This window comes from Durio zibethinus, chromosome 25 (genome assembly GCF_047325235.1).
Source record: "Durio zibethinus cultivar Kanyao isolate XHJ-2024 chromosome 25, ASM4732523v1, whole genome shotgun sequence".
NCBI classification, from domain to species: Eukaryota; Viridiplantae; Streptophyta; class Magnoliopsida; order Malvales; family Malvaceae; genus Durio; species Durio zibethinus.
Window position 1 is genome coordinate 1258197 of NC_143186.1, and position 121468 is coordinate 1379664.

Sequence of the window (121468 nt, forward strand, 5' to 3'; positions counted from 1 at the left end):
TATCCATCTAGGAAATGCAATTCAAAAAGTATCCAACCCATCAAAGCCATCGCTATTTAAATTCCTTCTGCAGTTCAAGTAAGAATTTGGATTTTTTTTATTAATATTAATTATTTTTCATGTTAGAAAAGGGTAAAAATGAGAAAAAGCCTTAATTGATTCTCTTCAAATTAGTTCAAAAGTTGTATCTATTGATTGTTTTTTTTTGGGTTGTTTCTCATTTATTTAGAGTTACATAGCAGTGAGAAGACAAAAATTGGAATTAATGGTGTGTTTTTCTTATTTTGATTAAAGTTATTATTTTCTTTATTTGATAGTTGTATGTATCTTCACCATGTTGTTTCTTTAAATCTCCATAGAAAATGATTTCACTTCTGTTAGTGTGTGTAGTTGAGTTGTTTTCAGTATACTTGCAAATTATCTAAAAAATAGCTGCCTAGGCTTAGCTCATATGGTAAGTGTGGAAGGTGGTTTGGGTAGATATCTAAGGCTTGAGGTTCCCACCCATTCTTGGGAAATAAAATTGTGAATAACTGTTATTCATATATACCATTACAATATATATGGTTGAAAAGTTTCACAAGCTATATATGCACAAATTGGAACCTAGATTATTGATACTAATGCTATTGTTCTGACACATTATAATATCGTTAAGATGTAGTTAGCTTTTGACCTTTAGTTCAGTTGCTGTTCGTCATATGCTTAGGTACTGTATTTTGAGGTAGATAAAGCTAAAAACATTTTGAGTGGGCCTGTAAGTCTGTGGATTAATGGTGGGATAGCTTAAAATTCTATTAAAGTAAAAGTTCTTTATTTTTGTTTTTACTTTGATAAAATAAATAAATTAATCAATAATAAATTAATCATTTAAAAAAATAATTACAATAATTGAATAAAACTAATTATAACATTTACTTTTAAATATTTTATTATAAATTTTGTATTGAAATCATTACTTTTTAAAATAAAAAACTATTAAATTAAAATAGTTTTATATATTTATATTAAATTAAAATAAATATAAAAACTATTAAACATATTAAACGTCTCAAATGTGACCAATATGTTTCATATGTTTTTATTTATGTACTTGTATGACACATTTAATTAAACATATTTTCTCTGTCTTATATGCGTCAAAATTTATGTCGATGTGATTAAACACGAAACATATTTTTTAAAAGCCTATATGATTTTTCTCATACCGTTTTGATATATGTCAGCATATATGTTTAATATTGTCAAACACAATAACATCATATTTTTTTTCATCCCTATAAAATAAATTAATTTTAATTTAAAACAAACATATTATAGTATTTCTATTTATTCTTAAAATATTATTTTTTACATTTTATCTTTTAATAAAAGTTGACTTGAACTCAGTCAAATAATTTTTTTACATTTAATCTGATTTGATTCTTCTCTCGAATAATTTTATTTGATAAATTTTAAATAATGTTAAAATTTTTTACGTTTGATTATGTCGAGAAAAATATAAAATTTTTAAATTCAATTAAAGAAATATAAGATTATTTAATGATGTTTTATTATATTGTATTTAATTATATTATTAGTATATGTAATGTGAATAATATGTGATAGATGATTATATTTAAATTATTTTTTATTTATTTAATTTATTAAATTATTTATTTATTTAACATGTAAATTATTTAGTTATTTAGGATTATCTAAATAGATGATTGATCTTAATAAAGTAGATTGTTTATTTAGTATTCACTTAAGATCAAAGAGTAGTGGTACAAGATTATTTTTTTCTTTTAACATATGAGACATGAAAATGAAAGTTAGATTAAAAATCTTAAATATAAAATTTCTTAAAAAGAGAAACAATGGTATGAGCTTTTCATATGTTTTATAGTTTCAATCTAAAGTATTTACTTAACTTTTATCTCATTTTTACCATTTGAGTTGAGTTAAGAAATTGAACTCCCAAATTGATTTTTTTAAGTTCGAATCTATACTTAGTTTTTTTTATCTTCATAATTTTTTAAATTGAAAAAGCTATCACTTATATAAGCTTCTTCAAACTCATAATATTAAATACCAGCTCTAATAATATAGTAAATGATTCAAAAATCGATAAGCTTTCAAATTGATTTTTTTAATTAAAAAAATTATTATGACCAGATATAGTAGTAATAGGCAAAGGAAGTGTTTGTGACTATTGTGATTTTATTACGTTATTTTTATTTATTTAATTTAATTTGTTGGTAAACACTTGACTATTAGTGAACTACCGAATGGGAAACACAAATTAAGAGTGTTCATTCAATCTGTTCGATTAATTTTGAGCCGAATTATCTAAAACCAAATTAACTAAATTATATTATTTTATTTTCATTAACTGAATCGAATTTACGAATTTTAAAAATTAACCAACCAAATTTAATTTGATCAGTTTGGTTAATTTTTTGGGTTAACCGAATAATAAATATATTTAAGTTAAATTACATTTTAAACTCTTAAATAAAATTAAATAAAATTATCCAATGAAATATTCAAATATCAAAGTATTATGTTAAAAACTCTAACAAGTTATGAAATTAAATGATTTATTTCATGTATTTTTCATTTTATAATTGGATTATGTTATATTTTGGTTAAAATTTTGATTTATTCAGTTAATTTCATCTTCGAACCGAATTAACTGACACTAATATTTTTTTAAAATTATTTTCATTAATCGATTGAAATTAATTTAATAACTGATCGATTAATCGAATTAAATCGATTCCATCGATTAATTCGATTAAAACTGAATTATGCACACCTCTACTTCAAACAAGCTAAACGATGATGGAAGAGGTAAGAAATGAGAGAAGGGAAAACCAACCCATTGACTGTCCACTGGAAGGAAAGAGACGACATTTAGAACCAAGGCAACCTAAAATGCCAAAAAGCCTTGAATTGGGCCACATCACTCAAATGTGGCCTTCGATGACTCTGCTGGCTAAGTTTTTAGTTTTTCCATTTGCTACGTGACAAAATCACTTACATGATTCACACAGTTTGTCTTCTTCAATACTTTTTGTTTTCTTGGGAAAATCGTACAATGGCACTTTCATGCAAAGGCCATGAACTCTTTTTAATTTTTTTTTTATTTTTGCTAAAAGAATCTTAAAACCATTCATTTACTAAGTATAAAATAAAATAATCTCAAAGAATATTTTATGATTTATAGAATAAAACTATACCAATACTACTTTAAAAGCAATTAAAATTACATATCAACTATGTGATCATATTATTGTTTGACAAATTTAAAAAAAAATTGATAAATATTTAATTTTTTTGACAAAAAAAATGAATGAGGGCATATTTATATTTTTTTTCCATTTTGATTTATTGAAATTACATTCAATTATAGATTGTAATCAAAAGTAAAATTAAAATTTAATTATTTTATGCAATTATTTTTAAAAATTATATTTAATAAATTTAAATTTATAATTTATAATTATTTTTATACTATATATCGTAATTAAAAGTTCTGCTTGTGATATTCTTGCAAATTACTAGTGGTAAATAAAAATTTTTATTAGAACTTGTATGTTGTTTGGCATTGCAATTGTAAGTTTACGAATTAGGTATAAACATTGAAACGATTTTACATAAGACCAAGAATGATGTATAAGATTTCACCAACACCACCCGTGGCAAATATTGAAGAAAAAAACCAACAATGGTTACCATAAGCACGCATACACAAGAAAACATAGCTCACAGTTTTTAATCATTTTAAAAAGAGTCAAATCCGAGAAAGATTAGAGAAAGAATTGGTATTCCACCGTTCTTAACAAACTCCGCTATGCATTTTAAAATCTTTCAGACAATTGTTTTTTATTAAAAAAAAATGCACTTTCTCTATCTTGTTTCATTTGTTTTTAAAAAGCATAAACATTTTCAATTTCGCATTTTCTTATTATTTCTCATCCACCCTCGTGCTTGCTTTCAAAAGCCAAAAGCTCTCTTCTTCGAGTTTCTCTAAGGTTTTTATTTGTGTCTTATTCTATAGTTTCAGAAGTCAAAACCTCTCTCCCTAACTTCCGATCGCCTCAAGGTCCTCCACTTTTCCTTGATCAACACTACAAAGCTTTTATAATGAGTGACATAATTTTTTCTTATACTTTTTTAAAAACTTTTATTTAAAGGAAAAAATAGGGAGGGCTTAGCTAAACTTAAGCTGAATGAGTGAAATTTGTGTAACTTCAAGTCATTTTTTTCTGGTTAAACCAAACAGAATCTTAAGAATTACAATACCTTTTAACGCATGTTTTGTTTAGTTTAAGTGTGTAGATATTGATTTTCGACTTTGTTACAATTTGTTTCTTTGGTTGGTAAAAAAAATTTACTTGTTAAGTCATTTTCGTTATTTTAATGAATATATGAAATTCAATAAACTCATGTAGAATAAGCTATTATTGTTTTTAATTCAATTAAGTTTTAATGTTATAGTTTTTCGCAGTTTCTTAAGTTATTTATGTCTATTTATGTCCATTTTAATGCTATACTTTTATTGGGTTCAATTGCTGTTCATCATATGCTTAGGTACTGTATTTTGAGGTAGATGGAGCTAAAAACATTTTGGGTGGGCCTGTAAAGTAAGTGGACTAATGGTGGGATAGCTTAGAATTGTTTTGAAGTGTTTGTTCTACGTCCTTTTGTCCAAAACCAAGTAGATTTACCTTAATGCAAAAATCCTAGTTGCTCTACTTGGCATGATGTGCCTTGTAACAACTCATTTTTGACAATGAACATTAGTAGGTTTTGGTCGGATTGGAAGGTTGGTTTTAGGAATAGCAACCTCAAGGGATGATATAGATGGGGTAGCAGTCAATGATCGTTTTATTGATGCTAAGTACATGGTAAGTATGTCCAGTTGCAATTTTAGCCTTGTAGTAATATTAAATTTGAATATATTTTGTTTCAATTTATGTAAGATATCTCTCTTCTCTGAATCTGTATTTGTCCTGTTCTACCCGACAATTCAAAAACCATGCAGTATTTTTCATTTATAAAGTATTACTGCTATTAAGTAAGCATATTGTTTCTCTCTATTACCTTTGAGAAGTTTTACCCACTAGAAAAAAATGCCTTGATAGATTTTATAGCATTATTTAGCAGTTGTGGCATCCCTGTACCAAAGTCTTTTAGATTATTATTGTCCCTGTTTTCTCTTTGTCGGATTTTTTCCAAAAAAGGCAAATATTCCATAATCTTTTTATCTAGCTTGAGATGGGCCTAGATTTTCGATTAGTGAGAAGGCTAGCTATTTGTGATATTCTATTTTACCCCTTTCATTAAAGGCTAGTTTCTATTTTGTTATTTTTACTGAAATCGTTAGGTCAGAATATAATCAATAAAAGTAAAATTGTCATGAATTTTAAATTAAGCTTAATATAAACTTGATTTACATTTAGCAACAAGGCTATCTATATTCTTAGATTTTTTTTTTTTTTTTTTGAAACTGTTCGGTTTTTCTGAGCAATATATTTTAAATTTAATTGATAGCTTGACCATTGATGTGGTTCATCATGTATCAATAGCTTGTTCTGTGCACATTCTGAAGCCTTGCATAATGATTGAAATTTTAAGGAGTCTGTTGGTTCTTCTGATATCGAAAAGTTTCCATTCCTGTTCTCCAAGATACACAACAAAGCTAGTTTATGTGTTCTAGGAATCCTTCAATTATAGATACTTATTGTGATGTAGGACAAATAACTCAAATAGTCAAAATTCAGAAAATTCTAAACAAATCAATAATCAAAGTTTAGCTCCAAACATAATAAAACCTAAACATGAGCTTCATAGCCTGGGTTTAAGCCCATGGGAAAATGAAGCCCACCTACCAAAAAAATAAACCAAACAAACCAGTCCACTAACAAATTAAATCCTACTTCTTAGATTTACTTCTAGAATGAATGTTCTTCCAAAGCTTGGGAGATTGTTCTCCATCATTCTCCACCGGTTGAAAAGAACTCAACTCTGGAGAGTTAGTGTGCAAAGACCACTCAAAAAGCTAGGATCTAATCTCCAGAGCTCATCAGTAGTAATCCAAGAAGTGTCAGATAATTGATACTCTTTCCACTGAACCAAATATCGTTGTATTCCCTTAATGGTAGAAAATACAGTCTCCTCATCTAAAATAGCCTCAATCTCCTCCTCGTGAGGTGGAAACATTGGTGCCTTTGGAATATAGAAGGTCCTGCAATATTACTAGAAGGCAAAATATGAGGATCAAAAGTACTTTTTATAAGGTAATGAATCTTCCACATTGAAAACAGGACTAATGTTTAAATGAGTAGGTAAATCAAGTAAATAAGCATTAGATCCAAGTTTTCGAAGAAGAGCAAAAGGGCCCATAGCACGAGCATTAATTTCTTAAAAGCATTTTTGGGTAAATGTTTAGCACCAAGACGAACCATTACATAATCACCAACATTGAAATCCTTAGCTTTACAATGCACATGAGCAGCTAATTTATAATCCATATTGCTCATTGCAATTTTTCATCTGACTTCAGCATTTACATCATCAATAGCTTGTTCAGCAAAAGTTTTAGCAGAGTCAGATGTACGAAAAGCAGGGTTAGGGGACCAAGATCAATAGGTGCAAGTTTGATACCATAAACACATTCAAATGGACTCTTTCCAGTGGACCTATGAACAAAATTATTATAGGCAAACTCAACAGTAGGTAAAACCAAATCCCAATTATCTTGCTTTTTTCCCATAGTACATCTCAGCAAATTTTCCAAACATTGATTAACCACCTCAGTCTAACCATTAGTTTGGGGATAAAAGCCAAAAGAAAAACAAGAAGTTAGTCCTACATAACTTCCAAAGAATCTTCCAAAAATAATTGACAAATTTCACATCTTTATCAAATAATATGGAGTTAGGTAATAACTGACAAATTTCACATCTTTATCAGATAATATGCAGTTAGGTAAACCATGTAATTTTGCTACTTTAAAAATTAGTTTGGGTACATGAGATGTATCACTAGTTTTACTACATGGAACAAAATGAGGCATCTTAGAAATTTATCAACCACAACAAATATGAAATTATGACCTCTAGCAGTTTTAGGCAGTCCTAGAACAAAATCCATGCTTAAATCTTTCAAAGGTTCATGAGGTAAAGGAAGAGGGAAATATAAACCAGTGTTGTCTCTTAGCTTTACAAAGCTGTAAAGTATGACAGCCAGACAGAATCTTACCCACATCCTTTTTCAAAGAAGGCCAATAAATCAATCAACCACTAAAGCATCATTCTTGTCTCTACCCAAATGACCAGCCAACCCACCAGCATGCATCTCCCAAATTAAAATCTCTTTAAACGAAAAATATGGGATACATGATCTAGAAGCTCAAAAATGATAACCATCTTGGATAACAAAATCTTCATAATCCTAATGATTACCGCCACTAACCTCCATATAAATAGTCCCAAAATCCAGACAAGTAGCATAATAATCTTTTACCCATGCAAAACCCACAACTCCAATACTCAATGATTGGAGCACTCCCACAATCCCACTAAGTCCATCATCAACTTTATTCTCCACACCAGATTGATGCTTAAGAACAAAAGTGTATTAATTTACAAACTCTAGCCATCTAGCATATTTTGGACTTGGTTGCTCTTTCGATTAGAGAAACCTCAACTAAATGCTCCAAATATAACATAAATTCAGAAGGTAAAAATTATAATCTTCAATAATGAAGAGATTGAACAATAGCATAAAGTTCCTTTCAATACGTTGAGTATTTTTGCCTAAGTTCTGTCAATTTCTCACTAAAGAATGTGATAAGATGACCTTCTTGACTTAATTCACCGCGATGCTTATCCCAGAAGCATCACATGCTACTTTAAAGACTATCTAGAAAAGTTTGTGTGAGAAAACACTTATTTACAGCTGGTTATAATCTTGTAATCTATATATTTATATTTGTATCTCTAGAATTAAGTATTTGTATCCCTAAAAGTAAGTACAGAAAATTAGGATAAACAATTCCTCAATTATCAGACCAGTTTTAAGAAAATTTAGTTTCCTATTTTATCCACTAGTTAGTTGTAGATAAGCCTAAGGTGCTTATATAATTCTTTATGAGCAGTTTTTCAATATACATTCAGTTTTACTCTTAGTTTTACTAGTTTTATTTCTTAGTTTTTCCAGATGGTATTAGAACTTTAGCATCTTTTTGGAAAGAAAAATTTTTCAGCTTTTATTGCTAAATTCTATTTCAGGCCTTCATAGCCAAATCTTGTTAAATCTTTCAGTCTTATTTTTTTCTTCTTTGGCCTTCATTACCTAGAATCATCTCTGGTTAAACCGTTACTATCAAGACTCGTTTCAATCTTGCGAAAGATAACTATGCCAGAGATAGCAAAATCTGCCACTACTACCTGATTTGAGGAAGTGACAACTGGTAAAACCACCGGAGTATTACAAAAGTCTCGGGAACAAAGAAAGTTGAACAGAAAAGAGACTGAGTAACTAAGAAGCCTATTGAAAACTCTTGAAAAGCCTACTAGGGTATGTTCTTTGGGTAAGGTCTCTAGTTTAGGTAAAGCTTTTGGTTCCCATGGATTAAATGTCTCAGTTAAGAGTATTACGAGTTCTTGGATCATTGACTCAGGAGTCACAGATCATATGACACATTCTTCACAGAAGTTTAGTACATATACCCTGTGTCCCAATAATAACAAATTTGTTGTTGCTAATGGTTCACTTACTATAGTGGTAGCATTAGGAGATGCTCAAATTAATCCATTATTTATTCTTAAAAATGTTTTTCATGTGCCTGGATTGTTTACTAATTTGATATCTATATAAAAACTTACCAGAGACATGAACTGCAAAATGACTTTTTATCCCTTCTATTGTGAATTTCAGGACTAGAGTTAGGAGAAGATAATTGGAATTGCTAAGGATAATGATGAATTATACTATCTTAAGACATCAAACAACACAAGTAATATCAAGAATAGTTTACCTTTGTCATTTCTTAATGAAAAATCTCCCAATAAAGACAAAATCTGGCTTTATCATTTTTGTCTTGGACATCCTTTTTTTGAAACTTTGAAATACATGTTTCCTTCTTTGTTCAAAGGATTAAATGTCAAAAATTTTCATTGTAATGTTAGTGAACTTGCAAAGCATAGATGTGTGTCTTTTCCAGTTAGCAATAAAAGAAGTTCTACTTGATTCATAGTGACATATGAGGTCCCTTTACAATTTCTAATATTTCTGGTGCAAAGTGATTTGTAATTTTCATAGATGATTGTACTAGGGTCTCTTTGATATTTTTACTTAAATCCAAATCAAAGGGGAATAGTGTGTTTTTAAGCTTCCAAAACATGATCTAAAATCAATTTGAAGAGAAAATAAAGAGATTTAGGTCTGATAATGCAAGAGACTAGTTCAACTAGAGTTTATCTACCTATTTCCAAAATGAAAGGATTATTCATGGGTCATCTTGTGTTAATACTCAATAGTAGAATGGAGTAGCAGAGAAGAAAAACAACTATTTACTAGCCACAACCTGAGCTTTATTTTTTCAAGCAAATGTACCCAAATCTTATTGGGTGAAACTATTTTCACTGCCACACACATTATAAATAGGTTACCTTCAAAGGTTTTGGGATTTAAAACTCCTATGGAACTACTCTCACAATTCTATGCAAACTTTAACGCCACAAACAACCTCACACCTAGGATATTTGGTTGTACATCATTTGTTCATGTTTATAGTCATAATAAGGGAGAGTTAGATCCTAGAGCAATTAAGTGCATTTTTGTGGGGTATTCATCAATTCAAAAAGGGTATAAATGCTATCATCCTCCAACCAAAAAATCCTATGTATCTATAGATGTTACTTTTGAAGAAAGTAAACCATTTTTTGCTCAACCTTATCTTCAAGGGAGATTTCATTCATGGAAGATAAGGATAAAGACTTCTTTTGCTTTGACTTGTCCTCTTCTTCAACATTTTCACTCATTAATTTTTTTAGTCTAAACTAGTTTCTCTTGAGTCCAAGTCAAACACTGAATTTGAGTCTAAACCCATTCCAAACGCAGAAGGTGTGACAAAGGATAATATTATTCTTGATTCTATAAAGGAATTATAGGTGTACTTAAGAAGAAAAGTTCCAAATCTTGAACCAGATTAAGTCCAAGAACCTGATCTAACTCTGAAAATGAAGTAATTTCAGTCGTTTGACTTTGTTTCTCAAAATGAGCATGAATCTCCTAAAACTATAAATAGTGATTATGATCTGCCTATTGCCATTAGAAAAGGACCCAAAGAATGTACTACGCATCCACTATAACCAATTTCTAATTGTCATTTGAAAAATTCTCACCATCCCACAAAAATTTTCTTGTGAGCCTAATTACTATTTCCACTCTAACTACATTATCCGAGGCATTATCCAGTGAGAAATGGAGGCAAGCCATGAAAATAGAAATTGAGGCTTTAGAGAAAAATAAAACATGGGAACTGGTAAAGTTGCTTAAAGAAAAAAATCTAGTTTGGTGTCAATGGGTTTTCACTGTAAAAAACAAGGTGGATGGTACTGTTTAAAGGTACAAAGCTAGGTTGGTGGCTAAGGCTACACTCAAACTTATGGAGTGGATTATCAGAAAACTTTTACTCCAATTGCCAAGAATACAATTACGATTTTGTTATCATTGGCTGCAAATTACAATTGGCAGCTTCAATAATTTGATGTAAAAAATGCTTTTCCATATGGTGATTTGGAAAAGGAAATATATATGAAGATTCTATCGGGATTTGGAGGTCATCTAGAAGCAAACAAAGTATGCAAGCTAAAAAGTGCTTTATATGGCCTTAAACAGTCTCCTAAGGCTTGGTTGGGAGATTTCCCAAAGTGATGCTAGTAATGGAATATAAGCAGAGTCAAGAAAATGACACATTATTTATCAAGCACTTTGATTCAAGGAGAGTCACAGTTCTATTAATGTATGTTGATGATATAATTGTAACCGGAGATGATGAAAAAGAAAAAGAATCTCTAACACAGTGTTTGGCTAGAGAATTTGAGATAAAAGAGCTAGGGAGATTAAAATACTTCCTAGGAACTGAAGTAGCTTACTCATGGCGAGATATTTTCATCTCACAACAGAAATATGTGATGGATCTTTTGAAGAAACTGGAACGCTCGCATATAAACCTGCAAATACCCCTATAGATCCTAATCATAAATTTGGAAAAGCTAATGAAGATGCTACCGTAGATAGAGAGATGCACCAAAGATTAATTGGAAGACTCATTTATCTCCCACATACTAGACCTGATATAACATATGCTGTAAGTGTGATAAGTCAATTTATGCATGGTCCTAAAGAAGTTCACTTACAGCCTGTCTACTGTGTATTGCACTATTTGAAGGTCAATCCTAGGAGAGGTATCTTATTGAAAAGAAATTCGGGACCGATTTTAGAGGCAAATATAGATGCGGATTATGTAGGTTAAGTAACTGATAGAACATTCACCTCATGCTACAGCACTTTCCTAGGTGGTAATCTTGTGACTTGGACAAGTAAAAAACAGAATGTAGTGGTAATATCAAGTGTTGAAGCTGAGTTCATAGCAATGGCTCAAGGAATTTGTGAACTACTATGGTTAAAGATTATCTTAAAAGACTTGAAGATCAAGTGAGATGGACCAATGAGACTTTATTGTGATAACAAGTCTGCAATAAGCATTGCACACAATCCTGTGCAACATGATAGAGCAAAACACATTGAAGTAGACTGACATTTCATAAAGGAAAAACTAGATAATGGGTTGATCTGTATACCATATGTATCAACCAAAGGTCAACTTGCAAAAATGTTATCTAAAGGTCTCAGCAGTGCACCATTTCAAGAAATTATTTCCAAACTAGGAATGGAGAACACCTATTCACCAGCTTGAAAGAGGTGTGGGAAAACACTTACTTACAGCTGGTTGCAATCTTGTAATCTGTATATTTATATTTGTATTTCTAGAATTAAGTAACACTTATTTACAACTGGTTATAATCTTGTAATCTATATATTTATATTTGTATCTCTAGAATTAAGTATTTGTATCCCTAAAATTAAGGACAAAAAATTAGGATAGACAATCCCTCAATTATACGATCAGTTTTAAGAAGATTTAGTTTTTTAATTTACCCCCTAGTTAGTTGTATATAAATCTAAAGTGCTTGTATAATTCTTTATAAGCAATTTTTCAATATACATTCAGTTTTACTCTTAGTATTCCATACAATTTTATTTTTTAGTATTTCCACAGTTTGGATGTGATAATATGGGAAATTTAGTCAGTTTCTTCTTAATATCTCAGAAAGCTCAAGAGTTCATCGACACTCACCTTTTCTTACGACACTATGTAATGGGAGCCATTGTGCTGCTAAAATTCCTCATCAACCGCCTATAGAAAGTAGCTAGACTGCGAAAACTACTAGCCTAAAAAACAAAAGTAGGTTAGGCTACTTCCTTCGATTTTAACTTTGTTAGGATCAACTGCTATATGTTGTGCAAAAACTACAAACCTAAGAATAGCACACTAGTATGCAAAAACTAAATTTCTAAGTTTAGCATATAGCTTAGCATCCCTAAGAATGGAAAAAAACTAGCGAAGATATAATCTAACTAAACCATCAAGAAATTACCTATAAATGGCTATAAAACATGAGTTATTACCCTTATAAAAGTGCTCGGAGCATTAGAAATACCAAAAGGCATTACTAACCACTAATATAAACCATCATGTGTCTTAAAGGTTATTTTTTACTCATCGCTTAGCCTAATACGATTTTGATGATACCTACTAAGCAAATCTAGCATGTCCTCAAGCTCAAGTATGGGAAGCTATACTTGATGGTGATCTTGTTGATGGCTTTGGTATCTATGCACCTCCTTTAGGAACAATCCTTTTAGGTGTCTAACATGAAGGAACAACATAGGGACTAAAGCTATGCATAACAAACCACTTAGTCAAAAGTTCACCTAATTGCCTATTAAACTCCTTTTTCCTTAGGGTTCAACCTATAACTGGTCAAGTTGGGTAATTAGGACCTTATAACTAAGTCCATGGCATGTTGGATATATCTCATAAGAGTCCACTAACTAGGAAGCTCCTCGGGTATAACATTTACGGATTCACCCAACAATCTACTTACTTAAGGAGACTAAGTATTCTGAGCAGTAATAGACTTAATCTTTGGCGAAAAGGGCAAACAAACACTTAATTTCCAAGGTTTCCTAAAAATCTCTACATCTTAATATGGAGTGTTTTGTCACTCATGGCGTTGGAAGTCAACTGGATCTTAGGACAAGACTTACCAGGAGATGATTTGGTAGGATTAAAAAGGATCCAATGATCATTATGCTTAAATCTATGGGTGTTATCTCAATCATGACTAACAATATCAAGATCAAACTACCAAGGACTAAATAAAATGTGAGCAACATCCATGTAGTACATCAAAATAGATTTCATCCATGTAATCTCAAAGTGGCACTACACATCTTTTATTAACAAGTAAAGTCATCTCGTTAACCCAAGCTACCCTAAAAGGAGATAGATGTGGTTCCACCTTAAAGTTGAATTTACCTAAAGCACCCTTGGACACCGCATTCATGGTACTAGACCCATCAATCAGCATCCTACAAATTTTATAATTGCACTTAATGTTTGTTTGGAAGATACCAGTCTTCTTCCACTCATTATCATCTCTAGTTGTATACAAAGTACACTTCACAACACTAAAATGGTGGGAGTCAACTTTTGGGTCATCATTGACCGCACTATTTCCCATCATCATGGTCATGTGAGGATTATCGCAACCCTCATCTCGGTCATCCTCATCCCCCTAAAGGTACTTCAAAGGATATACCAATTGAACAATCAGCTTTGGAGTGCATTCAAACTTAAAATCCAATGCTAATGTTCTTTGCAAACATCTAGAAGTGACGTGACCCTAATCATTATAGCGATTACACCTAAAAGAGGATTCACTAGTTCCACTGGCACTACTAGTTATATTAGAAGCACTAGAACCATTAGTAACTTGTGACTGACCATCCCCAATAGTGCCCTTACTTGAAATAGCTTGGGAAGTAGATTTTAAAGTAAAAGTAACCTTCAATGGGTTAGCACTGGTAAATTGGAAAGATGGTTTTCGTTGGAATGGAGCCTTGTCGCATCATTCCATTACCAAAGCACTTGAAATGCCTTAACAAAAGAGCTAGGCCTTGAAAACTCTACTTCCATCTAAACTTCATCCTTAAGTTCACAAACAAACCTCCTAATGGTACGAAAAGTTTCTTAATTCAAGTGTACTCTAAGCATAAGTTCATCAAACATTTCCATATAGTTAGACATAGTGTGGTTTGTTTAAGGTCCAAGAGTCGATCATACAATTGATCCCTATAATGGGGAGGCAAGTATTTCTCTTTCAGCTTCTTTCTCATCACAACCTTTTGGTGAATAGGTGGTTCAATGTGAATTGGGAGAAAGACGAGAAAACTCTTCTTTAGTCTTACTAGCACCCGGTATAATTTACTATTGGGATATATTAAATGAAGCTGTAGTTCTAAAGTTGTTTAGGAAAAAGAGAAGGCGAGGGTGCTTGCAGATTGGCAAGTATCTGAGTGTATCACGTGATCCAAATCATTTAAGTGTCCCTGTATTGGCTTTGATTTTGGCAAAAGCAAGATGGCACTTAATTGCGTAGATAGACAAAAGAGACTATCTTACTCCAATGCTTGGAAAAGGGATGTCATTACCTTGATTGCACGCGGTTTAGGCTTTCCTTGCCTTAATGGCAGCAGTAAGAGCACATTCCTTCTCCGATTCTTTATTATGGATTCATGTGTCAAAGAACTCCTTCTCGGCATCTTCACTAGTTGCCTTTACTTCTCAAATTCCTTACATATTTTTACTAAAAACAGGTTATTCTTGAACAATCACTTTCGGATTCGATGCTCTCCTTGGCCTTGCCTTTTCTCATGTATTCTATTCGTCTATTCTCAATGCGTCGATGTGGCCTCTACCCAATTTAAAAATTCATTAGGGTCCAATTTGCTATCAAAACGTTTTGGGTCAACCTTAAGTAACTTTTCATTATCAACGTAATCATTGTTTTGCCTATTATTTCTACCTAATTTCCTACCTTCTCAAGGTAGTCCTCTTGCTGTCTAAGTTTATAACCTTCTTGATTTTGAGGAAATTCCTATTAGGTCTATCATAATGCCTACCTTGGCTTTAATAAGAATCTTAGCGTCGAGGAAAAATCCTATTACCTTTATCTTGATGTCTAGTTTGTTCAAAGTTATGCCTAATGTCCTCAACTTGCTCATAAGAACCACCATCCCTAAAATATTCTACCTCATATTTGGCTTCATCGGCTCGCAATTTTAAATGTTCCTCATGTTCCCTGGGTTGGGTACATTGGACAAGTGGCTTAAAAGTACCAAGGGTATTAAAATTGTCAATATTGACTATAAAATTGTTAGAAGCAAACACATTCTCAGACAATTGTATAGGTTCCACCACATCACCTTTCTTATGTATGCCCCGATCTTTAAGAATTTGGTCAAATTTAGCTTCAGCTTTGGCATTTAGTCAATTTTGGAATGCAACTTAGATATTTCAGTAGCTATGCTATTTTGAAAATAGTTTATCCTAGTGGTTAAGGCATTAATCTTGTCATAGGTAGAGGAATTATCAGAGTCGTGGGAAAAGGAAGTGTCACGATTAAAAGTTAAAGGAATCTCTAGAATAAAACTATTTTATTCTTTTATATTTTTTCTTATTACAATACTAGAATTGCGTGAAAATATATAAGCTAAAGATTGAATATTCTCAGCCTTAAAACCCAAGATTTTCATGCATTAAAACAATTAATCAAATGAGTAATTTACTCTCTACACATAACAACAAAATATCTAATGGATTTGGTATAATTACCCAAATCACTCATCATTCTAAAAATAAGAGATTTAACTAAAATAGATAGTCAATCAATCAAGTAATAATGAAGATTAGATTTTCACACTCCTCTTCAAGCTAGGTGACAGATGTGCATCATGCCCAGCTTGACTTTAGATTCTCGAAGTTGTTTCGAGAGGGAGCTTTAGTATGTCTGTAGTTTGGAGGCATATGGGAGTATAAACTAATCTAACAATTCCTTCCTCTATCTTTTCTTTGATGAAGTGACAATCAATCTCCATATGTTTAGTCCTATCATGATGGACAAGATTCTCTGCTATACTTATGGCGGCTTTGTTGTCATAGAATATCTTTATGGATTCTTCTATAGAAACCTTTAACTCCCCTAGCAACCTTTTCAGCAAAATTCCCCCACATATACCATGAGACATAGCTTTAAACTCAACTTCCGCACCACTTCTAGCCACTACAGATTGCTTCTTACTTCGTCAAGTAACCAAATTTCTCCATATTAGGTACAATAACCAGTAGTTGATTTTTGGTCAGTAATAGATCCAGCCCAATCAACATCAGTGTAAATTTCAACATTTCGGCGTGATGTCTTCTTAAAAAATAATCCTTTGCCAGGACTCTTCTTTAGGTACTGTATATTCGATACATAGCCCTCAAGTGTTCCTCGGTTGGATTGTTCATGAATCTAATTACTATGTTAATCGAAAAACTGATATCTGGTCTTGTATGAGAGAGGTAGATGAGTTTCCCAACAAGTCTTTGACATCTACCCTTATCTGTTAGTAGACTTCCTTCTTCCATTCCTGCCATATTCATTATGTCCATAAGGGTCTCAGCAGGTTTGCATCCAAGCATTCCAGTTTTTTTTTAGTAAGTCTAGGACATACTTACGCTGTGAAATAAAGATGCCATTCCTTTAGTAAGCTACCTCCATGCCAAGAAAATATTTGAGGTGTCTCAACTTTTTGATTTCAAATTCTTTGGCTAGGAGGTTCTTTAGGTTGCTAATTTATTCCACATAGTCTCTAGTAAGAATAATGTCATCCATATAGACAATAAGAATGGCTATTTTTCCTTTAAGTGAATGTTTGACAAACATGGTGTGATCAGTCTAGCATTGTGAAAAACCATACTTCTTTACCACTTTTGTTAGTCTATCAAACCATGCACATGAGGATTGTTTGAGACCATATAAAGACTTTTGAAGTTTACATACCTTGCCAGAATTGTCCTAGTTTTTGAAACTTGGAAGGATTTTCATGTAAACTTCTTCTAAGTCTCTATTAAGAAATGCATTTTTGACATATAATTGGTGGAATGGCCAATCTAGATTTGTTGCTAATGATAATAACATTCGAATTCAATTAAGTTTAGCAATCGGAGCAAATGTCTCCTCATAGTCAACTCCATAAGATTGAGTAAATCCTTTTGCAACAAGGCAAACTTTGAATCTGTTAATACTTCCATCTGCATTGTGCTTGACAATAAAAATCCATTTGAACTCAACTGGATTTTTCCCTTTAGGTAATTCTGAAATCTCCCATGTTTTGTTCTTTTCTAGGGTCTTGATTTCTTCCAAAACAGCCATCTTCCATTTTGGTTGTATGAGTGCTTCATGAATATTATTAGGAATTTGCATATTGTTTAGTGCGGCAACAAAAGCCTGATAACTGGGTGATAAACCTTCATAAGAAACCACATTACAGATTAGATGTTGAGTACATGATCTCACACATTTCCTTAGAGCAATCGGTTGATCAAGATCATCAAAAGATTCAATTGAATCAGATTCAGTAAGAGTTTTACCTGTATTGGTTTCAAGTATCTTTAGAATCGATTCAGATTCTTGGTTTTGCTTTGAAGGTGTACATTCTCCTAGATCCTTCTGAGTTTTATGTCTTTTTGAATAAACAATCAATTCTTTGTTTGTTTTTCCTTGTGTGGACTTCAAGCTTTGAGGATCTAATTGGATGTTTTGGACTTGAAAGGGAGTTGGAAAAGTGTTTGGTGCTTCGGTAATAAGATCTTCCCAAAGCTGATATTCCCATGTGATTGGATTCTCCCCCTAAATGGCAATTTTGGGAAAGTAAGGTTGATTTTCAAAAAAGATAACATCCATGGAATCGTAAAATTTCTTTGATACTGGCGAGTAACACATGTATCCTTTTTTATTCGGGGAGCATTCGAGAAATATTCATTTGATGGATTTGGAATCTAATTTTCTTTAGTTTTGTTGGCTGTAAGAACAAATGTAGGGCATCCAAACACTTTAGTGGGAATAGACAAGATGATTCGAAGGTCAGGATAGGAACTGAGAAGAGATTGGCAAAGAGTTTGAAATTTCAAGACTAAAAATGGCATTCTATTTATAAGATATGTAGCGGTAAAAATAGCCTCACCCCAAAAATACTAAGGTACTCTTGCAACTTCCAACAAATGTCGATTCTTTCTTTCAGCAACACCATTCTACTGCAGAGTATCAACACATGAGATTTGATGAATTACACCATGCTTCATTAGATATGATCTAAGGATTGAATTGTAGTATTCTCTCCCATTATTGGTTCTCAAAACTTAGATTTTGGTTTTGATTTGAGTTTGAATCATATTGTTGAAGTTTTGGAATAGCTGACCTACTTTAGATTTTTCCTTCATAAGGAATACCCAAGTAACCTAGTGTGATTATCAATAAATGTCACAAACCATCTAGAACCAGCAATGTTATTTACTCTAGAGGGACTCCAAATCTCACCGTGTATCATTGAAAAAGGAGTTGAAAAATTCAGCTGCTTGCTTGGCAATGAGATGAGAGCCCATTGGTGCATATGAAACACCTAATCAACTGCTACATTTGCTGCCAAAAGGAGAAACTACCAGCTGTGTTGCAAGCTATCAATGTCTGCATCCAATATGACTCCACTATATGCAATCAAATACCCTTCAAAATGGGGCACAAAATTAGCTGCTACCTTGGTAGATAGAACCTGAAAATGACGCACAATGAGTGAAAAATTTCAGGCTACTTACTTGGCATTTTGGTGCACTTTTATTTTCCATTGGATGACAGTTAGATGAGGAGAAAAATGTCAAATTTTTTGCATTGCATGAAAAGAAGCCAACTACCCCAAATTGTGGCTTAGAGTTTTTAAAAGAAAAACCCAACTGGGACACCGCTGCTTGCTATCACGAGTTGAACTCCAAGATTTTTCATTTTGGCATACACAATTTGCTTGATTGAGGTGCTGACTTGGCCGTTTCTTGCCATCCCATTGGTGCATGAAATGAAGAAAATTCAACTACAACTAGAAAAGGACAAAGTAAGCTGAAAACGTGACTGGTCCTCTCCAGAAAATGACATCTTGCTACTACATGTCACAATTTTTGGGGAAATTTTGGGGCCAATTCTGCAATGATGACTTGGAATTTTCCCCCTCCCATTGGATGGCAAGAGTGCACAAGGATCCACGTAAGAACTTACAAAGAAGAGCAAACCATAGACTGCCAGTTATTACGTAATGCTGCCAAACTTCTTCTTCTGTGTTGCTTTTAATATTTGGGATTTTGGAAAGTCTTTTGTTGCAAAAATTAAAAGGCACATAAGCATATAAATGAGGAATAAAGGAATAAGTTTGAATGACAGTAAACATGAAAAGGAGGTAGAATGCATGAAAATAGGAATGTGGTGCATGAGCATTTCCTGTTGTTACTAGTTTTCAAGAAGTTACGGTTTGGGAGTTGAAGAGCTCCAAAAATTGGTCTTAAATGAGTTTAAATTTTCATGTGCCCATTTTCATGCATTCTACCTCCTTTTCATGCGCCATTGCCAGTCAAACTTATTCCTCATTTGTTGTAGACTTATGTGCCTTCTAATTTTTGCAACAAAAACCTTTCCAAAATCTCAAAAATTAAAAGCAACACAAAAGAAGAAATCTGGCAGCATTGGTAATAACTGTCAATCCATGGTTTGCTCCTTTTTGTAAGTTTTTGTGTGGATCTTTGTGCACTCTTGCCATCCAACGGAAGAGAAAAATTCCAAGTCATCTTTGCAAAATTAGCCCTAAAATTCCCCCCAAAACTATGACATGCAATAGCCAGAAATTATTTTCTGGAGAGGACCAGTCACGTTTTCAGCTTGCTTTGTCCTTTTTTAGTTGCAGTTGAATTTTCTTCATTTCATGCACCAATGGCACGGCAAGAAGGGCCAAGTCAGCATCTCAATCAAACAAATTGTGTACACCAAAATGATAACTCCTGACAATAAGCAACGGCGTCCCAGTTGGGTTCTTCTTTCAAAAACTCTCAGCCACAATTTGGGGCAGCTGGCTTCCTTTCATGCAATACAAAAAATTTGACATTTTTCTCCTCATCTAACTATCATCCAATGGCCAATGAAGGTTCACCAAAATGCCGAGTAAGCAACCTAAAATTTTTCACTCATTGTGCGTCATTTTCAGGTTCTATCTACCAAGGCAGCAGCTGATTTTGTGCCTCATTTTGGAGAGCACACCACTGCATATAGTGGAGGCAAATTGGATGCATACATTGACAGCTTGCAACACAGCTGGTAGCTCCTCCTTTTGGCAACAAATGTAGCAACTAATTAGGTGTTTCGCAATGGGCTCCCATCTCATTGCCAAGCAAGCAGTTGAATTTTTCAACTTCAATTTCTTTACACCATTCTTGCACATTCCAAGTTGTCTCTAGAGTGTGCAGCAATTACCTGTGATTTGTCATTAAGCATGATCCATTTAAAAAAAAAAGAAAAGAGTTCAATTTAAAACCCTCTTGAGCCATGCTAAGGTTTGACTCATTTTAAAAAACAAACTCGACTTTTTGAAAACAATACCTTGACTTTATACAAAGGCTCAATCTATTTTAAAAAATGAATTCCATTTGAAACCTCCTTGCCCTCATGATAACTGCTAAGGTTCAATTCATTTCAGAAAACAAATTGGACTTTTTGAAAATGACAACTTAACATGATATCGAGGCTCAATTCATTTTGAAAACTACATTCTACTTTTTGAAAAACAATATCTTGACTGTATACCAAGGCTTGACCCATCTTAAAAAATGAGTTCAATTTGAAACCTACTTGCCCTTATGCTAAGGTTAGACTCAATTTAGAAAATAAATTCGATTTTTTGAAAACAATACCATAATTTTATACAAAGGCTCGATTTTATTTAAAACTTCCTTACCCCATGCCAATGTTCGACTCCTTTTATAGAACAAATTCAAATTTTTTTAAAACAATACCTTAACTCCATATCAAGGCTCAATACATTTTTGAAAAGGAAATTTGATTTGAAATCTCTTTGCCCCATGCCAAGGTTTCATTAGAAAACAATATTATTATTATTATTATTATTATTATTATTAATAAAAAAAAAGGAAGCCTTTTTTTAGTAAAACAAGGTTTTAAGTTTAAAGTGTCCTTTTAGAAATTTTGCTATGTATTTACTAAAAGATACATGATCAGAACATAATTGCTTGTGATTCCATTATCTTCTATTTCAAGAAAAAAAAAACACTTAAACTCATGCTTTTTCTCCCAATAGATGGACTCCCTATCTCTTAATTCAATAGATTAAGCACCTTTTATTTAATTCATAATGGAATCACATCATCCTGGCAAAGATTTAACATTTATGAGTGCTATGAAAAAGTTAAAAATATGTAACTATAGTACTTGTGGATGTTGGAAGCAGAATACATGATCAAGCGATAGAAAAGACTCTTCTCAAGGTTAACATTAACATTCTCATGCAACGATAGATCTTTCCATCTCATGCTTACCCAAGAAAGAAAGAGGTCCAAAGATCTAATTCAAAAACTACAAAAAAAAAAAAAAAGTTAATTGGCTATCTTTCCTGATTTATGAAGTTTATGGCAACGAATAAAGCAACAAAGTTTTCTTTCCTGATTTGTGAATTTACGATCGGCCTATATGCATATTATGATCAGACTATATGCATACTGCTATGAAGCTCTCTTAAGGGGAGACATGTTTGCAACGAGATGAATTGTGTTGCCAATGATAAATACATGAAATACTAGTCCTATAAAAAGAATAATAATTGAAAAAAAAAAAAAAACACATTAGAATTGAAATTGATTCTTTTTTTCTCTTTTTTCTACTAATAGTAATATTTATAGAGATAATTTTACAAATTCAACACGATAATTTTAGGACCTTGCATGAGGAGGGATTTAGTGCCTTCCAAAGGCTATTTAAAAAAACTAGATCTACTTTTGTATGCCATTCATTAAGTTAATTTATTCATAAAACCCCATTGTTTTATTTCTTCCTTCATGTTCTTTACTTTCAGTTATTTCTATCTACCCATACCACAGATTTGTCTCATTTTGCAATTTTTCATAGTCTATCACATTATCATTTCTTTCTTTCTATTTTTTTTCTTAATTTGGTGAAATCAATTTTCTGGAGGTAAAGAATAAAGTGATAATCAATGCTAACAAAATAAATGTACTCTAAAATTTACTTTTTTATTTTTAAAAAATATGAAGAAAACAAAGATATTTTTTAAACCCAAAAAGAAAGTAAACTCCTTACTCTGAATGTTGAATACTTCTGAATGGTGCAATATATCAAGAATGAGACAACAATAGATGAATTGGCCATAAAAAGTCTCAACACATTCACTTGGCTGCACTTCCGACCTTAAACAAACAACAAAGATCTAGCATTAAATTAAACAAATGCCAACCTCATATAGAATTATAGAGAAACATGGGAATTAGCAAGTAACCTAATTCTCCTATTATCAAAGAAATGAGACCACAAGCAGTAACTGAAATTTCAAGCCCATGGGAAGCCAAATCCTTCAACACTGAATGAAATATTAGCAAACCCAATCCTACCAAAAGTGTGATAGCCTATAATAAAGAATGCTATCAAGGTAAATAAAAATGTAGGCAGGTTGATGCTTCTAAAAGATAAGAAAATTATTGTTTCCATAACACTTGAGTCAAACCCAAGGTAACAAAAGCAGATAGTTGATTTTATAGGGAATAAAGGAGTAGCATACCTGAACTATGAAAAATGAATGCAGAATAGACTTTGTACGAGCTACTTTTTTATATCCTAAAGGTTAACATCAAATAAAGTAAATAATCCAACAAATAAAGACATCAATCATATTGTTTCAAAATTAGGAGGAAGAAGACAAAGAATTTAATTAATAACATAACAGATGCACTAAGATTAAAACTAAAAGTATAAAAAAAGAATAATTCGAGGTAGGAGCGTACAAGAATCAACAACCATCCAATACGAGAAATCTGAACCGTCTGTACAGGAAGGCCTTCCTGGTGTAGACATTCTCCGCTGCATCTCTGCTACTTTAGTGGGTTTCTTCAACTCCTTTTTTAAGAAATAAGTCATTTGAGCTATTAGGTCATTTCTTTTTAAAAATTTGAACTTGTAGGCCAGAAGTTGTACCTTTTGGGAAGGAGTTAGAGAAAAAATGAACATGGTGCTGCTAACGGTGGCATGATGTAAAAGAAATTGTAGAAAGAAACCTAAAGACCAAAAGAATCTTTATGTTCTCAACTAAAAGATAATTTAAAAATTTTTGAGTTATTAAAATTTTATTGAGGGGCAACTAAAGGATTTTCAAAATTTAACTAAAATATAACTTGGGTTGGGTTGGAACATCTGAATTTTGCATTCAAAGACCTAAACTAATATTAACTACATTGATTTCACAAAATTTAACTAAATAGCACACCAATATATATAACTATATATGTTGATTCTTGTAGAAGAAAATAAAAAAGACTACCCATCATACCAAATTCATTAAGTTTTTAATAGAACCATGTGTTTCGATTCCATTCTATGAACCAAGTCAATTGGTGTTTGAAATCACTATATTCTTCCTTTGCAATGGCCATAAGACAGAATTAAAGCTTCAATTAAATTGACATACATATGCAACATATGAGGGAATCGAGAAGCCAGTTTGGGAAAAGCTTCCGATGACCTGAGTTTTCCAAAGTAATTACTATGGTCTGAAAGCCATTGCCTTGAATACATATAAAACTACTTAAACAACCAAAAATTAGTTCATATCAATCAATCCAATTCCCTTTTATTTCAAAACCCCCTTATTCTCAGTTCATCAATCTAATTCTACCAATGTAATGCCCCAAAAGGAAAAAGAAAATCCATTTGGGTTCGAGAAAAATTGGCATTTCAACAAATAACAAACAAAAGCATCATTCATTAGTGGGTAAAGATGCTTACTGCAATTGCTAGCCTTGTTTGTCCAACCTTGTAAAAATGGAACAATTGAACAAATAAATAGTTTATTAGAGAAGAGAAAGGTAACAAATCAAGTGTAAACTTTCAATGATTAATGAAATTGATTTGATGGGTGTAGAGTAGATCTGATTTGCAGTTTGCAAAACAAAGTAAAGTACGAGACAGAAGGGAGAAACGAAAAAGAAAAAGAGAGAGGCTCACGGAGAGACGGGGCAGCAGCAGAGAAGCGGAGAGAAGAAATAAACGACAGCGTGTCCACTTAAAATTCAGCCTCTCCCATTCATTTTTGTATTTTAACTTGAAAGGCCGGTCATCGATAGGATTGACTTCCACGGTTCCACCTCAGCTAAATCACCGTCCACGGCTATCATTGTTTCATTTTATTTTTAATGAAAACATTGAGAACATCAAATAGTTGAAACATAATCAGGGTATCCAAATTAGGCATGTCCATTCGATCTGGTACCCCGTGTTATATCTAAATCAATTGATCAATGCATCAAGGTCCATAGATCACTTAATCAAGGTGCATTCAAACAGCCACGTCACCTCATCTAAGGAGACAGCTTATCACCTGCTAAAATAAGAGTTCGTCCGACCTCCCACCAATAGCTTACCAATGCAATCACTTCAAAATTGACCAATAATTCACCAACTTGCTTTGAATTATTAAATACAGTTCATGCCTATTTGAAATCATTAAATGTAGTTCATATCTAAAATTATTAAATGCAATTTTTTTATCCATTCATGTGGACTCTCTTTGAGCTCCACATAGACATCTTTTTAATTATCAATTGTCTTAGTTAGATCATTGCCCTTTGTTTCACACAAGAAGAACAGGTACACCATAACAAAAGAGGACCTATACCTCTTTCTCTAAATTCTCTCTTTAAGATAGCTTTTCCTACACACTTCACCATTTTTTCATTTTCTTGACCTTACTTCCTAAACTTACCTCAAACAGCACACTTAAGCATTAGAAGGCACCCCGAAACAGCAACCCAGCGTCTTTTGATCATACTTTCTAATTGCAAGTTATAGTCGTCTTTCCCTTCAATCTCATCTCTTTCTTCTTGGCTAAGACATAAAAAATATAGAAAAAGAATGGAAACAAGTAAGCAAGGGATAGGGAAAAGAAGGAAAAGGGTTCAATAACCATTGTTCTGAAAGTTGCTTGTCTTTGTGATGGTTGTGCCTAGGGGTGTAATCGAGCCGAGTCGAGTCGATACAGCTCGAGCTCGAGCTTGAACTCGACTCCTAACTTGCAGCTCAAACTCGATCGAATTTCATTTTCCTAGTTCGAGCTCGATTCGTAATTGAAATCGAGCTACTTGAGCTCGTTCAATTAAGCGCTATTAATTTATAAAAATAAGTTCGATTTGTATACTTGACAAGAGTTCGATTATTTATGCTCGAGCTCGAACTCAAATTCGATATATTTTATAAATTAAAATAATAAAAATATATTTAAATATAAAAAGCTCGATTAGGGTCGCTAGCTACTTGAGCCGGGTATAAGAATACTCAAATTCGGCTCAATCGATGAGTCGAGCTACTTGAGCTTGAGCTCGACTCGATAATAATCTAATCGAATTTGAGTTTTATTTAAATCGAACCCAAGTAACTTGTAAGTACTAATGTATCATTTACACCCCTAATTGTGCCTCCTAAATCCTCAAATGCATTCATAAACTTGAAGGTATAGTCATTTTTTAATGTTAAAGATTTCCATTTGTTATACCTAAGTCAATCGGTCAACGCATCAAGACCTCTGAATCGCCTAATCAAGGCACACCTAAATAATCACATCACTTGCTCTAAGGAGATAGCCTGCCACCCACCAAAGGAAGGGCTCACTCAAGGTCCCACCTATGGCTTATCAAGGCAGTCACTTCGAAATTGGCCAATAAGCTACCAACTTACCCTTGATCATTAAATGTCACCTCAAGATCATTAAATGGAGCCCACGCCTACCTGGGATCATTGAATTCAATTTTCATCCATTCATGTGAACCCTCCTTGAGCTCCACACAAATATCCTCTCAACTGTTAGTTATCTTAGTCAGATTATCATTTTTTGTCCCACACAAAAAGGTAAAAGAGAATCACGTACACCATAACATGAGATGACCTACATCTTTCTCTCTTTAGATTCTCTTTTTAAGATAACTTCTCCCAAACACTTCACCATTTTCCATCTTTTTGACCTTAACAAGGGAGGACCTATATCTCCCTCTCTAAGATAACCTCTCCTACATACTTCACCATTTTTTCATCTTCTTAACCTTACTCCCTAAACCTACCTCAGGCACCACACTGACTTAAGAATCGAAATGCACTTCAGAGTGATAACTCCGATGCTCTTTGTCTATGCTTTCTGGTTACCAATTACAACTATCTTTTCTTTTCAACTTCATCCCTTTACTCTTAGCTAAGACATCAGAAAATATCATCAACAATTATTGTATGTGAAATTAATTTTTTTTTAAAGATTAATGTTTTAAAATTTACAGTATATGAGCTGTAATTTCACTAAGTCCCAATAAGTTTTAGATATTTAAAATCTAATGGTACTTTGAATATCCAAGGTAACAAAATTAGAATATTAGAAAATTATATGATTGACTTGAAAATGTGTGGGAGGTATATTTGCGAGTCTTTGGTAGACCATGGACATTTAAGAATCGTCTTGGAAAACATTAAAACTGCCTTAGAATTCTATTAATTGATTATGAAATCAACTTACCAAATTTGAAAACATAAAGGTTGGTATAAAAAATTTAGATAGATTATGTATGCATGTATGTATATATGTAAAGGCTGCCAATAAACAAGTTGAATGCATACATGTTTGTAAAGATTATGCAGTCTAGTTTCTTACACGTTAATTGGAATTAAAAACTGAGTTTTCAAAGTGAAGATAATGCATTTTTAGTAAAAATAGTTTGGTAGCTTAGAAGTAGACATGATAATTTAAATAATAGCACGAACATGATACGAAAAAAAAATACGAATGTGAAACAGTTTAAAATTTTAATAATAATTATATATGGATTTAATAAAATAAAAAATATATATTTTTATTTTTTTATTGATACGAATTGTAACATATAATTTTCATATAAAAATTATATAAATATATAAATTTTAATATTTTACACGATATGAATACACGAATCATCAAATCTATCTGGTAACTACAATGATGGTGTATTGAAAAAATTGCTATAATCAACGTAGAAGAAAATAGGAGTTGAGCCATGAATGGTTGAAAAGCCTCTCAAGTGTAGTTTTTGAATAATCAAAGGGAATGGGATTCTAAGCTCTCTAGAGGAAGATAACCCATTTTTAGTGAAGGGAGAGCATGCTGTCAGACAGTTGCACAGTGTTAACTTAGAAAAATTACTGCACCTTTTCTAGGAGTAGTTACGGGTTGGCTTTTTACATTGATAGAAATGCTATTAGGTCTAGTTTGAAAAGCGTTAGACCAATCATAATTTCAAGATTTGTAACCCAAGAAACACCCACTTTAGTGAGAAGTGCGCAAAACTGTCATAGTTCTAAATGGTATTATTGGAAGATATTATGACCATGGTTAATATTGGTACGTGATTGATTATAAATATTAGGCTTTAGATCTTGGTGGAGAAGGTATCGGGGGATCATTGAGTGTCACATACATTAAGAAAATCAAGTAAGTGGCCAGACCTTCTGGTTTCTTCAAATTGGTGTTCTATAAAAGTTTTGCTACTTACTACTGTTTTATCAATGATTTTAGATGATGTGAAATTGATCGTTTTAAAGAATGGTGAAAATTGCAATTGTTTTCTAAAATTTGGTCAAGCTTTAAGTGAAATTGTAAATGTTTTGAATTTGGAATACTGTGTATTGTGAAAATAAACTTGGTATATTTAAAATGTTTTACGTGACTGAAAGGTTATTTAATGGATTTGTGCTTTAAACTGATAGTTAGAGTTGAGATCTATGCGACTATACTGTTAACATATTATTATTATTATTATGGATTGTGAACGTTGTGTTAATTACGTTGTTATTGTGGATTGTAAACATTTCACAATTGTTGTATTGTGAATTGTGATACAGCAGAAAGAGAACGAAAAATTGATGTTTATTATGAAAGGTTTATTGTGAATCTAAATCATGGTTCGTTTGTAAAATCGTTATTTATTGATAACTATTGTGATTTGAAAATTGTAATTTGAAAGTATTGTTTTACAATGCTTGATTTAAACCGTTAAGCTCACTATTTTTTATTGCAAATTTTTTACAGATTCCGAGGAATAGCACTGTGGATTGAAATTAGTTGTCTGTTCCTATATCAGCTGCTGCATTTATTTTGATGATATCATCATTCTGTGTTTTCTTTTTTGTTATGTTCATAACATAAGACTAGACATTCTATTTCATTATACACACAGTCTGGTAAAAAATTACTTAAAATTTTTTTTCGTTGACTCTCATAGTAGTATTAACATTAAAAAAAAAAAAAAAAAATGGTTGCTCACAGATGTCAATAATCCATCCTTTTTATAACAGCAATTAAGCATATATTAGGTGTATTTACCAATCTTATAAATCAAAACGCAACTTCAACGGGAGAACCATATAAAAGTTGGATGATGATATCTGTCAGGTTACATGATGGTGCAGCTCCCTTCATTCCTGAAGAAGTGAGATCACTTTATGACAAGTCACTGGAGGGAACATACAACTCCATTTTGTTAATGCATACAAGATCTGGTACATAACTTTTACAGATTTCATAACTGCTCAAAATTTGCTCAAATTTAAGCCACATTGGACATGTCTCTTGAAGATTTACATTTTTTGGATTCCTTTCCCTGTTTTCATAGTCAAAGAAGCCACATACTTTGTAATAAATCATAGGCACAGCTACATTAAATGTTATTGTAGGGAATTACCATACCTCCCTTCATACTCTGATAACCAAGCTAAATATGCCGCACCAAAATACATGGACACAAATGGGTTTGTCAGATCTTCTACATAATCAACTCGACAAGCCCTATAGCCCACCTCTCTTCATATAAAAATTACAAATTTCAGACATATTTAATCATTGCTATAAAACTGATGGGGGACAAGTGAACAACATTTAGACTGTGCTAAAGAAAAGGGAAAAGCTAATAATTGTGCGTAAATTACGTTTTTTTAGATAGTAAATGTAGTGCCATTTTTAGTACAAATCCAAAATGCTTCTAAGTTGCATGAAACAACTATCATTTGAACTCAAGGCCATACAAGGAGCCAATTTAATTAAAATTTCTCGTGGGCGCTACAAAAAGGTAGAATAGAGGGGGCAGATTGAATTTAAGTTCTTTTCCACACATTTCTTCATAGCAAAGAAATTCAGTTTCAGTCATATTTTCACTCACGTGTAAAGCCAGAAAGCTGTAGAGTAGTCAATTCCCATTATTCCACCTCGTGCTTCACTCCCATCTACAAAGCGCATGCTAACAAACTCGGCTAGAGCACAAAGTACTGACTGTTCAAAATGTAAGTGTCAAGATAAAAGTTAGACAAAACAAATAAAGAGAGAGATTTAGCATAAAATAAGTGCATAAAACATAAAAGTTCAGTAGCTATATTCATATTTAGGAAAACTCAATTCAAGTAAACATCAACCCCAAAATGGTTAATTAGGAGTCGACAACATGAAACCAACTCCACCGTTCAACCTGGTCTAGACTCTACCAATATTGTCGAAAAAGCCTACCCATTAACAGTTGCATACTAGTGCATGCGAAGGTCTATGTTGTGCATGTCCAAACATCTTTGTTATTTCTTTTAATCTATTGATACTTGAAATGGTAGAATATTCGACAATCTTCTGAATTTGTCCCCATTTCAAGTGCACGTCTTGCTACATAAGCATTATTTCAATTGTACCACCTGCATGTTTTCATGCGTAATACATTTTATTCAATCACTCTTTAGCACATGTCTCTGCCAAGGGACTACAATTCAAGGCAAATCAGTGACCTCAGCTCCCAACTATTAGTCCAAAGCTTAGAAACAATTGTCACAAGTCTAACATATAATTTTGTTAAAATATGAAACTTCAGCATGCCAAGCACATCAAAAAAAGAAAAGAAAAGATAATTAAACAGCTTCACATTTTGTAACATTTCCTTCGTCATACTGGGAACAATATACTAAATCTAGAAACCCTCATGATCCATATAGGTTTAATCAGGACCATCAAGAATCACAGAGAAAAATCATGTTGTATGAAATAATCACCAAGAAAGAACAGCTGTGAAAATACTAAAGAAAGGGAAGGAAATTTAAAAAATGGGTAGCTTTGTAATAAATAAAGGAACTGAAAAATAAAGAGAGTATTTTCTCTAAAAGAATAAAAGAAAAAGAGATAGGAGCAAACTTCAAACATTAATCCACTGGATCCATTTCAAGTCGAAATACTTGCAAATTTTCAACATTGCATTTAGGAATGAGGTAACATTTCAATTTCCTTTTCTGCAAACCTTCTTTATCCAACTCTATACTCACTTGTTTTACTCCCCTTGTGCTGAAGTACTTGGAAACAATTATTTCTGCCATTGCCTGCAACAGAAGATCCATGTCAAATGTCAATGATTCAAAAAACAACACTTTTGATAAAGATGTAATGCAAAATGAAAGAACACCCCTGGCAATATTAAAGAAAGCAATATTTTATTACATGCATATAGACCTGTTAATGAATAATTATAAAACTACTTTAATGGAATAACATAGTTGCATGTGGATTCTTTTTGTCCTTTTTCTATTCATAGCTGTTCAAATTAAGTCTATATCATCATGTACTTTTAGTATACCACCGGCATGATGGGAAACTTTTCCAGAATCAAGAGTGTAAGGCTCTTTGTGAGGGTGTGACTTCACTCTTTTCTGTGTGACAGCTTGCTTAAACAACCCAGGTTGTTACCCTTTCTCTTTCTACTTCTTCCATTAATTTGTAACATTTTCGGCTAACAAATATTTTACAAACAATTAGCAATAGAAAAATCCTACAATCCTTAGTTCGGATAGACTTTACCATGGTTTCACATATATCCCTACAGCCTTAAAACGTCCTTCATACTTTGCAGCCAAAAATTTTCAGTACGTAAGGTCTCTATTTCTAGCAATCAAACATCATCTAAACCCAGCCTTGAAACTAATTAGCAGTATAACCCAGTTTCAGTTCCCCAATTCTTATCCTGTTTTACTTATAGTGTACTTGAACCTTGGGTCCTGTAACATTTGCACTTTGGCACAAGAAAATAAAAACTTATACAGAACTTCTAACACTGGAAAGGTAATAAAAATTTATCTTCACTCTTGATAAAATGTCAAAAAAAAAAAAAAAAAAGAATATTTATTCTGAAACTATGATGGAAACTACTAAAATTGACAGCATATTAATTGATTCAGGATACATACCTTTAGTTCTACTCGAGAAAGATATGTTTTTTTCTCACTATCAAGGGAAAAGCGCACTTTGCCACTACTTTCATTAGATTTAGTCCACTGCTTGGAGACATCAGGATGATTCCACATCTGTTCCATGTCTTCAGAGGAAACTCTGGACTTCCAATATAGGTCAACACCTGCAGCTCCACCATAAAAAAAAAAAAAAATGCATATCATCTAAGGTAGCAATATAGAGATGCACGACAAATAAGTAGAAGAATATCTTTCAAAAGGGCAGAGATCAATTCCCCCAGATTTTATGTGCTCCATATTCAACGAATCAAATGTTGGATTTAGCAAATTATCCATACATGTTATTCAGGCTAATTTGAAAATTTACTGAATGATTGCTATTTCACTGCTTGAATTGTTTAAATTAAACTTTTACTTCATGCAAAATGAGTATAAAATCTAACAGTTAATTTGTGAAAGAGAAACCATAGTGTTAGATTTTATACTCTTTGTCTAAAAGAATAAACCATGCCTCAATTTGTCTTACTTTATTTCAAAAAATGGTAGATTTTTTTTTTTTTTTTTGTTATGCTTGGCTTTCTTAACAAGACCAACAAAATTAGATGTAAACTAAATTGGTAAGCTTTTGATACATAGCACTAAAATCTTTTTTGTTACTCAAGTTGATGAAAGTAAATTTTCGTTTATGAGATAGATTGATAATATACTGACTAAACATAGCATCAAATAACCCCAAGTATTTAGAGAGAGGAACAACCTGAGCTTGGTGAAACCGGGGAAGTTGGAGAAGTGGTTGAAGTTGGTGCTTGAGTATGTGAAGGACCATCAAAATGTTTTCTGCAATGTAATGACAAAGGGAAATCAATTCCAATACTGATACATTAGTTCTGCTAACATAGCCTTTCACTCTTCACTGGTTGAAATCTGCTTCAAAAGGTAGCACAGCTTCAATCTGGACAAAGTTTATATGCTCTTCAGAAGCTAAACAACATATGCTAAGAAGTGAATGCAAATAAGTAGAAACTCAAATTTCAAGAACATAGATAACAACTTCAGTTCAATAGCTTAACAATAAAAGACTTGTCTAGAAATTAACCTCATTGATAGTTGATCAAGTCCAAAAAAGGGCATGAAGACCAGACTTCTACAGTGCATATAAAGAAAATCTATATGATCTGAACTTGCCACCAACAGTTAAAGTTCTGTTAGACAATGATACTCAGCCATCTTTTTCTAAGTACAAATTTCATAAGAATAAAAATGGGAAGGATTTTCCTGGATGACAAGGAAAATCCACTAAATAAGAAGGTTGTAATAATATGCAGAGAAAGAAAATTTTAACACCGTAAGGTGGTGCAAGCTGTTGGCACTTTCTTACCACTATATACTAATTCCAAGTGAGCTTCACCATAGAACATGATCTTTTACCAAAAATTGGTTACAGTATCAAAACTTAGAGTAAATTAAAATTTTAATGGCATACAAGTTAAAACATTTGGAAGTTCATTCATAAACAATATTTTTAATATCAATCAGATAAACCGAAAAGATGAAAAAGCAAAAGCCAAAAACCATAAAGAACTGCAAAGAATAAAAATAAAAGACAACACCTAATAAAAGGAAACAATATCTACAAATAATACTGTAATGAAACATTTTAAGTCAACTACCTGTGCAGTCTACCTACTTCCCTTGAAAAATTTTCAACAAGTACTTACATAAATTTTGATACTCAAATGCCAAACTTTCATGAGGGAGTATAAAAACCTGGATGGAAAACTTTCTTTCATGGAAAGATAATGCTTCCAATATGGCAGGGTTGATTTATGACTTGCTTTCTTTGTACCACCCTTATAAGCCCTGACAATAAACTCTTCAGTTCTAACTCTGCAAATTCAGCACCGATGAGATACATAATACAACATTATTTAAAAACCTGATAACAAATAAGTAATATATTTGAGATGGATCCAAATTCTTCACTAGTAACTCACTTGTTATCAAAGTTTGATAACCATTTAAGGTAAGTTGCTCCGAAATATACACTTACAAAAGGCCTGTATAGAATATCCGGGTCCTTTTCGACTGGGCATAATGAATGATCACTTTCCCTACAAGTATTTTCAAACTACAACTTCATAAATCCAAACAAGGGTTAGCTTAGTTACGATGCACCTGCAAGAGAAGAATAAAACATAATATTTTACCTGACCATCCACTCTGCTGTTTGTGGTGCAATCTGCATGATTCCTGTTGTAGTCAGCTTATTTTTCTTATCACATCGCATGGCAAGAGGCTGTCTGTCACTTTCAAGTTCAGCAATACCACAAATCATTTCCTTCAGAACAGTGAAAGGATGCCAAACTTTAAAAATTAAAAATAATAATAACATCAATTTTTCTACAGATTATCAAAGATGGATAGCATGACTAGTATATGTTCTTAACAGAGCACATGCAGGCCAACTATGTGCTAGCTGATTGAAGTGGACTTAATTAAATATGCATAATTAGTTAGACTACGCGAACAACTTAAATTAAGTAAAGTATATACATATTAAAGGATATGGGCACATAACATAGCTAGTGCTAGAAAAGAATGTAACACAAGGAAATATTGCTAATTCACTGCAAATTTAGTCCTTTCCTTGACTTAATTTTCATTGAGTGCATGGTTTATTCTACTTTCGTCAATACAAGATTTTCTTAAGAAAGTACTAGTCATCATTGCATCGTATGAGGTCAATATTTTTTGCCTTACATACTCCATTCATTCACTTCACTTCAAAGAGAGATTACTTATTAAGGGAATCTTTTGTGACCTACCTAGGATTGGATTTTTAATGTTTTAAGCATTTTTCCCTAACTTGATATAGTGTGGCTGCTGTAGCATCCACACTTGAGAATGAAGTATATGTGCAGATGAGTTTCACAATATATCTTTGAGTAAAAAATTTTGTATCTTGACTGCAATATATTGAAGTTAAACTCCAATTGTTAAAAAAATCAATTCTTTCTTTGCTTATAAGAATTGGTCAAAGCCTACGACATAGAGAGAGCAAAGATACAGGGTTATTCAAACAAATAGGGAGGCGGGGGAGAAAGAGAGATGGAAAATTTCCTATAAACAATAAAGAGTTCAGAACTTGTATCATTATCAGGCAAAACTAGTAGCATTATCTTATAAAATTAGAAGAGCAACTGAAAACTCAGTCTTCAATTGGTCATCAATTCAAAACTAGTAGAATTATCAGGCAAGTAGTCACTCTTACCACCAAGCCTAAGGCTTGGAAAAGTAGATTAAGTTCCCTTATACTAGTAAATACTTTGAGAGATTACTGTCCCCCTGTCCAAACTCTCCCCTTTTCATCCATTCTAGGAATGGAAGGATTATTGAGTTACCGTTTGATCAATAGTAGACATTGACTGCATAGCAGGTTTGCAAGCAACCAAAAGACTATTTATTATCTCCCATCTCCAGTCAGCTAGATAATTCTCAAACATCAGCTGCTAAGGTGTCTTAAAACAGCCTAGCCATGAAGAATACCTAAAATAAAAAAGTTATACCATTCTACAATTATAAGGTTCTTGTTTTTTTTAAGAAATTTGCTCCAATGATAACCTAGTGAAGAATAATCACAGGCTGAACAGGGAATGATTTAAACCAATCTGGTAAATGCTACACAAAATTAATTTGCACTTAAGCTTTTATTACACCAGGAAGAACTTTGTCTATTGCTTCAAATTTATCAAACCTTAGGACACGCCCTTGCAAATCTGTGCTGTTTATTTTTCTTTTCCCCTCTTTTGGTTTGTAAAAAGAATAGTTCATTTAATATATAAGGTGAGAGGTGAGAGTGAAAGTGAAACCAAAATCAAAACAATAATTTTAGACACCTAAAATATTAAACATAACCTCGCCATCAGAAATTAGGATCTGGCAAGAAATACTTGTTATTATATGCATATTAGTTAAGAAGAGTTTCTGTTAGTAATTTTTTTGGATAAATAGTTTGTCAGTAATTATACTGCCATACCAGAGTAATTTTGCACAAATGTAAGAGAAAATCATATAAGAAACTTCTACATGATCTAAAAGGAAAAACAGTGGAACAGGCTACGTGTTTGGGTAATAGGTGACATACTGGCTCTATCTGTGAATCAAAATATCTGCGAGTAATGATTTCAGCCACAGCCTGAAAAAGCACCCCATGAGACAAGGTAAATTAGAAGTAAAAGCCATTGGCCAAAAAAAAAAACTAGAAGCAAAAGCCCTATGGCAAAATCTGACTGACTTTAGTTTATTATTATTATCTTGGCATAGGACTAAGCAAAGTGGAATATTGGATCATCCTTATGTTTTTGAATAATGAATAAGATCAAATGAGACTAATACTAAATTACCAAAACAAAATTACTTATGAAGAGATAAGTGTTATAAAAAAATTTTAAAACTGTGGAAAAACTAAAATATAAATCAGTGTGAAAACTGAATGTATATTGAAAAACTGCTCATTAAGAATTATACAAGAACCTTAGGTTTATATACAACTAACTAGGAAACTAAATATTCCTAAAAAATTAATCCTATAATTGAGAGATTGTTTATCCTAATTTTTTGTCCTTAATTCTAGGGATACAAATACTTAATTCTAGGGATACAAATACAAATATATAGATTACAAGATTACAACTAGCTGTAAATAAGTGTTTTCCCACACTCCCCCTCAAGCTGGTGAATAGGTGTTTTCCATTCCCAACTTGGAAATAATTTCTTGAAATGTTGCACTGTTGAGACATTTAGTCAATACATCTGTAAGTTGACCCTTGGTTGATACATAAGGTGTACAAATCAACCCACTGTCTAGTTTCTCCTTTATGAAATATCGATCTACTTCAATGTGTTTTGTTCTGTCATGTTGCACAAGATTGTGTGCAATGCTTATTGCAGACTTTTATCACAGTAGAGTCTCATTGGTCCATCCCACTTGATCTTCAAGTCTTCTAGGATAATCTTTAACCAAAGTAGTTCACAAATTCCTTGAGCCATTGGTCTGAACTCTGCTTTAGCACTTGATCTTGCCACCATATTCTGTTTTTTACTCCTCCAAGTCATAAGATTACCACCTAAGAAAGTGCAGCAGCCTGAGGTGGATCTTCTATCAGTTATTGAACTTGCATAATCAGCATCTGTATATGCTTCTAGAACTAACCTCGAATTTTTTTTGAATAAGATACCTCTCCTAGGAATGACCTTCAAATAGTGCAATATACGGTAGACAGCCTGTAGGTGCACTTCTTTAAGACTATGCATAAATTGACTTACTACACTCACAACATATGCTATATCGGGTCTAGTATGTGAGAGATAAATGAGTCTTCCAACTAATCTTTGGTACATCTCTCTATTTACAATAGCATCTTCATTAGCTTCTCTAATTTTATGATTAGGATCTATAGGGGTATTTGCAAGTTTACATTCGAGTTTTCTAGTTTCCTTCAGAAGATCTATCACATATTTCTATTGTGAGATGAAGATACCATGCCGTGAGTGAGCTACTTCAATTCCTAGGAAGTACTTCAATCTCTTTAGCTCTTTAATCTCAAATTCTTTAGCCAAACACTATTTTAGAGATTCTTTCTCTTTTTCATCATCTCCAGTTACAATTATATCATCAACATACACTAATAGAATTATGACTCTCTCTGAATAAGAGTGCTTGATAAATAATGTGTGATCTTTTTGACTCTATTTATGTCCCATTGCTAGCATCACTTTGGCAAATCTCCTGAACCAAGCCCTAAGAGACTGTTTAAGGCCATATAAAGCTTTTTTTAGCCTGCATACTTTGTTTGCTTCTAGATGACCTCCAAATCCCGGTGAAACCTTCATATATATTTTTTCTTCCAAATCACCATGTAGAAAAGCATTCTTTACATCAAATTGTTGAAGCTGCCAATTGTAATTTGTAGCCAATGATAACAAAATCCTAACTGTATTCATCTTGGCAACTGGAGCGAAAGTTTGCTGATAATCCACTCCATAGGTTTGAGTGTAGCCCTTAGCCACTAACCTAGCTTTATACCTTTCAACAGTACCATCTGCTTTGTATTTTACAGTGAAAACCCATTCACACCCTATTGAATTTTTTCCTTTAGGCAACTCTACCAGTTTTCATGTCTGATTTTTCTCTAAGGCCTTCATTTCTCACTGGATAATGTCTCAGATAATGTAGTTGGAACAGAAATAATGTTTAAGCTCATAAGAAAATTTTTGTGAGATGGTGAGAATTTTTCAAATGACATAAAAGTAGAGATTGGGTATAGTGGATGTTTAGTACATTCTCTGGTTTCTTTTCTCATGGCAATAGGTAGATCATAATCACTAGTTATAGTTTTAGAAGATTCATACTCATTTTGAGAAACAGAGTCAAAAACTGTAGTTATCTCATTTCTAGAGTTAGGATCAGGTTCTTGGACTGGTACTGGTTCAGGATCTGAAACTTTCTTTCTTGAGTACACTTGTAATTTCTTCATAGAATCAAAAACAATATTATCCTTTGTCACATCTTTTATATTTGGAATGGGTTCAGACTCAAATTCAGTGTTTAACTTGGGCTCAGCAGACACAAGTTTCGACTCAGAAGAATTAATAGGTGTAAATGTTGAAGAAGGGGACAAATCAAGCAAAAAAAAATCTTTATCCTTATCTTCCATGAATGAAGTCTCCCCCTGAAGATAAAGTTGAGTAAAACATGATTTACTTTCTTCAAAAATGACATTTGCAGACATATAAAATTTTTTGATAAGAGGATGATAGCACTTATATCCTTTTTGAGTTGAAGAATACCCCACAAAAATACACTTAATTGCTCTTGGATCCAACTTTCCCCTGTTATGACTGTGAACATGAATAAATGATGTATAATCAAATATCCTAGGTGTGAGATTGTTTGTGGTATTGAAGTTGGGATAAAATTGTGAGAGTAGTTTCATAAAAATTTTAAATCCCAAAACCCTTGACGGTAACCTATTTATAATATCTATGACAGTGAGAACAGCTTCCCCTCAGTAAAATTTAGGTACATTTGCTTGAAAAAGAAATTCTCAGGTTGTGGCTAGTAAATGATTATTTTTTCTCTCTGTCACTCCATTCTGCTGTGGAGTATTAACACAAGATGACTCATGGATAATCCTCTCTTTTTGAAAATAAGTAGATAGACTCTGGTTGAGGTAGTCTCTTGCATTATCAGACCTAAATCTCTTGATTCTCACTCCAAATTAATTTTGGATCATGTTTTCGAAGCTTAAAAACACACTATTCACATTTGATTTGGATTTAAGTAAAAAAGCCCAAGAGACTTTGGTACAATCATCTATGAATAAAATAAATTATCTATTACCAAAAATATTAAAAATTGTAGAGGGACCCCAAATGTCACTATGAATCAAGTAAAAGGGAGTAGAACTTTTTTTGTTACTGATTGGAAAATACACACGTCTATGCTTTGCAAGTTCGCAAACATCACAATAAAAATCTACAACATTTAATCCTTTGAACAAAAAAGGAAACATGTTTCTCAAGGTTCCAAAAGAAGGATGTCCAAGATGAAAATCATAAAACCAGATTTTGTCTTTATTGAAAGATCTTTTAGAAAGAAATGACAAAGGTAAACTATTCTTGATACTACTTATGTTATTTGATGTCTCAAGATAGTATAGTCCATCCTTTTCTTTAGCAAGTCTAATAATCTTTTCCGAACTTTGGTCCTGAAATTCACAATAAGAGGGATAAAAAGTTACTTTGCAATTCATATCTCTTGTACGTTTTTGTATAGATATCAGATTAGTAGACAATCCAGGAACATGAAGAACATTTTTGAGAACAAACAAGGGATTAACTTGAACATCTCGTAATCCTGCCACTGTGGTAAGTGAACCATCTGCAACAATAATTTTCTTATTACTAGGACACATGTTATATGTACTAAACTTTTGTGAGGAATGTGTCATGTGGTCTGTGGCTCCTGAGTCAATGACCCAAGAACTCGTAATAGGCTTAGCCGAGACATTTAATCCATGAGAACCGGAAGCTTTACCTGAACTAGAAACCTTACCTAAAAAACATACCACAATAGATTTTTCAAGGATTTTCAATAAGTTTCTCAGCTTTTCAATCTTTTCCCTATTGAACTATCATTGTTTCTGAGACATCTGTAATACTCCAGTAATTTTCTCAGTTAACATTTCCTCAAATTGGATGGTAATGATATCTTTTTTTGAAAGGGATCGGTAATGAAGGCCTAAAAAAGTCAGCAATGAAGGCTGAAAATTTTGCTTCCTAAGAAAAGCCTAAAGCTCTAATACCATGTGAAAAAACTAAGAAATAAATCAGTGTGAAAACTGAATGTATATTGAAAAACTGCTCATTAAGAATTATACAAGAACCTTAGGTTTATATACAACTAACTAAGGGTTAAACTAGGAAACTAAATATTCCTAAAAAATTAATCCTATAATTGAGAGATTGTCTATCCTAATTTTTTGTCCTTAATTCTAGGGATACAAATACTTAATTCTAGGGATACAAATATAAATATATAGATTATAAGATTACAACTAGCTGTAAATAAGTGTTTTCCCATAAAAACATCTTAACCATTCAAACTGTAAGAAAACTACTTTTTAAGATTAAATATATCAAGATTAAATGTAATAATAAAACTTTTAACTCCTTAATCGTTCAAACTTTATGAAAAAAAAAACTACTTATTGAGATTAAACTTCTCAATTCTCTAATAATAGCTTACTATTGCCTCAAAAACTAAATGATATATTGTTCAAGTTGCCTACCCTCATCTCTATTTGTGTCAAATAAGGCTGTCCATCAGGATCCCTTGATAGGTGAACTCTTTGTCCTTCAGTCTCCCCAGCATCTATCCACTATGTTCTCATTTCAGGTCGTTTCCACATTGCTTCCATGTCCTCAAGATCAACACAGTTATCCCAATATTTGAAGCTGACACCCATCCTGGCAGGACTGCTCAATTCTTTCCTATGGCATCTATCAATAAGAATAGCATTTGGGTTTGAACAAAGCTACAATATCTATATGAATATTAGATGGTATACAAGGAAACGAAACTATAACAATGTATTTCCTTCAAAGACCGACCCTTGATGTTCAAGTGTAGAACTCATTATAGCTACTAGTTCATAAACTTATAGCTTATGGTCCACATATTATGTCCCTACCAGTGGGGAACAAACATACGTGCATGCAAATAAAACATCAAGGATGGCATGGAGTAGTCTACCATTAAATTAGGAAAAGGAAAGCAAACTACACTTGGCATTACCAAAGCATAGAAATCAGAAACATTTTGCATGGATTTTAAACTCCAAGACCAAGGATCTAAGAAACGCTCATGGAAATATTCTATCTTTCCAATCAAAGGCAAAAGAAATCATATTTTTCTCTTTTCATTTCCCTTCTTCCTAAAAGGGAAAAAAGTTGAACTTTGAACTTATTTTGATCCCTAAACTCTCACTCCCAAAATATAAAGATTCCCAAGATTCTAAACAAAATTTTAAACACAACAAAAAAACAAAATCATTGACATCAACAAATTCCAATGAAACATATAATTTAAAAAAGAAAAGAGAAAAACCATACATGATCAAATTCAAATCTTGATGTTAAAATACAGAAACAAAAAGGATGAAATAAAACCACAAAACAAAGAATATATACATATATTTACATACATGCATATTTATATGTGAGTATATAGAGAAAGACAGAGAGAATAGCAATACTAGCTTAACACAAGGAAATATAAAATGACATTATAAATAGAGGAGAAGAAAAAAAGGAAGCTAATACCGAAAAGGCTGAAATAAAGAAAGAGGGATAAAATAGAACAATGGGTAATTGGGGATTTTAGAAAAAAAAGAAAGATAGGGGGCATACCATTGTTACCAACATTGGTTTCTAAGATTTTGCCATTTTTAAGGCTGAGGATATAGAAATAGAAAGAGGGTGGCAAGGCATTGGCATTTGGCACCTTATTCTTTTGATAGAGCAAAATTACCCGCCTTTCCCAGTTTTCTTGTTTTAGTCTTCTGGTCAAAATCATCTACCATCCAACCAAACCTGACTATTTTGACTTCAACCCAAAAATCCGTTCACACCCCAAGTAGAATTTGACCCAATCATATTTGATCTTAAAAAGTTAACGATATGAAGCCATCTAATCTAAAACCCAAAACAAACGTAACTCACCAAAATTTAAATTGATCCAAATTTGATTTAAGTTGGGATTCATCTAAATCTAAATTAATTTAAATATGAATTGACCTAGGAATTATTTTGAAATAATTGGAGTTTAAATTAAGTATAATTTTATTTTAAAAACATTAATTTAATAATATAACGAAAACTATTTATCTATTAAATATTTTACGTTACTATTACAAATTATTTCTATTATAATAATATAATAAAATTAAATTTGATCTTTATTAGAGTATATTACAAATAAAGTTCTTTATTTTTGTTTTTACTTTGATAAAATAATTGAATAAATCAATAATAAATTAATTGTTTAAAAGAATAATTACAATAATTCAATAAAACTAATTATACCATTTACTTTTAAATATTTTATTATAAATTTCATATCAAAATCATTAATTTTTAAAATAAAAAACTAATAAAACTAAAATATATTTATATATTTATATTAAATTAAAATAAATATAAAAACTATTAAATGTGTTAAACATGTCAAATGTGACTAGTATGTTTCACATGTTTTATTTATGTAATTATATGACACGTTTAATTAAATATACTTTCTTTGTTTTATACGTGTCAAAATTTATGTCAACGTCATCAAACATGGAACATATTTTTCTAAAACCTATATGAGTTTTCCCATGTTGTTTTGATATCATGTCACTGTATATATTTAAAATTATCAAATCTAATAAAATCATATTTTTTTTTGCATCCATGTAAAATAAATTAATTTTAATTTAAAACATACATACTATAGTATTTCTATTTATTTTTAAAATATCATTTTTTACATTTTATCTTTTAATAAAATTCTAATAAAAGTTGGCTTGAACTCAATCAAATAATTTTTTAAAATTTAATTTGATATGATTCTTCTCTCGAATAATTTTATTCGATAAATTATGAATAATGTTAATTTTTTTACGTTCGACTTTGTCGAGAAAAATATAAAATTTTTATATTCAATTAAAGAAATATAAGATTATTTAATGATGTTTTATTATATTAGTTTATGTACTGTGAATAATATGTGATAAACGATTATATTTAAAATATGTGAATAATATGTGATGCTACTATTCTGACACATTATAATATCGTTAAGATGTAGTTAGCTTTTGAACTTTAGTTCAGTTGCTGTTCATCATATGCTTAGGTGCTGTATTTTGAGGTAGATGGAGCTAAAAACATTTTGGGTGGGCCTATTAAGTATATGGACTAAGGGTGGGATAGCTTAGAATTCTATTAAAGTAAAAGTTCTTTGTTTTTGTTTTTATTGTGATAAAATAATAAAATAAATCAATAATAAATTAATTATTTAAAAGAATAATTACAATAATTGAATAAAACTAACTATACCATTTTCTTTTAAATATTTTATTATAAATTTCGTATCAAAATCAATACTTTGTAAAATAAAAAACTATTAAATTAAAATAGTTTTATATATTTATATTAAATTAAAATAAATTTATAAACTATTAAATGTGTTAAACGTGTCAAATGTGACCAATATGTTTTATATGTTTTATTTATGTACTTGTATGACACGTTTAATTAAACATATTTTCTCTGTCTTATACGTGTCAAAATTTATGTTGACGTGATTAAAAAAAAAACTTATTTTTCCAAAACCTATATGATTTTTCTTGTGCCATTTTGATATCATGTCACCGTATATGTTTAAAATTGTCAAATCTAATAAAATCATATTTTTATTCATCCATATAAAATAAATTAATTTTAATTTAAAACATACATATTACAGTATTTCTATTTATTTTTAAAATATTATATTTTACATTTTATCTTTTAATAAAATTCTAATAAAAGTTGACTTGAACTCAATCAAATAATTTTTTTAAATTCAATTTGATTTGATTCTTCTCTTGAATAGTTTTGTTTGATAAATTTCGAATAATGCTAAAATTTTTACGTTCGACTTTGTCGAGAAAAATATAAAACTTTTATATTCAATTTAAGAAATATAAGATTATTTAATGGTGTTTTATTATATTGTATTTAATTATATTATTAGTTTATGTAATGTGAATAATAAGTGATAGACTATTATATTTGAATTATTATTTATTTATTTAATATGTTAAATTATTTATTTATTTAACATGTAAATTATTTAATATTTAGGATTATTTAAATAGTTGATTGTTCTTAATAAAGTATATTGTTTATTTAGTATTCACTTAAGATCAAAGGGTAGTGGTACAAGATTGATTTTTTTCTTTTGACATATGAGACATAAAAATGAAGGTTAGATTAAAATCTTAAATATAAAATTCCTCAAAAGGAGCAATAGTGGTATGAGCTTTTCATAGGGTATATGGTTTCAATCTAAAGTATTTATTTAACTTTTATCTCAATTTTACCATTTGAGTGGAGTTAAGAAATTGAACTCCCAAATTTATTTTTTTAAGTTCTAATCTATCCTTAGTTTTTTTTTTTTAACAATTTTTTAAATTGAAAAAGATATCACTTATATAAGCTTCTTCAAACTCATAATATTAAATACCAACTCCAATAATATAGTAATTGATTCAAAAGTTGATAAGCTTTCAAATTGATTTTTTTTATTAAAAAAATTATTATGATTAGAAATAGTAGTAATAGGTAGAGGAAGTGTTTGTGACTATTGTGATTTTATTATGTTATTTTTATTTATTTAATTTAATTTGTTGGTAAACACCTGACTATTAGTGAACTACCAAATAGGAAACACTTGATATTAAGAGTGCTTATTCGGTTGGTTCAGTTAATTTCGAACTGAATTATCCAAAATTGAATTAACTGAATTATATTATTTTATTTTCGTAAACCAAATTGAATTTATAAATTTCAAAAATTAACTGACCAAATTTAATTCGGTCGGTTTGGTTAATTTTTTTGATTAACCAAATAATATATATTTACGTTAAATTATAATTTAAACTCTTAATTTCTTATATTTTAAACAAATTAAATAAAATTATCCAATAAAATATTCAAATATCAAAGTATTATGTTAAAAACTCTAACAAGTTATGAAATTAAATGATTTATTTCATGTATTTTTCATTTTATAATTGAATTATGTTATATTTCGATTAAATTTTGGTTAATTTGATTTTCAAATTGAATTAACCGAAACCAAAATTTTTAAAAAATTATTTTCATTAATCGATTGAAATGAATTCAATAACCAATCAATTGATCGAATTAAATCAATAAATTAAATTGATTTGATTGATTAATTTGATTAAAACTGAATTATACACACCTTTACTTGAAATAAGTTGAGCAGCGGGGGAAGAGGCAAGGAATGAGATAAGGGAAAACCAACTACAGATTGTCCACTAGAAGGCAAGAGATGATATGTAGGACCGAGGCAACCTAAAAAGCCAGAAAGCCCTGAATTGGGCCACACCCGCTCCAACATGGCCTTTAAGGACTCTGGTGGCTGAGTTTTTAGTTTTTCCATCTACTACTCGACAAATCACCTAGGTGATTCACACAGTTTGTCTTCTTTAATACCTTTAGCTTTCTCGAGAGAATTGTACAATGCCAGTGCTTTCATGCAAAGGCCATAAGCTGTTTTTATTTTTTAAAAATTTTTGCTAAAAAAATCTTAAAATCATTCATTTACTAAGTATAAAATAAAATAATCCCAAAGAATATTTTACGGTTTATAGAATAAAACTATACCAGTACTATTTTAAAAGCAATTAAAATTACATATCAACTATATGATCATATTATTGTTTGACGTATTTAAAAAATTGATAAATATTTCATTTTTTACCAAAAAAAAAAAATGAATGAGGGCATATTTGTATTTTTCCAATTTTATTTAATAAAATTACAGTCAATTATAGATTGTAATGAAAATTAAAATTAAAATTTAATTATTTTATGTTATGCAATTATTTTTAAAAATAATATTTAATAATTTTAAATTTTAAATTTTAAATTTTAAATTTTAAATCTATAATTATTTTTATATTAAATATTGCAATTGAAAGTTCTACTTGTGTGATTCTTGCAAATTACTGGTGGTAAATTGGAATTTTTATTAGAATTTGTATGTTGTTTGGCATTGCAATTTTAAGTTAACGAGTTAGGTATAAGCATTGGAACAATTTTACATAAGACCAAGAATGATGTCCAAGATTTCACCAACCCCATCCGTGACAAATATTGAAGGAGAAAACCAACAATGGTTACCATGAGCACATATACACAAGAAAACACAACCAACAGTTTTCAATCATTTTAAATAGAGCAAACCCAGAGAGATCGGAGAAAGAATTGGTATTCCATTATTCTTAACAAATTCTGCTATGCATTTTAAAATCTTTCAAATAATTGTTTTTTATTAAAAAAAATGCACTTTTCTTTCTTGTTTCATTTGCTTTTAAAAAGCATAAACATTTCCCATTTCCCATTTTCTTATTATTTCTCAGCTACCCTCATGCTTGCTCTCAAAAGCCAAAAGTTCTCTTCTTTGAGTTTCACTAGGGTTTTTATTTATTTCTTATTCTATAGTCTCAAAAGCCAAAACCTCTCTCCTTTAACTTTGGATCACCTCAAAGTCTTCCACTTTCCCCTGATCAACACTACAAAGCTTTCATAATGAGTGACATAATTTTTTCTTATATTTTTTTAAAAACTATTATTTTTTTTATTTTTAAAGGGAAAAATAGGAAGGGCTAATTAAGCTGAATAAGTGAAATTTGTGTAACTTCAAGTCATTCTTTTCCTGTAACTTTTCTAGGACGTGTTCTTGGGAACCAAATGGAATCTTAAGAATTACAAACTTTTTAATGCAAGTTTTATTTAGTTTAGGTGTATAGATATTGATTTTTTGACTTTGTTACATTTTGTTTCTTTGGTTGGTGAGAAAAACTTACTTGTTAAGTCATTTTCATTATAATTAGCCCATTCTAGAAAAATAGCTCAGCAGATGAAATCCTATGATGTTATCCCATGCTAATGTATACAAGCATAGACCTACTTTAAGCATTTTAATTTCTTCAAAGTAATACGTTGAAGGAATGACCTAGTTGATTACGGCTAGGAGTGCATCATTGATAGTAGGGATAAGTAGATCGATGCTCATTGTGAGGCAGACCAGATGACCAAACCCTAGTTCCAACTATGAGCTTTTTAACTACAACAACTTAAATATATGCCATTGGAGCTGGAATTGTCATGGTTGTTGGCACCGAACTTACCTTCTAATGGATCCTCATTAAAGGATTTAGATTGTAGTCATTCCAATTAGTAGACTTACAGAGCCCGGTATTGGTATTTATTGTCACTACCTCCTGGTGTCAACATTGGGTAATTTGTGTGCCTATTGCATTCTTTAGATGTGGTAGCCGTTTCTTAGGCTCCCACTCTAGAATTAACCTTAATTCTTTGTCACCTATCACCACCATAGTAGGCCACTGTCTTACCATCAAAAGTTGATAAGGCAAAAATTTGAATGATGCACCGCTGACACAAAGGCTGTGTGATCCATTGAGTTATAATGAATCATGAAAGTAATGGGCGAAGCCCATGTTGACCTTTTATCTAACAAATGCATCTTTTCCAGAAATTGGGGTTTGTTACATGTATTAGCTCTAGAATTACAATGGTTATCCAAGTAGTAGATATCATCAAACAAATTATAACTAATTTAATGAGCCATTCATAGTTTCACAGTCTGAATTAGTTCATACTTACACATGCATGGCTTAATCTTTGAGACAGCATATGACTACTAATAGGATCAACTAGATAGCATTCTTTCAAGATGTTGGCCAGCCTATAGAGTTGTTACCCAATTCAAGGACTTGGTCTAGGTTTGGGGTAGTATCAACCATAAGCATGGGCTTGAGCTCAGTATAGCTGAGCCTCTTTTTTTGGATATACCCCAACCAGTCGAGACCATGAGTGCTTATGGGTCATTGGTGCAACTAGTCACCAAACAAAATGGCCAGAAAGCATGCACGACTAGGATTTTACTCTAGGGACATTGTCGTGGATGTACATAATGATAGCCCCATCACGCACACCTACTCCTTCCGTAAGGGAAGAATAGGCCCAAACAACCACCACCTAAAGAGCATGAGAGATTTTATAGATATGCAAGTAATAGACATTAAAGTGTCTAAAATAGGGAAACTTTTTTAAAATATGTATATCTTGCACCAAAGGTCCGTAGGTGCTGATGGTGGTCTAAGCATGTGCCCGTATTAAGGTCCAACATATGGCAATGGTGTTTGAGGCAATTGCCTACACCAAGTCCCATCTTCTATTGATACTGATGAGGCATGTGCCCATACCAAGGGCTAGCTTACAATGATGGTGGTTGAGGCAAGTGCCCATACTAAGGGCTAGCTTATGCCGATGATGGTTGAACCATATGCCTACACTATGCGCCAATATGGGCCGCTGATGGTTGAGGCCTTGCCTGAAGTTTAAATTCTAGGCCACAACATATATGATGGGCTCAAACATGTGCTAGTGCCACATTTTTTTGCCGAGGGCACCATTGTTGAAGCATCACTAGAGAACCTAACAGGTAACATTAGGGGTTCTGACAATTGGGGGTGGCATTAGAGGTGTGTACACATGATGTGTGATAGGTGCTAGTCCATGAACCTTATATTGGTCACCTATCCCTCAAGGAACCACAATAACTCACACCTCTTTAAAGAGCATAAGAGCTTTTATAAGCTTATAGCCAATAGCCATTCAAGTGTTTGAAATAGGGATGATTTATTTGAATGGCTATAAAATATTCTATACTTTGAATTTTTAGCTGAATTTTTTTATGGATGCTAAAAAATACAGGGATCACATATACCAAATTTGGGGCTAAAACTCCTTCAAAAAATTAAAAAAAATCCTAAATTATAAAAAAAATTATAAATCATGAAAAATAAAAATTGAGTCATCTTGCCATTAAACTTCACATAAAGGCTTAGGGGACCATTATATGAATTTAAAAACCATAAAAGGTAGTATTGGCAAGGCAAAAATATGAAGATGTGCTAGAACCCACCTACTGCCCAATCATGGTACACATAGTGTGTGGTTTAGGCTAAGCATACCTACATGTGGTGTACGACCTAGCATGTGCTGATGGTGTTTGAGGGAATTACCCACACAAAGGGCCAGCATGTATTGATAGTGGTCGAAGCATGTGCTGAGACCACAGACTAACATGTCTCGATGGTGGTCAAGGCATGTGTATGGGTCACAGACCGTAAGCTAGCCCAAGCCTAGGGGTTCTAGCAGGATCGGGTCTGATAGTCAGGGGGACTAGGCCTTGAGGCCTACTGAAGGCCCAAGTCGAGGGAAACTAGCCCAGAATAGTGGAATAGGTAGTGATTGAGACTTAAGAGGCCCAGGAATGGTGTTCATGTTTAGTATAATTAAGACAAGCCTAGGTATGGGTGCTGGTAAGTGCTTATATGAATTTACAAGCCATAAAATTGGCATTAGCATGGCAAAAATATGAAGATGTGCCTAAACTCACCCATCACTTGGTTGTGGTTTGCATGGTGCCATCCTGGGCCCAGGTTACCTAAGTGTGGTGCATCCATCAGCATGTCCTGATGGTGTTTGAGGGAACTACTCATATAAGGGGCTAGCATGTGCCAATGGCAGTCGAAGCAGGTGTTAATACCAAGGGCCAACATGTCCCTATAGTGGTCAAGGTATGTGCATGTGTCATGGTTTGCAAACTGGTCCAGGCCTAAGGGTTCTAGTGGGACAAGGTTCAATAGCTAGGGAGACCAAGCCTTGAGGCCTATTAGAGGCCTAAGTCATAGGGAACTAGTCCAAAATAGTGGTATGGGTAGTGATTGGGACTCAAAAGGCTTAGGCACAATGTTTATGATCGGCAAAATTGAATAGGCCCAAGTGTGAGCGTTGGTGAGTACTTATATGAATTTACAAGCCATAATAATGGCATTCACACAGTAAAAATATAAAGATATGGCATAAACCACCTACTATCCAGTTGTGGTATGCATGGTGCATGACTTAGGCCCAGGATATCTATGCATAGTGCGTGCCTTAGCATATGCCAATGCTATTCAAGGGAATTGCCTGTAAAAAAGGCTAGCATGTTTCGATGGCAGTCGAAGCATGTGTCTAGACCAAGGGTGAAAATGCTCCAATAGTGATCAAAACATGTGTATGTTTCGTGGTCTACCGGCTAGTCCATGCCCAAGGGTTCTAGTGGGATAGGGTTTGACAGCTTGGGGGACCAGGCCTTGAGGCCTACTAGAGGCACAGGTTACAAAGAACTAGCCTAAAAAAGTGGTATGGGCAAAGATGGGACTTAAGAGGCTTAGGCATGGTGTTCATGTTTTGGCAAAATTGAGCCAAGCCTAAGAACGGGCAATGATGAGTGCTTATATGAATTTACAATCCATAAAAATGGCATTGGCACTGTAGAAATATAAAGATGTGCCTGAACCCACCCACTGCCTGTTATGGTGCACATGGTTCACGACGTTAGCCCAGGATACCCGTGCATGGTGCGTGCCTTAATACATGTCTATGGTGTTCAAGGGAACTCCCCACACAAAAGGGCTAGCATGTGCTGATAGTAATCGAAGCATGTGCCTAGACCCACCCATTGCTTGATCATGGTACACATGGTGTACGGCTTGGGCCTAAGATCCCCACATATGGTGCATGGCCCAGCTTGTGCTGATGGTGTTTAAGGGAACTATCTGCACAAAGGGCTAGCATGTGCCACTGGTGGTTGAAGCATGTACCAATGCTAAGGGCCAACACATCTTGTGGTGATCGAGTCATGTGAATGTGCCATGGTTAGCAAGCTGGTCCATGCTTGGGGATTCTAGTAAGACAAGATGTTATGGCAAGGTAGACCAGGCCTTGAGGCCTATTAGAGGCCTAGGTCATAGGGAACTGGCCTAAAACAATGGTATGGGCAATGATCAAGACCCTAGAGTCTCAAGCATGGTGTAAAGGTTTGATAGAATTGAGTTAGGCCTAAGTGTGGGCGCTTGTGAGGGATACTCGAGGACACAATTAGACTCAAGTGTAGGCATTGATGATCATGGCGTAGGTACATGGTCAGACCCAAGTACAGGTACACTTGAACACAGTCGTTGTTCGAAATAGATTTATGGCCTTCTAGAAGGCCCAGTACTATAGTACAATGATTGACAAGTTAAAGTTATCTTGAGCACTTGTGTTTTATAGGTTGACTTAGATAGGCAGAGTCAATTCCCTATCCAAGGCTGTATAGAGTTTGGCTTGAGAGTAGAGCCAGTGACACATGCATTGAGCATCATTTTGTGCTGATGGCAATTGAGGGGTAGACAAATGCCTTAGGTGGAAGGGTCATGGTACGCATGCTGCACCAAGTGCTAGCATCTGGCAATGGTGTTCAAGGTAACATCATGCCTGCACCAAGGGGCTAGCATCCACTGATGGTGTCTAAGGCAACAATGAGCTAGCATTTGGCAACGGTGTCTAAGGCAACAACCTATCCACACCAGGGGCCAACGTGTGAGGGCAAGAGGAGTTCAAGGCAAGTGCCCACACTGAGGGCAAGTCCATCCCTATAACAAATACTGAAGGCATTCGATTATCATTTACTTTGATGCTCAAGGGAGAGATGTCATCACCCAAGCAATCAGTTGCAAAGGAGAACACCATTTGTCCCCAACCCCTAAAGGTGTAGTGTAAAAATATGAAGTGAGAGGGCTTCGGTGGGTGTGAAGGGGGGAGGGATGAATTGAAGTGAAAAAGGGCTGAATCTTAATGGATCATCGCAGCAAGGTCACTCTGCCACTTACAATACCCCATCACAAATTTTAGTCATCTACAAAGGATTCTACCCACCACTCGGTGGTAATTGAGCTCCAAAGAGGCTCGCATAGCTTGCCTATCACTAGGGCTGCACCTACTACATGTCGTAGGTCGATAATCAGGTAGCAGGTGCATGCATCACTTCTAGCCTTGATTCTGACTTAAAGGCATTCAATCATGATATAGCACATGGTAGCTTCACACCACTGGCTTTTCAACAAAGTGCGATGACCAATTGTGTGAATCAACAATTCCACTCATAATAGGTTGAATTACCATTGCGATGCTACCATCAGTAGGGTAAAACTAACTTGTCTCACAATGGTCTAAACCTAACTTATGTTCCTTATTGATGGATGGATAATCCAACACTTGGTGAATTCTACTTCACAATGATAGAAAGAGCCAACATCAAAGGATTAAAAAGCAACATCACTATGAATGCTTGGCTGCCACAGGCTAGTTATCCCTATGGTAACTTTTTTAACACCTTTAGCTTCAAACTTGAAATGTCTAAAGGATTGACAAGCCAATCTTTCATGGTTCATATTCATATTAGAAATCAAAATCAAATGAGCTTTTACCCTTTTGTTCCACATGAGATTTTTGTTCTTGTTGAGCTCATCTTAGGACACCTACGTTATCTTTTAATAGATGTGCTGCCTTAGCCAAGCTCCCTACTTGACATTGTCTTCTACTCAGATCATCTGATTGAGGCCAGCCTTAGGTCCAAAAGAAGGGGTTGTGCCTCACCTCTAATTCTCAAAATAAGTATAATAACATTAAAAGTAGTGGTATTTCAATTTCGCCTGAGGGCTCCCACTAATCCGACACATCTCAAGTCATTTCACAAAGTCAAACTAGAGTCAAGTTGAATAGGATCTTCTTTCCTTGTTGATTTAACAAAGCCAATTCCCTTGGTTGTAGTTTCACTGGATAGTAGATAAGGACTATGGGAATCTCATTTATTTGTTCATTCATATCACTAATTAGATGATAAGGCATTTGGCTACCTTAAGAGAGTCATAATTACTTCTATCATTTATCTACGCTTGGTTGAATTTCTTCACTTTGACATTCAAAGCACTTGGTAGAAATTACATTGTGTGAGCATTTGCAGGGACCATCACAATGTTTTGTTTCAAATAAACAGTCAGATCCCTTTGTTTATACCAGTTTTGAGTCGATTATTCATCGCTTGTGGAAAGCCCCCAAGAGAGCCATTCCCAATCCATCCCCTGGCCAGCACGTGGTAACCCACTTTCACTATAGGAGTAGCTTCAAGAGTGCTAGCCTTTAAAGCCAATCCTTTTCTCAAGGTTATGAATCCATTTTGCTGACTTCCCTTACCTACATTATTCCATTGACAAGAGGCTATTCACCTTGGAGACTTAATGTTGTTATAAGTATGACTACATGCTGACGGCACTTGATCTTTTGAATTTTCAAAGGGGCATAGGGGGCACACTAGATGCCATGCAATGTGAAGTACTCTTCTAGTTGCTAGACTACCTTCGACTAAGTCATTTCCATGGTGGGTAGGCCATTAAACAGAAAGGATAACTTTTCCCAAGGCCCCCGCCAATGTCTTTAGACTCCTTAACATTGCTATTAACTATCATATCCTGGTTCAAGAATTTTAACCCGATTCTTTTTTTAAGCTCATGCTAGATGCACTGTCAATGGGCTTCCCCTATCTTTTAGGATTGACTAACCCATATGCAAGTGCCATTCACATGGAATCTTTCCCCTCTTCGGCTTTCAAAGTTCTCATTTGAATATTTGCTACTACCACCAAGATCTACACTAACGGCTACTCTATCTGGGCTTGCACATTAGGTTTTACGGCAACCACTTCACCCTCCTACTCATTGAGGCTTGGCCTTTGCCTCGATAGTCAGGTATAAGTTGTTCGGTTAAGTGCCATCCATTTTTAGGCTAGTTGATTTGGCAGGTGAGTTGTTACACATTCCTTAACAGATTTTAACTTCCATGACCACCATCCTACTGTCTTAATCCACCAACACCTCTTGTGGGTTCTAGGTAAAAGCATAGTTGCACTGTAACCTAGCTTTTACTTCATCCTGTATTGCTAGTTCTACTTACCAAAAATGTCTCACTTCGAGCTCTTGATTTTATGGCATGACTTAATGATGCAACTGCGCTATCCTACCTATTTAAAGTTTGAGAATAGGTCTAGGCCATTGCACCCATGATGCCTTTAATCATTGGCTTTACTTGATAGAACTCACTAAAGGCTCTAGCTATCCTAAGGGAAACTTCGAAGGGAATAAACTACTAGATGGTTTAATTAGTCTTTCACACCTATACCTAAGTTAGGCAAATGATTTACACATTAATATCACTGTGGGCCTCTACTAGAGTTTCCTCTAACTTTGCCCCACTCAAGCATAGTTCACCATCTTTGAGGTTTGGATAGGCATGCTCACACTCAAACCTTTCTCAGAAGATTAAGGTTGATCGATAGTGCACTAATGAGGGATCTTGCCAATCAGCTTCCTTATGCCTTATGGGTTTTCTAGCCTGTTGATTCATACAAATGTCAGACTCCCTGGTCCGTGTTTCAAGATGGGCTGGATGGGGAGCTCACAACCCAACATGAGGAGCACATCGGTGCCAAGAACTCTAAGATGAAGCGTGCTACATTCCATGATCATGGTGAAGACATCTTCGTGGGTATATTGAAAGCCTGAGCTTAGGCCATAGTGACTTGTATCGATCCATGCCTTTGAGCTGATCGATAGACTGGCTCTCATCATTCCACATCCAATCGAGGCACATCATTGGCCCCTATTTAGTTCCCTATCGACAATTTCAAGCACTCTTTGACTTTTTTTTAAAGTTTTTTTCATCATTCCCTCATGGTAATTGTTTGGTATCCATCTCTCGCCCATATTCAGCCTTGGATGGAATTTACGACCTAATTGGGGCTACATTCCCAAACAATCCAACTTCTGAACTATGCCTCATGGTGTGATAGGGTCTAGGCACAACAAGGCTCTCACCCTCTCTGGCACCCTTTTTTAGGGGACTTGTGCCTGGTCCATCATTGAAGATGCTTCTCCATACTATAATTCCTAGTTCACTTACCGTTACTAGGGGAATCCTAGTAAGTTTATTTTCCTTTGCATATTGATATGCCTAAACTCAGTGGGTAATCTCGCCTAATGTGGGTTTGCAATGCGAGGGGTCTGATGGGGTCCAAATGGACAACAAGCGCACATCACCGAAGATGAGGCACACCGAAAGCTTTGCCATAAATAGACATGGCACTATTGTTGCCAGGGACTTGCTTTTAGGCCAACATGACTAATGAGATTGTGGGAGGTCATCTTTTGCCCCTTCATCTAGAGCCTTATGGGTGGGGGGTTGGAAGGGGTAACAATGCATGACACCCAGTTAAACGTGCCCTCGACCTAATGGCTTAGGGTAGAACTTGCATTCAAAGACTCAATGGTTCACAAGATTCTGCAATTCACACCAAGTGTTGCATTTTGCTACTCTCTTCATTAATGCGAGAGCCAAGATATCCATTGCCCATATCATTTTGGTTTTTCATGACAAAAAGAGTCACAATGCCGCCCGCACATGCACCGTGAATGGGGTGACAAAAGTGCATGTGCTTTTTTTAATTTTGATTCCTTAGTGCAATTCATGTTGAGGGTTTTTTATTCAGCCACAGATGATGACGTCGATCATTTCACCTGCCTAAAAGGTTGAAAGGGGCTCAGGGCACGAAAGCACCGTCACCCCTTGATGTTTCATTAACATATTTGTAGATCATTCGTTGAATGGGTTTTGACAATGATATTTCCTCAAGTTCACCTACAGAAACCTTGTTATGACTTCTCCTTCCCTTAAATGATAAGGTATAGTGAACTTCTGGTGACGTCACAGGTAGTGAAGCATCTATGTTGTTGTGATCCAAACACTTTACCAAACCATTCAATCAGTAAAAGTGACGGGTGATATGCACAAAGGGTAGGGATGTAGTCAACGCGAGTTGATGACTTGTGCTTAGTAGGAATTCCTCACTCAAGACCAATAATTACAATGATCTATCCCTATCATGATGAAATTTTAAAGATTATCTAGGCCTATCGACCAAGGTTATAGACCCGTTGAATACATCATTGTAGCATGCATGCAACCCAAAACTTCTAAGGGCATCATAGACCTATTATTGCCTCAAACTTCCTTGGCCTAAGTGGCCATAGTCCCTCTAAGAAGCTAGCCACAAAAGATCACCTTTGTGTAGCTAACTAGCAGGCTAAGGTCTCGTTTGTTAATAGAATTAACTAGACAAATCGCTTCACCAACTAAGAACGACCATGCACCACCACCTATAGAATCAAGAAAAAGCTCTTAGTCTGTCAATCCTTACTATGTTTGGACCTGGTAAATTTCCCCGTGTTGAGTCAAATTAAGCTACAAGCACCACTCTTGATGGTGCCTTTCCATCAATTCCTTTAAGTTTTAGCCCTACAAGCATACTCCCCTTGAACCCAAAGACTTTGAATTCTCATAAGGTGTTGGTGAAGTTAAAAAAGTAACATCCATCGATCCTTTATTGACATTGATTATGTTTGAGACTATGATGGTATCTGATCATCTTTGAGCCCCTAACTTTCATTCTTGATTAATGAAAACATCCTTGGCAAATGCTTTCATAGTTGTCCATCTTTCATAAATCTAAGAATTTCACCTCTGACTATGAAATATGAATGCCCTTAATTGTCCCTATTAATCTTTACACTGATCTCGAAGGCCAACACATTAGGATTGAAATCCTATGATGTTATCTCATGCTAATGCATACAAGTGTAGGCTTTCTTTGAGCACTCTAATTTTTTCAAAGTAACAATACTAGAGGAATGACCCACTAGTTAAGGCCAAGAGTGCATCATCAGTAGTAGGGATGAGCAGATTGATGCTCACCGTGAGGTGAGCCGAATGACCTAACCCTAGTTCCAATTATGAGATTTTTAACTACAACAACTTAAATATATGTTGTTGGAGCTAGAATTACCTTGGCTGCTAGCACTAGACTTACCCTTCAATGGATCCTCATTAAGAGATTTAAATTTTATTCATTCCAATTACCAGACTCCTAGAACTCAGTATTGTTATTTATTGTCACTACCTCCCTATCTCAGGATTGGGTAATTTGTGTGCCTACTACTTTTCTTGGATGTGGTAGCTGTTTCTTAGGCTCCCTCTCTAGAATTGAACCCTAATTCTCCATCACCTGTCACCACTATAATAGGCCACTATCTTACCATCAAAAGTTGATAGGGTAGAAATTTGAATGATGCATCACCAACACAAAGGCTATCTGATCTGTCAAGTTATCATGAATCATAAGAGCAACAGGGAAAGCCTGTAACAACCTTTTATCCAATATATGCATCCTTTATAAAAGTCAAGCTTTGTTGCACATATTAACTCTAGAATTACTATAATTATTCGAGTAGCAGATACCATCAAACAAACTATAATTGAATTAATGAGCCATTCATAGTTTCACAGCCTGAATTAGTTCATACATACACATGCATGGCTTAATCTTTGAGACAAGATATGACTACTGGCAGGATCAACCAGATAGCATTCTTTTAAGACATTGGCACTGTGTGGGCCTTATTACACCTACTGAGTGACAAAGAGAGTCAACATGTAGCACAAGTGTCAAGCAAATGAAATGCATGGCATCGAATGAACATGGGCTAGGAGCCCACACCCATAAAACATTATGCATTTGAGAGCATGATCAAACACTAATGCACCAATGCAGCCATGGAGGTTTGGGTGGCACACTTAAGACTTAGGGCATGATTGAGGTCCAACTCATAGCCTCAAAAGACATAAGACAGATAAGGGATGGCAAGACATTTGATTTCCATCAATTTAGGTATGCAGTATAGGTTCCCAATTACATCTTCAAAGTACGATGACCACATGAATGGAGATTAAAGAGGATGATGGGTCGATAGTTGAATGCATTGAGCATGGAGGCTACCAACATGTGCAACCATAGCACCACTCATATGCCCATTGCATACAAGTGGCAGCATCCATGCACGCTAGTCCACAATGCACCCAATCGATTACTTGATGAATAAGCGGAAAAATGATGTACAAGGTCATGCCACAACTGTTTAGCATGGGAAAAACACAATCAAGGGCCACGAGGCTGCCTTTGCCATCCAACAGGCAACAATGACATAACACCATCAATGCTTGGTTTGGTTGAGATAGCATACATAAACTCTACTGTCACCACCCTAGAGGGACATTGCCCAATTTAGGGACTTGCTCCTAGGGTCTTGGGCAGCATCAGCTATGTGCACGAGCTTGGCCAGGCTAAGGCATTTTTGTGGTCAATGAGAAGGGACTACGAGATTGCCAAATACTTGAAAAACTTGGCTAGGCCAAACCTGTACTGTAACTTTTACTTACACCACTCTATAAAGCCATTGCTTGATTTATGGACTTCACTTAGCATCTGAGGTAGCATTAGCTGCAGGCACAGGCTTGAGCTCTACTGCATACATGCCAACCAATCGAAGCCCTAGGTGTTTATGAGTCACTGAAGCAACCAATTGCTAGACTAAATGGCCAAAAGGCATGTATGGCCTGAATTTTGCTCCAAGGATGTTCCTATGGATGTGCATAATGATAGACCCATCACGTACACCTACTCCCCTTATGGGGGGAAAGGGGGCCTGGACAACCACCCCTTAAAGAGCATGAGTTAGTTTACAGATATGCTAGTAGTAGATATTAAAGTGTCTAAAATAGGGACACTTTTTTCAAATAGGCATAACCCACACTGATGGTACATAAGTGCTCAGGGTGGTTGAGGCATGTACCTGCACCAAGGCCCAGCATGTAGTGATAGTGTTCAAGGCAACTGCCTGTAGTAATGGCCATGCTCTACCGATGCTGATCGAGGCATGTGCCTGCACCAAGCCCAGATTATGCCAATGCTGATTGATGTAGGTTCTTACACTAAGGGCTAGCATGTGTCGATGGTGTTCAAGATAAGTGCCCATACCAAGGGCTAGCTTGTACTGATAGTAGTTAAGGCAAATGCCTGCACCAAAAGATAGCTTGTATCGATGATGGTTAAAATATGTGCCCACACCATGCGCTAGCATGGGTCGTTAATGGTTAAGGCATAGGTTGAAGTTTTATTCTGGGCCATAAAGCACATGCTAGGCTCAGGCATGTACTGGTGTTGTATTTTTTTACCTTGGGTAACATTTGTTGGTGCATTGCTAAAGAACTTGATTGACAACATTAGGGGTTCTGACAATTGGGGGTAGAGGGTTGAAGGGCATCCACACATGATGTATGATGTGTGCTGGTCCTTGTCCCTTATATTAGCCCCCTATCCCTCAAGGAACCTTGACAACTCACACCCCCTTAATGAGCACAATAGTTTTTATAAGTTAGTAGCCGGTAGCCATCAAGTGTTTGAAATTGAGATGTTTTTTTCAAATGGCCACAAAATCTTCTATACTTCAATTTTTTAGTTGAATTTTTTTATGGATGCTAAAAAAAATACAATGATGACGTATACCAAATTTGGAGCCAAAACTCCATCTAAAAAAATTTTAAGAAAATCCTGAACTATAAAAAATTTTAAAAATCATGAAAAATAAAAAATGAGTCATCTTGCCATGAAACTTCACATAAAGGCTTAGGGGACCATTATATGAATTTACAAGCCATAAAAATGGTAATGGAAAGGCAAAAATGTGAAGATGTGCCTAAACCCACCCACTACCTAATCATGGGGTACATGGTGCATAGCTCGAGCTCAACATACCTGTACATGGTACATGGCCCAACATGTGCCAATTATGTTCAAGGGAACCACCCAAACAAAGGGCCAGCATGTCTCAATGGTAGTTAAAGCATGTGTTGAGACCATACCAAGATACCCCGATAGTGGTTAAGGCATGTGTATGTGTCACATACTACAAACTTGTCTAGGCCTAGGGGTTTTAACAGGATAGGCTTCAACAGCCTAGAGGACCAAGTCTTGAGGCCTACTAGAGGCCTAGGTCATGGGAACTAGCCTAAGATAATGGTATGGGTAGTAATCAAGACTCGAGAGGCTCAAACACGATGTTGATGTTTAACAAAATTGAGACAGGCTTAGGTGTGGGTGTTTGTGAGCACTTATATGAATTTACAAGCCATAAAAATGGCATTGGCATGGCAAAAACATGAAGATGTGCCTAAACCCATACATGGCCCAAGCCTAGGATATGCATGGTGGTGCATGCCCTAACATGTGTTGATGGTGGTCGAAGCATGTGTTGAGACCAAAGGCCAACATGTCTTGATGTGATTAAGGCATGTACATGTATAATGGTCCGTAAGTTGATCCATGCTCAGAGGTTTTAGTGAGAGATGGTTTAAGAGGTAAGGGACCAGGCCTTGAGGCCTACTAGAGGCTTAGGTCATAGGGAACTAGCTCAAAATAATGGTATGGGTAGTGATCAATATTCCAGAGTCTCAGGCATGGTGTTCAAGTTCGATAGAATTAAGCTAGGCCCAGGTGTAAGCATTAGTCAGTGACGCATGAGGACATAGTCAGACCCAAGTACGAGTATTGATGATTGAGGTGTAAGCACATGGTCAGCCCTAGGTGTAGGCACACCTAAACACTGTCATGGTTTAGATCAAATTGGTAGGCTTCTAGAAGGCTCGGTACTATAGGACAATGTTTAACAAGCTAGAATTATGTTGAGCACTTGAGTTTTATAGGCTAACTTAGGCAAGCAGAGTCCATTCCCTATCCAAGGCCACATGGAGTTTGGCTTACGACCATAACTAGTGACATATACACCAAGTGTCATTTAGTGCAAATGGCAATCAAAGAGCAAACAAATGCCTTGGGTGGGATGGTTATGGTACACATACCACACCAAGTGCCAACAACTACCAAAAGGGTGTCCAAGGCAACAACCTGTGCCAAGTGCTAGCATTTACCAAAGAGGTGTTTGAGGAAACAACCCGTACAAAGGGCCCCCTTGTGTGGTCAGTGGTTGAGGCAAATGTCCACCCCAAGCGCTAGCATCTGGCAATGGTTTTTAAGTCAACATCCCACCCACACCAAGGTGCCAACATCCATTGATGGCATTTGAGGCAATAATGGGCCAGCATCTGGTGATGGTGTCTGAGGCAATAACCCACCCGCATCAAGGCCAATGTGTGAGGGTAGGAGGAGTTTGAGGCAAGTGCTCACTCCAAAGGTGAGCCCATCTTTGTAATGAATATTGAAAGCCTTTAGTTGTCATTTACTTGGATGTTTGAGGAAGGGATGTCATTGCCTAGGCTAATCAGTTACAATAGAGAACACCATTCATCCCTAACCTCATAAGGGTGTAGTGTAAAAAAATGAAGTGGGAGGGCTTCAGTTGCTATGGGGAAGGGGAGGCATAAATCAAAATGACAAAGGGTTGGATCTTAGTGGATTATGGTAGTAAGGACACTCTACCACTTACAATACCCCATCACATATTTAAGTCATTTGTAAAGGATTCTACCTACCACACGGTGGGAATTGAGCTTCACAAAGGCTTGTGTGGCTTGTCTATTGCTGAAGTTACACCTATGACACATCAGTGGGTCAAAAATTAGGTGAAAAACCTTTACGTTGCTTCTAGCCCAAATTCTAGCTTAGAGGCATTCAGTCATAATCCATTGCATGGTAGCTTCAACCTTTAACTTTTCAACAAAGTTTGATGACCAATTATGTGAATCAATAGTTCATTTTGTATTAGGTTGAATTACTATTGTGACACTACCACCAATAGGGTAAAACTAACCTTTCTCATGATGATATAAACCCTGCTCATGTTCCCTATTAGTGGGTGAACAATCTAACACTAGGTGAATTCTGCTTCACAATGATAGGAAGAGCTAACATAAAAGGATCAAAAGTAATGTCACTATGAATGCTTGGCTACCATAGCTAGTTATCCATGTGGTAACTTTTCTGACACCTTTAGTTTCAAATTTTGAAGGTCTAAAAGATTGATAGGCCACACGTTCATAGTTTGTAGTCGTAATAGAAATTAAAATTAAACGAGCTTTTACCCTTTTGTTCCACATGACATTTTTGTTCTCATTGAGCTCATCCTAGGACACTTGTGTTATCTTTTAATAGTTGTGCCACTATAACCAAACTCCCTACCTAACAATGTCTTTTGCCCGGATTGATCGATCGAGGCTAGGTTTAGGTCTAAAAGAAAGGGTCATGCCCCATCTCCAATTCATGGAATAAGTAACATAACATTAAAAGTAATTGTATTTCAATTTCATCCTAGGGCTCCCACTTATCCTACACCTCTCAAGTCATTTCACAAAGTTAGACTAGAGTCAAGCTTAACAAGGTTTTCTTTCGCCGCTAATTCTACCAAACCCATTCCTTTAGCTGTGGCTTCATTAGATAGTAGATAGGGATAGTGAGAATCTCATTAATCCATTCATGTGCGTCACTAATTCAATGATAGGGCATTTGGCCACCTTAAAAGAGTCATAGTTAATCATGTCGTTTACTCGTGCTTGGTTAATTTTTTCACTTTGACATTCAAAGCACTGGACAAAAATCACATTGTGTGAGCATCCGTAGGGATTATCACAATGCTTTGTTTTAATTAAATAATCAGATTCCCCCTATTTGTACCAATTTTGAGTTGATTGTTCATTACCTGATGAAGGCCCCCAAGGGAGCTATTCCCAATCTATTCCCTGGTCGACATGTGATAACCCACTATCATCATAGGAGTAGCTCGAGTAGTGCACCAGTAGTCAACAATTTGGGACTGCGACCCCTGTGCCCAGCCTTAAGAGCCAATCCTTTTCCCCAAAGTTATAGAACCATTTTGCCTACTTTTCTTACCTAAATTGTTCTATCGATCAGAGGCTGTTCACCTTGGAGACCTGATGTGGTTATGAGCATGACTGGGTAGGGATTGCACTAAGTCCCCTAGATTTTCAAAGGCCATCAAGGGCAAACTGGAAACCATGCAAGGTGTGGTGTTTTTTTGGTCACTGGACCTTACTTCTAGTTGACCCATTCCAGGGTGGATAAGTTGTTAAACAAAAATGATAACTCTTTTCGAGGCCCCTGTCGACATCTCTAAACTCCTTAATGTCACCTTCAGTCATCGTGTCCAGGTTTAGGAATTTTAACTTGATTCCCTTTTGAGGCTCGCGTCAGACATGCCATCAAATGGGCTTGCCCTATCTCTTTGGATCGACTAACCTATGTGCAAGTGTCATTCATGAGGAACCTTTTCCCTCTTTAGCCTTTAAAGTTCTTATTTGAATATTTGCTACTACCTAATAGATCTGCATCAATGGCCACTCTACCTAGGCTTGCACCTTGGGTTTTGCAATGACCACTGTGCCTTCTTATTCATCGAGGCCTGCCCTTTCCTTGACAGTCAGGTATAGGTCATGCACTTAAGTGTCGTCATGCACTTAAGTGCCATCCATTTTTTAGACTAGTTGATTCGACAAGTGAGTTATTACACACTCTTTAAAGAATTTTGACTTCCATGACCACTGTCCTACAGTCTTAATTGACCAACACCTTTTCTAAGTTCTAGGTTAGCACGTAGTTAGGCACTGTAACTTGACTTCTAGTTTATCCTATATCACTAGTTCTGCTTACCAAAAATGGCCCACTTGGAGCTCTTGATTTTGTGGCATGGCTCAATAAATCAGCTATGCCATCTTACCCATTTAAAGTTTGAGAATAGGTCAAGGGCATTGCACCCTTGATGCCTCTAATCATTGGCTTTACTCGATAAAACTCACTAAGGGCTCTAGCTATCCTAAGGGAAACTTTGAAGTTAACTAGCTACTAGATGGTTTGATTAGTCTTCTGCCCTTATACCCAAGTTAGAGGAATAATTTGCACATCAGTACATTATGGGCCTCTATAAGAGTTTTCTCTAGCTTTGCCCCGCTCAGGCATAGTTCAATATCTTTTGAGTCCTGACAGTATGCTCACATTCAAACCCTTCTTAAAAGATCAAGGTCAGTCGATAGTGCACCCATGAGGGATCTTACCAATCAACTTTCTTATGCATTATAGGTTTTCTAGCCCAATGACTTGCATACATGTTAAACTCTTTAGTTTGTGTTTCAAGATGAGAGCATGCTGATGTTAGGGCATATTGAGATAGTGTGTGCTGCATTCCATGATTACGGTGACAATGTCTTTTCAAGCATATCAAAAGCCTAAGCTTGGGCTACCACTATGACTCATGTCAATCAATGCATTGAAAAGATCGATGGACTGGCTCTCACCATTCTATATTTGACTAAGGCACATTGCCAACCTTTATCGACTTCCCTCTTGATAATTTCAAGCATTCTTTGACTCTCTTTTCAAATTCCTTTTCATCTTTCCCTCATAGTACTTGTTGGCTATGGGTCTCTCACCCGTATTCAGCCTTATATGGAATTTACCACCCGATTAGGGCTGTATCCATAAACAACCTAACTCGTAAATAGCGTCTCAGGGTGCTATAGGGTCCAGGCACAATGAGGCTTTCACCCTTTTTGACACCCTTTTGTAATGGACTTAGGCTTAGTCTATCACTGATGATGCTTCTCCAAACCACAATTTGGATGTTAAGGGCATTTAATTGTCAAGCTAGGCTCTTCTTGGTTCACTCACCATTGCTAGAGGAATCCTGGTCAGTGTCTTTTCATCCACTTATTAATGCATAAACTCAGTGGGTAATCCCACTTGACCTGGGGTCACGATGTTGGCATTGGTCAAGCGATGCGAGGGGTCCAGTGGACAATAAGCATGCATCATAGGAAAAGAGGCATGCCAGGAGCTTTACCACCAATGATCATGGCATTATTGTTGCCAGGGACTTACTTTGAGGCCAACCACGGCCAATGAGATCATGGAAGGCCATCTTTTGCTCTCTCACCTAAAGCTTAATGGGTGGGGTGTTGGAAGGGGCGATGCTGCATGACACCTAGGCATGCATGGCCTCAGCTTAATGGCTTGGGGTGCAACTTGCATTCAAAGACTCTATGGCTTATGGGATTCTACAAGTCACACCAAGTATCACATTTTGCTATGTTTTTCATTGATGCGACAGCTGAGATATCCATTGTCAATAGTCATTTTGGTTTTTCACAACAAAAGGAGTCACAGTGCTTCTTGCACATGTATTGCTAATAGGATGGTGATAACGCACGTGCTTTTTTCCATTTTGGTTCCTTAGTATGATTTAGGCTAGGGATTCATTATTCAACCACGGGTAATGACGTCAATCATTTTCCCCACCCAAGAGGTGAAATGAAGTGACTATTTGGCCTGCCAAAGGCTTAAAAGAGCTCAGGGCATGGAGGCACCCTTGCCCTCTTAGTGTTTTGTTAATGTATTCATAGGTCATTCGTTGAGTGGGTTTTGACAATGATGTTTCCACAGGTTCACCTACAGAAAACCTTGTTATGACTTTTTCTTCCTCTAAATGATATGATTCAGTGGATTTCTTATGATGTTGTGGGTAGCGAACCATCTACATTATGACAGGTGGTGTGTATAAAAGGTAGGGACATAGTCAATATGATCTAAAGACTCACGTTTACTAGGAATTCCTTGTTGAAGACCAACAATTTCAAAGATCTATCCCCATCATGATGAAATTTCAAAGATTACCTAAACCTATCAACCAAGGCTATAGACTCATTGAATGCATCAATGTAGCACGTGTGTAGCCTAAAACATCTAAGGGCATCACAAATATATTATTGCCTCAAACTTCCTTAGCCTAAGCAGCCATAGTTCCTCTAAGAAGCTAGCCATGAAGGATCACCTCCGCATAGCTAGTTAGTAGGCTGAGGTCTCATTCTTTAACATAATTAAGCAGACAAATCACTCCACTAATTAAGAACAACCATACACCACCACCTATAGAATCAAGAAAGAGCTCTTAGTCTGTCAATCTTTACTATGTCTAGACCTAAAAAGTTTCCTTGTGTTGAGTCAAATTAAGTTGTAGGTTCCACTCCTAGTGGTGCCTTTCTGTCAATTCCTTTAAGTTTCAACTTTGTGACCATACTTCCCTCAGAACCCAAAGACTTTCATTTCTCATAAGGTGCCAACGGAGTCCTAAAAGTAACATCTGTTGATCCCTAGTTGACATCATTTATGGTTGAGACTAGGATGGTATTTGATCAGTTTTTAGCCCCCAACTTTTGTTCTTAATTAATGAAAACATCCTTGGCAAATGCTTTTGAAATTGTTCATCTTTTATAAATCCAAGAATTTTACCTCTGATTATGTATGCGAATGCCCTTGACTATCTCGATTAATCATTACTTCAATCCTAAAGGCCAACATAATAGGACCAAAATCCTATAATGTTATCCCATGCTAATGTATACTAGTGTAGGCCTACTTTAAGCACTCTAATTTCTTCAAAGTAATAGCATCAGAGGAATGACTCAGCCAGTTAAGGCCTAGAGTGCATCACTGGTAGTAAGGACAAATAGATTGGTGCTCACCATGAGGTGGACCAAATGACCTAACCCTAGTTCCAATTATGAGCTTTTTAACTACAATAACTTAAATATACCCTATTAGAGCTGGAATTACCACTGTTGTTGGCACCAGACTTGCCTTCCAATGGATCTTTGTTAAGGGATTTAGATTGTACTCATTCTAATTACCAAACTCATAGAGCCTAGTATTGTTATTTATTGTCACTACCTCCCATTGTCGGGATTATGTAATTTACACGCCTATTACCTTCCTTAGATGTGGTAGCCATTTCTCAGGCTCCTTCTTCGAAATCAAACCCTAATTCTCTATCACCCATCACCACCATAATAGGCCATTATCTTACCATCAAAAGTTGAAAGGGTAAACATTTGAATGATGTGTTGTCAGCATAAAGGCTGTGAAATCTGTCAAGTTATCATGAATTATCAGAGTAGCGGGCTAAGCTTACATCGACTTTTTATCTAATAAATGCATCCCTTCCAGAAGTTGAGATTTGTTACATGTATTAGTTTTAGAATTACTATGATTATCTAAGTAATAGATACTGTCAAACAAATTATAACTAATTTAATGAGCCATTCATAATTTCACGATTTGAATTACTTTATACTTATACATGTGTGGCTTAATCTTTGAAACAAGCATATGACTATTGGCAGATCAACTAGGTAGCATTCTTTTAAGACATTGGCACTACATAGGCCTTAATGCACTGATCAAATGATGGAGAAAGCCAACAATGAGCATAATTGTTGAGCACATGAAATGCACGGCATCAAATGAACAAGGGCTAAGAGCCTGCGTACACAAAATGTTTTGCATTTGAGAATATGATCAAACACCAGTACACTAATGTAGCCATAAAGGTTTGGGTGGCACGCTTAGGACATGGGGCACGATTGAGGTCTGACCTATAGCCCCTAAGGACATAAGATGAATAAGAAATGGTAAGACATTCAGTTTCCATTGATTTTGGTATACAACATAGGATCCTAATTGCACCCCCATTTATGATGACCAGATGGGGGAGATTGAAGAGGATGATAGGTCAATAATTTGATGCATGAAACATGGAGCCTAATAACATATAGAACCATAGCACCACTCATATGGCCATTACGTACAAGTGGCAACATCCACGCACAATAGTCCATAATGCCTCTGATCGATTACTCGATGAGCAAGCAGAGAAAATGATGTATGAGGCCATTCCATAACCTCTTGGCATGGAAAAAACACAAGCAAGGGCCATGAGACTACCCTTGCCATCCAACAAGCAACAATGGCATGTCAACACCAATGCTTGGTCTGGCCAAAGTCACACATGTAAACTCTACTATCACCACCCCAAAGGGATGTTACCTAATTAAAGGACCTGTTCCTAAGGTCTTGGGTAGCATCGACTGCATGCACAAGCTTGGCCAAGCCAAGGCTTTTTTATGGTCTACAAGAAGGTACCATAAGACTACCAAATACCTGAGAGACTTGGCCAAGCCAAGCCATAACTGCATCTTTTACTTGCACCACCTTATCATGTTGTTGCCTAATTCAGGGACTAGGTGGAGGGTCTAGACAACATCAACCATAGGCACAGGCTTGAGCTTGACTTTTTCTTTTCCATATGCAAGCCAATCGATCGAGATCGTGGGTACCTATGACTCATCGAAGCAACCAATCACCAGACAAAATGGTCAAAAGGAATGCATGACCTAGATTTTGCACTAGGTACATTACCGTCGATGTACATGACGATAGGCCAATCATGCCCACCTATTCCCCCTTGTGGGGCGAATGGAAGCTCGGACAACCACCCTCTAAAGAGTATGAGAGATTTTACAAATGCTAGTAATAGATATTAAAGTGTCTAAAATGAGGACACTTTCTTCAAATAGGCATATCCTACATCAAGGGTTCATAGGTGCTGATCGTGGCTGAGGCATATTCCCATACTAAGGCTTAGCATATGGCGATAGTGTTCAAAGCAACTGCCTACACCAAGGGCTAACTTTTACTGATGTTGGATGAGGTATGTGCCCATACCAAGTCTAGATTGTGCTAATGCTGATCAAAGTTTGTGCCCATACAGAGGGCTAACATGTGCTGATGGTGATTGAGGTAAGTGCCCATACAAGGGCCAGCATGTACTGGTAGTGGTCCAACATGTGTCGATGGTGGTCGAGACAAGTGCCTATACCAAGGGCTAACTTATGGTGATGGTGGTCAAGGTAAGTGCCCGTACCAATGTTTAACTTGTGCCGATGATGGTCGAGGCATGTGCCCACACCATGTGCCAACATAGGCCATTGATGGTTGAGGCTTTGGTTAAAGTTTGATTTTGGGCCATGGTGTATATGCTGGGCTTAGCCATGTACTAGTGTTGCATTTTTTTATCTGGGGCACCATTATCAGAGCATCATTGGAGAGCCTAACTGGTGGTATTAGGGTTTTCGATGATTAGATGTGATGGCTAGAGGTGTGCACACATGATGTGCTATGGGTGCTGTCCTTGGCCCTTATATTAGCCACCTATTCATCAAAGATCCTTGACAATTCACACACCTTTAAAGAACATAAGAGCTTTTATAGGTTCATAGCCAATAGCCATTCAAGTGTTTGAAATGGGGATGCCTTTTTCAAATGGCCACAAAATTTTTTGCACATCAAATTTTTAGCTGAATTATTTTATGGATGCTGGGATCGGGGGGTGTGCACACATGGTGCATGGCTCGGGCCCAAGATACCCATACGCATGCATCAATGGTGCATGCCCCAATATGCACCAATGGTGTTTGAGGAAACTACCCGTACAAAGGTCTAGCATGTGCCAATGGCAGTCAAAGCATATGCCGAGACTAAGGGCCAATAAGTCCTGATGGTGGTCAAAGCATGTACATGTGTCATGGTCCATAAGTTGGTAAATACCTAAAGGTTCTAGGGGCATAAGATTTGACAGCCAGGGAGATTAGGACTTGAGGCTTATTAGAGAACTAGGTCATGGGGAACTAGCCCAAAATAGTGGTATAAGTACTGAACGGGGACTCAAGAGGCTCAAGCATGGTGTTCATGTTTAGCAAAATTGAGACAAGCTTATGTGTAGGTGTTGGTGAGTGTTTATATGAATTTACAAGCCATAAAAATGGCATTGGCATGGTAGAACTATGAAGATGTGCTTGAACCCACCTAATGCCTAGTCATGGTACACATGTTGCATTGCCCAAGCCTATGATACCTATATGTGATGTGTGCCACAGTATGTGCTAATGGTGCTTGAAGGAACTGCCCACTCAAAAGGCTAGCATGAGTTCATGGTAGTTAAGGCATGTGTTGGGACCAAGGCATATGCATGTGTCATGGTCTGCAAGCTAGTCCACACCTAAGGGTTCTAGCGGGATAAGGTCTAATAACAAGGGGGACTAAAGCCTAAGGCCTACTAGAGGCCTAGATCATAAGGAACTAACCCAAAATAGTGGTATGGGTAGTGATCGAGACTCAAAAGGCTCAGATAGGGTGTTCATGTTTGGTAGAATTGAGCCAAGCCTAGGTACAGGTGCTGGTGAGCGCTTATATGAATTTACATGACATAAAAATGGCATTGGCATGGTAGAAATATGAAGATGTGCCTGAACCCACCCACTGCCCGATCATTATGCACATGGTGCATGGCTTGAGCCTAGGATACCCACATATGGTGTGTGGCCTAGCATGTGTCAATGGTGTTCGAGGGAACTGCCTGCACAAAGGGTTAGCATGTACCAATGATGGTCGAAGCATGTGTCGAGACCAAGGGCCAACATGTCCCAATGGTAGTCGAGGAATGTGTATGTGTCATGGTCCACAAGCTGTCCACACCTAGGGGTTCTAGTAAGACATGATCTAATAGCTAGAAGTACCAAGCCTTGAGGCTTATTAAAGGCCCAGGTCATAGGGAAATAGCCCAAAACAATGGTATGAGTAGTGATCAAGACTCCAAAGCCTTAGACAAGGCTTTTAGGTTTGGCAGAATTATGTTAAGCCTAGGTATTCGCACTGGTGAGTGATGCATAAGGACATAGTCAAACCTAAGTGTAGGCACACCTAAACATAGTCATGGTTTCGATTAGATTTATGGCCTTCTGGAAGGCCTTGTATTACAAGTCAAAGTTTGATAAGCTAGAATTATGCTTAGCACTTGAGTTTTGTAGGTTGACTTAGGTAGGTGGAGTCAATTCCCTGTCTAAGGCCATACAATGTTTAGCTTAAGACCAGAGTTGGTGATACATGCACCAAGCATCATTTGGTGTCAATGGCGATCAAGGGCTAAATAAGTGCCTACGGTAGAATAGTCATGGTACACAGGTTGCACCAAGTGCCAGCATCTACCAAGGGCTGTTTAAGGTAAAAACAAGTGCCAACATCTATTAAAGAGGTGTCTGAGGCAACAACTCATACCAAAGACCCACTTGTATGGATAGTGATCAAGGTAAGTGCCTGTACTAAGTGTTGACATCTGGTGATGGTGTCCAAGGCAACATCCCATTTACATTAAAGGGCTAGCATCAGATGATGGTGTCTAAGGCAACATTGAGCTAGCATCTAGGAATGGTGTTCAAGGTAACAACTCATTCGTACCAAGGCCTTACGTGTGAGGGCATGAGGAGTTTGGGGCAAGTTCTTATGTCGAAGGTGAGCCCATCCCTATAATGAATACTGAAGGCATTCGATTGTCGTTTACTTGGATACTCAAAAAAAGGGATGTCATCACCCGGGCAAATCAATTGCAATGGAGAACATTATTCATCCCCAACTACAAAGAGGTATCATGTAAAACAATGAAGTGAAAGGGCTTCAGTGGGTGTGGGGAGGGAGGGAAGAATTGAAGTGACAAAGGGTTAAATTTTAATGGATTGTGGCAGCAAAGCCACTCTACCACTTACAATATCCCATCATATATTTAAGTCATTTGCAAAGGATTCTACCTACTGCTTTGTGGGAATTAAGCTCTAAAGAGGTCTGCATAGCTTGTCCACCACTTTGGCTATACCTACAACATGTGCCTTTGGGGCCCATGGGCCTCTACTATGGGTTGGCAATTGGCTGGTGGGCACGTGCATTACTTCTAGCTTAGATTCTAACTTAGATGCATTCAGTCATAACCCTGTGCACAGTAGCATCGCTCCACTAGCTTTTCAACCAAGTACAATGACCAATAATGCAAATCAACGATTCCTCTTGTACTATGTTAAATTACTATTGTGACACTACCATTAGTTAGGTAAAACTAACCTATCTCGCAATGGTTTAAACCCAGCTCACATTCCCTATTGGTGGGGGAACAATCCAACACTTGGTTATGAATGCTATGAATGTTGGCTACCACTAGCCAGTTATCCCTATGGTAACTTTTTTGACACCTATAGCTTTAAATTTTGAAGCTCTAAAGGATTAATAGGCCACGCTGTCATGGTTCATATTTGTACTAGAAATCATAATCAAACAAGCTTTTACCTTTTTATTCCACATGAGATTTGTATTCTTATGGAGCTCATCTTAGGACACTTATAATACCTTTTAACAGATGTGCCTTCCCAGCCAAACTCCCTACCTAACAATGTCTTCTACATGGAATCGACTAAGGCTGGCCTTGGGTCTAAAATAAGGGGTCATGCCTTGCCTTTGATTCATGGAATAAGGAAAATAATGTTAAAAGTAATGCTATTTCAATTTCACCTGAGGGCTTCCATTTTTCATACACCTTTCAAGTCATTTCACAAAGTCAGACTAGAGTCAAGCTCAACAAGGTCTTCTTTCCTTATTGATTCTGCCAAGCTTGTTCCCTTGGCTATGGTTTCACCGGATAACAGACATGGACAATAGGAATCATATTAATCTATTCATGCCTGTCACTAATTTGATGATGAGGCATTTAGCTACCTTAAAAGAACCATAGTTACTCTTACCATTTACTCGTAATTGGTTGAATTTCTTCACTTTGACATTCAAAGCACTGGGCAAAAATCACTTTGAACAAGCATCCATAAGGACCATCGTAATCTTTGTTTTAATTAAATAATTAGATTCCCCTTGTCCATACTAGTTATGAGTCGATTGTTCGTCACCTAAAGAAGGCTTCTGAGGGAGCCATTCCTAATCTATCCCAAGGCCAGCACACGGCAACCCGCTCTCATAGTAAGAATAGGTTAAGCAGTGCATCAATAGCCTATGGGTTCAAGACTAGGACCCCCATGCCCAGCCTTTAGAGCCAATCTTTTTCTTGAGGTTACGAATCCATTTTGCCAACTTCCCTTGCCTACATTGTTCCATTAACTAAAGGCTATTCACCTTGGAAACTTGATGTAGTTATGAGTATGACCAAGCACGAATGGCATTTGCACCTTCAAACTTTCAAAGGCCACCGAGGGTACACCAGACACCATACGACGTGCGATGCTCTTCTTACTGCTAGACCCTACCTCTGGCTGAGTCTTTTTTAGGGTGGCAGGCCATTAAACATAAAAGATAATTCTACCCAAACATCTTCAGACTCCCTAATATTGCCATTAGCTATCGTGTCCCCATTCAAGAATTTTAACTTGATTCCCTTTCAAAGCTCACGCTGGATGCACTATCAGATGGGCTTCTTTGGTCTTTTAAGATTGACAAACCCATGTGCAAGTGTCATTCACATGGAACCTTTCTCTTATTTAACCTCTAAAGTTCTCATTTGAATATTTGCTACTACCACCAAGATCTGCACTAATAGTTGCTCCACTTGGGCTCGTGCCTCGAGTTTTACGATGATCACCTTACCCTCTTACTCATCAGGGCTACCCCTTTGCCTTGACAATTAGATATAGGTTGTGTTGTTAAATGCCATCCATTTTTAAGACTAGTTGATTTGGTAGGTGAGTTGTTACTCACTCTTTAGTAGATTTTAACTTCTATGAGCACCATTCTAGTATCTTAATCGACCAACACCCTTTGTGGGTTCTACATTAGCATGTAGTTAGGCACTATAACCTAGCTTTCACTTCATGTATCACCAGTTTTGATTACCAAAATTGGCCCACTTGGTGCTCTCGATTTTATGGCACGACTCAATAAAGTAGCCATGCCATCCTACCTATTTAAAGTTTAAGAATTGGTTGAAGGTGTTATGCCCCTGATGCTTCTAATCATTGGCTTTACCTGATAGAACTTGCTAAAGGCTCTAGCTATCTTAAGGGAAATGTTAGAGGGAACCAGCTACTAGATGGTTTGATTAGTCTTTTGCCTTTATACCTAAGTCGGATGGATGATTTGCACATCAGTATCACCACGAGCCGTCACTAGAGTTTCTTCTAGCTTTACCTTGCTCAGGCACAGTTCACCATCTTTTGGGTCTTGACAGCCATGCCCACACTCAAAACCTTCTTAAAAGATCAAGGTTGGTCGATAATGCACGCACGAAGGATACTGCCAATTAGCTTCCTTATGCTTTACAAGTTTTCTAACCTACTGACTCGCACACACATGTTAGACTCCTTAGTCCGTGTTTCAAGATAAGTCAGATAAAGAGCTCATAGGCAGAAATCGAGAGATGTCGATGTCAAGGTATGCCAAGATGGCATATGCTGTATTCCATGATCATGGTGATGATATCTCTGTGGGTATATTGAAAGCCTGGGCATGGGTCATGGTCGTGACCTACATTGGTCCATACCTTGAGTCGATCGTTAGACAGACTCTCACCATTCCACATCCGATTGAGGCTCATCGCTGGCCCTCAACCACTTTCCTCCTGACAATTTCAAGCACTCTTTGACTCTCTTTTCGAAGTTCTTTTCATTTTTCCCTCATGACACTTGTTTGTTATTGGTCTTTTGCCATTATTCAAACTTAGATAGAATTTACCACCTGATTAGGGCCCCATTCCCAAACAACCCACCTCATAGATAGCACATCGTGGTGTGACATGGTCTAGGCACAATAAAGCTCTCACCCTCTTTAGTGCCATTTTCCAGGGGACTTGAGCCCAATCCACTATTGAAGATGCTTTCCAAGGGTTCACCATTACTAGAGGAATCCTGGTAAGTTTCTTTTCCTCTGCTTATAGATATGCTTAAACTTAAAGTGTAATTCTGCCTAATCTAAGGTCATGATGCAAGCATTAACTGAGTGATATAAGGGGTTCAATGGGGTCTGAATAGACAACAAATGTGCATCTTCCAAGATGAGGCACACCAAGAGCTTAACCACCAATGATTAAACACTATCATTGCTGGGGACTTACTTTTATGCTAACCATAACCAACGAGATCACGAAAGGCCATTTTTGCCCTTCTCACCTAGATCCTGATGGTCAGGGGGTTAGAGGGGGTGACAATGCATGACACCTAGGGAGGCATGCCTTCGACCTAATGGCTTAGGGCACAACTTACATTTTAAGACTCGATGGTTCATGGGATTCTACAATTCACACCAAGTATCGCATTTCGATACATTCTTCATTGATGCAAGAGCTGAGATATCCATTGTCGATCGATTACTTGATGAGCGAGCAAAGGAAATGATGTATGAGACCACACCACAACTGCTTGGCATGGGAAAAACACAAGCAAGGGCCATAAGACTACCCCTACCATCCAATAGGAAATAACGGCACAACATCAACAATGCTTGGTTTGGCCAAGAATGCATACACAAACTTTGCTATCACAACCCCAATGGGACTTAGCTTGATTTAAAAACTTGTTTTTGGGGTCTTGGGCGACATCAACTGCATGTACGAGCTAGGTCAAGCCAAGGTAATTTTGTGGTTGACTAGAAGGGACCACGAGACTTCCAAATACCCAAGAGACTTGGCCAGGCCAAGCCCACAACTGTAGCTTCTACTTGCATCACCCCATGGAGTTGTTGCTTGATTTAAGGACTTCTTTTGGGGTCTAGGGTAGCATCAGTAGCAAGCACAAGCATGAGCTCAACTGCCCTTTTTTGTATGCAAGCTAACTGATCGAGGCCCTCAGTACCTATATGACATCAGAGTAACTAGTCGCCATACAAAATGGCTAAAAGTCATGCACGACCTAGATTTTGCTTTAGGGACATTGCTAAGGATGTACGCAATGATAGGCCCATCATGCACACCTATTCCCTCCATGAAGAGAAAAAGAGCCTAAACAACCACCCTCTTAAGAGCATGAGAGATTTTACAAATATGCTAGTAGTAGACATTAAAGTGTCTAAAATGAGGACACTTTTTTCAAACAAGCATACCCCATACTAAGGGTACATAAGTGTCAATGGTGATCAAGGCATGTGCCTCTACCAAGGCCCAACATGTGGTCATGGTGTTCAAGACAACCGCCTGCACCAAGGCCCATTTTCTATCGATGCTAATTTAGGGCATGTGCTTACACCAAAGGCTAGCATGTGCCGATGGTGGTAATGGCAAGTACTCATATGAAGGGCCAACATGTCTTGATAGTGGTCCAACATATGCCAATGGTGGTTGAGGCAAGTGCTCATACCAAGGGCTAGCTTGTGTCGATGGTGGTTAAGGTAAGTGCCTATACCAAAGTCTAGCTTATGCCAATGATAGCTGAGGTATGTGCCTGTACCATGCACTAGCATAGGCCATTAATGGTTGAGGCCTTGGCTAAAGTTTGATTTTCGGCCACGGTGCACATGCTAGGCTTGGGCATGTGCTTAGTGCCATATTTTTTTCCTGGGGCACCATCATCGGAGCATCATTAGAGAAATTGATTGGTGACACTAAGGGTTTTGGTGATTGGGGGTGGGGAGCCAAGGGGTGTGTACACATGATATGTGATGGTTGCTGGTCCTTGGCCCTTATATTGGCTCTCCAACTCTTAAAAAACCTCGACAACTCACCCCCCTTAAAGAGCATAAAAGCTTTTATAGGTTCATAACCAATAGCCATTCGAATGTTTAAAATGGGGATGCTTTTTTCAAATGGCCACAAAATCTTCTACACTTTGATTTTTTATCTGAAGTTTTTTAGAGATGCTAAAAAGAATACAAGGATCATGTATACCAAATTTGGGCCTAAAATGCCTTCTAAAAAAATTAAAAAAATTTCAAGCCGTAAAAAATTTTAAAAGTCATGAAAGATAGAAAACAAATCATCTTGCCATGAAACTTCGCATGAAGGCTTAAGAGAGCATTATATGAATTTACAAGCCATAAAAATGTCATTGGCATTATAGAAATATGAATATGTGCCTGAACCCCCTACTACTTGATCATCGTGCATATGTTGTATGGTAAGGGCTCAGGATACTCACATGTGATACGTAACCTAACTTATGCCAATGGTGTTTGAGGGAATTGCCTATATAAAGGGCCAACATTTGCTGATAGTGGTCGAAGCATGTGCTAAGACCAAGGGCCAATATGTCCTAATGGTGGTTGAGGCATGTGTATATGTCACAGACCACAAACTGGTCCATGCCTAAGGGTTCTAGTATGAGAGGGTTCAACCACCAGTATGACTAGGCTTTGAGGCCTATTAGAGGCTTAATTCATAGGGAACTAGCCTAGAATAATGGTATAGGCAGTGATCAAGACTCAAGAGGCTTAAGCACAGTGTTTATGTTTGGTAGAATTGAGACAGGCCCAGGTGCGGGTGTTGATGAGGGCTTATATGAATTTACAAGCCATAAAAATGGCATTAGCATGGTAGAAATATGAAGATGTGCCTAAACATACCCATTGCCCAACCATGGTGCGCATGGTGCATGACCCGGGCCCAGGATACTCATGTATGGTGTGTGCCTTAGCGTGTGTGGATAGTGTTCATAGGAACTACCCACACAAAGAGCCAACATATGTTGATGGAGATCAAAGCATATACCAAGACCAAAGGCCAATATGTCTTGATAGCGGTTGAGGCATGTACATGTGTCATAGTCTGTAAGTAGGTCCATGCTGAGGGGTTCTAGCAGGATAGGGTCTAACAGCTAGGTGGACTAGGGCTTGAGGCTTACTTGGGGCCTAAGTCATAGGTAACTAACCTAAAATAGTGGTATGGGTAGTGATCGAGATTCAAGAGGCTTAGGCATAGTGTTCATGTTTAGTAGAATTGAGCCGGGCCTAGGTGTGGGCACTGGTGACTGCTTATATGAATTTACAAGCCATAAAAATGGCATTAGCATGGTAAAAATAAAAATGTACCTGAACCCATCCATTGTTTGATCATGGTGCACATGGTGCATGGGCTGGGCCCAAGATACCTGTGCATGGTGCATGCCCTAGTATGTATCAATGGCAGTTATAGCATATGCCAAGACCAAGGGACAATGTGTCCCGATGGTGGTCGAGGCATATGCATGTGTCATGGTTCGCAAGCTAGTCCACACCTATGTGTTCTAGTAGGATAGGGTCAAAAGCTTTGAGGCCTACTAGTGGCCTAAGTCAATAGGAACTAGCTCGAAATAGTGGAATGGGTGGTGATCAGGACTCAAGAGGCTCAAGCATGGTCTTCATGTTTGGCATAATTAAGCCAAGCCCAGATGCGGGCATTAGTGAGTGCTTATATGAATTTACAAGCCATAAAAATGGCATTGGCATGATATATATATAAAAATGGGCCTAAACCCACCCACTACATAGTCATGGTGCACAACCTGAGCCTAGGATACCTATACATGGTGAGTGGCCTAGGATATGCTAAATGTGCTAAAGGGAACTGCCTATACAAAGGGCCAATATGTGCCAATGTGGTTAAAGCATGTATTAAGACCATGGGCCAACATGTCCCGATAATGGTTGAGGAATGTGTATGTGTCACAGTCTGTAAGCTGTTCTACGCTTAGGTTATAGTAAGACAAGGTTTGATGGCTTAGGGGACCAAGCTTTAAGGCCTACTGGAGGCCTAGGTCATAGAGAGCTAGCTTGAAACAATGGCATGGGTAGTGATCAAGACTCTAGAGTCTCAGCTTGGTGATCAGGTTTGATAAGGTTGAGCTAGGCCTAGGTGCAAGCTCTGGTGAGTGATGTATGGGAACATAATTAGACCTAGGTGCGGGCATTGATGATTAAAGTGCAAGCACATGTTTAGACCTAGGTGCAGGCATGCCTAAACGTAGTCATGGTTCGGATCAAATTTATGGGCTTTTAGAAGGCTTGATACTATAGGACAATGTTTGACAAGCTAGAATTATGCTAAGCACTTGAGTTTTGTATGTTGACTTAGGTAGGTGGAGTCAATTCCCTATCCAAGGCCACATGAAGTTTGGCTTAAGTCCAGAGCCAATGACACATGCACCGAGTGTCATTTGGTGTCGATGGCGATTGAGGGGCAGACAAGTGCTTTAGGTGGAAGGGTCATGGTACATATGCCATACCAAGTGCTAGCATTTACCAAAAGGGTGTTCAAGGCAACAACCTATACCAAGTGTCAGTATCTACCAATAAGGTGTCTAAGGCAACAACCCATGCTAAAAGCCGCTTGCTTAGATGGTGGTCAAGGCAAGTGGCATCACTAAGTACCAACATCTGACGATGGTGTCCAAGGTAACATCCTACCTACAAAAAGGGGCTAACATCTTTTGATGGTGTTCAAGGCAACAACAAGATAGCATATGGCGATGGTGTCTGAGGCAACAACCTACCCACACTAGGGGCTAATGTGTGATGGTAGGAGGACTTTAAGGTAAGTGCCTGCATCAAGGGTGAGCCCATCCCTATATTGAGGGCATTTAGTTATTGTTAATTTGGATGCTTAAGGGAGGGATGTCATTACTTAGGCTAATTGGTTGCAATGGAGAACACCATTCATCTTCAACCCCAGCATGGTATAGTGTAAAAGATGAATTGAGAGGGCTTCAGTAGGTGTGGAGGGGGAGGGATGAATCAAAGCAATAAAGGGCTGAATCTTAGTGGATCATGGCAGCAAGGCCACTTTACCACTTACAATATCCCATTGCATTTTTAAGTCATCTACAAAGGATTCTTCCTGTTGTTCGATGGGAATTGAGCCCCAAAGAGGCCCATGTGGCTTGTCCATTGTTAGGGCTACATTTACGACATATGCCTTTGAGGGCCATGGGCCCTACTATGGGTCGACAATCAAGTAATGGGCATGTGCATCGATTCTAGCCTAGATTCTAACTTAGTGGCATTTAGTCATAATCTAGCATACAATAGCTTTGCACCATTAGCTTTTTAACCAAGTGTGATGACCAATTGTGTGAATCAATGATTCCTCTTGTATTGGTTAAAATACTATTATGACGTTGCCATCAGTAGGAAAAAACTAACCTATGTCACGATGGTCTAAACCTAGCTCACATTCCCTATTGGTAGGTGAACAATCCAACACTTGATGAATTCTGCTCCATATTGATAGGAAGAGCTAACATCGAAGGATAAAAAAGTAACATCGTTATGGACGTTTGGCTGCCACAAGCCAATTATCCTTGTGGCAAGTTTTCTGACACCTTTAGCTTTAAATTTCAAAGGTATAAAAGATCAATAAGCCATGCTTTCATGGTTCATATTCATATTAAAAATCAGAATCAAACGAGCTTTTACCCTTTTGTTCTACATGAGATTTCTATTCTCATTGAGCTCATCTTAGGACACTTGTGTTATCTTTTAACAGTTGTGCCACCTTAGCCAAACTTCTCACTTGATATTATCTTTCACCTAGATTGACCAGCCAAGGCTGGCCTTATGTATAATAGAAGGTGTTATGCCCTACCTCTGATTCGTACAATACGTAAAATAATGTCAAAACTAGTGGTATTTCAATTTTGCTAGAGGGCTCTCACTTATCATACACCTCTTAAGTCATTTCACAAAGTCAAACTGGAGTCAAGCTCAATAGGATCTTCTTTTCTTTTTAATTCTGCCAAGCTCATCCCTTTGGCTATGTTCTTGCTAGATAGTAGATAAAGATAGTGGGAATCTCATTAATCCATTCATGTGCATCACTAATTAGATGACAAGGCATTTGGCTACCTTAAGAGAGTCATAGTTACTCTCGCCATTTACCCACGCTTGGTTGAATTTCTTCACTTTAACATTCAAAGTGTTGGGCAAAAATCACATTACGTGAGCATCCACAGGGACCAAGCAATGCTTTGTTTAATTAAATAGTTAGATTTCTCTTGTCTATACCAGTTCTAAGTCAATTGTTCATTGCTCGAGGAATGCCTTCGAGGGAGCCATTCCTAATCCATCCCCTAATTGGCATGCGACAACCTGCCCTTATCATGGGAGTAGCTCGACCAGTGCACCGATAGCCAACGTGTTTAGGTTTAGGACTCCTATGCTTAACTTTTAGAGCCAATCATTTTCCCAAGGTTACTAATCCATTTTGCTAACTTCTTTTGACTACATTGTTCCATTAACTAGAGGTTGTTCATCTTAAAGACCTGATGCAATTTTGAGTACAATTAGGTATAGATGGCACTCGATCATTTAGATTTTCAAGGGCTGCTAGGGGCATATTAGACACCATGCAATGTGTGGTGTTCTTCTAACAGCTAGACCCTATCTCCAACTGAGCCATTTCTAGGGTGGACAGGTCATTAAATAGAAAAGACAACTATTCTTATGGCACCCATTGATGTCTTTGGACTCCTTAACATTGTAGTCAATCGTTGCATCCTAGTTCAAGAAGTTTAACCCGATTCCCTTTTAAAGCTAATGCCGAATGCATTGTTAGATGGGTTTTCCCCATCTTTTAGGATTGACTAACCCATGTGCAAGTGTCATTCACATGGAACCTTTCCCTTTTTTGGCCATCAAAGTTCTCATTTGAATATTTGCTACTATCGCTAAGATCTATATCAACGATCGCTCTTCTCAAGCTTGCATTATAGGTTTTACGATAACCGCTACATCCTCTTAGTTATCAAGGCTTGGCCCTTGCACTGACGGTAAGGTATAGGTCACGCACTTAAGTGCCATCCATTTCTGAGGCTAGTTAATTTGGTAGGTGAGTTGTTACACACTACTTACTGAATCTCAACTTCCATGATCGCTATCGTGCTATCTTAATCGACTAACACCCTTTGTGGGTTCTCGGTTAGCAAGCAATTGGGCACTGTAACCTAGCTTCCAATTCATCCTATTTAAAGTTTGAGAATAGGTTAAGGGTGTTGCACCCCTGATGCCTTTAATCATTGGCTTTACCCAATAGAGCTCGCTCATGGCTCTAGTTATCCTAAGGAAAACATCAAAGGGAACTAGCTACTAGATGGTTTGATTAGTCTTTCACCCATATACCTAAGTCAAAGAAATAATTTGCACGTTAGTATCACTGTGGGCCTCTACCAAAGTTTCCTCTAGCTTCACCATACTCAGGCATAGTTCATCATCTTTCAGGTCCTAACAAGCATGCTCACACTCAATCTCCTCTCAAAAGGTCAAGTTCGATCAGTGGTGCACCTGTAAGAGATCTTGCCAATCATCTTCCTTGCACCTTATAGCTTTTCTAGCCCATTGACTTGCACACATGTTAGACTCTTTCGTCCATGTTTCACGATGGGCCAAATGGGGAGCCCACAAGCCAATGTTGGGAGCATGCTAGTGCCAGGGAGTGTCGAGACAGCATGTGTTGTATTCAATGATCACAGTGTTGATATCTCCATGGGCATATGAAAAACTTGGGCTTTAGTTGTTACCATGACCTATGTTGGTCCATGCCTTGAGTTGATCGCTAAACCAACTCTCACCGTTCTACATTTGACTAGGGCACATTGTTGACCCCGATCTGCTTCCTTCTTGATAATTTCAAGCATTTTTTGACTCTTTTTTTAAAGTCTTTTTCATCTTTCCCTCACGATACTTGCTCACTATCAGTCTCTTACACGTATTTAGCCCTAGACAAAATTTACTGCCCTATTGGGGTTGCCTTCCTAAATAACTCGACTCGTAGATAGCACCTCATTGTACGATAGGGTCTAGGCACAATGGGGCACAATGGGGCACAATGGGGATCTCACCCTCTTTGATGCCTTTTTCCAGGGAACTTGGGCCTGGTTTGCCATTGAAAACACTTCTCTAGACTATAATTTAGATACTAAGGGCACTTAATTCTCAAGCTAGGCTCTTCTTGGTTCACTCTGGTAAGTTTTTTTTTCTCCACTTACTAATAAGCTTAAACTTAGTGGGTAATCCCGCTTGACCTGGGGTTGTGATGTGAGCACCAATTGAGCATTGTAGGGGTCTGATGGGGTTCAATGGACAATGAGCATGGATCATTAGAGAGGAGGCACATCGATAACTTTACCATAATGGTCACAGTGCTATCGTTGTTGGGGATTTCCTTTTGGGCCAACCATGGCCGATGAGATTGCAGGAGGCCATATTCCACCCCTATCACTCGGAGCCTAATGGGTGAAGGGTTGGAGGGGGTGTGATGCATGTCACCAAGGTAGGTGTGTCCTCGACCTAATGGCTTAAGGCATAACTTGCCTTCAAAGACTCGATGGTTCATCAAATTTTGCAATTCACACCAAATATTGTATTTCGCTACTTTCTTCATCGATGTAAAAGCTGATATATCCATTGTTGAGAGATGTTTTCATTTTTTATGACAAAAAGAGTCATGGTGCCACTTGCAAATGCACCACAAATAGGATGGCAAAGCCACATGTGCTCTTTTTCATTATAGTTTCTTGGTGCGATTCATGCCTGGGGTTCATTGTTTGGTCGTGGGTGAGAACATCAATCATTACACCTACTTGGAAGGTGAAACAAAGTGACCGTCACACTTGCTCAAGGTCAAAAAGGGCTAAGGGCATAGAGTCACCCTCTACCCCTTGGGGTTTTGTTATTGCATTTGTCGGTCATTCGTTGAGCTGGTTTCAACGATGATGATTCTGTAGGTTCACCTACAAAAACCTTGCTATAACTTCTCCTTCCTCTAAATGATAAGTTTTAGTGGGCTTTTCATGACATCACGGGTAGTGAACCATCCACATTGTCACGATCCAAACACTTCACCAAATCATTCAATCGGTAGGAGTGATGGGCGGTTGTACAAAAGGTAGGGACATAGTCAATGTGAGCTACTGAGTTATACTTACTAGGAATTCCTTATTGAAGACCAACAATTGTAATGATCTATCCCCATCATGATGAAATTTCAAATATCATCTCGGCCTATTGGCTAAGGCTATAGACTCGTTGAATACATCAGTGTAGTTCGAGTATGGCCTGAATATCTAAGGGCATCAAAGACCTGTTATTACCTTAAACTTCCTTAGCCCAAGCGGCCATAGTCCTCCTATGAAGCTAGACATGAAGGATCATATCTGTGTAGCTAGTTAGTAGGCTGAGGTCTCATTCATTAATGGAATTAACCAGACAATGTCTGTCCTTACTATGTTTGACTTGGTAAGTTTCCTTGTGTTGAGTCAAATTAAGCTAGAGGCTCCACTCTTAGTGGCGCCCTTCTGTCAATTCCTTTAAGTTTCAACCTTGTAACCATACTCCCCCAGAACCCAAAGACTTTGATTTCTCATAAGGTGTTGGCAAAGTCTTAATAGTAACATCCATCAATCCCTAGTCGGCATTGTTTATGGTTGAGGCTAGGATGGTATCTGATCGTCTTTAAGCCCCTAACTTTCTTTCTTATCTAATGAAAACATCTTTGACAAAGACTTTTGCAACTGTTCACCTTTCATAAATCTAAGAATTTCACCTTTGACTATGAAATACGAATGCCTCTGACTGTCCCTATTAATCATTACTTCAATCTCGAAGGCTAACACAATAGGATCAAAATCCTATGATGTTATCCCATGCTAATGAATACAAGTGTAGGCCTGTTTTGAGCACTCTAATTTTTTCAAAGTAATAGTGTCAGAGGAATGACTTGGCCAGTTAAAGACAAGAGTACATTACCAATAATAGAGACGAGTAGACCAATGCTCATCGTGAGGCAAATTAGACAACCCAACCCCAGTTTCAACTACAAGCTTTTTAACTGCAACAACTTAAATATATGCTAGTGGAGCTAGAATTACCCCGACTGTTGGCACCAGACTTGCCCTCTAATGGATCGTCATTAAGGGATTTAGATTGTACTCATTCCAATTACTAGACTTATAGAGCCTGGTATTGATATTTATTATCACTACCTCCTCATGTCAGGATTGGGTAATTTATGCGCCTGTTACCTTCCTTGGATGTGTTAGTTGTTTCTTAGACTTCTTCTTCAAAATTAAACCTTAATTCTCTATCACCCATCACCACCATAGTAGGCCACTATCCTACCATCAAAAGTTAAGAAGGCAAAAATTTGAATGATGTATCGCTAGAACAAAGGCTGTGCTATCTGTAGAGTTATCATGAATCATCAGAGCAACGGCCAAAGCCTGCATCAACCTTTTATCTAATAAATGCATCCCTTCTAAAAGTTGGGGTTTGTTACACACATTAGCTCTAGAATTACTATAGTTATTTGAGTAGTAGATACCATAAAAAAAACTATAACTAATTTAATGAGCCATTCATAATTTCACAGTTTGAATTAGTTCATACTTAACCATGCATGACTTAATCTTTGAGACAACATATGACTATTGGTAGGATTAACCAAGTAGCATTCCTTTAGCATGTTGGCACCATATGGGCCTTAATGCATCGACTAAAAGACAGAGAAAGCCAACACAGAGCATAGGGTTAAGCATGTGAAATACATGGTATTGGGCGAACAAGGGCCGAGCTTGTACCCAAAAAACATTCTGCATTCGAGAGCATGATCAAACACTGATGCACCAATGTGGCCATGAAGGTTTAGGTGGCACACTTGGGACATGAGGCATAATTGACGTCTAACCCATTGCCCTTAAGGACATAAGATGAATAAGGGATGGCAAGACATCCAATTTTCAGTGAGTTAGGTATGTAGCACAGGATCTCGACTATGCCCTCTAGGTATGATGACCACATAGGGAGAGATTGACAAGGATGATGGGTTGACAGTTCAATGTATCGAGCATGGAACCTGTCAACACATGCAACCATAGCACCACTTATATGCCTGATACGTACAAGTGGTAGCATCTATGCACACCAGCCCACAATGCATCCGATTAATTACTTGATGACCGAGTGCAGAAAATAACATGTGAGGCCACACCACAACTATTTGGCATGGCAAGAACACAAGCAAAGCCATGAGACTACCATTGCCAACCAACAGGTAACAATGGTAGGACACCACCAACGCTTGGTCTGGCCAAAATGGCACACGTAAACTTCGTTGTCACCACCATAAAAGGACACTGCCCGATTTATGGACTTGCTTCTCGGGTATTGGGTAGCATCAGCTATGTGCATGGGCTTGGCTAGGCCAAGGCATTTTTATGGTTGATAAAAAAAGACTACAAGACTACCAAATACTCGATAGACGAGGCTAGGCCAAGCTCGTAACCATAACTTCTACTTGTACCACCGCATGGAGCTGTTACCTAAATTAGGGACTTGGTATGGGGTCTAGGGTAGCATCAGCCACAAGCATAGGCTTAAGCTTGGCACAGCCAAGCCCTTTTTCTACATGCACAACAATCGGTCAAGGTTATGGGTACCTATAGGTCACTAAAGCAACCAATCACTGGACAAGATGACCAGAAAGCATGCACAGTATGGATTTTGCTCCAGGGACATTGCTGTGGATGTACGTAATGATAGGCCCATCATGTACACCTACTCTCTCTTGAGGGAAGAGGGGGGCTTGGACAAGCACCCTCTAAAGAGTATAAAAGATTTTATAGATCTGCTAGCAGTAAACATTAAAGTGTCTAAAATGAGTGCACTTTTTTGAAATAGGCATATCCCATACCGAGGTTCTATAGGTGTCGATGGTGGTCGAAGCATGTGCTTGTACCAAGGCCCAGCATATGGCGATGGTGTTCAAGGCAACTACCTGTAACAAGGGCTATCTTTTGCTAATACTGATCGATGCATGTGCCTATACCAAGGGCCAGCATATACGAATGGTGGTCGAAGCTAGTGCCTATACCAAGGGCTAGCTTGTGCCGATGGTGGTCAAGGCATGTGCCTGCACAATATGCTAGCATGGGTTGTTGATAGTTGAGGCCTTAGCCAAAGTTTGATTATGGGCCATGGTGCACATACGGGGCTTGGAAATGTGCTAGTGCCGTATTTTTTTGCTTGGGGCACCATCACTAAAGCATCATTGGAGAACCTAACTGGCTGTATTGGTGGTTTCGATGATTGAGCTGAATGCCAAAGGTGTGCACACATGATGTGCGATGGGTGCTAGTCCTTGGCACTGATATTAACCCCTAAACCACCAAGGAACCTTGACAACTCACACCCCCTTAAAGAGCATAAGAACTTTTATAAGTTCGTAGCTAGTAGCCATTCAAGTGTTTAAAATACGGACACTTTTTTCAAATGGCCACAAAATCTTCTACACTTTGATTTTTTAGCTGACATTTTATAGATGCTAAAAAAATACAAGGATCATGTATACGAAATTTGGGGGCAAAACTCTTTCCAAAAAAGTTTTAAAAATCCCTAATAGCAAACAATTTCAAAAATCATGAAAAATAGAAAATGAGTCATCTTGCCATGAAACTTCACATGAAGGCTTAAGGTGCCATTATATGAATTTAAAAGCCAAAAAAATGGCATTGGCATGACAAAAATATGAAAATGTAACTAAACCCACCTACTGTTTAATCGTGGTGCACGTGGTACATGGCTTGGGCTTAGGATAGCCGTATATGGTGCATGGCCTAGCATGTGCTGATGGCGATCGAGGGAACTACCTACCTAAAGGGCTAGCATGTGTCGATGGTGGTCAAAGCATGTGCTGAAACCAAGGGCCAACATGTCCTGATGGTGGTCGAGGCATGTACATGTGTCATAGACTAGAAGTTGGTCTAGGCCAAGGGTTTCTAGCTAGATAAGGTTTGACAGCTAAAAGGACTAGGCCTTATGGCCTAATGGAGGACTAGGTCAGGGGGAACTAGCCCAAAATAGTGGTATAGGTCATGATCGAGACTCAAAAGGCTTAGGCACAATGTTCATGTTTGACAAAATTGAGAGAGACCCAGGTACAGGCATTGGGAAGTGCTTATATGAATTTGCAAGCTATAAAAATGGCATTGGCATGACAAAAATATAAAGATGTGCTTAAACCCACCCATTGTCAAGTCGTGGTATGCATGGTGCATGGCCCAAGCCTAGGATACCTATTTATGGTGCACACCTCAACTTGTGCCAATGGTGTTCGAGGTAACTGCCCACATAAATGGCTAACATGTGCTTATGGTGGTCGAAGCATATGTCGAGACCAAGGGCCAACATGTTCTAATGGTTGTCGAGGTATGTGCATGTGTCACCATCTACAAGCTGGTCCATGCCTAAGGGTTCTAACGGGATAGGTCCTAGAGCCAAGGGACCAGGCCTTGATGCCTACTAGAGGCCCAAGTCGTGGGTAGTGATCGAGACTCAAAAGGGTTAGGCACGATGTTCATGTTTAGTAAAATTGAGCCAAACCCAGGTATAGATGTTGGTGAGCAATTCTATGAATTTACAAGCCATAAAAATGGTATTGGCATGGTAGAAATATGAAAATGTACCTAAACCCACCCACTATCTGGTCATGGTGCACATGGTGCATGGATTAGGCCCAAGATACCCATTCATGGTCCGTGCCCTAGCATATGCCAATGGAGTTTGAGGGAACTGCCTGTAAAAAGGGCCAACATGTGCCAATGGTAGTCTAAGCATGTGCCAAGACCAAGGGCCAACATGTCTTAATGGTGGTTGAGGCATGTGCATATGTCACAGTTTGTAAGCTGGTATGTGCTTAAAAGTACTAACGAGACAGGATTCGACAGCCAAGGGGATCAGGCCTTGAGACCTGCAACTAGCCTAAAATAATGGTAAGGTAGTGATCAGGACTTAAAAGGCTTAGGCACATTTTCATATTCGGTAGAATAGGCACATTGTTCATATTAGGTAAAATTAAGCCAGGCCCAGGTGTGGGTGCTGGTGAGCACTTATATGAATTTACAAGCCATAAAAATAGCATTGGCATGGTAGAAATATAAAGATGTGCATGAACTCACCCACTACCCAATATGGCCTGGGCCCAAGATACCCATGCATAGTGCACATCTCAGCATATGCCAATGGTCTTTAAGGGAACTACCTACACAAAGGTCAAGCATGTGCTGATGGTAGTCAAAACTTGTTCCAAGGCCAACATGTCCCAATGGTGGTCAAGGCATGTGCATGAGTCATAGTTCGCTAGCTGGTCCACGTCTAGGGGTTCTAGCAGGATAGGATCTGACAACCATGAAAACCTACCCTTGAGGCTTATTGAAGGCCTAGGTTGTAAGGGACTAGCCCAAAATAGTGGTATGGATAGTGATCGGGACTCAAAAGGCTCAAGCACAGTGTTCACATTTGGCAGAACAGAGCCAAAGCCAGGTGCGGGCGCTGGTGAGTGCTTATATTAATTTGCAAGCCATAAAAATGGCATTGGCATGGCAGAAATATGAAGATGTGCTAAAACCCATCCATTGCTCGATCATGGTGCGCATGGTGCATAGCTTGGGTCTAGGATACTAGCACATAGTGTGTAGCCCAGAATGAGTTGATGGTGTTTAAGGGAACTACCTATACAAAGGGCTAGCATGTGTCGATGGTGGTCTAAGCATATGTTGAGACCAAAAGCCAACTTGTTTCGATGGTGGGCGAGGCATGTGTATGTGTCATAGTCCACAAGCTGGTCCATGCTTGGGGTTCTAATAGGATGAGGTTTAATAGCCAGGGGAACTAAGCCTTGAGTCCTGTTGGAGGCCTAGGTCATAGGGATTTATCTTGAAACAATGGTATGGGCAGTGATCAAGGCTCCAAAGTCTCAGCCACGGTGCTTAGGTTTGGTAGAATTGAGCCAAGCCCAGGTACAGGCACTGGTGAGTGATGCATGGGGACACAATCAGACCTAGGTGTGCGCACTAATTATCGAGGTGCAGGCACATGGTTAGACCCAAGTGTGGGCACATTTAAACACAGTTGTGGTTCAAATAAGATTTATGGACTTTTAGAAGGCCAGGTACTATAAGACAATGTTTGATAAGCTAGAATTATGCTGAGCACTTGAGTTTTGTAGGCTGACTTAGGTAGGCAGAGTCATTCCCTGTCTAAGATGGCACAGAGTTTGGCTTAAGACTAGAGCCGGTGACACTTGCACCAAGCATCATTTAGTGTCGATGATGATCAAGGGCCAAACAAGTTCCTTAGGTGGAAAGGTCATGGTACACATGTCACACCAAGAGCTAGCATCTACCGAAAGGGTGTCTGAGGTAACAACCTACACTAAGAGCTGGCATATACCAATAAGGTGTTTGAGGCAACAACTCACACCAAGGGCTTCCTTGTATGGATGGTGGTCAAGGCAAGTGCTTGCACCAAGTGTCAACATCTAGTGATGGTGTCCGAGGCAACATCTCACTTGCACCAAGGGGTTAGCCTCCACTAATGGTGTCCAAGGTAACAACAAGCCAACATCTGGTGATGGCGTCTGAGGCAACAACCCACTCGTACCAAGGGCCAACATGTGAAGGTAAAAAGAATTTGAGGTAAGTGCCCGTGCTATGAGTGAGCCCATCCTTGCAACGAATATTGAGGGCATTCAACTATCATTTACTTGGATGCTCAAGGGAGGGATGTCATTAGCTGGGAGAATTGGTTGCAATGGAGAACACCATTCATCCCTAACCCAAAAGGGTGCGGTGTAAAAAATGAAGTGAAAGGGCTTCGATGGGTGTGGAGAGGGGAAGGATGAATCGAAGTAATAAAAGGCTAAATATCAGTGGATCATGGTTGCAAGGCCACTCTACCATTTACAATACCCTATCATGTTTTTAAATTGTCTACAAAGGATTCTGCCCACCACTCGATGGGAATTGAGCTACAAGGAGGCTAGAGTAACTTATTTACGGTTAGGGCTGCACCTATGACACGTGCCTTTAAGGGCCATAGACCCCTACTATGGGTTAACAATCGGGTGGTAGGCACATGCATTGCTTCTAGCCTAGATTTTGACTTAGAGATGTTTAACATAATCCAGTGCATGGTAGCTTCATGCCACTAGCTTTTTCAACTAAGTGGAATGACCAATTGTGTGAATCAATGGTCCCTTTTATACTAAGTTGAATTATTATTGTGATGCTACCATCAGTAGGGTAAAACTAACCTAACTCATGATGGTCTAAACCCAACTGATGTTCTTTATTGGTGGGTGAACAATCTAGCACTTGATGAATTTTGCTTCATAATGATAGGAAGAGTCGACATCAAAAGATCAAAAACTAACATCGCTATGAATGCTTGGTTGCCATAAGCCAGTTATCCCTATGGTAACTTTTCTAACACCTTTAGCTTCAAATTCCAAAGGTTTAAAGGATCGATAGGCCACATTTTTATGATTTGTATTTGTACTACAAATCAAAATCATATGAGCTTTTACCCTTTTATTCCACATAAGATTTTTGTTCTTATTGAGTTTATCTTAAGACACTTGTGTTATCTTTTAACAGATGTGTTGCCTACCCAAACTCTCCACCACCTAATAATGTCTTCTACCTAGATCGACCGATTGAGGCCAACCTTGTGTCTAAAAGAAAGGGTTATGCCCTACCTCTGATTCACAGAATCAATAAAATAACATTAAAAGTAGTGGTATTTCAATTTCACTTGAGGGTTCCCACTTATCCTATACCTCTAAAGTCATTTAACAAAGTCAAACTAAAGTCTAGCTCAACAGGGTCATCTTTCCCTGTTGATTCTGCTAAGCTTGTTCCCTTGGCTGTGGTTTCACTGGATAGCAAATAGGGATAGTGGGAATCTCATTAATCCATTCATGTGTGACACTAATTAGACGACGAGGCATTTCGCTACCTTAAGAGAGTCGTAGTTACTCCCACCATTTACCCACGCTTAATTGAATTTCTTCATTTTGACAGTCAGATTCCCTTTGTTCAAACCAATTTTGAGTCAACTATTCATCACCAAAGGAAGGCCCCTAAGGGAATCATTCCCAATCCATCCCTTAGTCAGCATGCGGTGACCTACTTTCACTGCGGAAGCCACTTCAGCAATGCTTTAGCAATTGATAGGTTTAGGACTAGGACTTTAGTGCCTAGCCCTTAGAGCCAATCCTATGCTCAAGGTTGTGGATCCATTTTGTCGACTTCTCTTGCCTACATTGTTCAATTGGCCAGAGGTTTTTCACCTTGGAGACTTGATGTAGTTTTGAGTACAATCAGGGGCAAATGGCACTAGGTCCCCTTGATTTTCAAAGGCCACCATGGGCACACCAGACACCACATGACATGCGGAGCTCTTTCGGCCGCTAGACCCTACCTTTAATTGAGTTGTTTCTAGGGTAGGCAGGTCATTAAATAGAAAAGACAACTTTTCTTAAGGCCTCTACTGATGTCTCTAGACTCTCTAATGTTGCCATCAACCACCGTATCTCAGTTTAGAAATTTTAACTTAATTCTCTTTCAAAGCTCATGCTGAGCATGTTGTTAGATAGGCTTCCCCTATCTCTTAGGATCGACTAACCCATATACAAGTGCCATTTATAAGGAACCTTTCACCTCTTCAGCTGTACAAGTTCTTATTTGAATATTTGCTACTATCACCAAGATCTGAACTAACGATCACTTTGCCTGGGCTCAAGCCTTGGTTTTTGTAATGATCACCATGCCCTCTTACTTATTAGGGCTAGGCTTTTGCCTCAGTAGCCAAGTATAGCTTATGCACTTAACTATAATTCATTTTCAAGGCTAGATGATTTGGCAAGTGAGTTGTTACACAGTTTTTAGAGCATTTTGACTTTCATGACCCCTATCTTGTTGTTTTAATCGACCAACACCCTTTATGGTTTCTAGGAAACATGGAGTTGGGCACCGTAACTTGGCTTCAAGTTCATCTCGTATATCCAATTTTTCTTACCAAAAGTGGCCCACTTAAAGCTCTTGATTCCATGGCATAGCTCAATGAAGTAGCCATGCTATGCTACCTATTTAAAGTTTGAGAATAGGTCGAGGGTGTTACACCCCTGATGTCTCTAATCATTCACTCTACTCGATAGAACTCACTAAGGGCACTAGCTATCTTAAGGTAAACTTTGGGGGAAACCAGCTATTGCATGGTTTGATTAGTCTTTTGCCCCTATACATAAGTTAGATGAATGATTTGCAGGTCAGCATTGTTGCAAGCCTCCATCGGAGTTTACTTTGGCTTCACCCCTTTTAGGCATACTTCACCATTTTTTAGGTCTCGATAGGCATGCTTGCACTTGAACCCTTCTCAAAAAATCAAGGTCAATTGTCAATGCACTCACGAGGGATCCCATCAATTAGCTTCCTTGCACCTTACAAGTTTTCTAGCCCATTGACATGCACACATGTCAAACACTTTGGTTTATGTTTTAAGATGGGTTGGATGGGGAGCCCATAGGCCAACAGTGGGAGCATGCCAGTGTCGGGGCACATCAAGATGATACATGCTACATTCCATGATCGTGGTGATGATGTCTTCATAAGCGTATTGAAAGCTTAGGATTGGGCCACTATCATTATCTGCATCAATCCACACCCTAAGCCAATCAATAGACTAACTTTCTTCATTACACATTTGATCAAGGTGCATTGCCAGCCCCCATCTACTTTCCTTCTGACAATTTAAGCACTTTGTGACTCTTTTTCAAAGTCTTTTTCATTTTTCCCTCACAGTACTTGTTTACTATTGGTCTCTCACTTGTATTCAACCTTGGATAGAATTTGTCATCAATAGGGGTTGCACTCCCAAACAACTTGACTTACAGATAATGCCTTATGGTATGATAAGGTCCAAGCACAACAAGGCTTTCACCCTTTCCAATGCCCTTTTTGAAGGGATTTGGGCTCAGTCTACTATTGAGGATGCTTCTCCAAACATAATTCAGATGTTGAGGGTGCCCGATTCTCAAGGCTCGCCATTACTAGGGGAATCCTAGTAAGTTTCTTTTCCTCCACTTATTGATATGCTTAAAATTAGCAAGTTATCCCACTTGACCTAGGGTCACAATGCAAGCATTGACCAAGCAATGTAGAATGTCCAATGGGGTCCAAATGGACAATGAGGACACGTCACTAGAGATGAGGCTTGCGTGGAGCTTGACCACCAATGATCACGGTGCTATCATTGCTAGAGACTCACTTTTGGGCCAACCATAACCAATGAGATTGCAGGAGGCTGTCTTCTACCCCCATCACCTAAAGCCTAATGGGTAGGGGGTTGGAGGGGGTGACGATGCATGACACCTAGGTAGGCGTACCCTCGGCCTGATGGCTTGTTGCGTAACTTGCATTCAAAGACTCGATGGTTCATAGGCTTCTGCAATTCACACCAAGTATCACATTTTTAGTACATTCTTCATCAATGTGAGAGCTGAGATATCCATTACCAAGAGTCATTTTGGTTTTTCACAACCAAAAGAGTCATAGTCCCACCCGTGCACGCACCACAAAAGGGATGGCAAAGGTGCAGATGCTATTTTTCATTCCAGTTCCTTGGTACAATTCATGTTAGGGTTTATTATTTGGCCACGATCGATGACATCGATTGCTTTGCTTGCCTGAGAGGTAGAACGAAGTGACTATCATGCCCACCCTAAGGCTAAAAAGGGCTTGGGGCATGGAAGCACCCTCACCCCCTTAGTGTTTGGTTAATGCATTTATGGGTCATTCATTGAGTGGGTTTTGACAATGATCCTTCTGCAGGTTCACCTATTGAAACCTTGTTATGACTTCTTCTTCCTCTAAATGATAAGGTTCAGAGGACTTCTTGACACATCATAGGTAGTGAACCATTCATGTTGCCATGATTTGAATACTTCACCAAAATAGTCAATTGGTAAGAGTGACAGCCATTCTGTGCAAAGGGTAGGGAGGTAGTCAACATGAGTTGATGACTCACACTTGCTAGGAATTCCTTGTTGAAAACCAATAATTGCAATGATATATCCCTATGGTAATGAAATTTTGATTATTCGAGCCTGTCGGCCAAGGCTATAGACTTGTTGAATGCATTAGTGTAGTGCTTGTGCAGCCCATAACATCTAAGGGCATCCCATACCTATTATTGGCTTAAACTTCCTTGGCCTAAGTGGCCATAGTGCCTCTAGAAAGCTAGCCACAAAGGATCACCTCCGTATAGCTAGTTAGCAGGCTAAGGTCTTATTCGTTAATGGAATTAACCGGACAAATCATATCACCAACTAAGAATGGCCTAGCACCACCACTTATAGAATCAAGAAAGAGCTCTCAGTCTATCAATTCTTACTATGTCTGGACCTGGTATGTTTCCCCATGTTGAGTCAAATTAAGCTATAGGCTCCACTCTTGGTGGTGCCCTTCTATCAATTCCTTTAGGTTTCAACCTTGCAGCCATGCTCCACCTAGGAACCCAAAGACTTTGATTTCTCATAAGGTGCTAATGGAGTCTTAAAAGTAACATCTTTCAATCCCTGGTTGGCATCATTTATGGTTGAGAGTAGGATAGTATATGATCATCTTTGAGCCACCAACTTTCATTCTTGATTAATGAAAACATACTTGGCAAATGCTTTCGCTGTTGTTCATCTTTCATAAATCCATGAATTTCACCTCTGCCTATGAAATATGAATGCCCTTAACTATCCTTGTTAATCATTACTTCGATCCTGAAGGCTAACACAATAGGACCAAAACCTATGATGTTATCCCATGCTAATGTATACAAGCATAGGTCTATTTTGAGCACTCTAATTTCTTCAAAGTAATAGCACTAGAGGAATGATCTTACCAGTTAAAGCTAGGAGTGCATCACTGATAGTAGGGTTGAGTAGACCAGTGCTCACCATGAAGCAAACCAAATGACCCAACCTTAGTTCCAACTATGAGCTTTTTAACTTCAACAACTTAAATATACATTATTGGAGTTGGAATTACTATGGTTGCTAGCACCAGACTTGCCCTCCAGTGGATCTTTGTTAAAGGATTTAGATTGTACTCATTCCAATTACTAGACTCATAGAGCCTTGTATTGTTATTTATTGTCACTAGCTCTCTATGTTAAGATTGTGTAATTTGCATGCCTGTTGCCTTTATTGGATGTGGTAGCTGTTTCTTAGGAACCCTCTCCATGATCAAACCCTAATTCTTCATCACCCATCACCACCATAGTAGGCCGCTATCCTACCATCGAACGTTCATAAGGTAGAAATTTGAATGATGCATCGTAGACACAAAGGCCAAATGATCTGCCTAGTTATCATGAATCATCAGAGCAACGAGCAAAGCCTACATTGACATTTTATCTAATAAATGCATCCCTTCTAGAAGTTAGGGTTTGTTGCATGTATTAGCTCTAGAATTACTACATTTATTCAAGTCATAGATACCATCAAACAAACTATAACTGATTTAATGGGCCATTCATAGTTTCACGATCTGAATTAGTTCATACTTAAATGTGTATGGCTTAATTTTTGAGACAAGCATATGATTTCTAGCAGAATCATCCAAGTAGCATTCCTTTAGGACATTGGCACTATATGGGCCTTGTTGGAATGATCGAGTGATGGAAAGAGCCAACACGGAGTACAAGTGTTGAGCACGTGAAATGCATGGCATCGAACGAACAAAAGCTAAGAGCTAGTGCCCATAAAATGTTCCTCATTTGAGAGCATGATTAAACATTTATGCACCAATGCAGCCACAAAGGTTTAGGTGGGACACTCAGGACAAGAGGCATGATTGAGGTCTGACTCATAGCCCTTAAAGACACAAGATAGATGAGAGATGGCAAGATATTCAATTTCCATCGATTTAGGTATGCAATGTAGGATCCCGATTACACCCTTAGGGTATGATGGCCACATAGGGGAGATTGAAGAGGATGATAGGTTGATAGCTTGATGCATCAAGCATGGAGTCTGCCAATACTCATATGCCCATTACGTACAAGTGGTAGCATCCATGCACATCGGTCCATAAAGCACTCAATTAATTACTCGATGAGCAAGTGGAGGAAATTATGTATAAGGCCATGCCACAATTGCTTGGCATAGTAAAAACACATGCAAGGGGGACGAAACTGCCCCTATCATCCAACAAGCAACAATAGCATGACACCACCAATGCTTGGTCTAGTCAAAACTGCACATGCAAACTCTACTATCACCATCCCAGGAGAGCGTTACTTGATTCAAAGATTGTTCCTAGGGTATGGGGCAGTAGCAGTTGGATCCACAGGCTTGGCCAGGTTAAGGTGTTATTATGGTCAATGGGATGGGACCATGAGACTACCAAATACCTGAGAGACTTGGCCAAGTCGAGCCCATGATCGTAGCTTTTGCTTGCACCACCCATAGAGCCATGCTCGATTCAAAGACTTGGTCTAAGGTTTAAGGTAGCATCAACCAAAGGCATAGGCTTGAGCTTGACACAACTAAGCCCCTTTTTCATATGCACAGTAACTATTCTAGGCTATGGGCACCTACAGGTCACTGGAGTAACTAATCATTAGGCAAAGTGGCCAGAAGGCATACATGACCTGGATTTTGCTCTAAGCATGTTGCTGTGGATGTACACAATGATGGCCCATCATACACACCTACTCCCCCCGTAAAGGAAGAGGGGGCCCACATAACCACACCTTAAAGAGCATGAGAGATTTTATGGATATGCTGGTAGTAGATATTAAAGTGCCCAAAACAAAGACACTTTTTTCAAATAGGCATATCCTACATCGAAAGACCATAGGTGTCGATGGTGGTTGAGGCATGTGCCTGCACCAAGGCCTAGCATGTGGTGATGGTGTTTGAGGCAACTACTTGCACCAAGGGCCATCTTTTGCCAATGCTAATCGAGGTATGTGCTCACACTAAGGGCTAGAATGTGTCGATGGTGATTGAGGCAAGTGCCTATACCAATGGCCAGCTTGTGCCGATGGTGCTCTAGCATGTATCGATAGTGGTCGAGGTAAGTGCCTATGCCAAGGGCCAGCTTATACCGATAATGATTGAGGAAAGTGCATGTACCAAAGGCGAGCTTATGCTGATAATGGTCGAGGCATATGCTTGCACCGTGCACTAGACAGGCTATTAATGGTTAAGGTCTTGACCAAAGTTTGATTCTGGGCCATGATGAACATGCTAGGCTTGGGCATGTGCTGGTGCTACATTTTTTTGCCTGGGGTAGCATCACCAAAGCATTGTTAAAGAACTTGATCGGTAGCATTAGGTGTTTCGATGATTGCAGGTGAAGAGCCGGGGGATGTATGCACATGATGTGTGATGGGTGCTAGTCCTTGACCCTTATATTGGTCCCCTGTCCCCAAGAAACCTCGACCACTCACATCCCTTGAAAGAGTATAAGAGCTTTTACAAGTTTGAAGCCATAGCCATTCAAGTGCTTGAAATGGGGATCCTTTCTCAAATGGCCACAAAATCTTCTACACTTCAATTTTTTAGCTAAATTTTTTTGTGGATGCTAAAATATATACAAGGATCATGTATACCAAATTTGGGGCCAAAACACTTTTAAAAAAATTTTAAAAAATCCCAAACCGTAAAAAATTTTAAAAATTATGAAAAATAAAAATGAGTCATCTCACCATGAAACTTCACATAAAGGCTTAGGGGACCATTATATGAATTTACAAGCTATAAAAATGGCATTAGCATGGTAGAAATATGAAGATGTTCTAGAACCAACCTACTGCTCAGTCATGATGCACATGGTGTGCAGCCTTAGCTTAAGATACTTACACATAGAGTACTACCCAGCATGTGCCAATGGTGTTCGAGGGAACTATCCACACAAAGGGCAAGCATGTGCCAATGGTGGTCAAAGCATGTGCTGAGGCCAAGTGCCAACTTGTCCCGATTATGGTCGAGGCATGTACATGTATCAAGAATAGCAAACTAATCCAGGCCCAAGTCATAGGGAATTAGGCTGAAATAGTGGTATAGGCTGTGATCAAGACTCAAGAGGCTCAGGCACAGAGTACTTTTTTGACAGAATTGAGATAGCCAAGGTATAGGTGCTGATGAGTGCTTATATAAATTTACAAGCCATAAAAATGGCATTGGCATGGTAGAAATATGAATATGTGCATGAACCCACCTACTACTCGATCATGATGCAAATGGTGCATGGCTCGAGCCTAAGATACTTGTCCGTGGTGTGCACCCTAACATATGTCGATGGTTTTCGAGGGAACTACACACATAAAGGGCCAACATTTGCCCATGGTGGTTAAAGCATGTGTCGAGACCAAGGGCCAACATGTCCCAATGGTGGTCAAGAAATGTGCATGAGTCATGGTCCATAAGTTGGTCCATGCCTAAGGGTTTTAGCGAGATAGGGTCTAACAGCCAGAGGTGCCAAGCCTTGAAGCCTACTGGAGGCCCAGGTCACTTGGGAACTAGCCCATAATAGTGGTATAGGTAGTGATTAGGGCTTAAGATGCTTAGGCACAGTGTTTATGTTTGGCAAAATTAAGCCAGGCCCAGCTGTAGGCATTGGTGAGTGCTTATATGAATTTACAAGCCATAAAGATGGCATTGGCACAACAAAAATTTAAAGATGTGCCTAAACCCACCTACTGCCCAATCATGGTGTGCATGGTGCATAGCTCAAGCCTAGGATACCTATGTATGGAGTGTGTGCCCCAGCATTTGCTGTGGTGTTTGAAGGAACTGCCTGTACAAATGGCCAGCATGTGCTAGTGGCATTCAAAGCATATGCTGAAACCAAGGGCCAACATGTCTCGATGGTGGTCGAGGCATGTGCATGTTTCATGATTTGCAAGCTGGTCCATGCCCAAGGGTCCTAGCAAGATATGGTTCGACAGCTAGGGAGACCAAGCCTTGAGGCCTACTGGAGGCCCAAGTTGTAAGGAACTAGCTCAAAACAAAGGTATGGATAGTGATTAAAACTTCAAAGTCTCAGGCTTAGTATTTAGGTTTGGCAGAATTGAGCTAGGCTCAGGTATGGGTGCTGGTGTGCGATGCACAGGGACACAATCAGACTGAGGTACGAGCTTTGATGATCGAGGTGTAGGGGCATGGTCAAACCCAAGTGTGGTCACACTTGAACACAACTATGGTTTGGATTAGATTTGTGAGCTTCTAGAAGGCCCAATGCTGTAAAAGAATGTTTGACAAGCTGGAATTATACTGAGCACTTGAGTTTTGTTGTTTGACTTAAGTAGATGGAGTCGATTCCCTATCTAAGGCCAAATGAAGTTTAGCTTAAGACCAAAATTGGTGACACATGCACTGAACATCATTTGGTGTTGATGGTGAATGAAGGGTAGACAAGTGCCTTGGGTGGAAATGTCATGGTACACATGCCACACAAAGTGCTAGCATCTACCAAAAGGGTGTCTTAGGCAACAACTTATACCAAGTGCCGACATTTTCGAAAGAGGTGTCTGAGGCAACAACCTATACCAAGGGCCCACTTGCAAGGATAGTGGTAGAGGTAAGTTCTTACACCAAGTGCCGGCATCGAGCAATGGTGATTGAGGCAACATCTTGCCTACACCAAGGGGCTAGCATCTATTGATGGTGTCCAAGGAAATAATAGGCCAGCATCTGGTGATGCTATCTCATGCTACTATATACAAGCGTAGGTTTGCTTTGAGCACTCTAATTTCTTTAAAGTAGCAACATCAAAGGAATACTTAGCAGTTAAGGCTAGGAGTGCATCACTGATAGCAGGGATGAATAGACCAATGTTCACTATGAGGCAAATCGGACAACCCAACCCTAATTCCAACTATGAGCTTTTTAATTGCAACAACTTAAATATACGCTATTGGAGCTGGAATTACCGTAGTTACTAGCACCAAACTTGCCCTCCAATGGATCCTCATAAAGGGATTTGATTGTACACATTCTAATTACCAGACTCATACAGCTCAGTATTGTTATTTGTTGTCACTACCTCTTCATGTCAAGATTGGGTAATTTGTGCCCCTACTACCTTCATTAGATACGGTAGCCATTTCTCAGGCTACCTTTCCAGAATCAAGCCCTAATTCTCTATCATTCTTACCACCATAGTAGGTCACTCTCCTACCATCAAAAGTTGATAAGGCAAAAATTTGAATGATACATCATCAGCATAAAAGGTGTGTAATCCGTCAAGTTATCATGAATAATTAGAGCAATAGGCAAAGCCCGCATCGACCTTTTATCTAATAAATGCATCCTTTCCAGAAGTTAGGGTTTGTTACATATATTACCTCTAGAATTACTATGGTTATTCGAGTAGTAGATACCATCAAACAAACTATAACTGATTTAATGAGCCATTCATAGTTTCACAGTCTAAATTAGTTCATACTCTCACATACATGGCTTAATCTTTGAGATAAGCATATGACTACTAGTAGGATCAACTAGGTAGCATTCTTTTAGGTTTTTCGCATAGCGTGGGCCTTAATGCATCGATCGAGCAACGAAAAAAGCTAACATAGAGCACAAGTGTTAAGCATGTATAATGCATGGCATTAGGCAAACAAGGGCTGAGAGCCCGTGCCCATAAAATGCTTCATTTTTGAGAGCATGATTGAACACAGGTGCACCAATGTGGCCATAGAGGCTTGGGTGGCACACTTAGGATAGGGAGCATATTGAGGTCTAACCTATAGCCTCTAAGGCGACAAGATGGATGAAGGATAGCAAGACAACTAGTTCCCATTGATTTAGGCATGCCACACAGGATCCCAATTGTGCCCCTAAGGTACAATGACCACATGGGAGAGAGATTGAAGAGGATGATGGGTCGACAGTTTGATTCATCGAGCATGGTGCTTACCAACACATGTAACCATTGCACCACTCATATGCCCTTACTTACAAGTGGCAGCATCCACGCACACCATTCTGTAATGCACCCAATCAATTACTTGACAAGTGAGCAGAGGAAACAACATTTGAGGCCACACCACAACCGCTTGCCATGGGAAAAAAAATAAGCAAGGGCCATAAGATTGCTCTTGCCATCCAACAAGCAAAATGGCATGACACCACCAATGTTTGGTCTGGTCGGGACCACACACGTAAACCCTTGCATCACCAACGTAGGGGGACCTTGCTTGTTTCATGGAATTGTTCCTAGGGTCTTAAGCAACATTAGCTATGTGCACAGGCTTGGCCATGGCAAGGCATTTTTCTAGTCGACAATAAGGGACCACAAGACTACCAATTATCGAAGAGACTTCGCTAGGCCAAGCTTACAACTATAGCTTCTGCTTGTGCCAGCCCATGGAGCCATTGCCTAATTCAGTGACTTGATCTATGGTTTGGGGTAGCATCAGCCGCAGGTATGGGCTTAAGTTCAACATAGCCAAGCTCCTTTTCTGAATGCATACTAATCGATAAAGGCCATTGGCACTTATAGGTCATCAAAGCAACTAGTCATCGAACAAAACAGCTAGAAAGCATGCACGACCTAGATTTTGCTCCAGGGATATTGTTGTGGATGTATGCAATGATAGGCCTAGCATGCACACCTACTCTTCCAATATGGGAGAGAGGGGCTGAACAATCACCCTTTAAAGAGCATGAGAGATTTTACAAATATGCTAGCAGTAGACATTAAAGTGTTTAAAATAGAGACATTTTTTTTAAATTGTTATAACCTACACCAAAGGTCCATAGGTGCTGATAGTGGTTGAGGCATGTGCTTGCACCATTGCTTAGCATGTGGTGATATTGTTTAAGGTAATCACTCATACTAAAGGCCATCTTTTACTAATGTTGATTGAGGCATGTGCCTACACTAGGTCCAAATTATGCTGATGATGATTAAGGCTTGTGTCCATAACCAGGGCTAGCATGTGCCAATAGAGGTTGAGGCAAATGCCCATACTAAGGGTCGACATGTGTCGATGGTGGTCCAACATGTGTCGATAGTGGTTGAGGCAAGTGCCCATACTAAGGGCCAGCTTGTGTCGATGGTGGTTGGTCAAGGTAAGTGCCCGTACCAAAAGCTAGCTTGTGCCGATGATGGTGGAGGCATGTTCTTGCACCATTCACCAACATGGGCTGTTGATGGTTAAGGCCTTGGCTAAAGTTTGATTCTAGGCTACGTAACCAGACCAACACACTTTGTAGGTTCTAGGTTAGAGTGTAGTGGGTACCATAACTCAACTTTTAGTTCATCCCTTATCACCAGTTTTGCTTACTAAAAATGGTCCACTTGGAGCACTCGAATCCATAGTGTAGCTCAACAAAGCAGTCATAACGTCCTATCTATTTAAAGTTTGAAAATTTGCACCTTCAATGCCTCTAATCATTTGTTTTACCTGATAGAACTCGCTAAGGGCTCTAGCTATCCTGAAGGAAACTTTGAAGGAAACTAACTACTAGAAGGTTCGATTAGTCTTTCGACCCTATACCCAAGTCAGATGAACAATTTGCATATTAGTATCCTTGTGAGCCTCCACCAAAGTTTACTGTAGATTCATCTCGTTCAGGCATAGTTCACCATCTTTTAGGTCTTGATAAGCATGTTCACATTCAAACCCTTTTCAAAAGATTAAGGTTAGTTAGTAATGCACCCATGAGGGATCTCAGCTTCTTTACGCCTTATGGGTTTTTTAGCCTATTGACTCATACACATGTTAGACCCCTTGGTCCATTTCAAGATAGGCCAAATGGAGAGCCCACAGGCCAACATTGAGAGCATACTGATGCTAGGGCACACCGAGATGGTGCATGCTATAATCCATGATCGCTTTGATGATGTCTCTATGGACATATCAAAAGCTTGAGCTTGGGCCACCATTGTAACCTATGTCTGTCCATGCCCTGAGTCAATCGGTGGATCGACTCTTGTCATTCCACATCTGATCAAGGTGCATCATTGGCCCCTATCCATTTTCCTTGCAATAATTTTAAGCACTCTTTGACTATCTTTTCAAAGTCCTTTTCATCTTTCCCTCGTGGTACTTGTTTGCTATCGATCTCTTGCCTATATTTAGCCTTGGATGGAATTTACTGCCCGATTAGGGCTACATTCCCAAACAAGCTAACTCACAAATAGTGCCTTATAGTGTGATAGTGTCCAAGCACAACAGGGCTCTCACCCTCTCTAATGCCTTTTTCCAGAGGACTTAGGCCCAATCAGTTGCCAAGGATGCTTCTCTATGCTACAATTTATATACTAGGGGTGCCTGATTCTCAAGCTGGGCTATTCCTAGTTCACTCACCATTTCTAAGGAAATCTTGATAAGTTCTTTTCCTCTGCTTATTGATATGCTTAAACTCAGTGAATAATCCCATCAGACCTAGGGTTACGATGCGAGCATTGATTGAGTGATGCAAGGGGTTTGAATGGACAATGAGTGCGTGTTGCTGGAGATAAGGCATGCTAGGAGCTTTACCACTAACGATCACAGTGCTATCATTGTCCGGGACTCACTTTTAGGCTAACCATAACCGATAAGATATGGAAGGCCATCTTTCACCCCTTCATTTGGAGCCCGATGGGTGGGGGGTAGAAGGGGGCGATGATGCATAACACCTAAGTAGGTGTGCCCTTAGGCTAATGGCTTGGGCACAACTTGCATTCAAAGACTCAATGGTTCATAAGATTTTACAATTCACACTAATTATCACATTTTGCTATGTTTTTCATTGATGTGAGAGCTGAGATATCCATTGCCAAGAGTTGCTTTGGTTTTTCATGACAAAGGAGTCACGGTGCCACTCATGCATGCACTGTGAATGGAATGGCAATTGCTCACATGCACTTTGTCATTTTGATTCCTGGGCATGATTCATACTGAGAGCTCATTCTTTGGTCGTAGGCAATGACGACGATCATTTCACCTACCCTAAAGGTGGAACGGAGTAACCATTGTGCCAGCTCAAGGCCGAAAGGAGCTCAGGGCATGGACGCACCCTTGCCCCCTTGGTGTTTCATTAACGTGTTTGTGGGTCATTCATTGAGTGAGTTCTCTTATGGAAACCTTGTCATGACTTTTGTTTCCTCTAAAAGATAAGGTTCAGTGGACTTCTTGCGATGTCATGAGCAGCAAACTATCCACATTGCCATGATCTGAACAATTCACAAGACCATTCAATTGGTAGGAGTGATGGGAAGTGAACACAAAGGGTAGGGATGTAGTCAACATGAGCTAATGATTCGTAAGGAATTCCTTATTAAAGACCAATAATTGCAATAATCTATTCCCATCACAATGAAATTTCAAAGATTTTCTAGGCCTATCTGCTTAGGCTATAGACTTGTTGAATACATCAGTGTAGTGTGCATGTGGCCTAGAACATCTAAGGGCATCACAGACCTACTAGTGCCTCAAACTTCCTTAGCGTAAGTGGCCATAGTCCCTCTAAGAAGTTAGCCATGAAGGATTAGATATTAGACCATTCAATTGAAAGAGCAATGGGTAGTACTAGGAATTCCTCATTGAAGACCAACAATTGCAATGATTTCTCCCCATCATGATGAAATTTCAAAGATTACTTGGGCCTATTAGCCAATGCTATAGACTCGTTCAATGCATTGATGTAGTGAGGTGTGGCCTAAAACATTTAAGGGCATCACAAGACCTATTATTGCCTTAAACTTCCTTGGCTTAAGTAGCCATAGTCCTTCTAAGAAGCTAGCCACAAGGGATCACCTCTGCTTAGCTAGTTAACGAGCTGAGGTCTCATTCATTAATGAAATTAATTAGACAAATTACTCCTCCAACTATGAATAGCCATGCACCACCACCCATAGAATTAAGAAATAGCTTTCAGTTTGTCAATCCTTACTATGTCTAGACCTGGAAGTTTTCCTAGGTTGAGTCAAATTAAGCTACAGGCACCACTCTTAGTGGTGCCGTTCCATCAATTCTTTTAAGTTTTAACCTTGTGTCCATACTCCCCCTAGAACCCAAAGACTTTGATTTCTCATAAAGTGCCAACAGAGTCCTAAAAGTAACATCCATTGATCCCTAGTTGGCATCATTTATGGTTAAGACTAGGACGGTATCTAATTGTCTTTGAGCCCCCAAATTTTGTTCTTGATTAATGAAAACATCAATGGCAAAAGCTTTCATAGTTGTTTGTCTTTCATAAATCCAAGAATTTCACCTTTGACTATGAAATACAAATGCCCTTAATTATCCCTATTAATCGTTACTCAGTTTCTAAAGGCCAATGTAACAGGACCAAATTCCTGTGATGTTATCCCATGCTAATGTATACAAGTGTAGGCCTACTTTGAGCACTTTAATTTTTTCAAAGTAACAGTGTTGGAGGAATGACCTGGTCAGTAAGGCCAATAGTGTATTGCTGACAGTAAAGATGAGTAGATTGGTGCTCATCATAAGGTAAATCAGATGACCCAAACCTAGTTCCAACTATAAGTTTTATAACTACAACAACTTAAATATATGATATTAGAGCTAGAATTACTATGGCTGCTGGCACTAGACTTGCCTTCAAATGGATCCTCAGTATAGGATTTGGATTGTACTCATTCCAATTACTAGAACTATAGAGCTCGGTATTGTTGTTTATTATGACTACCTCCTTATGTTAGGATTGGCTAATTTGTGTGCCTGCTGCTTTCCTTGGATGTGGTAGTTGTTTCTTAGGCACTTTATCTGGAATCGAACCTAATTCTCCATTACCTGTCACCACAATAGTAGGCCACTATCCTACCATTAAAAGTTGATAGGATAAAAATTTGAATGATGTGTCAGTGGCACAAAGGTTGTCTGATCCTTCAAGTTATCATGAATCATTAGAGCAACAGGCAAAGCCTGCACTAACCTTTTATCTAATAAATGCATCCCTTCCAAAAGTCAGGGTTTGTTGCATGTATTAGCTCTAGAATTACTATGGTTATCTGAGTAGTAGATACTATCAACCAAACTATAATTGATTGAATGAGCCATTTGCAGTTTCATAGTCTAAATTGGTTCATACTTACACATACAAGGCTTAATCTTTGAGATAAGCATATGATTACTAGCAGGATCAACCAAGTAGCATTCCATCGAGACATTGGCACCACATAAGCCTCAATGCACCAATCAAGCATAAGAGAGAGCCAACACAAAGCATAAGTGTCAAGCACATGGAACGCATGGCATCAAACAAACAAGGGTCAAAAGCTTGCAACTATAAAATGTTCCACATCCAAGAAACGATCAAACACAGGTGCTCTAATGCGATCGTGGAGGTTTGGGTGGCACACTTGGGTCACAAGGCACGATTGAGGTCCTACCCGTAGCCCTTAAAGACTTAAGAAGGATAAAGGATGGCAAGACCTCTGGTTTCCATCAATTTAGGTATGTGGCGTAGGATCCTAATTATGCCCCTAATGTACCATGACCACATAGGGGAAGATTAAAGAGGATGGCGAGTTGACAGTTTGATGTATTGAGCATAAAGCTTGCCAACATGCATAACCATAGTACCACTCATATGCCTATTACGTACTAGTGATAGCATCCATGCGTACTAGTCCACAATGCACCTGATCGATTACTCAATGAGTGAGTGGAGGAAACAATGTATGAGGCCACATCATAATCACTTGACTTGAAAAAAACACAAGCAAGGGCCATAAGACTGCCCTTATCATCCAACAAGCAATAATGGCATGACACTACCAATGCTTGGTTTGGCTAGGATTGCACACACAAACTTTGCTATCACCACCCCAGAGGGATGTTACCTAATTTAAAGACTTGCTCCTAGGGTCTTGGATAGCTTTAGCTGCGTACCGAGCTTGGCTAGGCCAAGGCATTTTTGTGGTCAACGAAAAGGGACCATGAGGATGCCAAATAGCCGAAAGACTTGGCTAGGCCAGGCCAAGCCTGTGACTGTAGCTTCTACTTGTGCCACCCCATGAAGCTATTGCTTGATTTAAGGACTTGGTCTGGGGTCCAAGGCAGCATCAACCATAGGCAAAGGCTTGAGCTCGGCACAACCAACCTCTTTTCTAAATGCATGCCAACTGGTTAAGGCCATGGGCACTTATGGGTCACTGGAGTAACCAATTATCGGACAAAATGGCTGTAAGGCATGCACGATCTAGATTTTGCTCCAGGGATGTTATCGTGGATGTATGCAATGATAGGCCCATCATGCACACCTACTCCCCTCATAAGGGGTGGAAAGTGGGGCCCGAACAGCCATCCCTTTAAAAGCATGAGAGATTTTACAAATATGCTAACAGTAGACATTAAAGTGTCTAAAATGACGACACTTTTTTCAAATAGGCAAATCCCATATCGATGGTTTGTAGATGCCAATGGTGGTCGATGCATTGCCCACACCAATGCCTAGCATGTGGTGATGGTGTTTAAGGCAACTACCCACACCAAGGGCCATCTTCTACCAATATTGATCAAAGCACATCCCATACCATGGGCTAGCATATGCGGATGGTGGTCAAGGTAAGTGCCCATACCAAGGGATAGCTTGCGTTGATAGTGGCCAAGGCAAGTGCCTAAACCAAAGGCTAGCTTGTGTTGATGATGATCAAGGCATGTACCCGCACCATGTGCCAGCATGGGTCATTGATGGTTGAGGCCTTGGTCGAAGTTTGATCTTGGGCCATGGTGCATATGCTAGGCTTAGGCATGTGCTAGTGTTGTATTGTTTTATCTAGGGCACCATCACCAAAGCATCTTAGAGAACTAGACCTATGGCATTCAGGGTTTTGGCAATTACTGGTGAGGGGACAAAAGGTGTGTGTACATGATGTGTGATGGGTGCTGGTCCTCGACCTTTATATTGACCCCTATCCCCAAAGAACCTAGACAACTCACACCCTCTTAAAGAGCATAACAACTTTTATAGGTTCGTAGCCAGGGCACATTTAAGTGTTTGAAATAAGGATTATTTTTTCAAATGGCCATAAAATCTTGTACATTTTGATTTTTTAGCTGAATTTTTTTATGAGTGCTAAAAAAATTACAAGGAACACGACACACGAAATTTAGGGCCAAAAATCCTTCTACAAAATTTTCAAAAATCTCAAACCAAAAAATTTCAAAAATCATGAAAAATAAAAAATGAGTAATCTTCCCTTGAAACTTCATATGAAGGCCTAGAGGACCATTATATGAATTTACAAGCCATAAAAATGGCATTGACATGGTAGAAATATAAAGATATACCTAAACCCACCTACTACCCGATTGTGACATACATGGTGTATGGCCTAGGCTCAGGATATCTACACATGGTACGTGGCCCATCACGTACCGATCTTGTTCGAGGGAACTACCTGCACAAAGGGCCAACATGTGCCGATAGTGGTTGAAGCATATGTCGACACCAAGGGTCAACATGTCCTGATGGTGGTTGAGGCATGTGCATGTGCACGGTCCACAAACTAGTCTATGGGACCATACACACAAACTCTATTATCATAGGAAAAACAAAAGCAAGGGCCATGATACTACCCCTGCCATCCAACAGGCAACAATAGCACGACACCACCAATGTTTGGTCTAGCTAGGACTGCACATGCAAACTCTACTATCACCATCTTAAGGGGACATTGCTTGATTCAAGGACTTGTTCTAGGGGTCTTGGCCAGCATTGACTGTGTGTATGAGTTTGGACAAGCCAAGGCAATTTTATGGTGGCTAGGAAAGGACCATGAGACTGCTAAATACCTAAGAGACTTGGCCAAGCCAAGCCACAATCGTAGCTTCTACTTGCACCACCCTATGGAGCAACTGCTTGATTCAGAGACTTGGTCAGGGGTATCAGGCAACATCAACCATAGTCATGGGCTTGTGCCCGACACAGTTGAGTTTTTTTTCCACATGCATGCCAATTGGTCAAGGCTATAAGCACCTTCCGGTCATTGAAGCAACTAGTCAATGGATAAAATAGCCAAAAGGCATGCATAACCTAGATTTTTCTCCAAGGATGTTGCTGTGGATGTACGCAACAATAGGCATATCACACACACCTACTTTTTTCAGGGTGAAAAAAGGGCCTAAACAACCACCCTCTAAAAAGTATGAGAGATTTTACAAATATGCTAGCATTAGATATTAAAGCATCTAAAATGAGGACACTTTTTTCAAGTAGGCATATCCTACACTGAGGGTCCACAAGTGTCGATGGTGGTCGAGGCTTGTGCCTACACTAAGGCCTAACATGTAGCGATGGTGTTCAATGCAACTACTCACACTAAGAGCCATCTTCTATCGAGGCTAATCAAGGCATGTGCCTGCACTAGGTCCAGATTGTGCCAATGTTGATTGAGGCATATGCCCACACCTAAGGCTAGTATGTGTCGATGCTGGTCGAGGTAAGTCCTTGTACTAAGGGCCAGCTTATGTCGATGGTAGTTAAGGCAAGTGCTTTACCACCACTGGCACATGGTTGTTGAGAGTTGATGTGGTTATGAGTATGACTAGGCATGGATGGCACTCAGTCCATCAAATTTTTAAGGGTTACCAGGGGTGCACTGGATACCACATGACATGCAATGCTCTTCTGACTACTAGACCTTATCTCTGGTTGAGCTATTTCCAAGGTGGCTAGGCTATTCAACAAAAAAGATAACACTTCTTGAGGTCCTTACAAGGTCTCTAGACTCCCAAACATTGTTGTTAGCCACCATGTCCTAGTTCAAGAATTTTAACCTAATTTGTTTTCAAAGATTATGTCAGAAGTGCTATCAGATGGGCTTCCTCAATCTTTTAAGATTGACTAACCCATGTTACATGGAACCTTTCCCCTTATTCGCCTTCAAAATTTTCATTTGAATATTTGCTAGTACTACCAAGATCTACACTGACAGTCTTCACCTAGGTTCATACCTCAAGTTTTGTAGCAATCATTGTGCCCTCTTACTCATTAGGGCCTGGCCCTTGCTCGATAGTTGGGTACAAGTCACGCACTTAAGCGCCATCTATTTTTTAGGCTAGTTGATTTGGTAGGTGAGTTGTTACACACGCCTTAATGGATTTTGACTTCCATGACCACCATCCTGTTGTCTTAAATTATCAACACCCATTATGGGTTTTAGATTAACATGTAGTTGCACATCGTAACCTAGCTTATGGTTCATCTTGCATCGCCAATTCCGCTTACCAACACTTAGAACTCTTGATTCTGTGATGTGGCTTAACAAAGCAGCTACATCATCTTACCTATTTAAAGTTTGAGAATTTTACACCCCCAATGCCTTTATTCATTTGCTTTACTCAATAAAACTTGCTAAGGGCTCCAACTCTCTTGAGGGAAACTTCAGATGAAATTAGCTACTAGATAGTTTGATTAGTTTTTTATCCCTATCCTAAGTTAGATGAATGATTTGCACATTAGTATTACTGCAGGCCTCCACCAATGTTTCCTTTGGCTTCACCTTACTTAGGCATAGTTCATCATCTTTCAAGTCCTAACAGGCATGCTCACACTCAAACTCTTCTTAAAAGATCAAGGTCAATCAATAGTGCACCCAAGAGGGACCCTGTCAATTAGCTTGCTTGTGCCTTATAGGTTTTCTAACCCATTGACTTGCACACATGTTAGCACCTGTGATGGATCCCATTAATCAGCTTCCTTATGCCTTATGGGTTTTCTAACCCATTGACTCACACACATGCCAAACTCTTTGGCCTATGTTTCAAGATGAGCTTGATAAGGAGCTTGTAGGCTGATGTTGGGAGCATGTCAGTGTTGAGGCATGCCAAGATGTTGTGTGTTGCATTCCACAATTGCTATGATAGTGTCTTTATGGGCATATCGAAAGCTCGAGCTTGGGCAATTGCCATGACTTGCATTGATCCATACCTCAAGTTGATCGATGGACCAACTCTCGCCATTCCACTTTTGACTAGGGCATGTTGACATCCTCCATCTACTTTGCTTCAATAATTTCAAGCACTCTTTGACTTTTTTTTCAAAGTCCTTTCCATCTTTCACTTGTGCTATTTGTTTGTTATTAGTCTCTTCTCGTATTCGATTTTGGATAGAATTTATTGATCGATTAGGGCTGCATTCCCAAACAACCTAAATCACAGATACCTCCTCATGGTGTAATAGGGTCCAAGCACAATGGGGCTCTCACCCTCTTTGGTTCCCTTTTTTAGGGAACATAGGGCCAGTATGCCTTTGAGGAAGCTATTTTAGACTATAATTTGGATGCCAAGGGCTCTCAATTTTCAAGCTAGGCTTTTTTTGTTTCACTAGCCATTATTAGAGGAATCCTAGTAAGTTTTTTTTCCTCTACTTATTGATATGTTTAAACTCAACAGTAATCTCACCTGACTTAAGGTCACGATGTGAGCATCGATTGAGCGATCCGATGGGTCCGATAGGGTCCAAATGGACAATGAGCATTTGTCACCAGAGACAAGGCATGCCAAGAGCTTGACCACTAATAATCATGGTGCTATCATTACTGGGGACCTGCTTTTGGGCTAACCATAGCTGACGAGATTATGATATGCCATCTTTTACCCCTTCACTTGAAGCTTTATGGACGGGTGGTTAGAAAGGGTGACGATGCATGACACCCAAGTAGGCATGCCCTATGCCTAATGGCTTGGGGTGTAACTCGTGTTCAAAGACTCGATAGTTCATAGGATTCTGCAATTCACACCAAGTATTACATTTTGTGATGTTCTTAATTGATGCAAAAGCCAAGATATCTGTTGCCAAGAGTTAGTTTGGTTTTTCACAACAAAAAAAGTTATGGTGTTGCTCATGTATTCACTGTGAATGGGATAGTGATGGCACATGCACTCTTTTTCATTTCAGTTATTTGGTGCAATTTGCACCGGGGGTTTTTTATTTAGTTGTGGGTGATGACACTGATCATTTCACTTGCTTAAGAGATGGAACAAAGAGACCATCATGCCTGCCTGAGGTCAAAAAGGCTTGAGGCATGGAGGCAACCTTGACCCTTCAATGTTTTGTTAAAGCATTCTCGGTTTGTTCATTGGTGGGTTTTGACAATGATCCTTTAGCAGGTTCACCTTCGAAAAGCTTGTTATGACTTCTTCTTCCTCTAAATGATAAGGTTTAATGGACTTCTCATGATGTTATAGGAAGTGACACATCTACTTTGTCATGATCCGAACACTTTTCTAGACCATTCAATCAATAAGAGCAATAGGTAGAATGTACAAAGTGTAGGAACATAATCAAAGCAAGCTGATGACTCACACTTACTAGGAATTCCTTGTTGAAGACCAACAATTTGAATGATCTATCCCTATCGTAATGAAATTTCAAAGATAACCCAAGCCTATCAGCCAAAGCTATCGACTTGTTAACTACGTCAATGTAGCATGCGTGTGGCCTAGAACATCTAAGGGTATTACATACATACCTATTATTACCTCTAACTTCCTTGACCTAAGCGGCCATAGTCCCTTTAAGAAGCTAGCCAGGAAGGATCACCTTCGTATAGCTAGTTAGCACGCTGAGGTCTCATTTGTTAACAAAATTAACCAAAAAAATCACTCCACCAACTAAGAACAACCATGCACCACCACCTATAGAATCAAGAAAGAGCTCTTAGTCTATCAATCCTTACTATGTTTAGAATTGGTAAATTTCTTTGTGTTAAGTCAAATTAAGCCACAACTTTACTCCTGGTGGTGCATTTCCCTCAATTCCTTTAAGTTTTAGCCTTGCGACCATACTCCCCCTAGAACCCAAAGACTTTAATTTCTCATAAGGTGTTGATGAAGTCCTAAAAGCAACATCCATCGATCCTTGGTTGGCATCATTTATGTTTGAGACTAGGATGGCATCTAATTGTCTTCAAAACCCCAACTTTCATTATTGATTAATGGAAACAACTTGGCAAATGCTTTTGCAATTGTTCATCTTTCATAAATCCAAGAATTTTAGCTCTGACTATGAAATATGAATACCGTTAACTATCCCTATTAATCATTACTCTGATCCCGAAGGCCAACACAATAGGATTGAAATCCTATGATGTTATCCCATGCTAATCTATATAAGGTAGGCCTATTTTTAGCACTCTAATTTTTTCAAAGTAACAGCGTTAGAGGAATGACCCGAATAGTTAAGGCTAGGAGTGCATTACTAATAGTAGGGATGAGTAGATTGATGCTCACCATAAGGTAGATCGGAAGACCTAACCCTAGTTCTAACTATGAGCTTTTTAACTGTAACAACTTAAATATACACTATCAGAGCTAGAATTATTGTGATTGTTGGCACTAGACTTGCCCTCAAATGGATACTCATTAAGAGATTTAGGTTGTACTCATTCTAGTTACAAGAATTATAGTGCCCGATAGTCTTATTTATTGTCACTACCTTTTCGTGTTAGGATTGGGTAATTTGTGTGACTACTTCTTTCCTTGGATATGGTAGCCATTTCTCAGGCTCCCTCTAGGATTGAACCCTAATTCTTTATTACCTGTCATCACCACAGTAGGCTCACTCCTAGGTGTTTAGCCCACCTTAAATCATGACATTCTTGTAAAACTTCCTTACGGAGCTTCCCGTGCTACGGCACAAACAGTCTACTGCCCCTGGTGTATAGCAAACCATCTTGTAACCAAAACTGCCTAGTCTTACCTTGCTGGGCATACTCTATGAGAGCCTTGGCTATAGGATCATGCGCAAGTCCCTCCTTGATGCGTGGCACCAGTGACCCCTCTGGTTGGCTAATGGCAGCAAGGTTAGCCTTTCTGCTCAGGGTGTCTACCACTAGGTTCACCCGTCTCGGCTTGTACTCCATCTAAAAATCAAATACTACAACGAAATCTTACCATCTCACCTGCTTGAGGGACAGCTTCTTTTGCGTCCAGAAGTAGCTGGTCACCATATTGTCTGTCCTAACCATGAACCTCGACCCCAACAGGTAATGGCATCAAGTGCACAAACAGTGCACCACTGTAGCCATGTCTTTCTTTTGGATCGTGTACTTGCGCTCAGTCTCGTTTAGCTTCCTGCTTTCGAACGCGACTAGACGTCCCTCCTGCATCAACACAGCCCCTATGGCAAAGTCTGATGCATCCGTATGCACCTCATATGGCTTGGCATGGTTTGGCAAGGCCAAGACTGGCTCCTCGATCACAGCCTATTTCAACCTATCAAAGGCTTCCTAGCACCTTACGCTCCACTCCTATGCTCTCTCTTTCTTGAGCAAGTCAGTCAATGGCGTGGCTATTGCTAAGTGACCTTTGATGAAGCACCTGTAGTAGTTAACCAGCCCAAGGAATGATCTTAACTCATTGACCTTGGCTGGTGGTTGCCACTCCAGGATGGTGTGCACCTTGCCTTCATCCATGCGTCTCCTGCCACCTCTCACTATGTGGCCTAGGAACGGGATCTCTTGCTGGGTGAATGAGCACTTCTCCCTCTTGACAAACAGCTTGTGCACCCACAACACCTCAAACACCTATCTCAAGTGGTCTACATGCTCTCCGAAAGTCTGGCTATAGATCACAATGTCATCCAAATAAACCACAACAAATCGATCAAGGAACGATTGAAATACCTTGTTCATAAGGGTACAGAATGTTGCTGGGGCATCGTGAGTCCGAAAGGCATTACCAAGAACTCATACAAACCTTACTGAGTGACACATGCTATCTTTTGCTCATTTCTCTTCACGATCCTAACTTGATAGTAGCTCGACCTCAAATTCAGCTTGGTGAACCACCTTGCACTCCCAAGTTAGTCGAACAAGTTCGTAATGAGTGGGATGGGGTACTTGTTCTTGACGGTTAGCTTGTTCAAAGCCCGGTAGTCTATGCATAGCCGTAACGACCCATCATGCTTGCAATGGAATAGAACTGGTGCACCATAGGGTGCCTTCGATGGCCTGATGAAGCCAGCATCAACTAACTCTTTAAGCTACTTCCTCAACTTCTTCAACTCTGGTGGGGACATTCGGTAAAGGGCTTTAGCTGGTGGCTTGGCCTCGGACACCAGCTCAATCTTGTGGTCCACCTCCCTCTTAGGTGGCAGCTGGCTAGGTAGCTTTGCGGGTATCACATCACTAAAAGTCTTTAGCACTTTTAGCACCTCCAAGGGTGACTCAGTCTCTTTCTCCCTTGGTTCATCATATTTCAGGGCTGCCAAGAAGGTGTCTTCTTATTTGCTTACCGCCTTGGCAAATTGGATGGTTGACACCACCCACGACCTAACTCCAGACCCTCTTCTCAATGGCACTAGGCATCGGCACCATGCATCCAGGATGCAAACACAATCAATAAAAGGCACAATGAGGGTGTTAATCCGAATAAAGAAATCCAACCCAATCACAAACTCATAGTCGTCAAGGGGTATTACCTCTATGGTTTCCTTACCTTTCCAGTCTCCAAGCTGCAACTCCACTCCCCGCGTTACTCTAATGGTTGGAACCTCTTTGGAGTTCACCATTTTAATGGTACCAGTCCCTTTCTGCACCTTTAGTCTGAGCTTTCAGGCTCCATCACCTGAAATAAAAAGATGTGTGGCACCTGTGTCCTTCAGTGCGCTCACCTTTTGACCCATAACCATCAGATCTGCAAACATCAAGCCCTTTGGCTTGCGGCTTCCCTTACTCTGGACAGCATTGAGTACCAATGACCTAAGCTTTACTGCCCCTGACTCTAGCTCCTCGTCAGACTCCTTGTCTACAGTAGCCAGCTTGCCCTTCTACGGGCAATTACGTGCTATGTGGCTCCCTTCACATAGGTAGCATGCTAATGGCTCTCGATCCCCCTTTGCTTTCGACTTGCCTGCTGGTGGCTTCTTCTCGCCATCCTTGGTTGAACCGTCTCGGTCCCCATCTTTGGACTCCCGATCACGGTCCTTCCCCTTGGACTACTTCTTCCGGTCCCTATCATCCCTACCCTTACCCTTGGGCTTGGAAGACTCGAACTTGTTCAGAGGCTTGAACTCTATCAATGCCTCAATAGTAGTCATAGCTTTAGCCAAGTCATGAACTCCCTTCCGTTGTAGCTCATGCTTCACCCATGACTTCAGCCCATCCATGAAAGCAAATAAGGCATCATTTTCACCTAGATCCGAGATCTATAGCATCAGTTCAGAGAATTTTTGGACATACTCCCTTATGTCCCCTTGCTGGCTCAGCCTGCGTAACTTTGCCCGCGCCTCATCATCGGCATACTCCGGGTAAAATTACTCTTTGAACTCCTTTTGGAACTCTGCCCAGGTTCCAATCATAGCGCTCCCATGCTTGACATCATCACACCTGTGCCTCCATCACAATAAGGCTACATCAGTGAGTTACATAACAGCGGTGCTTACCTTTATCGCCTCGTCTTACATGCCCATGGCCTGAAAGTACTGCTCTATACCCTATAGGTAGTTGTCCACTTCCTTGGCTGCCCTAGTCCCATTGAACTCCTTAGGTTTGGGGACATCCAATCTGGATTTGGACACTCCGGCAAACATGCTATTCCTAATGGCAGTCTTATAAGCAACAAGCTCACTAGTAAGCTCTTTCATCCGCTGGCGCATGGCTTCCATGCCATCTCACAAGGTTAACATTTCAGCCTCCAAGGTCTGATTCTTTTGGGTGATCACATCCATGCCTTTGTTGCGAGCAGCCTATAGCTCACCTTGGATCTCCTCCCCCATGGAGTCTAGCGATACAATGTGAGTCTCTACTTCCTCAAGCTTTTCCCCCATGTCACCCATGGTCACCTCCACCTTGGCCAGCCTACCGTCCATGGTAGACTAGATATCTCTTGAATTGGCTTTCCTACCTCTTCCACGCCCATGCTCCTGGGCCTCTGGTTGTTGGTTAGCAGCGTCACTTTGGGATGCCATCTCCTCAATCACGATCTAACCTGCATAACACAAACACACAGAACCAAACTTGCTCTAATACCAACTGTCACAGTCTCCGACCTTAGACTTAGAATCCGTGCAGCCTTAGGCTTGGAATCTCCTCATTTATGCCTAAGTCAGCCTAAAACACAAGCGTGCGGGCACTAGAACAATGGGAAGGGCTGATTACGTAAGTTAAAGAGAAACAGAATAATAAGGCAGAATGCTAGGATATGCTATCTATTCATTGAAACAGAAGTGTTTGATGGTGTACAAATGAGGGTGGAGCAGCCCTTTATTTATAGTTGAGGATCCAGATTACACTTAATGGCAATATCCCTAGAATAAAGGCTAAAATCAAGGGATTATACAGATTATAATCAATCAGGATTCCAACTCTTGATTTTTAGGGTCAACTAAATCTGCTAGGAGGCTCCTACTGATCTTGCAAGGTTTCAGAAGCTTCCCTTGCATATCCAGCACCTTGGGCCCCTCTGGATGTGGTCCGGGTAGCCTGTATGCCAAGCCTTGGCCTCACGGGCTAGCCTACAAGCTGGGCGGGCGTTCTGGCCTCATCTCCTATGCCTTGTGCGTGAATACCCACCAGCACACCTAGTCTGTGGGCCTCAACCTCTGGCTCGTGTGCTGGTGCGCCTGATGTGCCTGGCGCGCCCACCCAGGGCGTGACACCTGCACTATGATCCAGCATGGGCTATTGATGGTTGAGGCCTTAGTCGAAGTTTGATTCTAGGCCATGGTGCATATGTTGGGCTAAGGCATGTGTTGGTACCACATTTTTTTGCCTTGGGCACCATCGTTGAAGCATCATCGGAGAACTTAACCTTGCAACATTAGGGGTTCTGGCGATTAGGGGTAGGGGCCAAAGGGTGTGGACACATGATATACGATGGGTGCTGGTCCTTGGCTCGTATACTAGCCCTCTATCCCCTTTAGAACCTTGACAACTCTGACAACCTTAAAGAGCATAAGAGCTTTTATAGGTTCACAACCAGTAGCCATTCAAGTGTTTAAAAAGGGGATGCTTTTTTCAAATGGTAACAAAATTTTTTGCACTTTGATTTTTTAGTTGAATTTTTTATGGATACTAAAAAAATATAAGGATTACATATACTAAATTTGGGGTGAAAAATCCTTTTAAAAAAAATTCAAAAATCCTGAACCATAAAAAATTTTAAAAATCATGAAATATAAAAAATGAATCATCTTGCCAAGAAACTTCACATGAAGGCTTAGAGGACCATTATACGAATTTACAAGCCATAAAAATGGCATTGGCATGGCAGAAATGTGAAGATGTTCTTGAACCAACCTATTTCCTGATCTGGTGCACATAATGCATGGCTCAAGCTTAGGATACCTACATGTGGTGTGTGGCCTAGCAAGTGTCGATGGTGTTCAAAAGAACTAGCTGCACAAAAGGCCAGCATGTGCCAATAGTGGTTGAAGCATGTTTTGAAACCAAGGGCCAACATTTCATAATGGTGGTCGAGGTATGTGCATGCGATATAGACCGCAAGCTGGTTTAGGCCCAAGGGTTCTAGTGGAATAGGGTCTGATAGCTAGGGGGACTAGGCCTTGAGACCTACTAGAGGCCTAGGTCATGGGAAACTAGCCCAGAATAGTGGTATGGCCAGTGATCTAGACACAAGAGGCTCAGGCACGGTGTTCATGTTTAGTAGAATTAAGATAGGCCCAGGTACGAGCACTGGTGAGCGTTTATATGAGTTTATAAGTAATAAAAATGGCATTGGCATGGTAAAAATATAAAGATATGCCTAAACTCATGCATTGCCCAATCATGGTGTGCATGATGCATGGGCTTGGCCCAAGATACCTGTGTGTGGTACGCACCTTAACACATACCAATGGTGTTCAAGAGAACTACTTCCATAAATGGCTAGCATGTGCTGATGGCAATCGAAGCAAGTGCTAAGACCAAAGGCCAACACGTCTCAATAGTGGTTGAGGCATGTGCATGTGTCACACCTTGGGCAGGCACACCAGAAGCTGAGGCCCGAGCACTTGTGACCAAGGCTCAAGCACCAAGGATAGTCATAAGGGTTATGCAATAAGCATGGGAAAAAAGTCCAAACTACCCGCCCAACATGTAGGCCTACTTGCACAGTTAGGGCCAGGCTTGCAACATGCCCACACCACACCTAGGTGGACCTAAATAAGCCTGGCTAATCCAAAATTTTCCAAAGGCATCCAAGATCGATAGCATTTAGTAGGAGGATCCGGTTGACCTTGACAATTAGGAAAAGCCTTATGTAATCTATGTAGTAATGTGTAATCCCCAATTTTTAGGAATCTTGTAAATCTCTTGATTTTAGGAATAGCCATAAGTAGAGCTAGGGGCCTCAACTATAAATAGAGGGTCACCCCACCCTCAGTTGTACATCGTTAGACACATTGTTCTTTAATAATACACTACATATTCTAGCATTCTTTATGTTGTCTCTAACTTGTGTATTTTGCCTTTCCAGTTGTTTGTTTTCCTACATGCTTGGTTCATAGGTTAACTTAGACCTAAGGAACACATTCCTAGTCTAACGCTACTTAGATTCTGAGTCAAAGGTCAGAGCCTATCACAATTGGTATCGAAGCAGGTTCTGTGTAGGTTCTATTCGGTGGTGTTTAGATTGCACTCAAGGCATTCACAAAAATGGCATCCCAGAGTGATGTTGCTAGCTAACAAGCAAAGGCCTAAGAGGAAGGACATAGAAGGGGCATGAAAGCTAGTTAGAGGGACATCTGGTCTACCCTAAATAGGCATGTGGCCAAGATGAAGGTGACAGTAGGTAATAAGAAGAAGAAGCTTGATGAAGTAGATGCTCACTTTGAGGCATTAGAATCCATGGAAAAAGAGCTCAAAGGTGAGTTACAAGTTACTCTATATGAGGACATCAATATGATTACCCATTAGAATGCAAACCTTGAGGCCTAGATGGAGATCATGCATAAAGAGGTAAAGGAGCTCAAGAGGGAGCTTGTTACTTGCAAGATAGCCATTGGGAATGGTGTGATCACTAAAGTGTCTAAGACCCATGTAAAGATTCCTAAGCCCAAAGAGTTCAAGGGGACTAGGGTAGCCAAATAAGTAGATAACTATCTATGGGGGATAGAGCAATACTTCAAAGCTATGAGAATGTAGGATGATGCTATTAAGGTAAGCATCACTTCAATGTATCTTACTGATGTTGCCTTATTGTAATGGAGGCATAGGTGTGATGATGTGAGGCATGGAGGTGCCTTGATTAAAACCTACGAAGAGTTCCAAAAGGACTTCAAAAAGTAGTTTTACTTGGAGTACGCCAATGATGAGGCATGGGCAAAGTTATGTCAGCTTACTCAGTAGGGGACATAAGGAAGTATATCTAAAAGTTCTCTAAATTGATGCTCTAGATTTTAGATCTAAGGGAGACTGAGGGTTTATTTATCTTCATGGATGGGTTCAAGCCATGGGTGAAGCACAAGTAACAAAATAGGGGAGTTTGTAATCTGGCCAAGGCTATAACCACCACTTAGTCCTTAGTGGAGTTCAAGCCACAGAACAAGTCAAAGTCCACCAAGCCTAAGAGGAAGGGAAGGGACAAGAGGGGCCAAGAGTGACAGTCTAGGTGAAGAGACCATGATTAACAGTATAAAGAGGAAGACAAAGGCATCCAAGGTAAGCCACCAGTAGGAAGTGAAAGGCAAAGGAAGATCAGAAGCTAATCTCATGCTACTAGTGTGGACAACCATATTTAGCTTGAAACTACCTAAAGAGGGGTAAGCTGGCTACCATAAACAATGAGTCAAATGGGGAGTCGGTGGGATAACAAAGCTTGGGCCAATAGTGCTCAATGTTATCTAAGGTAAGGGAAGCCACAAGCCAAAGGGAATGATGTATGCGAATTTGATGGTAGCGGGCAAGAAAGTGAGCACACTTGTGGACACGGGTGCCATGTATTTATTTATTTCAGGTGATAGAGCCTAAGAACTCGGCCTAAAGGTGTAGAAAGGGACTGGTAACATTAAGATGGTGAACTCCAATGAGGCTCTAGCCATTAAAGTAGTGTAGGGAGTGGAGATACATCTTGGAGACTGGAAGGGCAAAGAAACCATCGAGGTAATACCCTTGGATGATTATGAGTTTGTGAT

The 121468-nt window shown here is 38.2% G+C and overlaps 1 protein-coding gene, 4 non-coding genes and 15 pseudogenes across 6 annotated transcripts; all 20 read right to left on the reverse strand.

The window, feature by feature from the left end:
- Positions 1–5766: 5766 nt before the first annotated feature.
- On the reverse strand, positions 5767–24500 carry LOC111276091 (uncharacterized; annotated as a pseudogene). The gene is made up of 7 exons (XR_016333492.1): positions 24288–24500; positions 23481–23560; positions 23291–23402; positions 23068–23123; positions 22789–22915; positions 22593–22699; positions 5767–6235 (listed from the first exon to the last, which is right to left on the reverse strand). The product of XR_016333492.1 is annotated as an uncharacterized LOC111276091 (transcript).
- Positions 24501–28905: 4405 nt separating this feature from the next.
- On the reverse strand, positions 28906–43738 carry LOC111276397 (transglycosylase). Its single transcript, XM_089754047.1, is given in 18 exon segments — positions 28906–28991; positions 29079–29198; positions 29252–29370; positions 29726–29835; positions 30861–30914; positions 31776–31982; positions 32194–32216; positions 32536–32615; positions 32693–32773; positions 32875–32953; positions 33157–33199; positions 33294–33359; positions 33497–33665; positions 33773–33889; positions 33986–34116; positions 35923–35973; positions 40631–40817; positions 43716–43738. Coding segments are annotated over 18 exon segments (1746 nt in total).
- Positions 43739–51841: 8103 nt separating this feature from the next.
- LOC149511444 (25S ribosomal RNA) lies at positions 51842–55119 on the reverse strand. The gene has a single exon (XR_016333884.1). It is a non-coding gene; the product is annotated as a 25S ribosomal RNA (ribosomal RNA).
- A 211-nt stretch (positions 55120–55330) lies between these two features.
- LOC149511445 (5.8S ribosomal RNA) lies at positions 55331–55486 on the reverse strand (annotated as a pseudogene).
- Positions 55487–55743: 257 nt separating this feature from the next.
- On the reverse strand, positions 55744–57548 carry LOC149511446 (18S ribosomal RNA; annotated as a pseudogene).
- A 3848-nt stretch (positions 57549–61396) lies between these two features.
- Positions 61397–64739, reverse strand: LOC149511447 (25S ribosomal RNA). The gene has a single exon (XR_016333888.1). It is a non-coding gene; the product is annotated as a 25S ribosomal RNA (ribosomal RNA).
- A 221-nt stretch (positions 64740–64960) lies between these two features.
- On the reverse strand, positions 64961–65116 carry LOC149511448 (5.8S ribosomal RNA; annotated as a pseudogene).
- Positions 65117–65407: 291 nt separating this feature from the next.
- Positions 65408–67172, reverse strand: LOC149511449 (18S ribosomal RNA; annotated as a pseudogene).
- A 4176-nt stretch (positions 67173–71348) lies between these two features.
- On the reverse strand, positions 71349–74615 carry LOC149511450 (25S ribosomal RNA; annotated as a pseudogene).
- Positions 74616–74846: 231 nt separating this feature from the next.
- Positions 74847–75002, reverse strand: LOC149511451 (5.8S ribosomal RNA; annotated as a pseudogene).
- Positions 75003–79327: 4325 nt separating this feature from the next.
- LOC149511452 (25S ribosomal RNA) lies at positions 79328–82625 on the reverse strand. The gene has a single exon (XR_016333886.1). It is a non-coding gene; the product is annotated as a 25S ribosomal RNA (ribosomal RNA).
- A 229-nt stretch (positions 82626–82854) lies between these two features.
- On the reverse strand, positions 82855–83010 carry LOC149511453 (5.8S ribosomal RNA; annotated as a pseudogene).
- A 291-nt stretch (positions 83011–83301) lies between these two features.
- LOC149511454 (18S ribosomal RNA) lies at positions 83302–85039 on the reverse strand (annotated as a pseudogene).
- A 5225-nt stretch (positions 85040–90264) lies between these two features.
- On the reverse strand, positions 90265–93558 carry LOC149511455 (25S ribosomal RNA; annotated as a pseudogene).
- Positions 93559–93791: 233 nt separating this feature from the next.
- LOC149511456 (5.8S ribosomal RNA) lies at positions 93792–93948 on the reverse strand (annotated as a pseudogene).
- A 291-nt stretch (positions 93949–94239) lies between these two features.
- On the reverse strand, positions 94240–96044 carry LOC149511457 (18S ribosomal RNA; annotated as a pseudogene).
- An 8010-nt stretch (positions 96045–104054) lies between these two features.
- LOC149511458 (5.8S ribosomal RNA) lies at positions 104055–104209 on the reverse strand. Its single transcript, XR_016333878.1, has one exon. It is a non-coding gene; the product is annotated as a 5.8S ribosomal RNA (ribosomal RNA).
- A 266-nt stretch (positions 104210–104475) lies between these two features.
- On the reverse strand, positions 104476–106539 carry LOC149511459 (18S ribosomal RNA; annotated as a pseudogene).
- A 3349-nt stretch (positions 106540–109888) lies between these two features.
- On the reverse strand, positions 109889–111809 carry LOC149511460 (25S ribosomal RNA; annotated as a pseudogene).
- A 232-nt stretch (positions 111810–112041) lies between these two features.
- Positions 112042–112197, reverse strand: LOC149511461 (5.8S ribosomal RNA; annotated as a pseudogene).
- Between the last annotated feature and the right edge of the window lie 9271 nt (positions 112198–121468).